The sequence below is a fragment of the Erythrolamprus reginae genome, chromosome 4, assembly GCF_031021105.1.
Source record: "Erythrolamprus reginae isolate rEryReg1 chromosome 4, rEryReg1.hap1, whole genome shotgun sequence".
In the NCBI taxonomy this organism is placed as follows: Eukaryota; Metazoa; Chordata; class Lepidosauria; order Squamata; family Dipsadidae; genus Erythrolamprus; species Erythrolamprus reginae.
In genome coordinates, this window is record NC_091953.1 from 93,591,619 (window position 1) to 93,724,126 (window position 132,508).

Genomic DNA, 132,508 nt, shown 5'->3' on the forward strand with positions numbered 1-132,508 from the left:
GCTTATTTGACCCCTATGACAATCATTAAGTGTTCTACTACCTCATGATTCTTGACAAATTTTATAAAATTCTTTTATGTACACTGAGAGCAGATGCACCAAAGACAAATTCCTTCTGTGTCCAATCACACTTGGCCAATAAAGAATTCTATTCTACTCTGTTCAATTCTGTTCTATTCTATTTTATTGGCCTGCCTTAATATCCTGGTTCATCCGCGTCTTTTTATTTTTCCCTTGTAATTGGGAAAAAGCGGGCAAAAGCCGCAAGAACAGAATGCCCTCCGAAATAAGCAGGTGAAAAACTGACTTCATTCGCAATCAGTTTATTTCCAACAGAGCTCCCTCAGCCGAATAAAAGAGGGCTCGAACGCCCTTCTAGGTATGGTTGGGCGAGCCTATTTTGAAACGTGACTACAGCTCTTTATTGTCCTTCAAGCGAGCGCTACGATGATCGAAGAGCCCTTTCTGAGACTCGCCTTACGCTTGCTTCCCAAGCAATTATGTCGCTGTGATAAAAGGAGAGCATCCTGGAGGGCTTATCCACCCCTCCCGCGACCCGCAATGGTGCAGCCCACACTCTTATCACCTATTTCTGCTGCAAGCGAATAGACCCCGCCTATGTGCAGCGCGGGGGAGGGGGGAGGTGGCGCGCCGCCCTGAAGTGTGGGCCAGCCTTTTAAGAAACGAGGCGGGAGAGAAAGAGCGCCTCTCGGCAAACTTAATGCCGGAGCTGCGACGCCGAGGGGTGGAGTGGGGCGCTCCTGCCTGCCGAAGTCGCTGGCGGCGACTTGCCTGAGCGCCCACCGCCGTCGCCCGAGCCGAGCCCGCCCGGCTGCTGCAGTGGCTGCTGGCAGGAGGCTGGGCGCGCGGAGAGGACGCAGGCGGGCACGAGCGGTGGTGCTCCCGGGGAGCCTGCCATGGCGCGTCTGCCGGGGCTCCTGCTGCTCGCCCTCTCGCCGCTCCCCGGCGGGCTGTGCCTGGGAGGACGGAGCAGCGGCGCCATGGAGGAGATCACCACGGAGAAAGAAGCGGAGGAGAGCCACCGGCAAGACAGCGTGAGCCTCCTGACGTTCATTCTCCTCCTCACCCTGACGATCCTCACCATCTGGCTTTTCAAGCATCGCCGGGTCCGCTTCCTCCATGAGACCGGCCTGGCCATGATCTACGGTGAGTCGCGGGCTCTTGGGAGAAAGGCGGCATCCGGGCATTCCCGCCGCTGCGGTCCGGTTCTTCAGGACCGCCGCTATAAAGGCCGGTACCGGTTCTCCCTTTCAAAGTCATAAATGCTGGGCGGGCATCTCGATACATGTGCTCGCGTCTCTCTGTGGCTCTTTCTTTAGTTCCTTTTTCCTCCTTTGGCTTATTTGACAGATCGCAGGGGACAAATGACAAACTGGGTTTTATATGTGTGTATATATGCATGCGTATATATATGTGTCTGTGTGTATGTATGTATCTATATGTCTGTCTGTCTGTCTGTCTGTCTGTCTGCCTATCTATCGTATCCATCTCTCTCTCTCTCTCTCTCTCTCTCTCTCTCTCTCTCTCTCTCTATATATATATATATATATATATATATATATATATATATATATGTATGTATGTCTGTCTGTCTGTCTGTCTGTCTGTCTGTCTGTCTGTCTGTCTGTCTGTCTGTCTGTCTGTCTGTCTGTCTGTCTGTCTGTCTGTCTATCTATCTATCTATCTATCTATCTATCTATCTACTGTATCTCTCTCTCTCTCTGTATATGTGTGTGCACGCACGCGCGCGCGCGCACACACACACACACAGGTGTGAAATGCCGGTTCATGGTCACTCCTGTTCCTCGCTCCTTCCCCCAAACGCTTGGTGTGGTTTTCTTCTCCACTGATGACTTTTCAGTACATCTTCATTTTAAGATGTGAATATTTTTCAGTCCTACCTGGGTTCGCCTTGCCTTGGCCTTTAAATAGGAACTGGCAATATGATCTCTAACAAGGGAAGGGGGTGGGTGGGCAACCCAACCTCTTGTATCTTTTGCTTTGTTATGTGCACAAATATTTTCTCTGTCTGGATTAGGGAGATTAATTGAGAGAAATATCCTACGGGAAGGATAAACGTTTCTCGTGGTCGCATGATTTTCCTTGCCTTCATCTTTTACGCAGAGATTAAACTCTTCCGTCCACACCTTTCTGCTACGATTCATTTAATTCACTTGCTGCATCAATCGCAGTATTATCTTGCTTGTGTTCAATATTTGGCCCTCTTACAGATTTGAGAAGAGTGTAGAAAGTCCTGAAATGTGGGTGTTTCCAGATGTTCTTTTGCTCAAGAAAACTCAATGGCATGGATTTTTGCTGTCATTATTGGGTGTCATTTCCCCCTCTCCCCTCTTCCAATACTGTATATCAAAGGGAGCTCTCTCAATGCATATGCTATTGTTTCTTTCTTATGATATTCACTTTATATTATATTAAAGGATCATCATTTTTTCTTTTACATAATAAAAAAATAAATTGTACCTTTTTGGATGCTGTTACTAGTTAGATAATCTTAGAGATGCATTATAGTATTCTAAAATATATATTGAATTTTCAAGTCCTATCATGAAAGTTGGTCATTTTTAGCTGTAGTTTTGTACACTATTAGAGTTGTTTTGTACGCTTTGTTTCTATATTTTTTCTGTGAGCCACCCCGAGTTTTCGGAGAAGGGTGGCATGCAAATCTTTTATAATAATAATAATTAATGGAACAAATAAAGATGCAGGGTGAAAGTTGTGGTTAGTGCCCTATAGTTAATACTGGAATTGTGGCTTATGATATGCTACTTTTGACTACCATGTATCTTATTTCTGCACCATAAACATGAAAGGGTTTTGGGTTTTTTTGGTTACTGATACCTTGAAATTTGTAGAAAGTGAAACTAACCTTTAAATGTGGATGCCGTTTTCCAGGTCAACTAAGCTGTGTGTGTTTATGTGTTAATCTTTGGCTTTTAGTGTTGTTTTTTCTCTTTGATTATACTGGAACTAGATACTAGGAAAGATTACACAATGTATCCTTAAGTCCATTGTGGGTGATTAGGCAACCAAATGAACAGTGTACCCTTCAAGGGGTTTCAGAATGCAGGTCAAAGTTAAAATGAGACCAGGGATTTATTTGTTCCTGCCATCTGAAGTAGCACAGGCTTGTGATCAGTGCCCGCCAGATTTGATTAATGAGTGGTGCAGAGGATTGTATGTGAATCTACAGTGACAGCATGCAACCTTGTGATGATTTTCTTTTCAGGCCTTATTTGCAGTATTCAAATTTGGGTCACCTTTTAAGTTTTGTGTTTAATGTTGGTAGCTGGCATAGGGAAAAAAGACCTAAAAACTGGCAACTGTTTCTGTTTAACTTTCTCTGATAGAGCCGCATATTCTGGTAAAGACACACCAATGGCTGTTTACCCAGAGCAAAAAAAGCATGCTTCTTTTCCAGTGGCTACTCGGTGTCTTCTTAAAAGTTAACTGTTTGAAAAGTTATGGAATTTTCCTCTTCAGAGGTTTCTCAGTTTTGACTGTCTCCTTAGTCACTTGTTCCTTGCTGCATTGCTGGGTGATACTGTAGCTGTTTTTTTAAATGCCTCAGATCCCTGCAGATCTTGAAAAACAGATCTCAGATCCCTGCAGATCTTGAAAAACAGATCAGAAACTGATATAATCCTGCCTAGCTGTTTCAGAAATAAGTACCATCTCTTTGTTTTTTCTGGCTTCATGTGTACAGCTTTGTAGAAAACAGCTTGATTAAATTATTCATGCACTGGATTTATATCCCGTTTTTTCCTAGGAGGTCAGAGGACATATTTATTTATTTATTGGATTTGTATGCCGTCCCTCTCGGAGGACTCGGGGCGGCTCACAACATATCAAAACAATATACAATATACATATCTAAAAAATCCAATTAATATAGCTAAAAAACTTTTAAAATTCTAATAACATTTAAAATCATTCATTCCCATTCACACAGCAAGACATGCTACACTCGTCATCCAGGTGCTAGGGTCTAATGGCCCCAAGCCTGGCGGCACAGATAGGTCTTTAAACTTTTATGGAAGGCAAGAAGAATGGGGGCAGGGCAAATCTCTGCAGGGAGCTGATTCCAGAGGGCCGGGGCCCCCATAGAGAAGGCTCTTCCCCTAGGTCCTGCCAAATGACAGGAATATATATGTGTAAAATTTCAGCAAAAAAACCACACCATATATAGTTGGTTTTTTTTGCTGAAATTGTTTTTATAATTAAGGGAGACTAGGATGGCACCATTTCGGCCTTGTTCTGGCCTCATCAGCTAGCCACACCCTTACTGAGATTTGATTCAGCAGCTTCTGCCTTGAAAGGCAGAGAATTAACCACTAGGGCACCAGACCTGATCCCTTCAGCTCTGTACCAGGGAGGGGCTATATGTTTTTTATGTCTGATCACCCTGGTATATTAAAGGAATGTCACAGCTCCTTTTTGCCTCTGGGCCCAACCCAGGGCCATTTCAAGGCAGTTAATTTATTCATAGACGACAACTACATTCTGTATGTATCACATGTTTTGTTTTATTTTTGCTGAATTTTTAAAAAAAAATTAAGGGAGACTAGGATGGCACCATTTCGGCCTTGTTCTGGCCTCATCAGCTAGCCACACCCTTACTGGGGTTTGATCCGGCAGCTTCTGCCTTGTAAGACAGAGAATTAACCGCCAGGCCACTTAACCGCAGAAGCCCCGGGATCAAATCCCAGTAAGGGTATGGCTAGCTGATGAGGCCAGAACAATGCTGAAAGTCTCCCTTAATTTTAAATATTCAGCAAAAACATGTGATAGATAGATATATATATATATATATATATATATATATATATATATATATATATATATATATATATATATAATATAGCCCCTCCCTGGTACAGATCTGAAGGGATCAGATCTGGTGGCCTAGAGGTTAATTCTTTGCCTTACAAGGCAGAAGCTGCCGGATCAAATCCCAGTAAAGATGTGACTAGCTGATGAGGCCAGAACAATTTTTCATTTTAAAAATTCAGCAAAAACATGTGATATACTGTATATGATCCCTGGGTGTCTGGGTTAAGTATAACTGGCCCAGTGTCCCCACTGAGATTTAGGGCTGAGGGTGAACATGCTCTTAGTCCTTAAGATAATTGCTTCATCACATGGACTTCCTATAATGAGCAATCACAAATAATATACTTTTTCCATGAAGATTGAGGACCTTCTTAAAATTGCCTTTTTGTCCATTTTTTAAGAGAAGCTGCTCTTCTGGGATCTGATTAGAATAATCTGCAACACAGCTGCACAGCTAGTAAAGGAAAAAGGGCCACTTTGACATTTTTAAAAATAGCAGTGGGCTGCAAAGGAATATCTGCCACACCATCAGCTGTTTTGGTGGCTAACACAATAATGGCAGCACTGGAGCTAACAGTACTGGTAAGTCCGGGAGGTATTGGATGTGCTTGGCAGTGTGTCTTTCGGAGTTGCGGCAGATCATGTTTGGCAGCAGTAATATTTAGTGGCAGCAAACGGAGTTTTTAAAAATAGTGTTAGGCTTCACAAGGCTTCTTGGAGGCCCCTGTGCTATGTAGGCCTAGTTAGAAGGCAATATATAGGTTTTATTCTGCCCAAGAAAATTTGAAATTAGTAATATTTATAGAATGCAAGATAGTTAGCTATTAATAGGCTAAATAGTTAACTATTGTGAGTATAAGTCTATATCTGCACTGAATTATTATTATTATTATTGGAGTTTTCTTCACAATTATACTACTCTGTTATTATACTCTTTTCTAACAACTTTTTGTTAAGCTTTTATCGTTGTAAATCAAGAAAATTGGTAGGTGCTTTATATTTTCATAAGAAAAGGGTTGCAAAATAGAACAATGTTCACTTTGTTTAAAGTAATGCCTTCAGAGTATTTTGTACTTTTAAATTACATAAACAAAACATGTTTTGTCCTGAAGTGCTTCAACCTAAATTGACAATAAAATCAGGAAGGCAAGTGAGCAGGTGCAGTTATATAAACTTCAGTTTTGTTTTCAATGTAGAACAAAAAATTCAGCCTTCCAGTATAAAATAATATCTAGGTCAGCTGGACTTAATTCTTTAGCCATTATCAATTATGTGATATACTACGATGTCAATATCAAGGTATCTAGCTTTCACTGTAAATGTACAATTATTATAATTTGAAGTTTCAAATAATACCATGTTTTTCAGAGTACAAAATGCACCAGAATATAAGACGCATCTTAATTTGGGGGAGGAAAATAGGGAAAAAATCATCCGCCTACCAGATATATGTCTAGCTAATCCTTAGCCCAGACAGCTTCAGCACATTAGTTTGCTGGGTTTGAGTGCAAGTGCTTGCTTTTTATCCCCTGATTGGATATAAAAAATAATTTCTAAAACACTTCTCTCTCTCTTCAGAGAGAGAAACAATGAGGAAAAGCAGGCAAAGGGAAGGTTGCATCTGGTTAGGGCTGGGGGGAAAAAGCTTAGTAAAAGCTACATTTGGAGTGTACGATGTACCCAAATTTTCTTTATCTTTTAGTGGAGAAAAGGTGCATCTTCTACTACAAAAAATATGGTAGTTTCTTCTTCCTACTGTTTGTGACAGGTAAAGGATCTCAGGATTGTGGGTTGCCTTTCTTGGGCATTGGATGGCCACTGGAAAGTTGTATTTATGTGCATGATAAATCTATGCTGAATCACAGGCTCATGACTTATCGGTAGTTTCATTTTGACTCATTCACTTAATTAAACTAACCATGTGCGTCCTTTTTCATACTGTTATAGAGTAGGAAGAGACTGCAGAGTTCAGCTACTCTAACCTGCCTGTTCGGTACAGGATTTGCTAGAACATTTGGGATGGAAGGTAATCCAGACTCTATTTGAAGATCTCCAGTGACAGGGACCTATCACTCCAGAAAGCAACTGATTCCACCAGTTGATTTATTTGTTTGTTTGTTTGTTTGTTTGTTTGTTTGTTTGTCATTCATTCATTCATTCATTCATTCATTCATTCATTCATTCATTCATTCATTCATTCATTCATTCAATCTGATTTTTATGCCGCCTTTCTCCTTAGACTCAGGGCGGCTTACAACACGTTAGCATTAGCACTCTTTAACAGAGCCAGCATATTTCCCCCTCAATCTGGGTCCTCATTTTACCCACCTCGTAAGGATGGAAGGCTGAGTCAACCTTGAGCCGGTGATGAGATTTGAACTGCTGACCTACAGATCTACAGTTAGCTTCAGTAGCCTGCAGTACAGCACTCTACCTGCTGCACCACCCCGTCTTATATATGATAGCTCCTAATGTAAGAAATGTCCTCCAAATAACTAACCTAGGTGTACTTTCCTTTTAATTTCAGCCCATTTGTCCTGCGGTGTAGGGCAATAGAAAAAAGGTTAATTACTCTTCTACAAATAGTTATTGACTTACAACTGTAATGGGGCCCAGGATTTCCATCATAAGTCATGATAGTCATAAGTCAGAACACCTATATAACCAACTCAATTTTATGACCTTTTTTGTAGCAGGCATAGAATGAACACAGTGGCCCGAAAGCAAATGTGTTGTCTATAAAGCAAGTTCATTCCTATGATTATTTTTTTTCTTTGCTGGAAACCAGCCAACGAACAGTGTTAATCATGATCACATGACCATGGAACACTGCAACTGGCTGTAAAATTGAGCTAGTTGCCAACTACTCAAAAGGAAGTCATGTGTCCATGCCACTGTCAGAACTCCACAACCAAGTTGTAAGTTCAACCTGTGTGTGTGTGTGTGTCTGTCATAACCTCAGTCTCAAAGCAACCAGTAGTTAAGTAACCTGTACAGGTAGTCCTCAGCTTACAATTATTCATTTAATGACCATTCAAAGTTACAGCAGCACTGAAAAAAGTGACTTATGACCATTGTCACATAATCATTACAACATCACATGATGTTGAATCTGGTCACATGATCAGAATCCGGTCACTTGGCAACTGGCATGTATTTGTGATGGTTGCACTGCACAAAAGGTGCGTGTGATCCCCTTTTGTGACCTTGTGACAAGCAAAGTTGGTGGAGAAGCCAGATTCACTTAACCATGTTACTTAACTTAATGACTTCAATGATTCACTTAACAACTGTACCAAGAAAGGTTGTAAGATGAGGCAAACTTATTTTAACAACTATCTTGCTTGCTTATGGACATTTTGGTCTCAATTGTGATTGTAAGCAGGGGTGAGCAGCAGGCAGGACGGGGTGGGACACAGTTCCACCAGTGGAAATGAAGATGCGTTCGCAGCTCCAGCTGATCAATGGCTGTCACTTCCTGAATTACTGGTTTCGGCTCACTTCTTTTTTTTTCCTCTGCTGCTGCTGCAGCACTCCTTGTTTTTTCCCTCTTTCCTCTTTCCTGGCCTCGGACAATCTTCCCTTTCTCCTGCCTGGCTCCCCTCCAGCCTCACGTGGCCACCTCCTGCCTGAGATGCAAGCAGAAGGCGTGGGTGGAAGTGGCGTTGGCAGCATTTATGCTTCTGGCAGTATCCGTTCACCTAGCTACCCAGCCTGAGATGGGGTGGTGGTGACCCAGGAAGGAGAGCACGGGAAACACGAAGCAAATTGTCACCGCAGAGAGCGACACTGGTAAGGTTTTAAGTCGTGGACTTAGCAGTTCACTTGAATGATGTTGATCATTCAAGCCAGTCCCACCTGATTACATGGCAGTCAAGCCACTCCTGCCCAGTCACATGACCATTAAGCCACACCCACAAAATAAGCCACACCCACAGTGTAGCAGTAAAATTTTTGGCTGCCCATTACTGATTGTAAGTCAAGAGCTAACTGTATATTCGTGTTGCTCAACCTTAGCAATTGCTGATTCAGGGGTTTGGGGAGTTGAAGTCTATACATCTTTAAATTGTCAAGGTTGAGAAACCCTGCTCTATGGAACAGCGATTTCAGATAACCAAAGAATTCAACAATGTCTTTCCTCAGTCGTCTTTTCTCGTTTGATGATTAAGGCGAGCTCTAATTCCATTTCGTTGCGGGGAAATCTTTTATCCTCCAAACTTTGCAGCATTATAATTCCTACCATTTCTACAGTGAAATCCTTCTTGGAGTTACCGTCAGTGTAGGTCAGCAATGTCCCGAGGGTCAAAAAGGTCCCATTCCCCTACACAAATGTCTAAAGCCATTATATTTTGGTGATTTGAGAAATGTTATATTCTATTGTATATTGCTGGCTGGGGTGTATCTTGAGTATCATGACAATAACAAAGAACTTTTTTTGGTTTTGACTGCCTAAAAGGTTTTTTTAAAAAAAATTAGCAATCAAAAATTTTAATTCCCTTGTGTTACAATCCTATATATGATTTAAACAGTGAAACTAAACCTGACTTCCATAATTTCATGGACACAACTGAACTCCTTGCAACATCCAGAAATAGTTGGTCGTTCTGTTATTTGTCATGTTTGAAAAGGACGGTTTAGCCTCTAGCCTTGTACTTTACAGATGCTTTATCATCCTGACAGAATCCTGCCAGGCTTTTTAAATCAGCCAGCTGATTAGGTGTGGCATAGAATACATTTCTTAAATTTACTGTGGCTTTCCCCTGCATTTTAAAATTGCGTTTCCATTACAAGGGAACAGCAGAAACCATAGATTCAATGGCCACTAGGGTTCTTTTATTTATTTGGACAAAAGAAATTTTTTGAGTAAACGTAATTACACATGGCCAGGTCAGCTTTTATATTTAAAGAAAAAAAACTGCTAGGAGATATTAAAATAATTCCTTGTTTTCTAGTTTATTTGGCAGCTTGACCTTGTTAAAAATGTGTTGTTAATCTCTTCTGGCTTGTTTTACTTGGATGTGACATACAACCACCTACCCATTGTGGCTCCTAAACCATTGTTTTTGGTGGGGGATGGGGTCATCTCCTTGTTAAACTAAGCCAAGCACCATATTATGGATTAGTGTCATGTGTAAATCAAGTTCTATTCTTTCTTGTTAAAGATTTACGGTAATAAAAGTATTCAGTTCTATTTTTTTTCCTTTTTAGATTTTAAACACTGCAGTTTTCTTCAATAGATCCCTGTAACCCCAGTACCTATCTTTAAATAAGCTTTATGTCTAGGAGCTGGAAATATTTTTCACTGAGAAGATTGAAGGCAAAACGTGATTTATTTTTTCAGGATTGATAGAGAAGACTGGGACAATAGTTGGCTCCATGCCATGAAAACCATGAAATTTGTTAAGATAACTCTGCTAGCTTTTAAATGTAAATGTCTATAAAAGAGAAAGCAGTGCCTGGTGAAAAGCGGCTGAAATCTCAGGATTGCAGAAGGCTATAGAGATAGTAGAAGTTGTAAAGAGGTGTCAGGGTTGTCTGGAGAAAGAAATGTGAAGTGTTCTTTGCTTTCTCTTTTCTCGTTGTTAAAGAAGAAATGGTAACACTTTTCTCTGCAAACAACCAAAGCTTGATATTACTATTATGCTGACTGAAATTTAGTTAGTTAGTTAGTTAGTCCAATACACAATACATATTGAAGAGAACAGACATGAAGTATAATATATAAAGAAAAGGATAGAAGAAAAGATATAAAAATAGAGGAGTCTTCGGAGAGGGGCAGCATACAAATCTAATAAATTGAATTGAATTGAATATGAAAGGAAGAAAAGATATATGAGATATGAGATAAGGACAGACAATTGGACAGGGGACGAAAGGCACACTAATGCACTTATGTACGCCCCTTACTGACCTCTTAGGAACCTGGAGAGGTTAATCGTGGATAGTCTAAGGGAGAAATGTTGGGGGTTATGGGTTGACACTACTGAGTCCGATAATGAGTTCCACGCTTCGACAACTCGATTGCTAAAGTCATATTTTTTACAGTCAAGTTTGGAGCGATTAATATTAAGTTTGAATCTGTTGCGTGCTCTTGTGTTTTTGAGGTTGAAGCTGAAGGAGTCATTGACAGGCAGGATGTTGCAGCATATGATCTTGTGGGCAATACTTAAATAGTGTTTTAGGCGTCATAGTTCTAAGCTTTCTAGATCCAGGATTGTTAGTCTATTTTCGTAGGGTATTCTGTTTCAAGAGGAGCGGGGAAGGGCTCTTCTGGTTAAGTATCTTTGGACATTTTCGAGGGTGTTGATGTCCGAGATGTGGTATGGGTTCCAGACAGATGAGCTGTATTCAAGAATGGGTCTGGCAAAAGTTTTGTAGGCTCTGGTGAGTAGTGTGAGATTGCCAGAGCAGAAGCTACGTAGGATCAGGTTAACAACTCTAGAAGCCTTTTTAGCGATATTGTTGCAATGGGCTTTAACACTTAGGTCATTTGATATTAGTATTCCAAGGTCTTTTACTGAGTGGGGGTTGGCTGTGAGATTTTGTTTATTCAGTTTATATATGAGGTTTGGATTCTTTTTGCTGATGTGGAGGGTAGAGCATTTGTTGGTTGATATTTGAAGTTGCCGGGTGTTAGACCAATCTGAGACAAAGTCAAGGTCTTTTTCGAGAGTAGATGTGTTGTCCGTGGTGTTGAAAAGTTTTACATCCTCGGCGAAAAGAACACAGTTGCTTGTGATATGATCGCAGAGGTCGTTGATGTAGAGAATGAAAAGAGTAGGACCTAGTACAATTCAAACAGGAAGTACTGCCATTCTGATTAGTGGTGCACAGTTGCAGCGGGTTAACTTGCACACGTTCCTATCGTTACTTTCCTATGTGATAATACAGGTAGTCCTAGACCTACAACAGTTTATTTAGTGACTGTTCAAAGTTACAACAGCGCTGGGAAAAAAAAGACATGACCGTTTTTATAACCGTTGCAGCATCCACATGGTCACATGATCAAAATTTGGATGTTTGGCAACTGGTTCATATTTGTGACAATTGCAATGCCCCGGGGTCATGTGATTTTGTGTCCTTGTGTCAAGCAAAGTCAATACGGAAGCCAGATTCACTTAACAACCCTATTACTAACATAAAATTGTCAGTGATTCAGTTAACAACTGCGGCGAGAAAGATTGTAAAATGGGGCAAAACTCACTTAAACATCTTACTTAAAAACAAAAATTTGGGGCATAATTGTAGTCGTAAGTCAAGAACTACCTGTAGTAGACAATTGATTGTTGTTGCTTATTGTTGAGCTTACATAATACCCTAATGCAGTGTTTCCCAACCTTGGTGTTGTACATACTCCTGGTCAGTTGGAGGATGATGAAGAACTTGAGGACTCTGATACAGATAGTGTTTATGAATTAGTGGTAGGCCCTGGGTTACAGGTAGTATAACTGGTGGGAGGCCAGCCACAGGATGTTGCTATGAGTCCAGAATCTAGTGAGGAAGAAACAGACGTTCGCTGGGTCAATCCTAAATTCAGAAGGGTCCAAAAACTTAAGGAACAGGTGCTTGGAAGAAGATATTAAGGGGAGGAATGGGTTAAATACTGGAGTGATGTATTTGGTACGTCAGGGGGCCAGTAGGGAAGAAGGGTGGCATTTCAGTGTTGTAGTGCTAAAATGAGAGGTGTTCTCGTTCAGCTCCCTAGCAAGCAAGTTCATTCTATGTTATTTTACAGTCATTTCTGCTGTTTTTGAATCATACTGTGAGTACATAAATCTTGGTAGATGGAGGAGGCTGGGAGGAATGCATGTGGAATGTAATTAAGAGAGATAACAGGAGAAAAGGAATGTGCTAGTATGAACTGCATTTTGAATACAGAAGTGAAGAGAATAAAGATGGAGTTTCTTTGTTTATGAAATACTGCATTTAGTAAGAGTTATTTTTAATAGCTGGCTGGGGAATTCTGGGAGTTGAAGTCCAAATAGCTTCAAGTTGCCAAGGTTGGGAAACACTGCCCGAATGAATATATCTTGGATTTAGCATGTGAGCATTGCACACATTAAAGTGCATTGCCCAGTTCCAAAGGAGGATGGTGTAGAAATGTATCTACTTCCCAAAATGTGATTCAAAGTCACAACCAGGACTGATAGTTTCCATTTTTCTCTTCATTGCAGGTCCTCAGTATGCACTTTGCTGGCGATATCACACTCACAATATACCAGTGCAGAAACTTGCACGCTTCATATAAGGGGTTAGGTAAGTCTGTACCTTTACACCAATATTGTATTTTTTCACTTCTCTTAATATTCTTATTTTATAGCTTGTCCATAAAATAAGAGTATTTTTAAAGGAAAATATGCCATATTGAACAGCAATGCAGGTTTCATTTATTGGTACGAATAGGTCTTCCATTGGTTATTATTGAGGGGTGTGATGTCGCCAGCAGAGTACATCCTGGCTGGCTTGGCCTGGCCAGTCACTGAGCACCTGGAGCTGATGTTGAGGTCTCATTTTTGTGGACATTTTTGAGAACACTGCCTTTTGGGGAGGGAGAAAGGCAAAGGTAAGTTGCTATCTATCATAAAGTGCCACTTCAACCTCTAGCCTTAAGCATTTCCATTGCACCGTATTGAAGATGGCTAAATCTAGTGTGATGACTCCCTTGGACACATCCCCAGATACCTCTCCAGATGTCAGTTCGGAGGATGAACCAGTCCCAGGTGTATCAGGATGAGAGTTGGTCAATGAGGAGCTGTCTCAGAAGGATTTGCCTGAAGAGCAGCCGCAACAGGACAGCCCTGATGCTTCAGGTGAAAAAAGTACAGTGGTACCTCTACCTACAAATGCCTCTACTTAGGAACTTTTCTAGATAAGAACTGGGCGTTCAAGATTTTTTTGCATCTTCTCAAGAACCATTTTCAACTTACAAACCTGAGCCTCCGAAACTGTAACCGGAAAAGGCAGGGAGAAGCCTCTGTGGGACCTCTCTAGGAATCTCCTTGGATGGAACGGGGCTGGAAAAGGCGGGGTGAAGCCTCTGTGGGGCCTCTCTAGGAATCTTCTGGGAGGAAACAGGGCCGGAAAAGGGGTGAAGCCTCCATGGGGCCTCTCTAGGAATCTCCTGGGAGGAAACAAGGCTTCCACCCTCTCTGTGGTTTCCCCAATCGCATGCATTATTTGCTTTTACATTGATTCCTATGGGAAAAATTGCTTCTTCTTACAAACTTTTCTACTTAAGAACCTGGTCACAGAACAAATTACGTAAGTTCATAAGTAGGGGTACCACTGTATGCAGAAAGTACAGTTAGTGATGAGGAAGAGGAATCGCCTTTTGCAGCTGATCCAAGGGCAGACAAAAGGCAGGAGCAGCAAAGGTCATCCTGATTACTCATGAGGAGGCAGCCACGTCCTTCTTGATGAGGTGTACCAGAGGCTGGCTATTTAGATAGCTGACAGATGGAGACGATGATGGGGACAACCTGTTCATTTCCTAACTGCTTGTTTCCTGGTCACTGTGATTCTGGCCTTGCTTTGGATTGACACGGTGCCTTAACTTTGGAACATGCCTTGTGATTTCTGAACTTTTCTTGGCTCCTGAACCCCCTTGTGTTGTGGATTTAATTTTGCCTGGTGGATTTGTCTTGTCTGGGAAACTTTCAAGTGCCTTGTGGACTCGTTAGTCATTGCTCTATGGATTAGCATTGGTCTGCTTTTGGCTGGACTTAATTGGGACAGTTCTGGGGTTTTGGTGAAGGGAATTGCTGGGGAATATTAATAAATCTACTAAACCATTGTTACATGTGTGCACAGGTGAGCAGGACAGCTCATGGAATAGTTGTAAACTCTGAAGCAAATAAAGAAACCAGTGCCAAAATCTTGGGAAAATAAATTTCTTAACCTGTGTTTTTGTTTGATGTGACCAAATCAAGACCTATGAAGGGGAGTTGTGGAGAGTGAAAAGATAGATACTTAACCACTTACTCTCCTATGATCTCTTCTTTGCAACTTCTTTCTTTCCCTAACCTTTCCCTCTCAGGAGATCTTATCTGCCTCACTGATTGTTGTTTTTAAAACTAAAATTTGTTAGTGAAGTAGTTGGCAAGGAGAGAGTTTGAATGGAAAAATTAAGTATCAACCTTCTTAACAGTTAGTTCTCAAGCTGACCGCAATTGAGCCCAAAATTTCTATTGCTAAACAAGGAAGGGAACTTGCCTCAGTTTATGACTTTTTTGCCCTCAGATGTTCAGCAAATCACTGCATTTGTTAAGTGAATCATGTATTCATTAAGCACATTTGGCTTCTTCCCTTGACTTTGCTTATCAGAAGCTGTCTGTCAAGATTACAAATTGTGATCACATGACCCAAGGCAATGTAACTGATATATGCCAATTGCTAAGTATAGGTATTTTAATCATATGGCTATAGGGATGCTGCAGAAGTTGTAAGTGTGAAAACTGCTCATAAGTCACTTCTTTCGGTATTACTGTAACTTCAAATGATCATTAAACAAAATGGCTGCAAGTGGAGGGCTATCTGTACTGTTTCTCTGCTGTAAACACCTGTGTCCTGTTCCTGTTTTGCTTTTTTGTGGGAAATTCTGGGGAAATTTCATATCAGATATATAGTCTTTTGTTCGTTTCTGAAGACGGGTGGAGTTTTAGTACAGCTGGGGACATGATGTAGGGATCTGCTGTACAAAATCTGACTCCATACTCTTTAGGTGGTCCTAAATCATTTTGGTTGTACAAAGTAAACTCTTATTTTTAATTTAAAAACTTCTGACAAAGAATGGTTCAATTTTCAGTATACACTATATTTTTGTACAATAGTATTTGAATAGTATTATCTCATCATTTGGTTTGTGTATCCTACGAGAAGTCCTCAACCTGCAACCATTGGCCAGTGACCATTCCAAGTTATGACAATACTGAACAAATGTTGGTTACTTGGAACTGTCCTAGCATCCTCAAAGATCACATAAGCATGATCTGAGTTTGGTAACCCATTTGCACCTACTACTGGTTGCCAAGAACTCCACAATCAGGTGATAACCAGGGCTGGGCAGTAGGCAGGATGGGGTAGAACGCAGTTCCACTGGCGGAAATGAAGCTGTGTGCCCAGCTCCAGCTGACCACCCCACTCTCTCTTCCACCTCGGAAAGCGGCAGGGAGACCAGCACTGGCAGGAGTTGCAGGGGGCCCATTTCCTCCCCCCTCTTTTCTCAACAGCTGATCGGCACCCATTTGCCTAGCGTTCGCAGCTCCAGCTGATCGACGGCTGTCACTTCCTGGATTACTGGTCTCGTGTCACCTCTCTTTTTTTTCTCTGCTGCTGCTGCACTCCTTACTTTTTTCCTCTTTCCTCCTTCCTGGCGAGCTTCCCTTTCTCCTGCCTAGCTCCCCTCCAGCCTCACATGGCCATCTCCTGCCTGAGATGCAAGCAGAAGGCGTGGGTGGAAGCGGCGCTGGCAGCATTTATGCTTCTGGCAGTACTCGTTCACCTAGCTACGCAGCCTGAGACTGGGGGGGGGGGCGACCCAGGAAGGAGAGTGCAGGAAATGTGAAGCAAATTGTCACCCCAAAGAGCGACACTGGTGAGGTTGTAAGTCGAGGACTTAACATTTCACTTGCACGATGATCGTTCAAGCCACTCCCTCCTGGTCACATGGCCAGCAAGCCACCCCTACCCAGTCACGTGACCATCAAGCCACACCCACAAAATAAGCTACACCCACAGCGTGGCAGTAAAAATTTTGTTTGCCCATTACTGGTGATAACCATTTGCAATCTTCCCTTCTGGTTTCCCCAGAAAGTCAATAGGAAAGCCATCAAAGAATGCGGCATATAGCTAGGATAGCTCTCCCTCCCCCACACACTGTCCCCCAAATCCTTCTGTGTTTGAATTTTCTCCCTTCCCAATCCATGCGGAGCCTGTTGCACATGCCTACACCTGACCCCTACTTTTCATACATTCCTCTCATGCACCCTCCTTAACACTCCTTTGCATCCCTATGTACCTCAGTGATTTTGCTTGTTGGAAGTCTCCAGGATGTTGCCTCACGTAATTACTGTGCAATTCAGTGAACAATGGCAACTGGGATTTCAGGACTTGCCATCGCTAAGTGATTCAGTCAGATCCACCAACTTCGGCTTGGCTTTGGGGAAGGGTGAAGTGAACAAATGGGCAATAAAGCTGTATATCTTTATTATGGGAAATTGGGAAGGGGGAATTGACAGTTGAGGAAGAATAGAGCATTTTGGAATCCATTTTCTGCTGGTGCCACTTCAGTGTTTCTCAAAACATCTTGGAAGTGCTGCATTGACTACACATGGATGGACGGGGGGAGGGTAAGGGGGGGGCTAGGGGATACCAGGGATTTACTTCTGTATTGACATGTAGGAGTTTTAGATTCCATTTGACTTTTAATGCAAGTGCCTCTTATCTCTTAATAAAAATGACTTTTCACTTCAACAAAAGCGAGTCAAGAGTTTTACTTCCCTCAGGAATCAGATTTGGGCTCGTCTGATAGATGAAGTTGCACATTATGACCATATTTCTTGTGATGGAAATTCCAGTTCCAATTTGTCCATAAACCAAGATCTAAGAATATCACTGAATTATAATGGGAATTAGTCAAAACCCCTTTTGACTTTATGGCAGAGAAACAGAGCAAAGTAACATTTGAAACAGATATAACTGGTTACTTGTAACTGAAATTACAATTTATTTTTTTCCAGACAGAATTCTGGATATTTTAAATTAGTCTAGTAGGGGGATAATACTGTTTTTTGAAGTGTAGGCTTCCTTTGGGAATTACACTTAGCACTGTTTGACCATTTGGAAGAATAAAGCAGCCATTGATGAGAACAACATCTGCAAAAGATGAAGTAAGAGTAGGAGCAATAGAGAATGGCAATTCATGAAAAGGAGGATTGTCTTCTTGTTCATATGTTTAGTTGACAATATCCTATGAAGTAAAGGATTAAATCTAATATACTTGGACAATTTGATAAACTCAAAATATACTGCTCAAAAAAATAAAGGGAACACTCAAATAGCACATCCTAGATCTGAATGAATAAAATATTCTCATTGAATACTTTGTTCTGTACAAAGTTGAATGTGCACAACAGCATGTGAAATTGATCGTCAGTCAGTGTTGCTTCCTAAGTGGACAGTTTGTTTTCATAGAAGTTTGATTTACTTGGAGTTATATTGTGTTGTTTAAGTGTTCATTTTATTTTTTATTTTATTTTATTTTTATGTTTACTTTGTAGTTGACTGTATTTAGGATATGTTGAGAAAAAATAAAAGTTTTTGAAATGCAGTATTTGTTTCCCTGCCCATCACTGGCAAATCTAAACAATAATAGAGTTTGCATCATGTTCTTGTAACTGTAGGTGATGGTGATTATGATGAAGATGATATCCATTCAGTTGTATCTGACTTTTGACCAGGTTTCACCATATCTTCTGATCTTGTAGTGCTTCTTTATGTTTTTCTATGATTTGACTGCTGTCAGCTTTGATGGTGACTAATAACAACCTATATAAACTTACTGTATGTAAGCCATCAATATACTAACATGGTGATAGAGCAGTTAGGCCTTTCAGCAGCTGTCCAAAGTAGAAGAGAATGAAAGAGAATAATAAATGCATCATTAACTTCTCTTGCAAGCATCTGGGAAAGAAATTTTAGGTAATTTCCTCCTTCAGTCTTTTTCTTAATCAGCGAAGTGAAGCAGATAATATTTCTGTAAGATCTCTAGCTGTAGAATGCAGATTCTCTCAGTTTTCAAGGTATTCGCCCAATGAGCAGTTTCCCACTTAGAAAGGATATTTCAAGAAGGTGTAAGCAAAATGGGCAGCTTAGTGCACACAATTCTGTATGCAGCAACATTTTAAAAAAATCTAAGTTCCTTGCAAGTGAAGACAGACGATGGCATAAATCACTTCTTTAAAAATATCTATTGTATTTATAGGTTAAATTCAATTGTCATTTTCCTTGCAAAGAAAAGATCACCATTTGGCAAATTGTAAACAGGACGGGGGACAAAATGAACTGTTACACAATGCATATGGCTACAAAAGTGACTATTAAAAACTGCATATCTTAGACCAAGGCAAGATGCTACAATGTAAGCTTGTGGTTGTGCTAGGCTTTCCAGGGCCTCTCCTACCTGAGGCACCCTATGCTCCACTTAACAATCCACGCAGTCACTTAACAATCACAGTGGAGAGCAGGATTTGAGGTCATTAAGTGAGACAATCACATTGGTATCTTGTTTAATGACCAGTATGATTTGTGACAATAGTTGTAAGGCTCCATGTAACTATTCAAACAATCATAAACTGAGGACTACATGTAATACAATGTCAGGTTATTTAGAATAACTGTAACTGTACAAAGTTCACCCATTGCCACAACATGCAATGAGGGTCATCAGTAGTGATGGGCAAACCCAACAGTGTTTGGGTTCGGCAAGTTTGGACGAACTTTACGCAAAATTCGCCCGAACCCGAATCGAACCCGAACCCGAACGTGGAATCCCTCCCACGAAGAGATTCTGGGGGCGGAGCTTTGATGTCATCAGCAGGTTGCTAAGGACGCCAAGGTGATCACTTCCTGGATTCCATGGAATCCAGGAAGTGATCACCTTGGCGTCCTTAGCAACCTGCCGGTGACGTCAAAGTTCCAAACGCTGAACACAACCCTGAACTTTGCCCGAAGTTTGAAAAAAATTTGGGCTCGTGTTCGGCATACCGAACACTGCAAAATTCAGTACGAACTCGAATTGTGCAGGTTCAGTTCGCCCATCACTAGTCATCAGTTTGATTTGACTAAATCCATCAAGGTATAGAATGCTTAATTCATGGCAGTGTTCTGAGTCAGTGCATGGTTTGAGGGCAACTTGCTGCAATACAGACTAGATTTCCATTTTGATTTAACTATAATTAACTATGAATAAACCATAATTTGTACAACATCCTAGGAATGGGTAACTTTTTAATGGATAAGGGACATACTTTAGTTGGTGGAGCTGCAAAACAGATAAGATTACATCATTCCATTTAAAAAAAGATAAGAACTATGCATTGTATTTTGACTTTAGGGTTTGCCGGATAGCTTTTATATGTTTTCTAATTCAAAATTATAGAAACGAGATTGGTGAAGGTCCTCTGGGTATTGCAATGCAGCACCCTGGTTCTAAGACATGGCCTGCTCCTTTGAATTTGGGTTCCCATTGTAAAATCCATCCATAGGGCATGGTGTAGCTGGTTGTCCTGAAGCTTTTAGGTTTCTGTTTGCACGCTAAAATAATAGAGTGAATTGGCTCATCATCTGTGTAATGAACATACAATGCCAGGAATAGTTAAATATATGTTGTTTCAGCAGGTGTTCAGCAGTTGTAATATAGAATGTCTATTATTGAAACATCATTATTTTAAATAGATAATAATAAAAGGAATTAAAGCTGAAAGCACTTTGTGTGATTGACATATTCCTTCAGAACAACCACTCTACATTATATTGACAGTATTTAGGTTACATATACTTAACACAGTAATGAATCTGTGCATTTTGTTGTCCTTGGATAGACAGCTTAGAACATCTCTCCAGAAGTTTCTGTGCTATTGAATCTTTTGCATAAGTAGGGATTGACAGATAAAAATTGATGAAAATGTGTATTCCATTATGCATGAAGATTAATGATATGCTTGAGATACTTTCTGATAGTTTATTACTCAGCAGTGAAATATTTTGTTATAGTGCTATGCTTTTACTGAATGAAGAAGATACTGATAGCGGTTTTGACACACTTTATTTTAGTATTACTTTGGTGTAATGAGAATACTACTAATATTATATTGTGGTATTACTGTTTTAAAAAGATACGTTTGAGAGTGAATGGAACATGGTTCATATATTAAAAACCTGGGCCAAAGAATTGAGGAGTAAAGTATTTTCTTTACTACTACTCCTGCCATTGTCCTACAAATTCTAGGTAAACTTTCCATACTTTAGTGCCCTCCAAGAGTGTTGGGATCTTCAAGCAATGGAAGAGACAACTTGCCTGATGCAACTTGCATCATAACATTATAACATTGTGGTACGGTATATGCATTTGTGTCCAACATCAACATCAAGCTGAAAGTACATAAAGTCCTGTTTGCATTTGTGACAGGTTTGTCATTTTAATCATAAAATAAAAAGGTGCTTTCAATTGAAACTACAACTCTCAGAGCTTCTAGATGAAAGTGAAATTAAATACCAAGAGATCATTAGCTTGGGGAAGAAAATTCATAGTAAAGTGTAGGAATCATAGACCTAGAGATATGATTTCTTGAGCAAAGTTTGTTCGAGTTAGGAAGAAATCTCACTTTGAGCAGCCTCCATGTTCAGAAGCTCTGGTCTACCCAGACTTCTTTTGTATACAAGTATAATAAAAGATTAACTTTATTAATTTAGTTACAATTAATAAATGGTTAATACATAACGTACAGTATAGTATATAGACAGATCATGTCAAGGTGTGATTGCTAACTAAACAGAAGAATGTCTAATTAACTTTTGCCCTAAACTAGTGCTTGTCAAATAGTGGGGTGGGCCCCCACTCTTGGATGGGAAGTGTTTTCTGATTTGCACGCTGCTCCAAGCTTGGAAGAGAAGGGGCCAGGTGGGGGTGGGGGTGGATGCGTGGGTGGTTGTTCTTGGCGGGTGCCATGGTAGTCATGAACGGCACAATGAACCTGTTGCTGGACAAGGAGGAGCATCCTCTTCAGCTAGGTGAAAGCTTTGAACAGCACCCTAAAGCCTCCTTCCACACCATTTGCTGTGAGTGCCTGGCAGAGGTGGTGATTATGGATCAGGCCGGCAACCTCAAAACATCAGCTTGATTAAGCTGATCTGCCCCCATGTTAAAAGAGGGCCCTAACCATGGTAGCCTATGCCTGCCTAACCGAAAACAGGCTCCACTGAGTTCAGTGTGACTTACTCCCAGGTAAATGGGTAGAGCAGCCTTCACCAGCCAATAGTTTTCTTGCAGCTTGTAATAAGTAAAATAATAAATATTAACACTAAAATTCCATTAGGGCCCAGATAGGAGAGTTGGGAGGGCACAAAATGATTACTTCTTCCTGGGGATGGGGGTAACAGTAAATTATTCAGAAGCACTGCGGTAGACAAACAGAAGAGTTAACTCAGTTACTGTATTTTTTGGTGTATTAGACACACCTTTTCCTCCCCCAAATAGGCTGATAATTAGGGTGCGTCTTATACACTGAATGTAGCTTTCCCCCCCCCCCCCCACAGCCCTAACTAGCTGCTAACATCTTCCCAGCTCTTACCTTGCAGCCTCTTTCATTGTTTCTCTCTGTGAAGAATGTTTTCCAAGCCCTAAGTCTTTGCAGGGTTTGTTTCATTACTGTAACTTACTCTGAGCAAGTTTCTTTCTAGCCCTAACCAGGTGCTAACAATATTCCCAGCTCTTACCACTTGCAAGCTCCTTCATTGTTAATTTCTGTGAAGAATGTATTCCAAACCCTGCCTTTGATTTTTTTCATTCTCTATTTGCTCCAAATGTTTCTTTCTAGCTCTAACCAGGTGCTAACGATGTTCCCAGCTCTTACCACTTGCAAGCTGGTTCATTGTAATGTAATCTCTGCCAAGAATGTATTCCAAAACATGTCTTTGTAGGGGTTTTTTAATTTACTTGCTCCAGATATTTCTTTCCAGCCCTAACCAGGTGCTATTAATATACCCAAGCTCTTTCATTGTTACTCTCTGTGAAGAATGTTTTCAAACCCTAAGTCTTTGCAGGGTTTGTTTCAACAGACTCAAGCTCAACCCGGATAAGACGGAGTGGCTGTGGGTTTTGCCTCCCAAGGACAATTCCATCTGTCCGTCCATCACCCTGGGGGGGGGGAGTCACTAACCCCCTCAGAGAGGGTTCGCAACTTGGGCGTCCTCCTCGATCCACAGCTCACATTAGAGAAACATCTTTCAGCTGTGGCGAGGGGGGCGTTTGCCCAGGTTCGCCTGGTGCACCAGTTGCGGCCCTATTTGGACCGGGAGTCACTGCTCACAGTCACTCATGCCCTCATCACCTCGAGCTTCGACTACTGTAATGATCTCTACATGGGGCTACCTTTGAAAAGTGTTCGGAAACTTCAGATCGTGCAGAATGCAGCTGCGAGAGCTATCATGGGCTTTCCTAAATATGCCCATGTCACACCAACACTCCGCAGTCTGCATTGGTTGCCGATCAGTTTCCGGTCACAATTCAAAGTGTTGGTTATGACCTATAAAGCCCTTCATGGCACTGGACCAGAATATCTCCGGGACCGCCTTCTGCCGCACGAATCCCAGCGACCAGTTAGGTCCCACAGAGTTGGCCTTCTCCGGGTCCCGTCAACTAAACAATGTCGTTTGGCGGGACCCAGGGGAAGAGCCTTCTCTGTGGCGGCCCCGACCCTTTGGAACCAACTCCCCCCAGATATCAGAGTTGCCCCCACCCTCCTAGCCTTTCGTAAGCTCCTTAAAACCCACCTCTGTCGTCAGGCATGGGGGAATTGACATGTTCCCTTCCCCTAGGCTTATAAAATTTATGCATAGTACGCTAGTGTGTATGATTGGTTTTAATTTGTGGTGTTTTTTAAATTAATTTAAATATTGGATTTGTCTATTGCTGTGAGCCGCCCCGAGTCTGCGGAGAGGGGCGGCATACAAATCTGATTAAACTAAACTAAACTCTAACTTGCTCTGAGTAAGTTTCTTTCAGCTCTTTCACTGTTACTCTCTGCAAAGAAGAATGTTTTCCAAGTCCTAAATCTTTGCAGGGTGTTTTCCATTGCTCTACTTGCAATGTAAGGAAGCTCTGAGGAAGGTATCAGTTGGGGTGTGAGTTCAGATGGGGATGGCTAGCTTTCCACCTGGTTTTTTTCTTTTAGAGAGAGAGAGAGAGAGAGAGAGAGAGAGAGAGAAAGAAAGAAAGAAAGAAAGAAAGAAAGAAAGAAAGACAGAATTACACTGCAATTGATGGGAGATACACATTTCTTTCTCTAGAGAAGCTGGTTATTTGCCTGCCCCCTTTTTTTTCTCTCTCTCTCTCTTTAAAAGAAAAGAACCTGGTAGAAAGCTAGCTGCCCCCAGCCGAACTCACAGATCCCAGGTGCATAATCTTCATCAGATTTTCCTCAGCTGGGCTTGGCTTCCCACTTGCAGCTGCTATGGCTTCAGAGCCTGGAGCTGTCATGCAGTTGCATAGCGATGCCAGCTCTAAGTCCAGCTAGAGCAGAAGGGGGTGTGAATCTGAACCATGGGGTGGGTGGGTATGGGGGTGGAGAGAACCAGGAGGAGAGCCGAGTCTGGCATGACTGATGGAGGAATTCTGGGATTTGAAGTCCACAAGTCTTAAAGCTGCAAGTTGGAAGACCCCCAAGTTAGAGGTTGGGAGTGCAAGTATCTTCAAACCTGGCAAGTTTAAGGCTTGTGGACTTCAACTCCCATTTCTGAGCTAGCATGACTGGTGGAGGAATTCTGGGAGTTGAAGTCCACAAGTCTTGAAGCTGTAAAGTTTGAAGTTTGTAAAAAGTGCACATGATTTTTAAAAATATACATGGTTTTAAAAAGTATGCATGGTTGTAAAAAGTATTTTGCTACACTGGTATTTTATTAAACAATATAATACTACACCATTTGGTTCAGAATACTTTTTTCCTTGTTTTCCTCCTCTAAAATCTAGGTGCATCTTATACACTGAAAAATACGGTAAGCAGAAGCTGAATAAATAATCATTTCCTTACTCTGATTAAAAAAGAAGGTTGCTTAATCATATCAACCAGACAGGCATTCTACATTCTTGGCAAATATTGATAATCAGCCTATATACAGGTATTCCTCAATTTACAGTTCATTTAGTGACCTTCAAAATTACATCATCACTGAAAAAAGTGACATGTGACCATTTTTCTCACTTGCAACTGTTGCAGAATCCCCATGGTCACATGATTTACATTTGGATGCTTGACATCTGATTCACATTGATGATGGTTGCAGTGTCCCGGATTATGTGATCACCTTTTGAGAACTTCTGACAAGCAAAGTCAAGAGGGAAACCAGATTCACTAAACAACCATGTTATTAACTTAACAACTGCAATGATTTACTTGACAATTGTGGCAAGAAAGATTGTACAATGGGGCAAAACTCAACAGATTTGTGGCTTATCAACATAAATTTGTGATTGTAAATTGAGAACTATCTACTTTTCTGGATCACTTTATAGAATTAAATGTTGGTGGCAAAGGTTTTGGATCTACTTTCATATGTTCTTAGAAGATGGAGATCGTACAGTAAAATTTGTATGTGTGACAAAATTTAAACTTGATGCAAGATTTAATTGTTAAAGCTTTCTAATTCAAGAATAAGGAAATCTTACTTCTTCTTTTTCTGAGATTCACTTTCAGTTAGTGATTCAGAGGGCCAAACTCAAAAGTAGACAAGGCCGCCCTGTTCTCTTCTGGTCTATTCATATGTGCTCTCACTTTCCATAGATTAGAAAAGGAGATAAGCTGAGAAAATAAGAGATTGGGATCAGCAAAGGAAGGCAACAATCACACATAGAAAATGTCAAATAGAATCGCTACAACCTAAGCAAGTTGCATATATCTACCGTACTTATCTGGATTTCAAATTATATTGTAGAGAAGGTCATTTTGATTGCGCATACTTTTCTTCAGTTTTTCATTCTTATCAGAGTGGTAGTTTCAGTGTCATAGAACTTAGGCCAAGAGACACTGAAAAATTACATCTTGAGTCTTTTATCAGATGTTTAGCCACAAATAAAAAAACGTATTGACTCAAGTACAGTGGTACCTCGAGATACGAGTTTAATTCGTTCCGGACCTGGGCTCTTAAGTCGAGCAGCTCTTATCTCGAACGACTTTTCCCCATAGGAATTAATGTAAATAATTTTAATTGGTTCCAGCCCTCAAAAAACTCACAAAGTTAGTCTAAATTATGCAGAAAGACATGTTTTTAATGAAGAAATGTACATGTACATATAAATGAATAATGAAGTTTCTTTCACTTAACTTGTAAACTTTCTTAAACTTTTAAATTTACATATGTTCAACTTCTCTGCCACCCAATCCTGTAGGACAGAGGTCCCCAACCCTTTTTGCACCAGGGACCGGCTTTAAGCGATCAAGAGAGGAATGGGTGAATGAATGGACGGAGGGTGGGAAGGAAGGAAGGAAAGAGGGAAGGGACAGGAACAGAGGAAGGAAGCAAGGAAACTTATGAAAGGGGAGAGTAAGAGAGGAATGAGTGAAGGGAGGGAGGGAGGGAAGAAGGTGGGAAGGAGAAAGAAAAGAAGAAATAGAGGAAGGGAAGGTAAAAGAGAGAAAGAAAAAGAGCAAGAAAGAAAGAAAGAAAGAAAGAAAGAAAGAAAGGGGGAAGGGACAGGAACAGAGGAAGGAAGCAAGGAAACTTATGAAAGGGGAGAGTAAGAGAGGAATGAGTGAAGGGAGGGAGGGAGGGAAGAAGGTGGGAAGGAGAAAGAAAAGAAGAAATAGAGGAAGGGAAGGTAAAAGAGAGAAAGAAAAAGAGCAAGAAAGAAAGCTGCAAGCACCCCCCTGAGCCCTCCAAGCCGGCTGCAACCTTTTAAAACACGCGCGCCGCTTCGCAGCTGTCTCCTGAAGCCGAACGCGGAAGTTAGCGTTTGGCTTCAGGAGACAGCTCCTTGGCGCTTGTATCTCGAATTTGGGCTTGTAAGTAGAACAAAAATATCTCTCCCCTCCCAGCTCTTATCTCGAGTTGCTCTTAAGTAGAGCAGCTCTTATGTCGGGGTTCCACTGTATTCTGTACATTATTCTGTATTTCATAAATAAATGCTTATAGTTTTCTTTAAAGTACTGTTAACTTAATAACTTAAATTACTTATTCCTTATAATGGGGAACAAAGGTGAATTCTGATTTATTAAGTATTTCCAACTCAGGGCTAACTTGCCCAATTCTAAAAAAACCCAAAATAACCCAGCATATTAGGTTTTTTCATTTTCTGGGGATATAGAGGTCTGATTACCAAATATAAAGACAAGCCAAAGGAAAGTAATATAATTAATATTAATCAAATGGTAGTATAAATAATATTAACTGAATTCTATAGTGCTTTGATTCAGATTGAATTTATCTTTTATTTGTTCCATGGCTTTTTTTTCTCTACTATAAAATTGAAATTTGTAAAATAGCTATTACATTTCTAAAAATACCTAAACAAATGGATGTGCTATTTAATTCAATTCGTGCAATTAAAATTCATGCTTTTGAAGAAAGAAGAGGGCCTAACTATTCTGTCATCTTTCTTAGTTGCGGTTTGTGATAGAATAATGCCTTCAAGAGAATAAGATCCTTCTTAGTTTGTTTGTTCTGTCTGCAATAAAGACAGGTATCATTTAAATGTTTGAAATGAGAGACATCAGATTTAATCTCCGGGCTAACAGAAGACTCCTGTTTGATATTGGATGAATCATTGATGAATTTCCTAACCCATCTCAGAGGAAGGTTGCTGTAGAGATGAATGATAAGGTTCAAAATGAGTTGCTTCAAACCTTGGAGGGAACCAGTAGTAAAGTTCAAATTATCGCTGAACTGTGGACAGCAAATTGCAAGTTTATTATTTATTTTTAAAAAATAAAATGCTAAGATTGCAGCCAGCTTTGGTGATGGGTCCTACTCTTGGAAATAATGAAATTGATTTAATCTGATAGTTTTGTAAATGCTATATTTATAAATGCAAAAATGTTTGCATTGCGATGTATCAATTAAAAACCTGTATCAACATTGTGATAAATTTGACAATGATAAACTACACATTTAGGGACAAAATAATTTAATTAGACTTAAAGTTTTATACTCTGACTTGATGCTGTGCCAGCTACAAGTAGTCCTGAACTTACAATTAGTAAACAATGGTTCAAAGTTTTAATTAACTTTGAAAAAGTGAGTTCCAATCTATACTGTCAAAGATGAGCGTCACTCCATCTGCCCACTCCCATGGTCACATGAACGCAATTCAGCGCTTGGCAACCAGCTCACATTTACAAATGATTGTGTTGTTTTATGGTCACGTGATCGCAATGTGCAATCTTTTTTTGATTCCTGTCAAAAAAAACCATGGGAAAGCAGAATAGACCTAAGAACCATGAGATTCCTTTAATCACCACTGTAAAAATTATTGTAAAACCAACTTTGACTTTATGATCACAACAATTGAAATTCTGGTCGCAATTCTGTTGTTAAGGACTATCTACACCGCACACAATCCCACCAAATTAAAAAAAAAACAATTTGGGGGATATAAAACAAGAGCATCATTGGCTCTTTCTCAAATGGTTAGCATCAATAATGTTTGGAAGTTATGATGTGTGTTACCTGGCCTTTGCATCAAGTGCTCTGTTTTTTCAGCTGTAGGGTCCTTTCCAGTAATTTTGCTTTGAATAGATATGAAAGATAGGTGAATGGACCATTTTAAGTATTCTCAGGACACAAGTTAATTACTTTAACCCTGTGCATTAGTGAATCCATTTTAGCTAAAATGTAAAGGGCAAATTGAGTCAATGGTTCCCTTTTTAGTGATATCATCTTTACACACAAACCCCTCTGTTGATTTAATTAGACATATTATGGAAAGTTTTTCATTTTGGTAGAAAAGGAAAGTGGTTTTAGAGTATGATACTGTGCTGTATTGATAGGATACTGTACGATACAAGTAAAGATACTGTAAAGATGGCTAAGTGAAACTTAAAGATGGTAACATCCACCTCTGCAAGTGGGAGGGGGTGGGAATGATGGTATTATGACATCACACAATGACATGGATTATGTAATATGTGCAAATTACAGAATTTACATCATTTGTGTGGTGATGACATGACAATGGCTTGTACCAGCCACCTGTTGGATCATAGATAAACAGTGCGTAAATTATCTGGCTTAAGTCTTTCAGAATTTTGCTATTGTGACTAATGTGTTAGGACACCAGAAGGAAAGAAAAGGCAATCTTAAAGCCATTCAACTATGAAATTCAGAGGTCTGGTCACTGTGTTCTTTCTCATCAGGGTGTGTAACAATCACTTACAAACCACAAAGTTGAATCCTTGTGTATCACTTTGAGCCTCCAGTCCAGAAGAAAGACAGGGTAAAAATACAAGATAAATAACTGCAGCCCCTTCTCTCTACTTCTTTTACTTGGGATGTTAGTTTTGTAAGTTGGCTGTTATTTAATAAAGCCTGTAGAAATATATTTCTAATTTTCCTTTGGATAAAATCCTGTTAATTCAGGTGTTTACATTGCCCCTTTTTAGATGTATTTTTTAAAATGTTTTTTAAAGAAGGAAATAAGGTCCTTATTGTTTCTGTTTAGTGCAAGCTAATGGAAAGATTAATTCCCTTCGGTACATTGCATCATCCTGTTGTCCTTGTCATTTAACTTTCCTACCTCCCTCTGCTTCCCATGCTGAAGACCAAATACCTGTACAAACAAAAAGACCGGTTGAACAGGAGAGGCCATGAATTCAAACAAACCTGCCAGGTTATGTGTAGAAGCCAATCTCTTCTTCAGTTCAGCAGGAAAAAAATTCCTCAGGTGCTGCTGAAATAACAAATGTTTTATTTTCAAGCATTGGTTGGTTTGGAAGTAAAAATTGCAAAAGGATATTCCTTCTCTTCGGTTGGTCATTTCTGAAAGTGAACAGGGTCTGCAGAGACATGCTGGGCTAATATTATTGTCCTGATAAAGGCCCCACGTGCCACCAGAGGGCTGTTATTTGAGCAGAGTAAAGGCTGCCCACACACTATATATAGGATTTCCCTGTGGGAGCTTGATTGGCTGAGACGCCTTTGTTCTTTATTATGTAATCATACTTCTGCTATGAAACACCTATGAAGGCAAGCCTTGAAAATTTAACTAACCCAGAAACCCAGCCCACATATTGGAAGTGTGCAATTAAAGTGGCTTCTTACAGTGGCAGTTGATTGCCCTTAAGAATGCTTCCCAATATGATGAAATGGGGTCAAACTAGGTAGAGTTCCATTATTCCATAGGGCTATATATGTTCAATCAGTGAGTCCCAGAGAAGATGAGAAGTGAACCACTGTGCAGAATCTAAATTTCATCCTCCCACAATTCAGTCATTCATAACCATGGCCTTAAGGATTAGCCCCATTTTTCTCATACTGTTCAAATTCTCAGCTTCAGCATGCCAGCAATAATTACAGAAAAATTCTATCCATCTGCGGCTCAGGTTTTCCCCCTTAGAATGAAGTACTTTTGCTAAAAAAAAATTAAAAAAAGTAAGGCAAATATTTTTCTTGCTCTCCAGCTTATAGTTTAAAAGCTATTAGCCAATCATTAGATGCACTAATTATTCAACCTAGGTTTTATTTTTAGAGGAAGGGCTTTTCAGGATTTATGTTTGCTGCTAATTCAAGTGAGCAGTTTAGCAAGGAAGTAGAGCAGGATCGCAATACATTTTCCCAACCATTTTAAAAGGGTTGTCTGCACATTGGATTGTTGAGGTGTTGTTATCTTTTTAGAAAATGTAGCATGCAAGGGAAATGCAAGCTCTCTATTGATGTTATTTGAATCCATTTAGATCAGGGGGGGGGCGAACTTGGCAATTTTAAGACTTGTGGACTTTCAACTCCCAGAATTCTCCTGCCAGCATAGTCTTAAAGTTGCCAAGTTTGGGGACCCCCAATTTAGATTATGCATTTTTAAAATTCACGTGACTGTTTGAAGTAGTCTTTCATGCAGATATAAATTTTTAAGATGAATGTTTTGAATTTTATAAAAGTAAACCAAAGCGTATGTCAAATTATTGAATGGGTGTTATCTTTTTGTAACAGCATAAATGCTTTTTTGAAAACCTTAAATGAGATTGTTTTGTAGTTAATTCTTCTGATCTCAAAATTACATTAGAATAAATAGCCTTCTGATCCAAACTTATGTTTTCAGGCTAGTGTATTCAACTGATAGAATGCAATGTTTCTTTCTCAATCAAGATTTATAGAACCCATGTTGGATTGTTCTATATTGGTTAATCCTAATTTTTCATATTTGTTATGTGATTTCCTTTGGAACTTATATTTCTTTTTTCTGTTGGTAGTATCACACTAAATATCCAACTATAATAAATAGTTTAAAATATTTGATAACATGATTTATCTGGTACTATTGAACTATTTTGCCTAAATGATCATAAAAATTGTAGAGTGATGAATGTTCTAAGCATTCTGTGGTTGTTTCTTTTAACAAATCCTAGCTTTTCATTCTCTCCAAACTACAGGTCTGACATATGGTAGAGCTATTTTTCAAGATCTCATGTCAATAATTTATCAATAAAAGTTTATGCTATAATTAGTATGCTTATATTCCCCCCCTTTTTTTTTGGAATAACAGATTCAAGAATCTCCTTTTGGAATACTGCTTATAGACTACAGTACTTCAGAACAAAAAAGTGTCTTTAGGTGATTAACAGTACAGAGTGAAATTAAATATACAAATAGCAAATACAATAAAAACAGATCAGCTATATCTTTTGAGACAGTTATAGGATGTTAAAGAAACAAATTTCATCTATCTCTATCGACTGGTAATCCATGTTACGTGAATCTGGACTTGGATCAAATATATTTAGATATACAGTACTCTTTTCAGTACAAACTGGTTACTGACTTTCCTGCTGTTCTTGATCTTCTGTTATTGAAAGTATTAAAGTATCTCCTAGAAATGTATCACCACATTTGCTAATTCTAGTTACAGTTTATCTACGTTTAAATTCTATTTATGCAGTATCTGTATGTGAGAGAATCAAGTGCAGGAATCTGTTTCTGTTTTGTATGTATTATTTTGGCTTAGATGTTACTATTCCTTTGTTTTTATTTGCTTCTTCTGCAGGTTCCTTTTTGTGATCAAGTTTTAGAAGCAACTATTCAGAAAGTATACCGAACACTCTTGTACTCAGTATAAATATATCCAAGTCAAAGTGTAGACTTATGATGAGATTTGTTTTGCTTGCCCTTCCTGTGTAGGGCTTAAGCAGAATGTTTAACATGATGAGAAGACTTAATGTCCAAAATAACAAAACCAAATACATTTGGATTTAGATTAAGGGCTCTGTGAAGTGAGCAAACTGGTTGTTTAATCCTGTCTTACAATATTTCTATAAAACTAAAAAGTGGAATTCATTTTGAAGCTGGCAACTTGTCAAATCACCTGCTGGTTATTAGAATCACTGCATAAGCATAAGCCGCCCAGAGTCTACAGAGAGGGGCGGCATACAATTAAATTGAATTGAATTGAATTGAATTGAATTGAATTAAATAAATTAAATTAAATTAAATTAAATTAAATTAAATTAATTTTTAAATTACCCAAGGTGCTAAACATTCATTTCTACACTACATCCTTCAACATCTTGAATCTCCAATGACCTACGCCAGGGTCCTCTTTGTGGACTTCAGTTCAGCATTCAATACCATCGTACCGGACATTCTCTTAACCAAACTAAATCAGCTAGCGGTACCTGAACACACTTGTAAGTGGATCACAAGCTTCCTAACAGACAGGAAGCAGCAGGTGAAGCTAGGAAAAATCACATCAGATATATGTACAATTAGCACAGGTGCCCCCCAAGGCTGTGTACTCTCACCACTTCTCTTCTCTCTATACACTAATGACTGCATCTCATACGATCCATCTGTTAAACTACTGAAGTTTGCAGATGATACAACAGTGATCGGACTCATTCGAGACAATGATGAATCCGCATACAGACGGGAAGTTGAACAACTATCCTTGTGGTGTGACCAGAACAATCTAGAACTGAACACACTCAAAACCGTAGAAATGGTGGTAGACTTTAAGAGAAACCCTTCCACCTCTCACAATACTAGACAACACAGTATCAACAGTAGAGACCTTCAAATTTCTAGGTTCTATCATATCTCAAGACCTAAAATGGTCACCTAACATCAAAAACATCATCAAAAAAGCACAACAAAGAATGTTCTTTCTGCGCCAGCTCAGGAAGCTCAAACTGCCCAAGGAGCTGCTAATTCAGTTCTACAGAGGAATCATTGAGTCTGTCATCTGCACCTCTATAACTGTCTGGTTTGGTGCTGCAACCCAACAGGACCGACACAGACTTCAGAGGATAATCAGAATTGCAGAAAAAACAATTGCTGCCAATCTGCCTTCCATTGAGGACCTGTATACTGCACGAGTCAAAAAGAGGGCGGGTAAAATATTTACTGACCCCTCGCATTCTGGACACAAATTGTTTCAACTCCTACCCTCAAAACGTCGCTACAGAGTACTGCACACCAAGACAACTAGACACAAGAACATTTTTTTCCCGAACGCCATCACTCTACTAAACAAATAATTCCCTCAAAACTGTCAGACTTTCTACTAAATCTGCACTTCTATTCTACTAGTTTTTCTCATTATTCCTATCACCCATTTCCTCCCATGTTGACTGTATGACTGTAACTTGTTGCGTATATCCTAAGATTTTTATTAATATTGCTTCTTCATTGCTTATTTGACCCCTATGACAATCATTAAGTGTTGTATCACATGATTCTTGACAAATGTATATTTTATTTTATGTACGTTGAGAGCACATGCACCAAGACAAATTCCTTGTGTGTCCAATCACACTTGGCCAATAAAAATTCTATTCTATTCTATTCTATTTCAGTTTCCAAATTGATGCTTAATTGCTCAGTGTGTTTTGGGCTTTGGCCAGTGAATTGCTCAAGAATAAGTCGGATAAAACTGGGATGTTTTAAGGATCAAATGTTTGCATTTTATGAGCTGTTTTTTTAAGAAGTTCTGAATGATTTTGGGGTAATAAGAAACTGCACTATACTGAATCTAAGAAGGTATGAATCCCTGCATAATGTTTTAGAAAAAGAAATCTAGCATGTTTATGGACATGAGATTATTTATAAATAGAACTTCCTCATTTTCCAAGTGGGAATTAAAATGTCAACGTATGGCAGTGCTACAGTTCTAAAATGATGCCCCACTGAACCTATTAAGCTTGCTTTGCACAATGTTGTGATTATAGTTGTACTTACTATGATGAGAAAAATACCCTTATACCTATTGTCATGTAGAACACAAAAATGAATATAAAAAATTAATCAGTCAATGACAAATATTTCTTAAAAATTAAAAAAAATATGGAAAAACGTAGGATGTAACTCGTCGCCCTGCTTGTCTTCCAGGGTTGATTGTTGGAGTAATCTTGAGATATGGCATACCTCCTGCTGGTGGTCATGACAAGCCTTTCAGCTGTTCTCAGGAAGACAGGGCATATTCCACTCTGTTGGTCAACATCAGTGGAAAGTTCTTTGAATATACTTTAAAAGGAGAAATAAGCCCTGGAAAAATACACAATGTGGAACAGAATGATATACTGCGAAAAGTGAGTTTTCACTTTTGTTGTCTAAGATTCCTTTCTTACTGAACTGTACCATTTGACACAAGATTTTTTTTCAAAACTGAAAATGTGAAATGCTGTATGATCTTTCCTAGTACTAGGACGCAGTTTGTAGTGTTGTTCAAAAACGGTAACAACCCATCCCTTCTGCATTCTGTAGTCATTAGACATAATTTTTGATCTTTCCATAGCATTTTGATAGTTTATTTCCCCTCCTCCTACCAAATAGGGTATGTTCTTCAGATAATCTCAAAATCTTAGAACAGTAATGGTGAACCTTTTTTCCCTTGGGTGCGAAAGAGCATGTGTGGGTGCTATCGCACATGCGCAAGTGCCCACATCCATAATTCAATACTTCAGGAGGGCAAAAACAGCTTCTCCCACATCCCCAGAGGCCCTCTGAAGGCCAGAAACAACCTGTTTCCCAACTTCTGGTGGGCCTGGTAGGCTCATATTTCGCCCTCCCCAAGTTCCAAAGGTTTCCCTGGAGCCAGGGTAGGATAAAACCGCTCCCCCCCCCCAAGAAGCTCTCTGGAAGCCAAACATGCCCTCCCAGAGCCTCTGTGCAAGAAAAAAATCAGCTGGTTAACACATACATGCACATTGGAGCTGAGCTAGGGCAATGGCCTGCGTGCCAGCAGATAAATTCACCATCACTGTCTTAGAGTATGTGCAACATATACTATTAAATAGTTAATTCTTCGTTCTCAGAAGTCATGATGTGGCTTGCTTCTTCTGTTATTTTTTTATTTTTTTTTATAGATCAGGAACGAAATGTAAGGGAAAGCCACTTTTTAAAATCCCTGATAAGCATATGAATCCAAACTTCTTTTGTTCAGCTGCTGGTTGTATTACTAACTGTGATCTCAGTATCTGAAGAAAACTCACTATTTTGCTATGTACAGCATGTAGATTAAATGAAACTTTGGTTGGGAAAGATAAGTGGTTGCCTGAAACATCTTGCAAAGTGGAACACACACTTGTGAATCATAGTGATGTAAGAACCTCTTGCAATAAAACCTGTTTCCTGAGGCAGATAGCAAAGTAATAATTTCAGAAAAAGTGATTTGAATAATATGTCAAGAGAAACTATCAAAAATATAGCCTTGTGTGCATTTTAATCAATAACATGTTCTGTCTCTTTCTTTTAAGGTAACTTTTGATCCAGAAGTATTCTTCAACATCCTTTTGCCTCCCATTATTTTCCATGCTGGCTACAGTTTAAAAAAAGTAAGCTTCAAGTACTCTTGTTTTTACAATCTGGATTTTCATCTTGTGTTCACGTAAAACTTTTCCCTATATTATGTTCCAATTTGAAGGGTTTACTTTTGGAAACTACTGAACTGTTAGAATGGCATGTTCTGGAAGACAAAATTGAGCATGTTGGAGTTCACAGGAGTATTCTGTTCTTTAATTTGTAAATTGTTCAGATCCCTACTATAAATTAGTTACGTTCTCACCTAACTTATCTGACCACTCACTTAACTCCCATTGGCTGATGTGCAGAGCTCAAAATTTATTGTAATCTCAAATAGGGTTTTTTAGGGTATCAACCAAGATCTTCCATGTTTTAGAAGGTTGATTGGGTTATATGGGAATAAGATGCTCTTGGGAAGTTTTCAAACCACGTAACCTATATACAATTTTCCATACAGCCTTCATGTGGCAGGCCATGTCTTACACTGAAAGTCCTGTAGTTTATTTTCACAAGAGTAGTTCCATTTAGAAAATAAGGCAGTCATCTTCTAAAAAGCATTCAGAGAGATCTAACATGGCAACTGATACCCATTTTCTTTTTTCCTTCTGTAAGATGTGTGTTTTTAGTATATAGCTAAGAAAGCTGCTCAAATAAAATAAATAAAAGTTTTTATTGGTTTTTTGTGATTATTGTGAGAATTCATTATGATCAATGGAAATTAGGGCTTTAAATTCAGCCACAGCTGGATTTTACCTAATACTGTCTTCAGTTTCTCCTTTTACAAAAAAGCCTGTCATGCCCTTTTGCAACCTGGTAGGTGTGATAGCTGCAGATGTTTTTATATACACATTTATGATTTTTTTTTAGTCCAGAGACAAAATTAGAATGATCAGATATGTGTTGATACTGGTGGGCCAGATTTCCTGAATATCAATATAGGAAACTGGATGTCTTTAACCAGAATGCATTCTACATTCTCATCTCTATTACTTGATTTGATCTAGTCTTTGTTTCATAATTGGTAAGAAATACAGGATGAAATTATAATATTGTATTTTGACCACCCCACAAGGACTTGTAAATCTATTTGGGATTATAAACAGCTTGTTGGAATGATAGCCCTGCTTCCAAAGTAATGAACTCCTGTGGCAGTTTACTCCACCATGGATCCAAACATCATTTCCAACCATTTCTTGAATACAGAGAGGACTATGTTTAGTAACTGGGTTGTTACTTGTGCAAATGGAGCTGTGTGGGTACTTGCCCACCCCACATGCAGAATTATCCCTTCTCCCCTCACCAGTCTGCAAAGCGAAAAGGGTTGGGGGACTCTGTTCTAGAGGGTTAACTTATGAAGCAAGCAAGAAACTATGCACTTCTCCATCAATTAACTTCCTTTTTGACTGACTCAGCCAAACCAGAACCCTAAATGGACATCCTGAGCTCATTATATTAGAGTGACCTCCAAAATGATTGAAATTTTAACTGAAGCCATTTTGTTCTCTGGTTGACATTTCCACACTCACATTACCAAATGTACTTCTTTTTCTTGAGTTTAGCAAAAATTCTGAAGAAAATTATTTTTGCAACTAATTCACTTTCTTTCCCCCCCCCTTTCCTTCAGAGACACTTTTTCAGAAATCTTGGATCAATTTTAACTTATGCTTTCTTGGGAACTGCAGTATCTTGTTTCATTATTGGGTGAGTTGAGTATTGCAATATTTTTTAGGCCTTGTGGGAGATAATTTTGGAATTAGCTGATTCTGTAAAAGAGCATGCAAAACAAGATATTTGGCAAAACTAATAATCAATAGGTTTTTTAAAATTTCTTTTCTTTCATTCCTGCAATTTGGTTACCTTTTTAAAAATAACTTTAAAATAATTCCCCCCTCTCCCCCCCCCTCTTTTTATGCGTGATATATATGAGAAGAATCAAGGGCCTTCTTATTTATTTGTATTTAATGAAAACAGAGGTCATGAATGTAATTTCAAGCTCATCCATTTCATTCATGTAACTATATATAAATTAAATTCTATACTGCAGTGGTTAGAATGCAGTATTGCAGGCTACTTCTGCTGTCTGCCGGCTGCCTGCAATTTTGCAAATCAAATTTCACTAGGCTCAATGGGATTTTGTTAATAAAGTTTTTATTATTTTTCTTCACTATGCATCTATCCATATACCTTAATTCATAACAAAATATACATAGTTATAATATCTCTTCAACACAACATGAACCAATATCCTAATTTGCACCTTTTATACTTTTAGTACCTGCCTGTTTTCCCTTTTATGTCATATCACTCCCCTCCCTCCCTCTCTGTCTCTTCCCTCCACTTTCTTTCTCCTTCTCTCCCACTTTCTATTTCCCTCCTCTCCCCTTCTTCCCTTCCTTCTCTGCTTCCTTTTCTCCCTTTTAACCTTTTCTAGAGTGTATCTTATCACAATCCACTTTATAGTTAACAGACAGGTAGCTTATTTCGCTAAATCCATTTAATTATCAGTGCAACTCTTAAGTTTATTGTTACCCACCCACCCCGGTACCCATATCCATACATATTTCTTATATTTTCCTTGGTATATTAAACTATTAATGCTAAACCCCCCCACCCCCCCACTATCTAATTTTGTCACCTGGATCTACTACGTTCAAGGTTGACTCAGCCTTCTATCTATCTGAGGTCAGTAAAATGAGGTCCAAGATTATTGGGGGCAATATACTGACTCTGTAAACCACTTAGAGAAAGCTGTAAAAAGCACTGTGAAGCGGTATATAAGTTTAAATGCTATTGCTGTTACTTGGAAAACAAAAATAACTGTATATTTAAAAAAACATAACAAACTAAATCTAAAATAATGTGATTTGTGACTATTTCATTGTTGTTTATATTTGATATTTCTCTACATGGCATTTTATGTGTTTGATTATATTTTACTGAATTTTATGTATTCTTAATTCTGTGTAGGGTTACAAAGTATTTAAACAAGACCAGAGAAACAAATGAAAATACTGAAAAAAATAATGTTTCGTTGCATCCTCTTATTATGCAGGAATCTCATGTATGGTGTGGTAAAACTAATGAAGCTGGTGGGACAGCTTTCTGATAAATTCTTCTACACTGATTGCCTTTTCTTTGGAGCCATAATATCTGCTACTGATCCAGGTACAAACTTTAGTTCTTAAAAATTAGGTTTATACATGGTTGCAGCATGTTTTAATTCGTGGTTCAATTACATTATAATTGGCTGCGTTCATACAATGTGAAAGGCATAAAGCATTCTTTACAAATGCTATGGTTTCACAAACACCCTAAGCAAAACAAACAAGCAAAAATGTGTTTGGTTTAACATGATGTATCAATCAAACTTTGTGTCTATATGGTTTTGTATGTACAGTTACTTTCTAATAAGTTTAATACATAAAATCAAGTTAAATATTGATTATAGTTATAGAGCAGCATTATTCCTGTAACTATAGAAGTTACAAAAATGCTTGTAAGTCATTTCATTAACACTCGACCTGTCAATATCTTTGACTACATGTTTGTATTGAAAACCTTTCTCTATATAGAAAATGTTTTCCACAAAGAATTATATACAACTCGATGCTAAACCTTTTACTCTTTTTGTTTCCTTATTTTAGTCACTGTCCTGGCAATTTTTAATGAACTTCATGCTGACGTTGATTTATATGCACTACTGTTTGGAGAAAGTGTTCTAAATGACGCTGTTGCTATTGTACTATCTTCGTAAGTAAAATGCTCAGGGGCTTTGCTCTGTTTTGTAACATCATTGTGGGGATGTCATTGTTCTTGTATTTACCTGGAGAAATTTGGGGAGGGATGAATAGGTGAAAATTGCCTGATGTCTAAAATGATGAATGATGTAGGATAGATTTTTGGCTCATTGCTATTTCTCTTTTCCTTCTCTCTTTACAGTTCGATTGTAGCATATCAACCCACTGGGGAAAATGCACATGCCTTTGATGCAGCAGCCTTTTTTAAATGTATCGGTGTCTTTCTTGGAATCTTCAGTGGTTCTTTCATGATGGGAGTAGCGACTGGAATTGTGACAGCTCTTATATCCTTCTGTTAAAAATGCCTTCCAGCTGTTTGCATGTGGAAACCAAGTCCTAGTTTCCCTTTTTGGCACTGGCAATTTGTTTTTCTCTTCTTTGCAGCTCTTGTCTCTGGAGAATTGTGGTGGGTAGTATATAATCTTCTAAAGCTGCTCTGAATAAGGAAAAAATTTGCACCACAGGGGAGTTCGTTTAGAGACAGGATCTATTGTGGGTCAAGCCTGTCAAATTTTTCATTCAGATGAAGCTAAAATTGGAATATTATATGCAATAAAATTTAAGGAGGAGGCAGAAAGCAAGATAAAGAGGGATGCAAGGAGATGAGAGGGATGAAAGGAGTTCAGAATGTATCCATTGCTCAAGCAAAGATGTAAGGCTAATCTAAAAACATTTTTAATCTGTCTACATCAGGATGTCTTGAGAATCAACAATTAATTGCATAGCTTCTCTACAATTCTGCCTGGTCACTATTATCAACTCTCAGTAATTCTTAAATCACCTCTAGTCTTTACATGGCCTTGACAAAACGTCTACGTTACAAAGTTTACCAAACTACACTGCTTTCCCTTGCTGGAGACAGCCCTTTTTTTCCTGATGTCTTGGAGTACATTCTTGTTGGCTGAAGCTTGTGGTTTTACAGGTAAGGAGTTTTTATAGAAAAGAAGCATTGATTGATTGATTGATTGATTGATTGATTGATTGATTGTATTTCTGTGCCGTCCAACTCCTGAATGACTCTGGGCAGCTTACAACAGGATATAAAATACATTTGAAACATCATAAAAGATTAAGAAAAAACAGTTAAAAATACACACAAGACCAGACCTCGTAAAATTGCAGGATCAACAGCCCCAAGCCTGCCGGAAAAACCAGGTCTTCAATGCTTTCCGGAAGGTGAATATAGTGGGGGCAGTCTGGATTTCAGGGGGTAATTGTTCAAGAGAGTTGGGGCAGCTACAGAGAAGGCGTTTCCCCATGGGCCCGCCAGCTGACACTATTTAGCTGATGCTATTTAGCTCACAGGACTTAGAAGAGACCAGTTCTGTGAGATCTTACTGGTTGCTATGAGGTAGAAGGCAGTCTCGGAGATAACCTGGCCCTGAGCCATGTAGAGCTTTAAAGGTAATAACCTTTAAATTCAACACTTATGAAAGGCAAGGAGGGTGCGGGCAGTTCTGATCTCCGGGGGGAGCTGGTTCCAGAGGGTCGGGGCTGCCACAGAGAAGGCTCTTCTCATGGGTCCCGCCAAACAACATTGTTTAGTCGACGGGACCTGGAGAAGGCCAACTCTGTGAGACCTAACCGGTCGCTGGGATTCCGGTCCCGGAGATATTCTGGTCCGATGCCATGAAGGGCTTTATAGATCATAACCAACACTTTGAATTGTGACCGGAAATTGAGCGGCAACCAATGCAGACTGCGGATTGTTGGTGTAACATGGGCATACCTTGGGAAGCCCATGATTGCTCAATAATCCAACCGTGAATGGATTAGGGTTAGGATTAGGATAAGGGCATGAGTGACTCTGCGGAAAGCCTCCTGATCTACGTAGGGTTACAGTTGATGCACCAGATGAACCCGTGCAAAGGTCCCCTTAGCCACTGCTGTTAGACGTTGGTCTAATCTTAGCTGTGGGTCTAGAAGGACACCCAAATTGCGAACCCGTTCTGAGGGAGACAATTTCTCCCCCACCCCCCAAAGATAAGGATGGACAGGTTGATACAGTCTTTAGGAGGCAGTACCCACAGCCAATCAGTCTTGTCTGGGTTAAGTCTGAGCCTTTTGACACCCATCCAGACCCTTGCAGCTTCCAGGCACAGGCACATCACATCTGCTGCTTCACTGAACTGACACGGGGTAGAGATATACAACTGAGTATCATCAGCATATTGCTGATACCTCACCTTAAAATGTTGGATGACTTCACCCAGTGGTTTCCTGTAGATATTAAATAGGAGGGAAAAGAGGACCAAGCCCTGAGGCACCCCACAAACAAGGAGTCTAGGGGTTGGCCTCTGTCTCCTGCCAACACTGACTGTGAACTGACCAGAAAGATAGGAGAAAAACCATCGCAGCATGGTGTCTCCCAATCCTGGCTCTCTTAGTTGTCCCAGAAGGATACTATAGTCAATGGTATCAAAAGCCGCTAAGAGGTCAAGTAGCACCAGGATAGAGGAATGACCCCCATTCATCAGAGATCATCCATCAGTGTGACCAAAGCAGTTTCCATTCTATAGTCAGGTCTGAAGCCATATTGACAAGGGTCCAGATAATCTGTGACCATTGGAGTGGAAGTGCTACCACTTTCTCTACAACTTTTCCCACAAAGGTAGGTTGGAGACTGGATGGAAGTTCTTTAATTCTGCTGGATCCAGGGAAGCCTTCTTGAGGAGGAGTCTCACTATTGCCTCTTTTAAAGGTTGCAGGAAGGACACCTCACCCAAGGATGTGTTAACTAAAGCCCGAAAACAGCCTTGTGTCACCTCCCTGCTGGCCAAAACCAGCCAGGAGGGGCATGGGTCCAACAAACAAATGGAGGAACTCATTGCTCCCACAGCCTTGTCTACTTCCTCAGGAGTCACAGGCTCACATTTATCCCATTTAATAGGACTAATGCCTGCCCATGTTATCTCGGTCGAAATTGCCCAATTGGAGTCAAGATCTATCCGAATTTGAGCCATTTTATCCGATAGAAACTGAACTCCTCAGCTCTACCACGCAGGGGCTCCTCCATTTCTCCTACATTACAGGGGGAATGAATCATCCTAAATCAAGTGGCTGGGTGTGAATCAGCAGATGGAATAAGTGCGGAAAAATATGAGCGTTATGTTATCCTATCACCACTAAATAAAGGCTCTTAAAAGTGTTCGAATCTAATGTCATGCTGACATAGTAATTCCTTTTGTTGGAACATTATAATTGTTCCTGTCTTCTCATGTGTGTGTTTATTTTTGAGATAAGTAAATTAATTTATTTTTAGCAACTATTTCTGCATGGAATACATAATTGAATTGGCTTCTGCAAACATTTTGAATTCAGTCTGGGCTTTGAAAATGTGCGAGAACAAAATCATAGTACCTGCTCTCAGTACCTAAAAGCAGTGGCATCTTTTCTCAGAACTGTGTACGGTTGCCTTAAATATGTTGGAACTGAAATTGGATTCACACTGATTTGTCTGGAAGCATCATTGGGATACTGAATGTGAAAAGATATGCAATCTATAATTTAGTTCCTTGCCCTTACTCCTACATCAAAATAAATGCTAAAAACGACAATGTATACTTAAATTGAGAATAACTTTTCCACATTTCTTAACATTTTGATGATGTATATGTTGCTGGACTAAGCTGCCTTAGTTTCTGTCTAGTAGTGTTACAGAATTCAAAATCGGCTTCAATTGTACCAAAACAGGAACATCCTTGTATATTTTGAATTGGCTACTGCACCATAAGGCAGCTTTTGCTAGTCAGATCAACGCCCAGACTTCTAAGCCAGCATGACCATTTATTGAAAGTCCCGATATTGAGATTTTCCATTTTATAGATTTGACATTGGTAATACATTTTTAAACATTATTATGGAGACGACACTTTTTTTAAAAAAAAAAAGCAAATTCAGTTCCAATCAGAGCCAGAAAAGTTGAAGTTGATTCCTTAGCTCTGTATTTTGTTTTCATTTAAGTAAGATTGTTAACATTTTAATAGACTGGTTTTTATATAAATATATAATTATTTATGTTGAACAATTCTAGATGAAATATGATCTATGTTGTATTCTTTTTGACTTTAGTAGGCTATTTACAATTTTCTTTATCAGCAAGAAATAAATAAATGAAACATTGTATGAACTAAAATGTAGTACATCTAAGTGCTAAGTTTCAGATATCACTGAATTGCTAAAACATATAGTAGCGTCTACTTGTAATTTTGTCCCTTGATGGTTGTAGATAAAATGCTTGTATTTTGAAAAAAAATAATAGATTGATTTCTCCATGCCAGAGTAAGCCTAGTATTTTATTTCAAACTCACCAATGGCTTGAAGAATCAGGTGCTGGCAAGATTCTGTCTACAAATATATGATAGTAGCTATCTGAGGAGATGATGTATGGCAGGTCCTACTTATGGGTACAATAGTTTTCTTTGTACTCCTGGGAATATAGAACTATGGTAATATCTTCAAGTAAGATTAACCTCTGTAGCTTTTCATTGGGATATGTGCCTTAGAAAATGTTAATCTAACAGGTCCTCATAGGCAAGCCAGATATTCAATGCTTTAGGAATGAAATAAAACATACTTAAATTCTTAATGAGCATAGAAAAATACAGTAGTTGTTTAATGTTTCTTTTTATTGCTGTTTTCTTGACAGGGGTTGTATCTGTTCTTTTCTGCGGTATAACACAAGCTCATTACACGTACAATAATCTATCTGTTGAATCAAGAAGTCGAACCAAGCAGGTGAGGGGCAAAAACATTGGCTTTGCTGTGTAAATAAGCATGATTTGTATTGTTTACATACATTTATTGTGTCAGGTTGTTCTTACTTAATAAGAACAGAAAATGCTTTTTTGCAGTTAATCAAAATTGATGAACTAAAGTATGTGATGGGGAAAACAATCAGTGCAGTATTATAACCCAGATTTCAGGGATGCAGAGTTGTATATTGAAATGTATCTCTCTTGTGTTTCCCAAAACATCCTTAGGCCTACAGAACTATGGGGCTGGGACAAAGATTCTTGGCTATTCTACTATACTATTCCCTGTGTGTGACTGATGTATTCCCATCTTTGCCACATGATTCTGATAGGATACCTTTCATGAGTTATGGAAGGATGGGACCTTGTTTTATTCGGTTGTTTCAGCTGTGCTGGGACATTTAAGGAATAAAATGATGAAAGCAGTGACAACATGATCTTTTCTTCTTACATGAGTAAATGATTGTGAGGCAAGGTCCAAACAGTGGTATCAATAGATACTGTGATACATTGTTCAACATTCAGCTAAGGGAATATAAGCACCTCTTATGCTACTTATTGTGGGATAATACATAAAAGACTACTGATTTGTAATTGCCTTTAGTGGTTTTGTTTTTAGGGGGTTAGTTTTATAGCTCTGAACAGGAATCTTAGGTGCCTCATATATTGCTGAATAATTATCCTAAAATAATTATTTTATCATAAGTTAAAACAGGAATTTCTTCCTGATCTAGTTGGGCTACAACTCTCTTATCAGCTCTGCTGCTGGAATTACAGTAGATCAGAGATCTTCAAACTTGGCAACTTTAAGATTTGTGGACTTCAACTCCCAGAATTCTCCAGCCAGCATAGCACAACTGGCTGGAGAATTCTGGGAATTGAAGTCCACAAATTTTAAAGTTGCCAAGTCTGAAGACCTTTGCTGTAGATGATGTTGATGAGAGTTGCAGTTCAGTAAAATCAGAAAGGAAATTCTGTTCTCCGTACTGAAGGAGTGGGTCCAGCAGTCACATGGGTTGCTCCTGTCCAATCCGTTGGAACTGAGCCTAGCATTAAAAAAGACTGCTGGATCCGCCCCTTCCCCAGAATTCGCTCAGTTCGCATATCCTGCGGTTGTATTGTGAATGCTCGTTCAACATTCTAACACCTTCCCTTCGATCTTTCCTTCAAAAAGTAGTAAGATTTATTGTCTTTATTTATTTACTTGCACTAATTGCGCCAGCCGTTTAAAAGAAAAAAAGAAAAAAACGCGGCTTGGCTTTATTTCCTTGGGAGAAGTTGCGGTTTCGTTTTCCCCCGGCGGTTTTGCCGGTTACGATTCCTGCGGCCGCTTGTGGATTCTTCTAATCCCTTGGCCTGGAGGTCCTAGTGCAAGTATTTATCCATTGAAATATTGTTTATTTATTGTATATAAATATTTAAGGGCTTATAAAATACCTCCTGCGGAGTGAGACGCCTTCTAGTCTCCTGGACTTAGTCGATCGCTTTTCCCTTAAGAAATTCTCAGCAGCGATCTTTTCGGCGCGAAGGCCTTCGCGCCCTTTTTTAAAAATCTAGGCCTCTCGTGTTGGCCTTCTGCCAGCCGCGTAGGCCTCAGTCCACCGCGTGGATCCGGGAGCGGGCCTTGGGGGTCCCAGGCTAAATTCTCCACCGGCTAAGCCTCCAACCAGAGTGCCTTGGTTTACTTAATTACAAAGTTTAGGGAGGCTGGCCCCGCTGGATTTGGGGGCACGAACTCTGGGTTTGCCCAGATTGTCCTCACGTTTCAGCAGCTTCGAGGCCTCGAAGCAGGATCCATTCCTCTTGGGAAGTCCTTGAAATCTTCTCCTGATAATTCAGTTATTGGCTCAGCCTTGTCTTCTGTTAATTGTCAGACTATGGCTACTTTTCCCAAGAGAGGCACAACTAAAGGTCCCAAAGAGGTTAGGCCTACTGGTAATTCTACTGAAGTTCCCCAGGCCTCTTCCTCCTCTTCCTCAGGCACCCATTCCTTAGCCAAGCCCACCAGGGCTGAGAAGAGAAGGGACCCAGCCCTACAAAAAATACATGATAAATCAGCCAAACCTTTTAAGGTGCAGGCCCAGGTGCATATCAATCCAACCCCCCCGGAGGCCTCTAACCTGCCTCTTTCTGGGGTTCCTGTGCTATCCCTGGATGAGCCAAACCTAAATCCACCCCAACCTAACCTATGGGGTTTAGGTCCAGAGGAGCCAGATATTACCGAGGATTCCTCCCAGCCAGAACCTGCTCAGGCCCTCAGGGATCCTCCGGCTTTTCCGGCTGATATTTCTTCCTTGCCTCCGGAGTTTCAGTCTATCTTGACTATTCTGACTAACACCATTGACGCTAAACTCTCATCTTTCAATGTGCCTTCTCTGTCTCATCCCCCACCACGCTCCTCCCGTCCCGTGAGTTCTTCTCCTTCCTACAGAGCCCCAGCCATGGAGGTCTCTGACTCCTCTCAGGAAGAGGATGAGGATGGGGACGCAGAAGAGGATGATGACCCATTTCAGCGTCTGTCGGAAGATGAGGAATCTCAGATTAAGATTCCAGCCCCAGCTGCTATCTTTCCTTCGCAGCTTTTCAAATCTCTCCCGTTTAAAGCTAGAGTATCCACGGGGCTAGCCGGGCAAGAAAAACAGGCTACTTCTTCCTCAGACCCTCCGGAGGAAAATCTTCCTTATTTCATGGAAGAACAGGAAGACAATGAGGTAATACCTATGCCCAAGTTGTTTAAGGATGCTTTGCTTAAACAGTGGGACCACCCAACCGTTGGCCTTACTCCCACTCCCAAGGACAAGAAACTCTACAAGCTCTTCTCCTCCTATGAGGAACTCCTAACATGTCCCAAGCCAGATGAACCAGTGAAGACACTCCACTCGACTTCTGCCATACCGGGCGAAGCAAAGGAGGTCCTCCGGCCAGAGGACAAACGACTTGAGCAAATGCTCAAAAGGAGTCTCCTTGCAGACTCATGGGCCATTAAGAGTGCTGCAGCGGCATCCTTCTTTTCCAGAGCTGTGCTCTTGTGGCTTCGTCAGCTCCAACCACACCTGCCGCCAGATGACTTACGGGGTCAACAGGATTTCAACAATATCTTCGCAGCTCCCCGATATGTAGCAGATGCTTCCCTCCAATCTTCCAGATTTGCAGCCAGGTCAGTAGCAGCCTCCACAACGGCCAGAAGACTTCTATGGCTCCGCCCTTGGCAGGCGGGAGTAAGACAGAAGTGGCAGTTAGCCATGGGTCCGCTGAAACGTAACCTCCTCTTCGGAGACCTTCTGGACCCTCTCCTTACGGAGACCACAGACAAGAAAAAGGTCTTCGGACCTACCACCAAGAAGGCCCCTAAACCGCAGCCCTTTCGGCGCACAGGGCGTCAACAGGATCAGAGCTTCGCATTTCAAAGGAATCCAGGTCAGTATTCCCCTCGGTTTCGATCCCAATCTAGAACCACCAGGGGCAGAGGTTCCCATTATCAGAGAGGATCCTCTTCTACCAGGGCTTCCAAAAGAGCCAGATGGTAAGTTTTCCTCCTTTCCCATAGGCGGTCGCCTAGTCTGGTTCTCTTCCGACTGGCACCGTTCTTGTAAGGACCCCTGGGTCATTGACACTGTGGAAAGGGGCCTAAGGTTAGAGTTCATTTCACCTCCCCCTAACCGTTTTATTTCTTGTCCTTCTCCCAGTTCCACTCCATCTCGTATCCGAATGGAGGAGGCTTTTTCTCATTTGTTGACTATTAGAGCTTTTCAACCGGTCCCCTCTCTCCAGAGAGGTTTAGGCTTCTATTCCATCCTCTTCATGGTCCCTAAGACCTCTGGAGGCTGGAGAGCCACCTTAGATCTAAAGAATTTGAACCGGTTCATAAAATATAGGAAATTCAAAATGCATTCCTTATCTTCCATTTTAGCAGCTCTACATCAGGGAGACTTTATGGGGTCTCTGGATCTCACGGAGGCCTACCTCCATATTCCCATTGCCAAGGTCCATAGGAATTTTCTGCGCTTTGCCCTTCAAGGCAGGCTTTTTCAGTATAGGGCTATGCCATTTGGGCTCTCCTCAGCTCCCAGAGTCTTCACTAAACTCTTGGGACCCTTGGCAGCTCATATCCGGGCCTCTCCCATTCATATTTTATGTTATTTAAATGACATTTTAATTCATGGATATTCCAGATCTGGTGGGGCTGCAGACCTCTGTTTTACCATGTCGGTTCTACAGAATCATGGTTTCTCCATAAATCTTAAAAAGAGCCATCCTTGATCCATCCACTTCCATTCTGCATCTGGGAACTATCATTAATTCCGAGATATCCCAGGTTTTCCTCTCCACTGAGAGAAAACGCAGCTTTTTGGATCTCATTGCTCGCATCCTGCCCCAGCAATCTACCTCCATTGCCACCCTATCTTCCCTTTTGGGTAAAATGGTGTCATGTATTGGTATTGTTCCCTGGGTCCGTCTTCACGCCAGGGAACTACAGTGGCTCCTATTACCCTTCCAGAGATCGGGCCACAGCAACTCGAATCGTCGCATCACCATCCCTCCGACGGTTCGCAGATCCCTCAAGTGGTGGACTTCTCCAGCCCTAGACAAGGGATCTCCCTTCCGGTGCCCCGACCAGTTTGTAGTCACCACAGATACCAGCCTCTCGGGCTGGGGAGCCCACGCCCAGGGTCTTTTAGCTCAGGGCACATGGGCACCGGAGGAGGCTTCCAGGCCCATCAATTGGCTAGAATTAAGAGCCGTGTCTCTAGCTCTAAAACAATTCCACTCTCACATCTCCAACCAACATGTGCTGATTCTCACCGACAATATAGTCACCAAAGGCCATATTTGCAGACAGGGAGGCACAAGATCCAAGGCCCTCATGAGGGAGGCCCGAAGTTAGGCCTTTGGGCAGAGAAAACTCTCCAGTCGCTTCTAGCCGACCACATCTCGGGGAGCCTCAATGTCCAAGCGGACTGGCTCTCGCGAGTGACCTTAGATCCAGGCGAGTGGAATCTCCATCAGTCACTGTTCCACCAGATCTGCCTCAGGTTCGGCCATCCAGTGTTGGATCTATTTGCGACCAAAGCCAATGCCCAGCTCCCTCGCTTCATCTCCAGGTTCCCGTCTCCGGGAGCAGAGGCAATCAATGCTCTCAGGAGCCCTTGGCCTCCAGGTCTATTGTATGCCTTCCCTCCAATTCCAATTCTGCCAGACGTGATCAACAAAATCCTCCTGGAGACGGCCCGAGTAATTCTGATTGCCCCTCACTGGCCTCGCAGGCCCTGGTTCGCGGACCTCCAACAACTGTCCGTCCAGGACCCCTGGCGACTCCCCGTTTCGGAGGATATGTTGCGACAGGGGGCCTCCTTCCACCCGGACCCAGAGTGGTTCCACCTCACCGCCTGGCTATTATCCGGAGGGACTTAGACCTGCGAGGGTATGACCCGGACACAGTGGAAATCATCCTGAAGTCTAGAAGAGGGTCTACCAACCGGATCTACGACCATACTTGGTCCAAATTCCATCAGTGGTGCTCGCAGGAGGGTTTTTCAGCACCATCCGCCGGCACCTGGCCGCCATTTCTTCCGTCTTGGCGGGGCCTCGCAGGCAGCCCCTCCGCTCTTTTCCAGAAATCCAAGAATTTCTAAGAGGAGTGGCCATCCTCAGGCCTTCTAAAATCCACAGATATCCTACCTGGGACTTGCCACGGGTTCTCCACTCTCTTACTCAGGCACCTTACGAACCCCTGAATTCTGCGTCCCTCAGGTACCTATCCTTTAAGGTAGCATTCCTGGTGGCGATTACATCCGCCCGACGCATATCTGAGCTGGCAGCCCTTTCTATCAGACAGGACCTTTGCCAGTTTTCACCAGGATAAAGTGGTTCTGCGACTGGACCCCACCTTTCTACCAAAGGTTAGTTCCATGTTCACAGATCTCAGGATATCATATTACCTTCCTTCTGCCTCCAACGAGAGCATCCCCTGGCAACTAGATGGCACACTCTGGATCTCACTAGAGCGCTAAAGGTTTATATCCAACGCACAAGATCCATCCGGAGATCTGAAGCACTCTTCATAGCCTACCATCCCAGATCCTTGGGATCCAGAGTGTCTTCTACAGTAATAGGTCGTTGGATCAGAGGGACCATCTCTAAGGCCTACGAGACAGCTCCCCTTTCCATTCCAAGGAATATTACAGCGCATTCCACCAGAAGTGCTGCCACATCTGCCGCTTGGGCGACTCAGGCTCCGTTGGAAGAAGTCTGCAAAGCAGCCACTTGGGCCTCGCCAAATTTCTTCATAAGGCACTACAAAATCGATTCGTACGCATCAGCGGACGCTGCCTTCGGCAGAAGAGTACTCCAATCCGTTATCTCTCACGATAGCAATGTACTCCCACCCTAGGGACCTATCTCTTGGGTATGTCCCATGTGACTGCTGGACCCACTCCTTCAGTACGGAGAATAGGCGTTGATTGCTTACCTGAACGCCTCTTCTCGTACGGTGAGTGGGTACAGCAGTCACTTCCCTCCCTATGTGTGGTCTTCTTTACCTTCTATTCTATTTTCTTATAACACATGAGAGTTGAACATTAAAGAGCTTCACTACTGAGCCTAGTCTATGGATTCGCGAATTCTGGGGAAGGGGCGGATCCAGCAGTCTTTTTTAATGCTAGGCTCAGTTCCAACGGATTGGACAGGAGCAACCCATGTGACTGCTGTACCCACTCACCGTACGAGAAGAGGCGTTCAGGTAAGCAATCAACGCCTATTTTATGATCATTATCTTTGCAATATTAGAAGACCATCCAAATTAAGTATTTATTGGGAAAGGCTGAACAGATATGAATTTGGGAATTGCCTTCTTGGCATTAAATTACCTCAGGTGTATAATTTCAGATGCATAGTATAAAATGACAAAAAAACCTGGTAACAAACTGACATTATTTTCCCATTATTTTGTTATTATTATATATATTTTTTATTTTTCATTTCATTTCATTTCATTTATTAGATTTGTATGCCGCCCCTCTCCGCAGACTCGGGGCGGCTCACAGCAGCGACAAAAACAATATATATTGACAAATCTAATAATTAAAAATCTAAGATAACGATTACACCTTTAAAAATCTAAAAGAAACCCCAATATAACAAATATATATACAGTCATATCATGCACTAGAACTACATAGGCAGGGGGAGATGTCTCAGTTCCCCCACGCTTGATGACAGAGGTGGATTTTAAGGAGTTTACGAAAGGCAAGGAGGGTGGGGGCAATTCTAACCTCCGGGGGGAGTTGATTCCAGAGGGCCGGGGCCGCCACAGAGAAGGCTCTTCCCCTGGGCCCCGCCAGACGACATTGTTTAGTCAACAGGACCCAGAGTAGATCAACTCTGTGGGACCTAACCGGTTGCTGGGATTCGTGCGGCAGAAGGCGGTCTCGTAGATACCCTGGTCCGGTGCCATGAAGGGCTTTATAGGTGATAACCAACACTTTGAATTGTGACCGGAAACTGATCGGCAACCAATGCAGTCTGCGGAGTGTTGGTGTGACATGGGCATTTTTGGGGAAGCCCACGATTGCTCTCGCAGCTGCATTCTGCACGATCTGAAGTTTCCAAATACTTTTCAAAGGTAGCTTAGCATGAGTTTTACTTAGCATGAGTTTTGTGAAAGTCAGGAATACATAAATGTTTATATAAAATGTCAGGTATATTGAATGTAAATGGTAAACTAATATTTTCACATTTCCCCTCAGCTCTTTGAAGTCCTGCATTTCCTGGCTGAGAATTTCATATTTTCTTACATGGGCTTAGCTTTGTTTACTTTCCAGAAACACGTTTTCAGCCCCGTTTTCATAATTGGAGCTTTTGTATCCTTTCTTCATATTTCAAATGTATGTTTCAAAGGTTTCAGAAGTTTTCTCTATGTTTTTAATGGAGTTGAAATAAGATACAGTGTTCCCTCGATTTTCGCGGGTTCAAACTTCGCGGAATGTCTATACCACGGTTTTTCAAAAATATTCATTAAAAAATACTTCACGGGTTTCCCCCCTATACTACGGTTTTCCCCGCCCGATGTCATCATATGTCATCACCAAACTTTTGTCTGCCTTTAATAAATATATTTTTTAATAAATTTTAATAAATAAACATGGCGAATAATAATCTAAATGGTTGCTAAGGGAATGGAAAATTGCAATTTAGGGGTTTAAAGTGTTAAGGGAAGGCTTGGGATACTGTTCATAGCCAAAAATAGTGTATTTACTTCCGCATCTCTACTTCGCGGAAATTCGACTTTTGCGGGCAGTCTCGGAACGCATCCCCCGCAGAAATCGAGGGAACACTGTATTTTTAAATATCCAATCCTATTGAAGTTTGCTTAGAAATAAGTCCTACAGAATTCATAGGATTAACTCCTAACTATGTGTATTTAGGGTTCTAGCTGTATTTTATAGAGGTTGGAAAACAGACTACAGTAGCTTTTGCTGCAGACTATTTCATAAAACCATGGCTTTTGAATTTTGTGTTGCTGTAATCCAAACATGAGGATGAGCATTACTCAACTCCTCCCACAAATGACTCTATGACTGTAACTTTGTTGCTTGTATCCTTACAATTTATTTTGACTGGTTCCTAATATGATTGGATTGCTTATTTGTACCTGGACTGTCATTAAGTGTTGCATCTTATGATTCTTGACAAACTAATCTTTTATTTTATGTACACTGAGAGCATTCCTTGTGGGTGAAATCATATTTAGCCAATAAAATTCAATCCAATTCTATTATATTCTTAAATATTAGAAAAATTATTATCTCTGTCTGTAAGTCAGAGTATTGTGTGGGATAAATCTCTGTATATGCAGAATCTCTGAAACCTGCATATTTATCAAGGCAAGTATAAGATTTGAGAAACCTTCAGAAGAAGGTAGACAATGTGCATTAAAGCCAGATGACAAAAAGTCAAATTCTGGTATCATCTGAAGTTCTCAAGTATCTGAGAGTAAAACTGAAGTGGCAGCAGTTTGGTGATATGAAAAAAAATTCCTGGGAATATAATTTCAAAAAATAGAGTTATTTTGTTTCATATTCTGGGAAAAATGAAAAAGAGGAACATGGTACTTGCTGAAAAGTAGAAAATCGAGAATTATACTTTCAGATGAAAACTGAGGGATGAGGAACTTTATTGTTCTTAAATATGTCATGCATGGGAGGGGGGGACACCCGGTGAAGGGCTACCAAAATTTTTACCACCACACTGTGGCCGTGGCTTATGCAGGACGCCCTACATTTTCTTTCAACATCTGTCAGTGCAAATTGGATGCTCTGGGGTGGAGCTCCATTTTCACTACCCCACTGCATTCCCTCCTGTCCAGGCAGTAGCCCACCCCTGGGGACACCCAATCTTAATCTTGTCTTCAGGATTAAATTTTAAAAATCCTTTTATTATCACACCTTTTTTTGATTCTGTTACACTTCTGAGGCTCTGTAGTCAGCCCGAGAGAAAAATTTACTCTAAACCAGAATCTACTTTTTAATCCCTCTCAATCATTTTGACATAGTAATAGCAATATCTTAAGTTGTACTGATCATTGTTACTATTTATGATGCAGTTTTCAGAGAATTGATTCTAAAAGGTTTCTCTTCCTCTTTTTTTTTTTGGCTGTTGGTTATTTGACTTCTCTATGGAGAGCATTAACAGTTTCAGGTTTGATTGTTATTCAGATGAAAGATCTGGAGGAAATCTCAAGAATGTAGATTAAAGTATAGTTGAAGAAACATCCCACCTGAAAGGAATGATGAATTCTTTTTTGTACAGTTAGTCCTTGACAGTTACTGCCTCTGTGCTGTTTTGAAATTGGCTACAATTCTCGCATTCCAAGAATTAATTAATAATTAAATTTCCTTATTTTCTTACAAAGATCTATTGGCTTGGAGATTGCATAGTTTACTCTAAAAACTGTAACAGAGGTAGAAATTCAAAGTAGGACTGGTACTATTTTGTCCTACAACATTGATGTTTCAGCATGAAAAGATGACCAGGAGAGCCTATTTATTTATGGATTTCATAATTTTGCCTACAGGTTCGATTTTTATTGGTTCAGCAACAGTAACATTATCTGGAGCTACTCTTGAGTGTCCCTATGTCTCTGTTGTCATTACGTTGACCAATGCCCTTTAGGAAGGCTCTTGTAAAATTCACATGTAAGATTGGCTTTATTTCAAAGATACCTTCTTGTTCTTCCTCTTTATTTTAAATCTTCTAAACCCATTTAGGTTAGTTAGTCTAGTGCTGAACTTCTGTTGAGCATCTCTTCCGGTTAGCTTTTATATAGAAGCTCAGCTTTCAGTGTTTATAAACATCCATTCAACAAACAGTTCTGCTTAAGCACTTGCAAGTGAGCAATGTACATAGGTTAATGTACGCTTGAAAATGAGCACTTGAAAATCAAGCCGCAGTTTTGCACATGAATGCAACACGGAGCATACTCTGCATGCAAGGATTTTCCCACTTGAATTAACTTGGCAAAGAACTGCAATTTATCTTTTGCCTAATTTCCCTAAGGATCCATTAAAGTGGCTTTCATGATATGAGCAGTTTCTTAGTGACCAGTGCAGGAGGAGAATTGACTGACTGTTAATCCTATTTTTTTTCTCAACAGCAACCTTATGCTTACTGCAGATAATGAAGAACAAATAGATAGCAAGAGATGTTGGCTGTCATAGTATTGACATAGAGACTTCCCTTGTTCAAACCGGACAACAAACAGATTTCAATGGAACAGAGGCTTTCTCAGAAGTGGTTAGAATTTAAATCAGAGGTCTTCAAACTTGGCAATTTTAAGACTGGTGGACTTCAACTCACATAGCTGGCTGGAGATTCTGGGAGTTGAAGTCCACATGTTTGGGGAGCCCTGATTTAAATATTACATGTTTAAGAATAAGGAAAGGGTTTGTTACACGAGAAAGAGATGTTGTAGGATACTTATTCTTAAAATTATTAAATTAAATTGTCTGAGTTTTAATTTTAACCTTAACAAGATGTTTTACTATATTGTTTTATACCTCTTCTTTGACCCAGTACTGTTTAATAGCGCACATAGAACCAGTATTCCATGCTTTGCATTTGCTTTTTATGAGTCATTGCTTTGGTTTTGGTTCAGATTTTGTGTTTTATGATACCCTGTTTTCTCAAAGATAAGACATCCCCTGATAATAGGCCCATTCAGGCTTTTGAGCGCATGCCAATAAGGCCAAGTGCTTATTTCAGCATTCAAAAAAATATAAGACAGGCTCCTATTTTCAGGGAAACACGGTAGTCATTGACTGAAATAAGGCAATTTGATATTTGATGTAATATTTGATATTCTTAAAATTAATGAAATTACTTGAAAATAATACAAGGGATTTATATATATATATATATATGTATATATGCCTGTTGGATTCTTAACCAAAAGTTGTGGTTAGATAGCGGTTTTCCTGGGACGGGCTGCACACATCTACCCCCTCTCTTTCTTCCTGAATTTGGGTAGAAGGCACAAGATCTCCTGGAATTTTCAACATATGATGATGTTTTCAGGTAAATCAATAAGATGAAGTCAATAAATATTTCATTAGTCTTTATTATTAGTCATCAAAATATAATAATAATAATAATAATAATAATAATAATAATAATAATAATAATAATAGAATTATATTCTAACATACTGGAATCCTCAACTTAAACCATTCATTTCGTGATTGTTCAAAGTTACAATACTACTAAAAAAAGTAACTTAGGACGGTTTTTCACACTTATGACCATTGCAGCCGCCCCATGATCATGTGATCAACATTCAGCCGCTTGACAAACAGGCATGTATTTATGACAGTTATAACCTCCTGGGATCATGTGATCACTTTTTGTGACCTTCTCACAAGCAAAGTCAATAGGGAAGTCAGATTCATTTAATAACTGAGTTGCTAATTTAACGACCTCAGTAATTCACTTAACAACTGTGATAGTAAAGGTCATAAAATGGGCTGAAATTCATTTAACAACTATCCTTCTTAACAATGGACATTTTTGAGCTCATTTGTGGTCATAAGTTGAGGACTACCTGTACTCATATGTGTCATTCTTATTTTCTCCCATTGTTTTTTAGCTCTTCTGATCTTTTTTAACTTCATTGGTTGTTAAGTGTGCACTTTTATTTGTTCTTCCCTTCTCATCCCATCCCATACCAAAATGAAGAAAGATAAGTCCATTTAATCCATGTGATTTGTGGAATGTTCCCATGGCAAAATTAACACAGTTACAATTGTTTTCTGAACTAGATATCAATTCATTTCAATCATACTGAGTGACAATATATTTTTGTTTCCAAAAAGAATTCAAGAAAACAAAATAACTGCCCTATCATGCTCACAAATGCTCTTGATTTCTCAGTAACCACAATGTTTTTGTGAACCCAAATTGTGGCATTGCAGTGATCCTGGGACATCCATAGCAGGACACTTATGACCTTACACTACTGCTTCTTTTGAAGAAGCCTCAGAGTAAATAAAACATTATTTGGAATCTTTATTTTTTAATGTTTCTATGTGATCTCAGAAGTAATGTTAAAAGAAAACAATCCTAAAATATAATTATTTTTCTTGTAGCTGGTATAAGCTCTTAGAATAATATAATCACAAGTTGGAAGGGATTTTGGAGGTCTTCTACTCCAGGGATATTAAACCCAAGGCCTGAGGGCCAGATCTGGTCCACTGGATATATAGATCTGGCCCATAAGGCTGCCCTGGAAATAGTGAAAGACCGGCTCGCAGTGCCTCTGCCAGCAAAAATGGAGCTTGGGAGGGCCATATGTGCCCCTCCCAAGCTCCGTTTTCTCTAGCAAAGGGTTGCAGGAAGCTGTTATAGCAGAAAACAGAGCTCAGGAGCCTGTTTTCACTGGCAGAGTGCACAGGCCACCACAGGCGCCCCTAACACAACATCAAAACTGGTCATCCCCACCTCAGCCACATCCACCCTGATCCCTTGCGATCAAACATAACCTTCATGCGACCCTTAATGAAATTATGTTTGATACCCCTGTTCAAGTCCAAGCCCTATACCATTCTGAACAAATGCTTGTTCAGTCTCTTCTTGAAAACCTCCAGCATTGAAGCTCCCAGCTCCAGGAGGCAAGCTGTTCCACTGATTAATTGATCTGTCAGGAAATTTGTCCTAGGTTGGCTCTCTCTTTAATTATCTTCCATTCATTCCTTTTTGTCCACCACTCAGGTGCTTTGGTGAATAGATCAACTCTCTCTTCTCTGTGACAGTCTTCTCTGTGACAGTCTTCTCTTTGCTAAACTAGATATGCCTAGTTCCTGCAACACAATGACTCACACATCCGGGAAAATAATTATGACACATATTTTGACCTCTTTCAGTACAGCAAAATTTGGAGCAGATCTTCAGTATTTGGAATACCTGTCTTGGTGTGACCTAAGACTAATGTGAACTTATCTCACTGATGAAAAGATTTATTTGTTCTATTCATTTTATACCCTCCTCCCTCTCTCTCTCTCTCTCTCTCTCTCTCTCTCTCTCTCTCTGTGATTTTTTTGGTGTTTTTTGTTGTGCTCATAACCATCTCATAATTACTTTAAAAAACAGGAGACAGGTTCAGAACTATTCGTTACTAGAAGAGGTTGCACTGACATGTTTAAATAACTGTGATATGAAGAGACATCTTGAAAAATGTAGATCTACTGTGGCTCTTTCTGTCCTGTTCTTTGAAAACAATAACATTTCTTGTTAAAGTAAAAAAAAAAAAAAGAACCCTAAAGTCATGTCAAACATCTAAATAGAGCACAATGTTTATCTCTGGCAAATTAAACCAATATTCTTGGAAATCTGAAAGAACTACCAGAAGGGGAAAAAATAAGCAAGAAATGGCAGTCTTTGGGATTCAACACTGACTCCAATGGTCAATACACACAGAGACTTAAATATATCTTTAAAATACAGTATATTCTACAAGTCAAATGTTGGGATGTTAACAGCTATTGTAACTTGCGTCCAACTACTAAATTCTTCCTCAGGTTTCGTAACTTTGGGCTTTCCCATCATTTACTATGGTTTTTTTTTTTTACAAAGGTTGATTTTATAAATCACCAATTAAATGGTGGATTCATTCTACCTGCTTTGTTAATTGTTGAAAGGCTTGCATAATCTTCAACAGATACATAGTGGTTTTGAGCATCTTTTATATTTCATCATAGTAACAGATTCCCTTTCCTGGAGCTGAGAAACACTGTATGTTGGTAATTATAGATTTCATCAAGTATTAAGTGTTGCCCTTCTGTTTGGATGGAGGTACTGTATTCAAAGCATCTCTCCTCTACTGTGTGACAGACACCATCTTTTTGTCACTGTTGTCTGCAGGTCTCCGAGGAGCCATGGCATTTGCTCTTTCCATCCGGGACACTGCAACCTATGCTCATCAGATGATGTTCACCACGACCCTACTTATTGTCTTTTTTACTGTCTGGCTCATTGGTGGAGGCACAACACCCATGCTGTCATGGCTAAATATAAGGTAACCAGTCTTAATTGGAACCAACTTGTTCATAATTGACTTTTCTTAAAAAGATAAATAAAATCAGTGTTAACATAGGTATTCAAACTAGAACCGGTTTGGTCTAGTGCAGTGATGGCGAACCTATGGCACAGGTGGCACGCAGAGCCATATCTGCTGGCACTCGAGCTGTTGCTCTAGCTCAGCTCTAATGTGCATGTGTATGCTGACCATCTGATTTTTGGCTTGCACAGAGGCTCTGGGAGGGTGTTTTTGGCTTCCAGAGAGCCTCAGGGGGATGGGGGAGGGCATTTTTACCCTCCCCTGTCCACAGGGAAGCCTTTGGAGCCTGGGGAGGGTTGCCAGTGCACCCACCAGAAGTTGGGAAACAGGCCATTTCTGGCCTCCAGAGGGTCTATGGGAGGTAGGGGAAATTATTTTCACCCTCCCCAGACATTGAATTATGGGTGTGGGCACTCACGCATGCGCGGTAATGTGCACGCACTCTCTTTTGGCACCCGAGGGAAAAATGGTTTGCCATCACTGGTCTAGTGGTTAAGACACCAAGTTAGAAAACAGGAGACTGTAAGTTCAAGTCCTGCTGTAGCCATTAAAGCCAGCTGGGTGACCTTAGGCCAGTCAATCTCTCTCTCACCCAATCTATCACACAGAGGAGTTGTGGGAAAAATAAGAGGAGGAAGGCATGTTGAATATGATTGCTATCTTGATTTATTTGTAAAAATAATAATGGCATGCTGTAACTAAATAGAATAATGTACTTAGTTGCATAGGAAAAAAATAATTCATGTATTCATAAGTTTGCTTGTTTTAAAAGGTTAAACTGTTTTTGTGTATGTGGGGTTTCTTTATGGTAAAGGGAGAAGCTGAAATAGAAGATTCTTTGGTTGATTACTGGTACAAGAAAGAATTCTAAAGCAAGGAGTTGCTTGGACCAGACTCTATAGTCCACTCATAACAAAATTCCACACTTAGATATTTTCATCATTGTTCATTTCGGCAACAGAGTTCTTCGGGATTTATTTTATAAAGTGGTCAGGAAATACCCTTTCCAAACACTTAGGATTTGTTTGGATCTTTGGGGTCATTCTCTTTCTTACCCAAAGGTCTAGGACAGGGGTAGGCAAAGTTGGCTCTTCTAGGACATGTGGACTTCAACTCCCAGAATTCCTGACCTAGCATGACTGGCTCAGGAATTCTGGAAGCTGAAGTCCACAAGTCATAGAAGAGCCAACTTTGCCTGGCCCTGGTCTAGGAGAACTTTCTAGTTCCTTCTGAGCTAAATCATGGATAAAGGAGTGTGCTTCGTAAAGACACAAGCTTTTAAAGATTTGCAATATTAACCCTGTCTCCTTTTAATTAAGCTGAGTCTGTATGTAGAAGGGGAAGGGGGGGAATCATAAAAGCTGCAGGACATAAAACAATCCAGAAGATGGCAGTCATGGGCAGCTGTAATATAAAGAGAAGAGGATACAGGTAATCCTCATCTTACGACCACAACTGAGCCCAAAATTGATGTTGCTAAGTGAGAAATATGCTAAGTGAGTTTTTCCCCCTTTTATGACTTTTCTTGCCACATTTATTAAGTGAATCGGTGAAGTTGTTAAATTAGTAACACACTTCTCAAGTGCATCTGGCTTTTCCACTTTCTTAACTTGTCAGAAGGTTGTATGTGACTCCGGAACACTGCAATGGTCCTAAGCTGTCAAGCATCCAAATGTAAATAACGTGGCCACGGAGATGTTACAACAGTCATAAGTGTGAAAAATGATCACGTCCCTTTTGTCATTGCCATTGGAACTTCAAACGGACATTAAACCAGCTGTTGTAAGTCGAAGACTATCAGTGTTCTCTCTGCAGTTGAAGAATATTCTAGTTGAAGTTAACAATACCATACTTTGGCATAGTAAGAAACATAGCTGTTACTATTCCTGCTTGTCACAATGTGGAGAGAAGGGATTCTGTTTAACTGAACTTATAATTAGAGCATAAGGCTTGATGTGCATTTGAGTATTACTAGTGAAAACAAAGGATAATATTTCCAAGTGAAAAGTTATGTGCTTAGCACATTACTTGGAAATCTGATACCGTCATTTGTTATCAGGTAACCTTCTAATACAATTTTTGTGTTTACCTTGTTCAGTTACTGTATTTTTTGGAGTATAAGATGTACCTTTTTACCCCCCAAAAGAGGGTGAAAACTTGGGTGAGTCTTATATACCGAATGTAGCTAACCATCCAGCCATCCCCATCTTTTGGCCTCTGCCTCCCAGCAATTTACCTTCTTGTAGTAAACCAAACAGAGCTTGTTAAGCCAAGCAACTCATTTATCAGCTTCCTGACCTTTGGTTAATTCGAGGCCAGGTGCTAAACTGAAAGTGAAACTAACTGCAAGGGGGCAAATTGTTGGGAGGGAGATGCAGTTTTTTTATTTTCTGCTGAATTGGATACAAGGAGGTAAGTCAATAACTATAAATGTCTGTAGAATGTTCAAATTATTAGACTTATTTTTTAAAGACTGCTTTATTATTGTTCTAATCTAGACAACACAATGAAGAAGCTTTCTAAATAAATGCTTGATCTGAAGATATTGTATCTTTTTTTAAATAGCAGAGAATAACTATACTTCCAGAAAGCCACATCAATTTTATAAAGATCTGTAAAAGTATAATCAGAAATGTGGCAAATGTTGTTTTAGTATTAAGATAAGGTAGCTGAGTTAAACCCTGGCTTAGGCATGTTTGGAGTGGATCTATTGGAGTGGATAATTGGGAGGAGTTAGTGTGACTGCATTTAAGAAAACTTACTGGCATTAATATACTGCCATAATGTATATTTCTCCAATTTTTTGCTATTTCTGTGGGTCAGGCACACATGCACAGCAACATACAGCAAATGGTATATCATCTGTGCTGTTTGCTATTTGGCAAATTATTAGGATGCATAGACCTTTTTTCTTTGTTTTCCTCCCACAAAACTAAGGTGCGTCTTATACTCTGAAAAATACGGTAGATATCTTTAGCCAGTATTAATGTCCTACACAATGTTTGGCTTAACTGCTTTGAAAATTTCTTAAAGATTCTTCATTAATAAATGCTTGAAAAGAGGGAGCCCTTGTTACATCCCAGTTCATTAAGGTGGAGAATTGCATTACATTTAAGTCATGCATAAACATGAGCATTTAGCATCCAGTTATCTTTCAGATCTTCAGTTGATAACCGCCATTAGAGGAAAATAATGCTTGAACCAGGATATCCTAAACCACCATGATGCAGAAAAAAGCTGATCGACTGGTTTTGCTTATAGTTTTGACAAAGGAAATAGATGCAGCAGCAAAAATGTTTTCTGTGGCGGCACAAAGTTTGTGCTTTAAAAATCAATAATTTGAAATGACTTGTTTTTCTTAATATATACCAGAGTCTTATCACTTAGGAGCCATTCCAAGAACCTGTGCTAAATCCATAATATTACGCAGCCGCTGAATGGGTTTATATGGTAATAGTATAGGATAGTGTTGACCAGTTTACAATATTGCAATTTCAGATCATGGCTAAATAACCAACAGTAAGCAATAATTTATTGTGGCTTATTGTGATTAACTATCCAGCTAGAGAGTATATAACATCATAGTTTGGAAATGGATTTATAAACTCGGATTAGTATGATTTAGAATCTAAATTGACCAATCATAATTATGTATGTATTTATTTACTTAAAACATTTATGTAGCTGCTCATCTTATACTAAATTCTGAGTGTCTTCCAATCAATTAGTGAATACTTCATTTTAACAAATTAAACTTATGTGCAGCTATCTTGGTGCATGCTGCTAGAGACAAAGTGGATGAGAATGGCAAAGTACACAAGAAAACACACTATTATCTTAGTTTCCCTTTGGTACCTATTAATTTTTTTAAATTTAATAATCATTCAGGCTCTAATTTTATGGCTTGAAAATACTGCATGTCTGAATTGAGTCACAGTTTCATATACTGTGGTTGATGCATCAGTTGCTAGCAAATTTCGGAAAAATTCTGACAGCTGGAACTTTGAAACTGTTCAAGACAGCCTGACAAGAATTATTCAGTCAGCGAAGAACCACAGGAAAGACTTGATCTGTATTTTGGAACTTTTATTTAGTCATTTTAAAACAAAGCATTCCATAATTTTAGTTGTTTCTAAGATCTCAAGAATGACATCTTGGCTAGACGGTATAATGCCACATAGGTTTTGCATTGCCCCAGGAACTTTGTTCCAAATTTTTGAAATAAATATAACCTGTTAAATTTTATACGTACAGTATATTTCTATGTAATTGGGATTCTGGGAGCAATTTTATCCAGAATGATTTACCTTATGTTCAAGGGCAAGGACATTTCTCCCTATCATGTCAATCAGTAAACCTTGATTCAGGTATGGCTTCCCAAAAGTATGAGTCAAAACATATTCCTACTGGGTTTTTTCCCCTACACAAGATTCCTTCTTAAGAGGAGGATGATTGTGGTGAAAAATGTAACTAAGATATCTGATGCAAGAGGCACTTTCTTTGGCAAAACACTGGAATTACGATGAAAGAAAATGCCACAACATTACCTTGTTGCCAGATTTTTCCATTTCTATAGAGAAGACAGCAGGAAAGCAAATACAGTCATCAAATAACAACCCTTTGTTTAGTGACTATTCAAAGTTATAACAGCACCAAAAAAAGCGACATGACCATTTTTCACACTTACAATGGTTGCAGAATGGTCACATGATCAAAATTTACCAGTATACACTTGGCAACTTCCATGCATTTATGATGGTTGTTTGGTGATGTAGTCACGTTCTGGGATGGGGTGGGTTCTACTTAGCTTCCCTACTGGTTCACATTGCGACGGATGTGCACATCACTTCCCAAAAATGACCTTCTGCGTATACACAGACGTTTTTGCGCATACGCAGAGAGCGTTTTGGCAATCTGCAGTGACTGGAGGACCAGTTCAGGAGCGTGGACCACCAGTCATTGCTGCCAGTTCAGCGAGCGGTGCCAAATTTCTGCTACCGGCAGCAACCCACCATTGTTTTGTGACCTTCTGACAAGCAGAGTCAAAGGGAAAGCCAAATTCACTTAACCATATTTACTAACTTAACAACTGCAGTGACTCACTGAACAACTGTGGCAAGAAAGGTCCTAAAATGGGGCAAAACTCAGTTAACAATTGTCTTGTTTATCAACAGAAATTTTGGACTCAGTAGTGGTTGTAAGCCAGGATTATTTCTATAAATCAATGATGGCGAACCTATGACACAGGTGCCACAAGTGGTATGCGGAACCATATCAGCTGGCACGTGAGCTGTTGCTCTAGCTCAGCTCCAACATGCATGTGTGTGCTAGCCGGCTGAATTTTGGCTCGCACAGAGGCTCTGGGAGGACATTTTTTGGCTTTCAGAGGGGATGGGGGAAGGTGTTTTTATCGTCCCACAGCTCCAGGGAAGCCTTTGGAGCCTGGGGAGGGCGAAACATGAGCCTACTAGGTCCACCCAAAATTGGGAAACAGGCCGTTTTCGGCCTCCATAGGACTTCTGTGGGATGGGGGAGGCTGTTTTTGCCCTCCCTGGACATTGAATTATGGGTGTGGGCACTTGTGCATGCGCACACGCTCTTTTGGCACCTGAGGAAGAAAAAGTTTGCTATCACTGCTATAAATCATGTAGCTCGGACACATTTCAAAGATGGGTTACATTCCTTCTCTACGTTTTTGGTGTGGCTGCTGAACTCTTTGCATCCTGAGTAATAAAATACCATGATATTATGTTGCACCCAAATCAGGGGTGGGTTCCTCCCAGTTCGGATCAGTTTGCCTGAACCGGTAGTGACCTGCTGGCGATGTCACAATGACGTCACCGATCCAGTTTGGTCCATGCCTGTCTATGGGGGCCGCCATTATTTATTTATTTATTTAAATTTAATTTTTTATTCTGAGCATGTGCAGAAGCCAAGTTTCCGGCACTGTGCATGTGGTCGCCATCTTGTTTTTTGCTCCCCTCCCGGATTTTTTTGGCATTACACATGCATACAATGCACCAACTGCTACATTATAACCAGTCTCTGGATTTTAACCAATACAATGTACTTCTTAGATGAGGATCTGGCCTGAATGAAATAAAAAAACTGTTACCTATTGTTGTGATTCAGCCTGAGGCTCCTCAGGGACCGTCTGGATCTCTGCCGGATCCATGCCCAGAGGAGGAGGACAGTGAACAGGAGGGGGAGGACCAGGCAGACGGGGGAGAGGAACGTCAGGAAGAGGAGGAGGGAGAGCAGCCTGAGACCCCCGGGGGGGCCTCTCCCCAGCTAGTAGCCTGGATTCATTGGATGAAGGCGCACAGGCTATAATAGACATGAGGCAGCGACGAGCAGCTCAAAGACGGGGCCAATTAGAAAGTATTTCCATCCCTGACTTGGCAACAGCTGGGTTTGGGTGTGGTTCTCCTCAGCAGGGTTGAAAAGGCAGGCCCGCCCCTTACAGTCTTGTGGAGAGTTATCAATTGGGAGTCCTGTGACCTTGCTTCGATTCTCGGCGTCTCTGATCTTGGCTTGTGGCCTAGAAGTCTGGAAGACTTGGGGGAGGCGTGGGTTTTATTATCTCCAGCGTTGTTTTTGCCAGCAAGAATCCTGTTTTATTGCCTGGCCTTCGTGAAACCTCTGTGAAGCTTCATAGTGTTCCTGTCTGTAAGAACAGTTTTTGTTACCTGTGTTTGCTTTGAATTATATAAACTGCCGTTGCTTTTTACCAGTATGTCTGATACTCTTTTTGGTTGGTATTGGCGTCTGGGGGGACCCAGAGTGAACACCTATAATGGTCCATTGCAGGTGTCCTTGACTTATAAGGCTAGATCCCAAAGCTTGTTGCTAAGCAAGACGGTTAAGTGAATCTTGTCCCATTTTATGATGTTTCTCCCCACAGTTGTTAAGTGAATCACTGAGGTTGTTAAGTTAGTTACATGGTTGTTAAGTGAATGGTTTAATGTTTCCAAATGTAAAATAATCCACTTGGGGAAAAGGAATCCTCAATCTGAGTATTGTATTGGCAGTTCTGTGTTAGCAAAAACTTCAGAAGAAAAGGATTTAGGGGTAGTGATTTCAGACAGTCTCAAAATGGGTGAACAGTGCAGTCAGGCGGTAGGGAAAGCAAGTAGGATGTTTGGCTGCATAGCTAGAGGTATAACAAGCAGGAAGAGGGAGATTATGATCCCACTATATAGAGTGCTGGTTAGCACATTTGGAATACTGTGTTCAGTTCTGGAGACCTCACCTACAAAAAGATATTGACAAAATTGAACGGGTCCAAAGACAGGCTACAAGAATGGTGGAAGGTCTTAAGCATAACACGTATCAGGAAAGACTTAATGAACTCAATCTGTATAGTCTGGAGGACAGAAGGAAAAGGGGGGGGGCATGATTGAAACATTTAAATATGTTAAAGGGTTAAATAAGGTCCAGGAGGGAAATGTTTTTAATAGGAAAGTGAACACAAGAACAAGGGGACACAATCTGAAGTTAGTTGGGGGAAAGATCAAAAGCAACATGAGAAAATATTACTTTACTGAAAGAGTAGTAGATCCTTGGAACAAACTTCCAGCAGACGTTGTAGATAAATCCACAGTAACTGAATTTAAACATGCCTGGGATAAACATATATCCATCCTAAGATAAAATATAGAAAATAGTATAAGGGCAGACAAGATGGACCATGAGGCCTTTTTCTGCCGTCAGACTTCTATGTTTTTATGTTTCTATGAATTTGACTCCTCCATTCACTTTGTTTGTCAAAAGGTTGCAAAAATCACATGAACCTGGAACACTGCAACCATCATAAATACGAACCAGTTACCAAGCATCTGAATTTTTATCACGTTACCGTGGGGATGTCACAATAGTCATAAGTGTTATAGTTATGGTTATTTTTTAGTCACTAAATGAACTGTTATAAGTCAAGAACTACCTGTATTTGAATGATCATACGAGGGTCCTTCAGCAGTTCAAGCTGAAGCTTCCTCTGCAGGAAACATTTATTGAGTGACTGCTATAAACACAGATTTTTTTAAATGTTCACAGTTCACTCTTCTTAATATTACAAAGTTAAGGAGAAAACAGTAGAAATGCTTTGATGTTGGTCAAGCAAGCAGGCATCCAGAGGGAAGGATTACTGAAGAACAAATCAGAAAACACAAAAACAGCTGAAAAACTCAGGAAAGTAGGTTGCCACTACAGGAAGCAAGGACCTGGAAAGAAGATGGTCGCATTCCATAAAAGCATAAAGAGAAAGACAAAAGTGACTCTGAAACGAGTAGAAACAATGAGCCTAGGAATGAAATGAAGAATTATGGGAAAGCTATCCATTATAAGTACCTCTGATTAGTAATTATAACAGGTTTTTAGCTCAAGTTTGTTTTTTGTTTGTTTAGTAGGGTTGATGAAGGCTTGTATTTCATTATGTGAAAATTTGTAAACTTAAGGCAGGAAGTCATCAAGACTTCCAGCTTTTATCTCCATCCTTGGTCTCCACATTCCATTGGAGGAGAAGTGGGTGGTAGGGAGAGGGGGAAACGAATGAATGAACCCTGGTTACGGATCAAAGACATTTGAAAGGGTTTGCTTGGTACCCTTACTTTCTTTGAATGATAACCACAATCATGCTTGATAGTTTACTGAGTTACTGAATATTATCTTTTTAAAAAACTGTTATTTTTGATTTTTATACTTTGATTGATATATTTTGATGATATTTTGTTTCGGGTAAAGCAGTCCTAGATCAAACAACATGGAAAGGCAATTTCTTTTCTTTTTTTATGTATATTTCTTTTTTATTATTTATTAGTTCTGCTTGTATGCTGCCCAACTCCCAAAGGACTCCGGGCGGCTCACAGCCAAAAAATTAAAGTATAAGTATTTTATAAGTAAATCAATTCCATTTTTGTGCTATACTAGAGTCGGTGCATATGTTCCATCGGTGGATGAGATGAATGAAAGCCGCTTGCTGTATTTCAGGTGACCAAACAAAATGACTTTAACCTGGTGCTTGGCTTTCTTCATTTTTCTAATCTCAAGCGTATGCATTCTTTGTCTGCTGTTGCATGTCTCTCCCTTAATGCTGCAGACTTTTTACCATTCTTTGTTTTTCTGCAAATTTTGCTACCTGTGAATTGAAAAAAATACTATTGTCATTCTTCATGATGAAAAGCAACTGAAAAAAGTGCAGAAACTCACAAGCAACCATAAGTGTGTTAGGAGCTAACTCCTTTAAAAATCAGATTGCATTTATTATCTTGTCACAAACTCCACTTCAACTTCTTTACATTATCTGACTTTGACCAAACCAGGTTATTCTTCTACAGGTGAATCTCGAAAAATGTGAATATTGTGCAAACGTTCATTTATTTCAGTAATGCAACTTAAAAGGTGAAACTTAATATATGAGACTCATATATTATAGTACAAGCTGATTTGTCATAATTGTGATGATTATTAAACAGCTCCTTAAAACCCCAAATCCATAATAAAAAAATGTTTCACCAACACTCCACGGCCTGCACTGGCTGCCGATCAGTTTCCGGTCACAATTCAAAGTGTTGGTTATGACCTATAAAGCCCTACATGGCATCGGACCAGAATATCTACGACACCACCTCCTGCCGCACAAATCCCAGTGGCCGATTAGGTGGGCTGGCGGGACCCAGGGGAAGAGCCTTCTTTGTGGCGGCCCCGGCCCTCTGGAATCAACTCCCTCCAGAGATTCGAATACCCCCACTCTCCTCGCCTTCCGTAAAATGCTGAAGATCCACTTTTGTCACCAGGCGTGGGGATAATTACCATCTTTCCCCCTTTTTATTATATTTTTTGCCTTACTGCATGATAGATTAGGTTGAATGTGTGTGACTGCATAGTTAGGGGTTTTATTATGTTATTAATGTCTTTTTAAATGAATTTAATTTTTTATTATTAGATTCGTAATGTATTGAATTACTGCTATGCTGTGAGCCACCCTGAGTCTTCGGAGAGGGGCGGCATACAAATCTAATAAACTATAACTATAATTATAATTTCAGAAAATTAGAATATTGCATGCAATCAATAAAAGAAGGATTGTACATAGAATGATATTGGACCCCTGAAAAGTATCAGAATGCATATGTACTCAGTGCTTGGATTGGGACCTTTTTGCAGCTTTTATTTATTTATTTATTCATTCATTCATTCATTCATTCATTCATTCATTCTTCTATGCCACACTTCTCAACCAACTGAGGGCGGCAATTACTGCCTAAATGTGGCTTGGAATGGAAGCTCTCAACCTGTGGCACTGCTGAGGTATTATGGAAGACCAAGATGCTTTAATAATGGCCTTCAACTCTTCTGCATTGTTCAGTCTTATGTCTCTCATCTTTCTCTTGGCAATGCCCCATAGATTCTCTATGCGGTTCAGGTCAGGTGAGTTTGCTGGCTGATCAAGCACAGTGGTCCCACAATCATTGAACCAGGTTTTGGTGCTTTTGGCAGTGTGGGCAAGTGCCAAGTTCTGCTGAAAAATGAAGCCATCATCCTCATAATGCTCATTTGTGGACGGAAGCATAAAGTGCTCCAAAATCTCCCAGTAGATGGCTGTATTGACCCTGGACTTAATGAAGCATAGTGAATCAACACCAGCAGATGACATGGCTCCCCAAATCAACACAGACTGTGGAAACTTTTGCATCTCATTTGGAAAACAAGGACCCAGAGTATGGAGGAAGAATAGAGAGGCACACACAGCAAGATGCTTGAGGTCCAGTGTGACGTTTTCACAGTCTGTGTTGGTTTGGGTAACCATGTCATCTACTAGTGTTGGTTCACTGTGCTTCATTAAGTCCAGTGCAGCCATCTACTAGGAGATTTTGGAGCTCTTCATGCTTCCTTCCGCAGACAAGCTGAAGGCCACTATTGAAGCATCCTGGACTTTCATAACACCTCAGCAATGACACAGGCTGATAGCTTTCATGCCACATTGCGTTGAGGCTGTAATTGCTGCAAAAGGATCCCAAACCAAGTATTGAGTACTTGCTTATACTTTTCAGAGGTCCTATGTTGTTCTATATACAATCCTTCTTTTATTGATATTTAATTTTCTGAGATGGATGATTTGAGGTTTTCATGATCTGTACCCCATAATCATCACAATTATGACAAATCATGGCTTGAACTATCTTGCCTTGCATGAGTCTCATCCCTATATTAGGTTTCACCTTTTAAGTTGCATTACTGAAATAACTGAACTTTTACACGATATTCTAATTTTTTGTCTCACCTGTAAATCCCGAGGAGGGTTAGGGTTTTTTACATTTTTGGCATGAAGAATTTATCCTTAAACAACTTTAGTCAATTTGTAGGTGAAAGTCAGTAGTGGGTTCTAAACCCTTAATAATGGTTTGTGCATGTGTTTGCGACACTGCTGCACATGCACAAAAGCATCTGTGCAGAAGCATCCCAGGTGCTCCCACTGCTGACATCAACCGGTTCACAGAACTGGGCCAAACTGGGAGCAACCCACTGCTGGTAGAAGGGGGTATTCTAAAGAAATGGATTTGAGAATAATAATAATTCAATTGGCAGCCACAGATTATAGGTACAGTGGTACCTCTATCTAAGAACGCCTCTACTTAAGAACTTTTCTAGATAAGAACTGTGTGTTCAAGATTTTTTTGCCTCTTCTTAAGAACCATTTTCTACTTAAGAACCTGAGCCCGGAAAAATTTCCCAGGAAATTTGAGAGTGCCACAAAGGCCCAGCCAGATTCCTGCCTTTAATCCCGGCCATCTCGGGCTTTTCTGGGCTGCCAGAGGAGCCTGTCAGTGGCGCTTAAGGAGGTTTGGGCAGCCCAGAGCGAACAAAGTATTTTTCTTTCTCTGGGTGCTTGGAGATGGAATAAACCTCTGCCAGCGCCCAGAGAAAAGAAAAGCTCCATTTGCTCTGGGCAGCCCAGAGCAAATGGAGCATTTTCCTTTCTCTGGGCACTTGGAGAGGGAATGAACCACTTCGCTGTGGTGACTCCCTCACACTGCCTCCCATACACCCGGCGCAAGATTGCTTCCAGGAGCGTCTGGGTGCAGAAAGGCAAAATGGGTGCTGAATCAAATTCCAAGCTTTTATTTTTTTCCTAATGGGTTTGCACACATTATTTGCTTTTACAATTATTCCTATGGGAAAAATTGCTTCTACTTACAAACTTTCCTACTTAAGAACCTGGTCACGGAATGAATTAAGTTCTTAAGTAGAGGTACCACTGTATATAGATTGCAGATTTAATTGGTTTTTGAATAGCTAATAATTATATTTTTGGGAAATCTAAGTAATGTTCCACTGGCTTGCATTTTTCCATGTTCATTTTTTTCTGTAGGTGTAGCTATGGATTATATGGATGTTGTAGTTCTGAAATTTAAATCCCTGCCAAATACAAGGATTTAGAAATTCACTTTTGCTTATCTTGTTATAAGAAAACATGAAATAAAATAACCAAACTCTTTGAGTAAACTATAGTTTTGTACTGATTATAAATAACTATTACATAAATAAAAACACAGTTTGCATGCCAGGCATCAGAAAAAAGAGGTGGGTGTTTATGATTTTGGAAGGCTGCCTTCCAAATTTTTGCCAAATATGTTCTACAATCAGATGGAACAGAAAGAAAGTTCTGCCCAATTTGTATTGGGGAACGCTCTCATTCAGATAACCTGGTTTGAATTATTGTTACCACTCAAAGTTTGGCTTTTGATGCACAAATAAAACCAAAGTTTTATGGTCCTTGGTTATGATCTACAAATAAAATCAATACGCCCAGAGTCATTATATACGAGATAGGCAGCCAATACCTTTCATAATAAATAAAATTGCCAAAGGTCTTCTGGAATTAGAATAGAAGCACAGTAACACTTAGCAATTGCTATCTTACCAGACACTTTCTGCTACTTTGTATATTCCCTAAGTAATTGTATTTAAATATGAATTCATAGATGTTGCTAGTTTAGGAGGCCCAAACTGGTCTGAAAAAGAGAGTTTGTTGTCTTCCTCCTATTCTATACACATAAACTGCAGTCTAACCTAGATTAAAATCCAATTGCCTTCAGTTGTGTATAATGAAGGATCCTAACTGTTCCCCTTAGGCCTTTACTTATCAGTACAGATTGCCACTCAGGGCCCCAAGAATTATATTGCAATTATATATCGGGGTTGCAAGCCAGATGACAATATCTTGCTCTTCAAAACCACAGATTTAGCCTTATGTTTCAGTTTCATGTTCCGCAATTTAGCTGGGTGGATATGAAACCGTGGAAAGCTATATATGGATAAACTGAAAATATAGTTTATTCAAAATGATTAGGGTAGTAAGTGAACAGAAAATCATAGTGGAAAGTTTTATTTGTTTGTGGTGAGTCATAGAGGGACAGAGAAATATAAGATATGTTTTAAAATATTTCACTGTATTAAGTTAAAACATTACTACAAAAAATCCTCTTTCAGTTAAGAATGATATCAGCCATATTCCTTGCCTTTGACAACAAATTTGCCTTGGGTTTTAATTTTTGTTGTTGTTGGTTGGGTTCTAAACATCACTGATGGGGTGTGCTACTGCTGAGTGATCTTTTCATGCTTACAAGATTTCTACTTCCTTAAAATAACTACTTGCTTATGGTGTATTTTCCTACAGCATTGATTGAACTGTTGGCTTTCTGTGCAATCAGTTCTTCAGTCTTTATTTCACGTCTGTTAACCAAATTCCTCAAAGAAGCCTCTACAGAATTGATGTCGTCACTAAAGACTTCCTGTCACATTCTTCTAAACTCTGGGGACTGATTTGGAACCATGGCATAAGTCAGGGGCGGATTGCTCCTACCACCAGTACTGGTGCGCTGCGTGCGCAGCTTCGGATGTCTTGTGTGTGTGCGCACGCACATCCCGGCGTGATCTACATGGGTTTACCTTTGAAGAGTGTTCGGAAACTTCAACTCGTCCAAAATGCAGCCGCACGAGCAGTCTTGGGCCTTCCAAGAAATGCCCACATCTCACCATCACTCCGCAGACTGCATTGGCTACCAATCTGTTTCCGGACACAATTCAAAGTGTTGGTTATGATGTATAAAGCCCTACATGGCATAGGACCAGACTATCTCCGAGACCGCCTTCTGCCGCACGAATTCCAGCGACCGGTGAGGTCCCGCAGAGTTGGTCTCCTTAGGGTCCCATTGACCAAACAATGTTAGCTGGCGGGACGTAGGTGAAGAGCCTTCTCTGTGGGGGCCCCGGTCCTCTGGAATCAGCTCCCTCCGGAGATTCGCACTGCCCCCACCCTCCTCGCCTTCCGGATGCGTTTAAAAACTCATCTTTGCCGCCAGGCCTGGGGTTCCTTAGATCTTCCCCCCTGACCAATGAATGCTTTAGTTTGATCGTTGAATGAATGATATTGATGGTTTTTTTAATTAGAATTTTAAAGACTGTTTTTTTTAATGTATTAATTGGATTGCTATTATTGTTTTTCTGCACATGCTGTGAGCTGCCCCGAGCCCTCGGAGAGGGGCGGCATACAAATCCAATTAAATTAAAAATAGATAGATAGATAGATAGATAGATAGATAGATAGATAGATAGATAGATAGATAAATTTTGCTTCTATGCATGCGCAGGAAACAGAATCCTGTGGGGGGGCGGGGGCGCGCGCAAGGTTTTAGCGATTTTTTTGCTCCCACGCATGCGCAGAAGTCTCCACTGAAGTCTCATGCACGTCCCCTCACAGGATTTTGCTTCCTGCGCATGGTGAGACATGCAGATGAGCACAGAAGACACTCAAAGCTGTGCTCATTACTGGTATAAGTACAGGAGCTGGTATGTGTGTGTGTGTGTGTGTGTGTGTGTGTGAGAGAGAGAGAGAGAGAGAGAGAGAGAGAGAGAAATGTGTGTGTGAGTGTGAACAGGGTGAATTCAGTAGAGTGGCTGCTTCTCTCCTGATCCTGAAACCCTACAGTCCATGCTGTAGGTAGCAATATCAACACCTGAAGGCAAATTTGGTGCCATGCTCCTGATATTCACTTTCTTCTATTGATAACTGTACAGCAGGGGGGGGGGGGGGCAACCTTGGGGATTTTAAGGCCTGTAGACTTCAACTTTCAGAATTCCTCACCCAGCATGAGAAGTTGATGTCCACAGCAGGGGCAGGTTCCAGTTGAATTTTGCTATCGGTGCACATTTGCACAAGTGTCCCACCACATGATTTCACTTCCCTGCATGCTCAGGAACTACATTTAAAGCCGAAACACAGCTGAAGAGCTTCTCAGCTGTGCTTTGCACGAAGAACAAAAGTCAGCATTAAGACGAGGGCGGGCAGGAGAACTTCGTCTGACATGGAGATGTCAGGGGGGGGGGAAGTCACTGAAAATTGTGTCATCAGTAGGTTCATATCAGTGTGGTGCTCTAGACTGCATTGGTAGGAACCCAGCACTTGGTCCACAGGACTTAAGGTTGCCACGATTGGGCACCCCTGCCCTACAGTCTTTCAAGGCCAGACAACTCATTTCCTTAATTAATAGCAATAATGATTAGAAATTATAATCCAGATAGGTGCTCAGTTGAGTCTTCTCTTAATAAATGTGATTGTCTTATTTAAACAATGAGAAAGCTGATGAAGAGTCTGCAATAGTCAAACAAGCACTCTCTTTCTACAAAATATTGATAGCTTTAGCATAATGGAGTGGCATTTTACTGAGGTTGTTTAAAAAACACACTACTATCCTGAAATTAGAATATTAGAGCAGAAGTACAGTAATATTTAACAATCATCATATTACCGGACACTTTCTGGTATTCTTTGCACTATGCATACCTACACTATGCTACATCTTTTCCACTAGCCTCAAGCCCAGCGGAAAAAGTATTAATTCAGTTAATTATCTCATGCTCTTTGTTTCCCGATATTTCTACAGAGTTGGAGTTGACCCTGATCAAGACCCTCCACCCAACAATGACAGCTTCCAAGTCTTACAAGGAGTAAGTAGCTAACTTTTTCAATAGGTCAGAGATAGTCCTATACAAACATGTTTGAGCCGGGTTTCCTGCCTAAGCAGAGGGTTAGACTAGAAGACCTCCAAGGTCCTTTCCAACTCTGTTATTCTATTCTGTTTTAAATATTGGAGCAGTGCTATTTTATTGTACTATTTTATTGTGAGTTGGACTAAGGAGAAATTTCCTAAGGCTGAGACCCATCATGTTGGCCATGACCACCCGGTCACATGACCAAGCCACGCTCACCAAGCCACTCCCACAGAACCGGTAGGGAACATTTTTGGATTTCACCACTGGAACAAAATCTTCAGCACCTTCCAGAAGAGTTTTGGAGTGAGAACCATTCTAATGTCTGAGGGAATGATGTTCCAGACAGAGAGGGAGCCACCATGGAAAACCTGTCTTCTGGATCCCACTAAGTGTATCACCCTAGGGCAGGGGTAGGCAAAGTTGGCTCTACTATGACTTGTGGACTTCAACTCCCAGAATTACTGAGACAATCATGCTAGCTCAGGAATTCTGGGAGTTGAAGTCCATATGTCATAGAAGAGCCAACTTTGCCTACCCCTGCCCTAGGGAATGGGACTCACAACATTCCTTGTCTTCCTGCTCTGGTGGGTCAGGTAGATATGACTGGCAAGAAATGGTTCCTCGGATAACTTAGTCCAAAGACATGAAGGGCTTGAATTGCACCCAGAAGCAAATCAGCAACCAATGCAGCTCCCACAGGAGAGCTAATACACGTGCACACCGAGGTCTACACAAAACCATGTGGGCTGCTGCATTTTGCACCAACTGGAGCTTCCGGATGCTCTTTAAGGGCAACCCCATACAGAGCATGTTGCAATAATCAAGATGGCATGAGTGAATGTGGGTGGGGTGAGCAAGTGGCCAGAAAGCAGTGGGTGGGACGGGCAGCAGGAGGGTGAATGAGCAAAGCAGGCAGGCAGGGCAATGGGCAGACGTGGTGTGGCCAGTCAGAGGTGCTATTCAGTGAATCAGTTAAAATTTCCGCTACCAGTTTGGACAAACCATTCTGAATCGGCTGAATACCATATCTGATTGTAGCCCTCATCTGGTTTCATTTTCTAAACATGTCTGTAGGTTTTAAGTTTTTCTAAACATGTCTGTAGGTTTTACATTTCTGCTCCCTTTGAAAAGAAAAAGTCTCCTGGAAAATTATTGCCATTGATCAGTTTTGTTTTTGGTTATGTTATTCTTTAAATTTAGTATGCATACTCTCAGGGGTACGGGAAGAGTTTGGCGGGGGTACGCATTCAGAAAAGTTATGAAATACATTTTGCCTTTTCCAACTTCATATTTATGTGAAGTTGCTTTTTCAGCATTGGTAGACATTATGTCGAAAAAAAGGAACAGACTATTGGACGTGGAACTGCATCTCAGATTAAAATTAACAACTAGGGAACCAAATTATGATGATCTGTCATCTCAGCACAAACCATTTCATCCTTCTCATTGATCCAAATAAATGTTATTTATAATATAACTTTTATTTATATTTTATTATGAATAATTTTATTTTTCATTTATTATTATGTTGTGTATGCACCAAAAAAAGAAAAAAGAAATATATGTTATTCAAATGCATCCATTGTTTTTGACGAGGGGTACTAAGCGTTACGAAAATTATTTATTTGATAATGTTCTTTGCATAACAAAATGGTCTTTCCTGTCCAGGATGGTCCAGATGCTGAACGAAGGAATCGGACAAAACAGGAAAGCGTATGGATCTTCAGGCTTTGGTACAGCTTTGACCACAAGTATCCTTTTCAGACTTTTAATAAGCAAAATTCTATGCAATTTAAGAAGCAATTGTAAAACTGCCAATCCTTGTCTGGTCTGAGCAGTAAAAACAACTACTACTAAATGAAGTAGCTAAATGAATTACTCTTATTGTGAGCAAAAACAAATATGGCCCATTCCTCCAAGTGGTACAAGACAGAATTTGTGAGCGTCAAGGGAAACATTCTGAAGCCATATCGCATCTCAGACATTAACACCCTTGAAAATGTCCAAAGATACTTCACCAGAAGAGCCCTTCACTCATCCACTCGAAACAGAATATCCTACGAGACTAGACTTTCAATCCTGGGCCTAGAAAGCTTAGAACTAAGATGCTTTAGTATTAACACTTAAATGCCTAAGTATTTCCAACAAGATTATATGCTGCAATGTCCTGCCTGTCGGCGACTACTTCAGCTTCAACCACAACAACACAAGAGCACACAACAGATTTAAACTTAATATTAACCGCTCCAAACTTGACTTAAAAAATACGACTGCAGTAACCGAGTTGTCGAAATGTGGAACTCATTACTCCATAGTGTCATCCCCAAACCCCCAACACTTTACCCTTAGAATGTCCACGGTTGACCTCTCCAGATTCCTAAGAGGTCAGTAAGGGGCATGCATAAGTGCACTAGAGTGCCTTCCGTCCCCTGTCCTATTGCTCTCCTATATTTCCTATACCTTTCTTCTATTCCTATATCTCTTCTTCTATTCTTTCATTTGATATATTTTATTCCTATATCTTCTCTTCTATTCTTTCTTAGATATATTTTACTATGAGTATATCCTCTATAACCTTCATTATGTATTTTTCTATGTGTCTACCCAATAAAACCCTCATTGTGTAATGGACAAAATCAATCAATCAATCAATATGTTATTCTGCATCTTCCAGATTCAGTTCAGAAAGTTGGTCGAGGCCACCTTACGGTTGTTGACTGTACTTGAGTACATTACTGCTGAATTTAACTGTTACCCTCAGGATGCCTATATTAATCTTGAAACTAACATTTATTCATGGAAATTGGTTTATAAATAGTTTTCACAGATGGTTCCTTCACTAGTTGCACAGCTTGTTTTTACACTGTAGACAGTTTAATGTGCTCTGAAGGCCTCTTTATTTATTCAGCTCTATGATGTGGCTGATGGTTGATTATCTTTTGTCCTGTGGATTCTTCATTTTCCTTTTCCTTGTAATGCCCGATACCTGGTGGCAAACTCTATTCATAATTCATAGTTCAGTACAAGAATGGGCTGAAATTACTGTATCAAATAATAGTAGTTTGAAGGATTTGCATATGGTTCCTTGATAGATGTATTTTCCTTAATGAAATGTGGCAGATACCTCAAGCCCATTCTGACCCACAGTGGTCCACCTCTCACAACAACTCTTCCAGGTTGGTGTGGATTGGTAGCTCGTTGTTTAACTACTCCCCAGGTTTATGAGGTAAGTGCATTTTGTTGCCTGCCAAATTCTTAAGTAGCATCAAATTTGGGGGACAGGGGAACTGAGTGAGTAAATATTCCAAGAAACAATGATGCAATTTTAATAAAGTTTGCTTGCACATCTGGCCAGAAATGGGTTGTATTGAGTAGCAACCCTTTGAGATAAGTAAGTTGGAAAAACAGACAAGGTAAAAGGTTCTTTTATTGTTGTAGGGTAGAGGAACAAATTTTGAAATCCTATCAGAATTTCTCTCCCCCTATTTATACCAAACAAAATCAAGGTGAGGTTGTTTTGAGGGTTGGATTTTTTTCTCTCTCATATTTTTGCTCTTTCTCTGGACTGAGTCATATTTTCTGAAACTCTCCCCCTCCCTTAGCAGTTCACACTTTCTTTTCCCACTTACAAGGCCTGGTCTACATTTCTTTCACACCGTGTCCTGCCCCCACCTCTCATTAGAATCATGCATACATTTTACCTGACCTGCAAATGTATCTGTTTTGATGTAGAATAGTTTGGAAATTATGCATGGCTACTCTGGTACTGTTCAGTTATGGGAGTGTGTTAGTCCAATGAGTGTTGTTATTAGTGAAGCAAATAGAAGTAGATACTTCTCAAGTGAATTTAAGAGATCTTATCTGCAAGAATGTAAGGAATCGGAGAGGCCAGCGTCAGGTTATTTTTGGAACATTTTCAAATCCCCTGGGATCTAGATGGATTGTTTTCCTCTGCCTCCAAAGAATGTTTTGGATTACTGGGACTGGGAGTCTGTGTTAAGTTTTCACATGGTTTTTCTAGTTAATATTGAATATGGAAATTAAGTGAAGAATTTAGTATAAAAGGAAAAGATATCCCTACCATTACACTATATTTTTGATAAAACTGTAACTTAATCTAAAACAAAATATTTTTAGGAAAGCGGAAATAAAGAATGCAATTTTAGGTTTCCTCTTCGTGTAATCACTTTGGGAAGAAATGAAGAGAACAAATGTGCTGGCCTTTTGGGGAAAACAGGGAAAGGATCTTTAGAGAATAATACAATGATGTTATTTATTTATTTATTTATTATTTATTTATTATTTATTTATTTTATTTATTAAATTTGTATGCCGCCCCTCTCCGTAGACTCGGGGCGGCTCACAGCAGTAATAGAAAAAAAATATACAATACAAATCTAATAATTAAAACTAAAAACCCCTAATTTAAAAAACATGCACACAACATACCTTACATAAACAATATAGGCCTGGGGAAGTTATCTCAGTTCCCCCATGCCTGATGACAGAGGTGGGTTTTAAGGAGCTTATGAAAGTCGAGGAGGGTGAGGGCAATTCTGATCTCTGGGGGGAGTTGGTTCCAGAGAGTCGGGGCCACCACAGAGAAGGCTCTTCCCCTGGGTCCTGCTAAACGACATTGTTTAGTCGACGGGAACTGGAGAAGGCCAACTCTGTGGGACCTAACTGGTCGCTGGGATTCTTGCGGCAGAAGGCGGTCCCGGAGATATTCTGGTCTGATGCCATGAAGGGCTTTATAGGTCATAACCAACACTTTGAATTGTGACCGGAAACTGATCGGCAACCAATGCAGACTGCGGAGTGTTGGTGTAACATGGGCATACTTAGGGAAGCCCATTATTGCACTCCCAGCTGCATTCTGCACGATCTGAAGTTTCCGAACACTTTTCAGAGATAGCCCCATGTAGAGAGCGTTACAGTAGTCAAGCCTCGAGGTGATAAGGGCATCAGTGACTGTGAGCAGTGACTCCCGGTCCAAATAGGGCCGCAATTGGGAGAGTTAGAAATTTAGAGCATAGAACATTAATTAAGGCATCCTAGAAAATATTTATCATTTCCTTTGTCTCATACAATATTTTAGAAAGCAAGATGCTTGGTTTGCATTTTTGGCCCATAGTTACCTTAGGAGTATGGCACATTAAGACAGGTACTGGGCTGAGTGCAGTATTGCAGACTATCTCTGCTATCTGCCGGCTGCCAGTAATTTGACAGTTCAAATCTCACCAGGCTCAAGGTTGACTCCGCCTTCCATCCTTCCAAGGTGGATAAAATGAGGACCTAAATTGTTGGGGGCAATATGCTGACTTTGCAAACTGCTTAGAGAGGGCTGTAAAAGCACTGTGAAGCAGTATATAAGTCTATATGTTCTTGCTCTTGCTACATAAGACAAAATTAAATGACTTAATTTCATTTAATATGGTTATAATATTGATAGTCCTTGACTTACGACCACAACTGAACCCTAAATGTATGTTGCTAAGTGAGAAATTTGTAAAGTGAATCTTGGCCCATTTTACAACTTTTCTTGCCAAATATGTTAAGTGAATCACTGCAGTTGTTAAATTAGTAAACATAGTTGTTAAATTGAATCTGGCTCCCCATGGATTTTGCTTGTCAAAAGGTCACAAATGGGTATCACATGAGCCTGAGAGACTACAACCTTCATAAATGTCAGTCAGTTGTTGAGTATCCAAATGTAAATCAGGTCATCGTGGGGATGCTGCAATTAAAAATAGACATGTCACTTTTTCAGGGCCTTTGTAGCTTTGAACAGTCATAAGCTAACTGTTATAAGTCGAGGCCCACCTGTAACACTGCGGTACTCATTGTTAATTGGTTGTGGGGAAGGCATAATGAATACCAAAAACAAGAGTAACAAGCACATTTTCCCCATAAGGGAAAATCACAAGGTAGCCGACACTCACAAATTCAAGCTTGTGTGTTGTGTACCAGACAAACGAATGAGTTCATTTTTAAATGCTTATTTTCTTTGATTGCAGTAGGCCAGTGATGGCAAACTTTTTTTCTCTTCAGGTCCCGAAAGAGGGTGGCACACACTATCGCATATGCACAAGTGGCCACAATAATAATTCAATGCCTGGGAAGGGCGAAAACAACTTCCCCACCCCCTGAGGCCCTCTGGAGGCTGGAAACGGCCTCTTTCCCAATTTCTGGTGGGCCCAGTAGGCTCATGTTTTGCCCTCCCCAGGCTCCAAAGGCTTCCCTGGAGCCAGGGGAGGGTAAAAGCAATCTCTCCCATCCCTCCAGAGACTCACTGGAAACCAAAAACACCCTCCCAGAGCCTCTGTGCGAGCCAAAAACCAGCTGAGTAGCACACACATGCACACTGGAGCTGAGCTAGGGCAATGGCACATGTGCCAGCAGATATGGCTCTGCAGGCCACCTGTGGCACCCGTGCCATAGGTTTGCCATCACTGTAATAGGCAATTGAAGTGGCACCTGACTAATCAGTGAATGATCTATCAGCAAATGTCCTGTCTCAGGCCATGCATTCACCAATACCTAGAGATCTTTGCAAATTTACTATGAAGTTTCCAAGCGAATAAACAAGCAGTCAAAGGAAATAGACATTCAAACACGGCCACACCCACACCAATGAAATCAAGTCCCTTAAAGGCCAGCAAGTTTGCCTTTAAAGTCCAAATGCTAAACAGCAGGCACAAGAGTGGTCAGAAGTCCAAGAAACCAATGTCATAGGAGGGCCATCAGCCAATCCAGATCCAGAATCACAGTGACGAGATTTTGGGTCAAGAGAGACGAGGCACACCGAATCTAGGTCAGCAAATGGTTGTCTCTAATGCAGGGTCTTGAGCTTGCTGCACTTCTTAAATAGAAACAATATCGGTGTGGCTCATCTGATAGAACAAGGTTCCTTCCTGGTAAGGAGCTTTGCAGAGCCTTTGCTCTGCTGGCTGAGGAACTCTGGAAGTTGAAGTCCACAAGTCTTAAAGTGGCCAAGATTGGAGACCCCAGCTCTGGGGTGCTTGCACTGGGTAGAGTGGCAGCTCAAAGTCCTCATTTTCTAATATTGGCTGCAGTTGTGTTTCCTCCAGTAGCATAGCTTTGTCTGCTTGCAATTCCTCAGGCAGCAATTTGTCGGGCAGCTCAATAAGTGTTTATTTTTGGTTTCGTCATCAGAGTCTGAGCTGACCATGCAACAGCCTTTTTTTAATTCCATTTAAGGAACATTCCATTTTTTACTTTCCATTTAAGGAGCTCTACACAAAATGTAGAATGTGCTAGTTTAAATAAACTAGTTTACATTTCTGATTGCCTCCCTCCAATGACAATTTTTCATAAATTCTATGCTCTTGTAAGCCCAAAAAGGTAGACCAGGTTAAGAAACCAATGCCATGTAGAACAAGACTCCTTTTATTTTAACAGTTACAATATCAGTGTCTTGCAAAGTGGAATCTGCTTCCCCCAAGGGTTACTTTAATTCCATGTAAATCAGAGTTTCACTCTGAGATGTTTTCTCAAGCCCATGATTCTTGACAAATGTATATTTTATTTTACATACACTGAGGGCATATGTACCAAGACAAATTCCTTGTGTGTCCAATCACATTTGGCCAATAAAGAATCCTATCCTATCCTATTCTACCCTACTCTTTTCTTTTCTTTGCCTTGCCTCAAACCACGTTTATCTAACTACTGTCTGTTGTACATACTCTTGATCAGTTGATGATGAAGATATTGAGGACTCAGATTCAGATAGTGTTTATGAAGTAGTGGGGGGCCCGGGGTTACAGGTAGTAGAACAGGTGGGAGGCCAGCCACAGGATGGGGCTATGAGTTCTGATAGTTCCCTCACTAGATAGGATCTAGTGAGGGAGAATTAGAGGCAAGCTGGGTTAATCCTAAATTTAGAAGAATTCAGAAACGTAGAGAGCAAAGGTCTGGAAGAAGATATTAAGGAGATGGGTTAAATAATTGAGTGAGGTAATTGGCACGTCATGGGTCTAGTAAAGAAGAAGGGTGGAGTTTCAACATTGCTGAACAAAAGGATGTTGATTTTTTATGCCGCTCTCCAAGTAAGCCAAAAATTCTGTGTGATTAACTGTCTGCTGTTTTTTAGTGAGCATGCTTTTACGAAATAAATCTTGTCTAGCAGAGCAGGAGAAGGAATGTAAGGAATGCAATTAAGAGAGATTACAGAGCCAGGAGAGATACGCCAGGATGAAATGTGTGTATAACCGAAGAGAAGATAATAAAATGGAGTTTCTTTGTTTATGAAATAATGTGTTTGATAAAAGTTATTTGCACTTGCTGAATTTCTACCAGAAACCAGAACACTGTCTAGATCAGAGGTCTCCAAACTAGGCAACTTTAAGACTTGTGGACTTCAACTCCCAGAATTCTCCAGCCAGCTATACTGCTGGAGAGTTGAAGTCCACAAGTCTTTAAAGTTGCCTAATTTGGGGACCCCTGGTCTATATACTGTCATTTCTTCCTGTCCTTCAGGGCGATTGCCAAGCTATTTTCATACCAACCTCTTTTTTTATTTAATAAGAACCTCCTAGAGTTACATATGAATACACATTTCTGAACAGATTTTTTCCACCAAAACTGGTTTTTATCCAAAAGTATTTTTTCTCCAAACACACAGTGAGAAACATCATTTATCCCGTGATTTCATTTATTATCTAAATAATGATGTTCAAAATAGGCCAGTACAAATCAGATCAGTTTGCTGAACAGATCATTGAAATATACATATGATATCCTCTACCATATGGATTAGAGGACAAGTATGATCAGCAGTGGACTACGAGCCGGAACGCTAAATTGCGCTCGCCGCGGCCACTCATAAGTTCTTGCAAGGTCAGGGCAATTTTGCTGCTGCAGCTGTGCAGGTAGCAAAATTGCGCAAAGAGCCGCAGGTGCACCCGTGTTTCGGCAAAGTTTTACCTGCAACTCCGTGCGCGATTTTGCTACCTCCACAGGTGCAGCAGCAAAATTGCCCTGGCCCCGCAAGAACTTATGAGCCACGGCAGCGAGTGTAATTTAGCATTCCGGCTCGTAGCCAATGCTGCGTATGATCATTAGATTAGATTAGATTAGATTTATTGGATTTATATGCCGCCCCTCTCCGCAGACTCGGGGCGGCTTCTGTTGGTGAACATACCTCTAGTACAAAATATGTGCATGAGGATACCTAATTCATAGTACTTTGCGAAATAAGTACAGGTAGTCCTAGATTTATGACCATTCATTTAACAACAGTTTGAAATTATGATGGCTTTGGAAAAATTACTTATGACTTGTCCTTGAAGTTACAACTATTGCACCATCCCTACTGTCATGTGATCACTATTTGGGTGCTTGGCAATTGGTTCACCTTTATGATAATTTCAGTGTTTTGCAGCCATATGATCATGATTTTTGACAAACAAAGTCAATTTGGAAAGCCAGGTTTGCTTAGGCCATGGTTACTTGCTTAATGACCATGGCAAAAATGGTCAAAAAATTGGTTCTTATCATGTGATGACTCATTTCATGACTGCATCAGTTGTGGTTGTAAGTTGAGGACTACTAGTAGAGTTACTATGGATGGAAAATTAAATAAAAAGCGATGTTTATAAGTTACGAAGCTACCATATCTAGCTTTTATCATATCTGGGCTGGCAAATTTTTTAGAAAGGATAACAACTAGATGGCAGAAAAGAATTGGGGTCTTTCATCTCTCTGCTGACATCTAGAGGTCACTTGAATTTTTGTAGCCAAGATATCACAACAGACCATATTGTTGGACTGGACTCTGGTAATAGTTTTATTGAAAGGCCACCGTTCAATATTATTAAGAACAAAATAAAAATCAATAAAACCAAAAACAAATCATCAAACAAAAATTCCTCTCAGTACCTGTAGTGGGCTGTGAGAAACAAGGAGACCATATGTTAGCAGTCAGATAAGAGAAATGGAGTCCAAAGCTGAAATGGAATTTGAGAGTCTTAAAGTTAACTTTTCCTAGTTTTCTGAGCTAAAGGCAGGGATGGAATAAGTGCATTCAGTCTTTCAAGAATCGTGCTTTAATCTTTTCATAAAAATATTAACATTCAAAACTTTGGTTTCCTGATCTGGCCTATCTCAAAGAGCTGACCAAATTGACATTACATCTCTATTTGGTGGAGGGGTAGGGAATAGATGGAACTGTTAAACAAGTATACTCCAAAGCTACCCCCCAAACATAGCTTCTTCCATATGAGGGATGTAGCTCCACCAAATTTCTGACAATTTCATTAAGATCTTCAGACTACCTCCTGCCACATAGCTCCCAGCGACCGATAAGGGCCCACAGGATTGGCCTTCTCCGGGTCCCATCAGCCAGACAGTTTCAGTGGGTGGGGCCGTGGGGGAGGGCCTTCTCTGTGGTGGCACCAGATCTCTGGAACCAACTGGCCCCTGAGGTTCGTACTACTCCCACCCTGCTGGCCTTCCAGAAGGCCATGAAGACTTGGCTTTGCCAGCAGGCCTGGGGCCATTGAGCAAATTGATACCATCTTGATTTGGCTACTAAAGGATATGAATGTTTTTTTAATGGGTTTTAGATTATTTTTTTATACTGTCTTTTGCATGTTGTACACTGTTCAGAGTCCAGAAGGAGTTGAACGGCCTTATAAGTAGAATGAATGAATGAATGAATGAATGAATGAATGAATGAATGAATGAATGAAATGCAGTGGATATTTTTGCTGTTTTCCTTAAAAATCTTCTTGAACACATTTCAGAACCAAGAACAGCTTAGAGACGAAGATTCCGATTTTATCTTGAATGACAGTGACTTGACACTCACCTACGGAGACACAACAATAACTGCTAATGGCTCTTCTAATTCCCATGGTGCTGTTATCAACTTGGATGGCAGGAAGGCGAAGAGTAGCTCTGAAGAAGCCTTGGAAAGTGATCTGGGAACAGAAGCACCTGAGCTGATGAGCAGAGGAACTCGACTTGTGTTTCCGATGGATGCATGAAGATTGCTTGGCATATAGGAGCAGTAAAGGATAGGCCCAGTGCCCACAAATCCACACTATCTGCAGGCCAGTTGTCAGTGGAGACGCTTAGCGAGTAAATTAATGTCTCTTGTACAATGTAAGTTTTTTTAAGTCTCAAGATCCCCTTGCCCCCCCCTCCTGTGTCTTTCTAAAAAAGAATTCAAGATGCCGACGGTTTCTAAAATGGGGTGAATGGAAAATGGCTAAGGTTGTCGTATTAAGGGGAAAATGCAACCTTGAAATGAAAAGCAAAATGTCATACCTCTAATTCTATGCACTGTGGGGATATTAACCATCCCAGCAGCTAAAATAATTCTGACCCACAAAAGGCCTTTTTGTCAGAAGTCTTTGGTCACTTTTGTCAGGAACAAAAGATGTAGTGTTGACTTATACTTGAGAAAAAGGTAGTTGGAAGAAAGGACATAATTTCCATATGAACATTTCCCTGAGCTTGTTGCAAAAAATAAAAAAAGGAAGAAAAAAGTCCCTTCTCATTTCAAAAACATTTATAATTGAGTAAATTATTCTGTATCTGAACAAGGAAAGGAAAAAAGCAATATATGTATACATTGCTCTTTGGACAACTTTTTGAGATTTTCAGTGTGAGTCCTGTGGTTGCATCACAAGCTGAGCTGTTGCTGTCTAAAATATATGTTTTCTGCCTTGTGCCCTTAATATTCTCCAGTAGACATCTGTAGGCAGTAACACTCTCGTATTACAAATGTGAAGAATATTGAATGGGTTTAGTGAAGTTACAAATTGCTGTACAACTACCCAGAAGTATTGATAGAATCTCTCTCAGACTATTGTAATCTTTCCCAGGCCAATGTCTTCCAGATGTGTTAAACTACCGTTATTAACAGCCCCAATCAGCATGGCCAAGCTAGAGATCATCGGATAAAAGCCATTTATTTGGATTTAAGGGGTGAATCTTTTGTTTAACAGGAGAAGACTACTGTAAATTGTACCTGTTTCTTTGATGTTTGCATCAGAACGAAAGGTTTAATCGTAATCAGTTAGAAAGACAGTGTTGGTGTGTTTGTTAGTGACATATGGCACTATGATCCTCATGTTTAAAAATGGCACAGTGCCTTTTATGTAATAAAGAGTATCATGTTGTGACCGAGCTAGGGAGACCTTGTCTAAGGCTGTGTTTCTTAACCCTGGCAACTTTAAAATATGTAGATTTCAATTCCCAGAATTCCCCACTCAATGTGAAGTCCATGCATCTTAATATTACCAAGGTTGAGAAATGCTGGCCTAAGATACAGTAATGCTCATTTGCAAATAAGGCATATGCAATTCTAACTATAAATGAGCATCTGCTTTCAAAGGGTGTAATTTGACAACTCTCTACAGCTTTCTTTGTCAGGAGATTAGCTGTTACAAAGCAAGTTTAATAATACTGTAGCATAATGATTCAACTTTAGTAGGCACTATGAAAATGGGCTGCCCCATAATTTAAAAATGCTTCAGAAAATAAAAATATGCTCTCACATTCTTGTATTTTTGTTTCCTATTCTGAATACATTTTTAATTGCTGTTTCATTTTTAGTCTGCTTGTGAAATGAAAACTACATTTGAGCCTACCTATGTAATAAAGTCTGTTACTTTACCATGACTCTTATGGTGTCACTGATCAATATTCAACTAAGAAGATTCAACTTTTCAAAAAGTAATATCATTTTAAATTATCCTTTTCTAGAAGGACATATAACTAGATTAGTTGTGGACACATCAATTTATGTTGAGTAATAATGTAGAAATTAAATGCTTTTCATTTCACAATTCATTTCACATGTCTGATCCTATGAATTATCAGCCCTCCAAGATAAACCAGACAGGAAACAAGATTAGATGAATTAATTGTACTAATTAATTAGTAGAACAAGTCCATGTGCCATACCAGCCCTCTTTTTCCAAGGAAGTAGTTCCGAATAAGTTTTATAGCAAGAGAGTGAAGAGTACTGAACTCATAAAATGTAAATGGAAATCTATATTGATTAATATTCTTTACTATTTGCATTTTCTAACTAGAATTAAAAATGTATAATGACATATGAGAATGACTTTGGGAGAAAGAAGGAAAAGTGACAATGTAAAGCAGTAATGGCAAACCTATGGCATGGGTGCCACAGGTGGCACGCGGTACCATATTGGCTGGCACATGAGCCGTTGCCCTAGCTCAGCTCCAGCATGCATGTGTGTGTCAGCCAGATGATTTTTGGCCAGCACAGAGGCTCTTGGAGGGTGTTTTTGGCTTCCAGAGAGCCTTTGGGGGGATGGGGGAGGGCGTTTTTATCCTGCCTTGGCTCCAGGGAAGCATTTGGAGCCTGGGGAGGGTGAAACACGAGCTTATTGGGCCCACCAGAAGTTGAGAAACAGGCCGTCTACAGCCTCCAGAGGGCCTCTGGGGGGGGGGAAAGCTGTTTTCACCCTCCCCGGGCATTGAATTATGGTTGTGAGCACTTGTGGATGTGCAATTGCGTGCGGGCACACTCTTTCGGCACCTGAGGAAAAAAAGGTTCACCATCACTGGTCTAGACAAGTGTTTCCCAACCTTGGCCACTTGAAGATATTTGGAGTTCAACTCCCAGAATTCCCCAGCCAGCGAATGGCATTGAGTAGCAGCAACCTGAGCCCAGGGCCAGAATTACACTCGTCACCAGTGTCCAGGGTTGAGCTCACGGAGCCAGAACAAGGGATTGTTATTAAGCAACGATCCCTCATTCCCCTGGAATGGCTAGCTCCGTGGCTCCCGCCATATCTGCCTCTCCCCAGCAGCACCAGAATATCCTGACCCTCTGTCACCCTAGAGATAGGTGCCCTCCCCCATCCTGCCTCTCCAGCGCCAGGTAGGCCAGATATATTAATTACATCATTCCCATTCATCTCATTCACATTGTAACCCCACCCATCCCATCCATCCCAGTCATTAATTCCATACATCCTACACCCACCCCAACTATTGATCATTTTTTTAAAAAACCCAATAATTTAGTTAAAAAATAATAATTAATAATTAAAAGTATTAAATTAAACCACCAATAAAACTGAATAAAAATAAAAAAATATAGAGAATACAAATATAGGTAATAGTGCAATAATTCAGTTCATTGAGATAAATCTGGTCAGCAGCAAGTAATAAAAGTGCTGGAATACAGTTAGGATAAAGATTGCTTTGACTTCCAGTGGAGGCACAGCAAAGCCAGACACATCTCCATGGGGAATGGAGATAACCACAGCAAAGAACCAATGAATAGACTGTCTCCTCAGAATCTCATTGGACAACAAGATGATAAGAAATCAGCCACCTGTACTTGGGACAGCTGCTCCACATAAGGAGACCATAGGACATAGGTTTCCTGTGGGTGTGGGTACTAGGAGATAAAGAGATTAACACTATTACTGAGGCAGAGCCTTTTAAGGTTACAAAGTCTGTTAATTTTCTAATCATTTTTGCAACTTGCTTATTGGAGTTTTTCAAAATGACAAGCTTGGAAACTGATCTGATGAATGTATTTTCATTTCTGAATGAAAGAAAAGTTATCTATAAATGTAAGAATTTTAAGTTGAACCATTTTCTTGGTTCAAAATCTTAAATCTAAATTAGATTTTGAACCATGAAAATCATAAACAAATTAAGGGTCCAAATAAGTATAGAATATTGAAACTTACAATAAAATTATAAAAGTAAATAGCTTTTTCTGAAATATGTCAATGAAAGTAGGACCAGCCTCTAAAACAATAATCCATCAAAGTCTTCTAGCTATTCTGTTATTGTAATTTCATAGAAACCATATCTGTAATGTCCCACTTGCTAGTGCCAACAACATGAAGCAGAAAATAGAGAATGCAGTGTGGCCTGTGAGCATTGTTGGACAGATCAATAAATTTGCTGCTTCTATCCCAAAAGAATGGGATAGAAGCATTTTCCCAGAAGAAAATGCCAAGCGTTTTCAACTCCTACAGGTCTCACTTGTTACTTGTGATAACTATGACCATTAGTTTCAAGCTTGGCACTGTTTGGCTTGCTACTGTACAGCTGATTAGCACACCAAATATTTACAGCCTTCTCCCTGGTATTAAGTATTCATTGCATATTTTATCTTGCCTTGTTTCCAGTGTATGAGTTCCAGATAGTACTAGATACTTGTCCGTCTCAGTTTAGCCAAAAAGGTTAACTCTCAAATGAAAAGGTCCAAGATCTGTTATCTGACATTCAAACAACTTTTTAGTCACCTTCAGCTTAGGAGGAAGAGGAGAGTTCTCAGCGTAATTTTTTAGCTTTACACTATTTTCTTCTCATTCTATTAAATTCCTTTCTACTCTTCGGAGAGGGGCAGCATACAAATCTAATAAATCTTAATCTTATTACACAAAGTCTCATTTAGCAACCACAATTGGGACCAGTAGCACATTAAGTGAGGCAATTGCTAAGTGAAACTACAACTGTCTTTATGATCTTACTTCATTTTTTAGTTGATTAATGTGCCAATTGAGCACTTAAGAGTGTTTGATCTAGATACATCCTATAATAATACATACATCAGCAAAGTTTGATCTACGTACATCTTATAAACAAATTTTGGTCTCTAGTGCTATCATTAAAAGTAACAGTCTCTCTATAATAAATTTTACATGAACTTGCATCAAATGCAATGTAACAGATTGTACCTTAAACTTTATGAACTTTGTCTCAACTTTTTTGCAAGAACATAGAAGGCCAATCTAATAGAGATAACCTTTCTTTTGGTAGCCTAAAATATCAAATGTCATAAAATGAATTTAGGGACTAAGCCAATGCTGCAGTACACTCAGTCATCATTGTTGAAGCTACAATTGGGTTCACAGATTCTATTATGTTTAAGCCAAACAAACATTATTATGGTTCAACACACAACCTGTGATCACAGCCACCAAATATGACCCAATTCTTTAAAAATATTTCAGTGTCATCCCTGCCTACCCCACCTCTATATCCTGCTCTTACAGAATTGCTGGGTTTGTGTATTGCTTTGGTTGGATTTGAATTATGATAATATGGAAAACTATCAATTAGAAATATGTAGCTTTGCTTTAAACATTAAAACTTTCAACTTTAGGCTGTTTTAAAGCAATGCATAAAGGATAACCCATAATTTACTGACTGCAGGGCTATATACTAAAGCAAAACTACAGAAAGCATATTGCTTTTATTATCTCATGAAGTAGGACCATCATAATATAGTTTGTTTTGGCTTAGCTTTGAATACAGCCATTTGGTTTGAAATATAACATTTATTTATTACAAGATGTCTACCCACCACTTTCATTATATTATGTGTGAAGGCAGCATTAGATTTGAAGTTGGTTTTCTTAGTCAAGATCAACTTCCTTTCTGGTTACAAAGGTCATTTTTAATCTCAAGTGTTTCAGTTTAACCCCTTGTCCCAATTTCTATAGTAATAATATAACATTGTTGACAATAAAAATCAGTCCATACTTTAATTCTTTGAACTAATGGCCATTTTCAGACCTAAAAAAAAAATTCAATACAGAGTGCATTTTCTTGTATTATTTCATTTAAATCAATGAAAAGACACATCTGCTTTTTCAAGTCATCAGCATAGTAACAGCAATACTGTAATCTTGATGGTAAACTTCTAAGGATAGAATGAAATGAGAGAAAAGTAGTAGTAAAAGAGGGCTTTAAAAACAGCTAGAACAGCGATTTTCAACCTTTTTGAGCCGCGGCACATTTTTTACATTTATAAAATCCTGGGGCACACCACCAACCAAAATGACACAAAATGACACTAACACAGTACATTTTATACATATAGTTAACAAATATAGTTTCTAAATGTATTTATACTCATTTAGTGTGAAACCTGGGCCTGTTTCGATGAACACAAAAGGGATATCCTGGCAGGAATGGTAGTTTGGGGATGCATGTTTAATTTCCCCATGGCACACCTGACCATGTCTCACGGCACGTGGCAAACTGGTTGAAAAACACTGAGCTAGAAGATACTATTTATCTTTTACTTTCTTTAGTCAGAATTCTTCCTTGATATCAGTCTAGGTGATGCCATAACTAGGGCTGCTTTGAGGGCTTTCCATGGAATTTTGTGCATGCATCCAGAGAAGTCCTGTCAATATTTTTGGTGGTGAAGTGGTCCATCTCAGGCACTGAGGCAGAAGCACCTTGACTGTGCTTAAAAACAAATTGTTCTTTCAATTTAGTTTGATGTGGCTTCATAAGATAGCACCATTTTTTGCAAACCTAGAATTGAGGCCTTATGTTAATGAAAGAGGGTACAAAGACTTTTGATATGACTATTCTACTAAAATCTCTACATGATGGGACAATTTCCAAACCTCTAGGTAAGTTGCTTTTTCCCCTACGAGATTAAAAATGAGTCAGATTTTCTTTCTACTCCTCCACACCAATTAATTTTTTTGATACTGGAAAGTCCTGTTCATTGTATTACGGTAGCTCAAAAGGGGACAGATACAGGAACAGCAGAAGACTGTTTAGTCCAAAAGATACAAGATTCATTCATCCATAGGTCATACCCTTGATGTGGAAGTGTGGAAAAATGTGGGGAAAAATACTTATATAAATATGTTGCCTGCTATTATTTTGTATGTATGCATTTGTTTAAGGAGAAAAACCAGAACTGAAAAAACGATGACATTTTAAAGGAGGAAATGTGGGTGGAGTAATCAACAGATCTTTAAGATTTCCATTTCTGTTGTTGACAAGTCTTTGGGTAGGTTGAAAAGGTTCAAAAGCCACAGCTGAATTGCCTTGCCTGAGTGTCTAAATTTCACTCTTGTGTTTTTACTTAGTGCAAGATGGTTTGAATGTGGCAAGTATGATAAAAACAAGTAACACATTCATTAACAGAAGGTAAACATTTCAAAACCTATAGGGGCACAGATATTGCACTGTGATAAATGTAATATCTAAAGGGTTTTTTCCTTCATAAAAAACCCCAATTTCATTAAAGCTTGTCAGTATTCATTCTGCCATGCAGAATTTACAGTAGAAATTGCAGTTCATTGATGGATCCAGTGTCTTTAGAAGGCATAGCTCCATCTAGGGATCTTCTGTCATAAGTGAGCAACCGATCTGTTAGCCTGTGGTGATGAGAAAAATCCACAATTTAGATTAGGATTTCTCCAGTTAAGTTCTTTAATTTACCTTGTAAATAAAGGCACATATAGGTAGCATTTTACTCTTAATCAACTTGTGATAATCTTAAAAAATTGGTGGTAACTATAAACAAATTATATCATTTGACAATAAACAATTATTAAAGCTCTAGCATTTTGTAATATTTTAAGTTTTGATGATTTTAAGTTTTTAACTTAAAATAGTTAAGGCATTAGGCTAAAAACTATGAACACATGAGTTATAGTCCTGCCTTAGGCACAAAGCCAACTGGATGACTGGCCAGTCACTTTCTCTCAGCCCAAGAAAGTAGACAATGGCAAATCACTTCTGAAACTCTTGCCAAGGTAACTTCAGGGACTTATTCAGGAAGACTTTAAGAATCAGGCACAATTGACCAGAAGGATAAAATAGTCACTTCATGATTCTGAACTAAACTTAAGATGAACTAGGAGTAACTGCATCTTATGTTTCACTAACTATAGCAGAAACTATTAGTCATGCTGATTGCAAGCTCTGTATTATACAGGCATGCGGTTCCATAATCCTTCCATAAAATATTGTATGTTCATTTCAGAGAACTAGACTAATTTTCCTCAAGAAGTAATACCAATGAGGGTTCCCCGTTGGGAGACCACATTAATTCTTTCTATAAAAAGGCATGGGGAAGAAATTGTGATGTGGTTTTTTTAAAAAAATGATCTGGTGCCAAGTACATTGGGAAAAACAGAGAAAAGAATATGGACTGCAAATAATTGGGAAAGAGATGTATGTGATAGACTAAAATATTCTGGGCTTGGATAAATTATCACCTATATATCATCATTATATTGAAATATTGGATGATATAGATGTGTGGTTTATCTGGCTAATGCTATAACCTCTGACACCCACCTCTGGCATCCTGGCTTAGCAGGGAGCAGTGATGACCTTAGATGGAGGGCTACAGTATGAATGGAGATAACAAAAAACATACTATCTGGGCCTATTTTAAGATGCATGTGAAATCTAATGAATGTCTACCAACTTCAGTTGGCAACCAGGATGCTAACTGGTACAGATTATAGGAATCATATAACCATGCAGAAAAACTTTCATTGCTATAATGTATCTTTTTCATTAAATGTTTATTTCTTTTAATTTTACTTATTCAATAGCAAGTTTTAAATCTTGTGTTTTTGTTTTAAAAGCCGTGTGTTCTTATAACCATTGCTTATATAAGCTGAAGGAGAAATTATACTAAAAAAAAATAAATTGCCTGTCATGTGGTTACTTTAAAAAAACAACCAAATTGCTGGATGAGCTCATAGCATCAACCGAGTCACAAACTAGCCAATTGCAATTTGGTCTTATATGTTCTGCAAATCCAGCCAGTGTAGGCAAATTTGAGATTTAATGTACTATCCAAGATTCCTTTGGCAGAAATATTGTTGTTAAGAAAGGCAAACGGTTTACTCTGCAATGGAGACCCTGAGGCTAAGGGAATTTCAAAAAATAAAGTTTATAAAAATGAACAGTTACAGGGACACTGTCAGCCATGATTTTTGAAGGAAGATTGGGCTAAATTACATTTTTATTCTATAGTCTAAGGCAGTGTTTCCCAACCTTGGCATCTTGAAGATATCTGGACTTCAACTCCCAGAATTCCCCAGCCAGCATTTGCTGGCTGGGGAATTCTGGAAGTTGAAGTCCAAATATCTTCAAGTTGCCAAGGTTGGGAAACACTGGTCTAAGGCAGTGTTTCCCAAGGCGGGATGATTTAGGGGGCGGCAAGAGGCGGGAGGTGTGCAGGAATCTCTCCCCTCCCCTGCAGATTGTCTTTCAAAAAGAGTTTCACCAGGATGAAGAGGTGGCTGGAGGCAGAGTTTGCTTCGGGTTGGGCTTTCTTTGCAAGGGGAGGGGGACCATCTGGGGAGTGAGAGATTTAGGAAGCTTGGGTTGGCGGGTGGTTTCTCCAGTGGAGTCTGAGTGAGCAGGGTGAGCATCTTCAATGAACTTCCCTCTGTTTGTATGTGTCTTGCAGGCAGCAGGCGTCAGCAGCATTTCCTTGCAGGGCTCTTTCCTCCTTCTCTCTGGTCTGGTTCTCAAATATTTTCAAGCACAACACTGCAGAGAGAAGGAAGTATCTCTTCCCCTTCCCTCGAGAAACTTTACATGTAGACTCCTTACTCTGTGACTGCTGGCTCCCTCCCTTTGTGCTTTTTATATACATACCAACATACCCACCCTGCTTGGGGATGCCAGAAAGAAAGAGAGAGGAAGGAAGAAGGGAAGGAAGGAAGGAAGGAAGGGAAGGGAAGGAAATGAAAAGAAAGAAAGAAAGAAAGAAAGAAGACAGACAGACAGAGAAAGGAAGGAAAGAAAGAAAGAAAAAAGAAAAAGAAAGAAAGGGTAGGTAGGAAGGAAGACAGATAGAAAAAGAAAGTAGGAAGGGAGGGAGGAAAGAAAGAATGAAAACAAAGAAGGAAAGAGAAAGAAAGAGAAGTTAAAGAAAGAGAAAGAGTGTAGGAAGGAAAATAGACAGACAGAAAGGAAAGAAAAAGATGGAAGGAAGGAAGGAAGGAAGGAAGGAAGGAAGGAAGGAAGGAAGGAAGGAAGGAAGACTTATGATTTTGGTTGCCAAGCAAGAGTGTTGTTAAGTAAATTTCACATTTTACAAGTTGGCCATGCCACCCAATCACCTGACCACCAAGCCAGGAGGTAGCAGTGAAGATGGGTTTTAGCACCAAGAGGGTGGTGGACTGAAAAGGTTTGGGAACCACTGGTCTAAGAAGTATTAGAAAGGTCTGTACATCTTAGGTTAATTAGTGCCTCAAGTTTTCTTAGTCTTTGAAAAAATCAGCATATTCAAAAAGACTATATGCTGATCATTATATATTTTCACTAAAGTTACACAGACTTAAGCATATGTATATATTATATAAAATACTAGGACTAAGCAATTTAATGGATGGAGTTCCTAATTTAATGTTCCTGGCATACTTTACTATGAAAACAGCTATTAATTTATCTGGACATTAAATATGTTTGAATTTCTGTCTAAAAGGCTATCAAACCTTTTAGAATTTTAAAGATCAGTACCAGCATCTTACATTGTCCTTGATATACAATATATAAATTTGACTTTGAAAAAGGATAGAAAAAACATGGATCCTTTCAATGTTTAACTTTGATATTAAAGAAGATACATGGAATGGAAATACTATGGATATCCAAGAAAATTAATACCTACATCATCAAACAAATCAACTCAGAGTTCTCACTAGTCATCTAAATGACAATGGTTCGGATTGTACTTCAGATATACAGTATTTCAGTACATAAAGACTTCTAATGTTGGGAAAAGAGGAAGGAAAGAGAGGAAGAGGGCAACCGGTTCAAAGTTGATGAACTCAATTACAGTGATGATGGGTAAACCACTGGAAGACTAGAAAAACTAGGTTGGAATAAATGGTCCTGGAGAAAATCTATGTGGTCACTAAGAAGTAATGCCAACTTTAAGGCACATAATCATCAAATCAATCAATATACAAATATTTAATATATAAAATTATCGTTCATATAGTGAAACAATTATGTTTGCAGTGTGGCAAAAATTATTTTGATTCAAAACCTTACTTTCAAATTGTGGCAAAATCCAATCTTATGATTACTGAGGTACAAATGAGTTCCTTTAAATTGTGCAAGTAAATACTGTTTTGAGACCATGTATTAATGTAGAAATTATTTAAAAATTGCATTTCCTGGCTATTGAGAAATGCATTTCATATTAATTTTGTACATGGCATAGATAACCATTAGCTTCTAACGAAAAACTAGTTTATTGAAGTGCTACAGAGGTATGAATCAGCAAAAAGATATATGACTGAACACCTCATGACTTTATAGATGACATTTTGTTTGCATGACATTATATAAAAAACTTTACCAATAAATTGATACATTATGTTTTAATAATCTTCTGCCTGCTTTATAAATGACTATTCAACCAATTTATTATGATTGTCCAAGCTGAAACTGAAACCAGGATTTGTAACAAATATTCATTGGCTTAAATTTAATTTTTATACATTCAAAGGGCAGCTTTTGTTTATTTGAAAGATACAGCCAAAACCCTGATGGTAAAGAGCTGCATGCCACGGCAAGTAAAATGGTGGTATCCTTACTAAATGGTGTTTGTGATGTAGCATGCTGTGCAATAGTGTCTAAAGCGAACTATGGTGACATCAACATGCAAATAGTAGTACAGTACTATGTTGCAAAGTATTGACTCAGATGTGCTAAATCATGGTTTGCTCATTACAGTTTACCAAATAAGCCAAAATTAGTGATTTGCAAATCCTAAAGTTGAGTTTATAGCATGTGCTAAAGCAAACCAAGGACATAACCAATCTTTTCTAAACAGTACTAAATTTTAATAGTAATCTTAAACTAATACTAATCAGTTTAATACTGATACTTTTACCATGATAAACAGTTATAGGATTTGAGGAGTTATAGGAGTTATAGGATTTGAAATCTAAAACTTATGAGATCATTACATTGCCAGGGACTGGTCTAAACAATTACAAGGATAGCTAACAGTGAGTAACTAAAATTAATCCAACAATCCGCATTATGATTCAATGAGATTTATAAAACAACTCATTAAGGTTTATAAAACATGGCATATGGTGCAAAATGCAGACATCTAACAATAGTTAATTCAATAAATCATCATTTAGTTCAATGTGCAGTCCAGGTTTTAGATGAAAAAAAAGTGTTCTAAAGGGTCCAGAATGCAAGAATAGCTACATATTAAAGAGCTAACAGAAAACAGGATAAGGAAAAGAATCATAGCAGACACAAAAGAGCATTTGTATACTGATAGACTTCACAGAAATTTGCATTCTCCATAACTCTTAAAAATAATCCTTGGTTAGAAGCCATCAGGAAATACCAGAGCTGTAAGATATACTGAAAAGTTGAAAAATATTCTAGAAGAAGGCAATGGATAATCACCTTAAGAGCTGTTGCCAAGATCAATACAGAATTATTTTCATGTGGCTACCAGCAGGGCATCTTCACTTTTTAATAACTAGTCAAAATCTAGCTGTAGACTAATTCATATTGTAGCAGGTAAACAACCCCTGTTTCATTGGGGACGGACAGACATTTTTAAAAAATGTTTTCCATCCAAGCCTTTCATTCCTGGGGTTCACATCCTTGCCCTAATTTTTGTTTTGAAGGCTGCCCGATAGCCTTATCAAGGAACTCAAACCAGGCCAGCTGCTGATTCAGGGTTAATTTTTTTCCAGTTGTAGATAACTGAGCTAGAATGTTTTTATACTTACTTATCAGCCTTATGGATGAAGATCAGAAGGGCCAGGCTGTAACTGTCAGGCCGAAGCCATTTTATTTGGGATCTTTGGCCTGCCACACTATATACCAGTGATGGCAAACTTATGGCATGGGTGCCACAAGTGGCACGTGGAGCCATATCTGTTGGCACCCAAGATGTTGCCCCAGCTCAGCCCCAACGTGCATGTGTGTGCTGGCCAGCTGATTTTTGGCTCACAGTGGCTGTGGGAAGGCATTTTTGGCTTCCAGAGAGCCTCCGGGGGGGGGGGAGTGTTTTTACCCTCCCCCAGCTCCAGAGAATCCTTTGGAGCCTGGGGAGAGGGAAACACTAGCCTACTGGTCCCACCAGAAGTTGGGAAACAGTCCGTTTCTGGCCTACAGAGAGCCTTCAGGGGGCGGGGGAATCTGTTTTCGCCTTCCGCAGGCATTGAATTATGGGTGTGGGCACTCGCGCATGCTCTTTCGGCACCCGAGGAATAAAAGGTTTGCCATTAGTGCTCTACACTATTCTACTATCCGTTTTCTACTGTGGTAAAATGGGAGGGGGGGTTGCATGAGGATGTTAGTATGTAGCCATAGCAAATTCTTTCTAGAAAGCCAAGGCCATTCTTTGTTTCTGCACCTCTGCACCTGCACAAAAGGAGATGGGTGGACTCTGCCAGCACGTCAATTGAAGATTGGACAATGCAATGGATTGGTGGATGTGCGGACAGTGACTTGAACTTTCAATTGGGTATTAAAATCTAGAGGACTTCAGATTCAGGTTTCACCCAGATGTACCAACATGGCTCTAGTAATAATTTGGGACTCTGAGGAATACTTTGATTCAGACTCTGATTTAATTTTGGATGCTATTTACAACCCTGACATTAACATTTTAGTAATGAACCCACCTTCTAGGAGGGCTGCCTTTTACCAGGAATGTGAATTGTTGCCTATTGCTGGCTAAAGATCATATGCCTTTGCTTTCCAAATGTGTATAAAAGGTATGACAATTTGTATATTGGATGCTCTTGATTACATAATAAACAAATTGCAATTGCCTGCCTTGTGTGATAATTGGTTATTTTACACCAGAGAAAAACAAAATCAGTATTTGGCTGGGCCAATTCATGATTTGGCTATCAATGTTGATAGAAAATGGTCTTTCTTTAAGTATATAATTCCTCTCTTTATTTGGATTATTTTAAAACTGTATGTGGAAACCAAGGTTAATGTATTTTCACTTATATCACCAATAAGATGTATACTTTCAATGAGGTAACTATCAGAATATAACATTTTGGTGCCTCCTTTGTGTGAAAAATGAGTTAGGTTTTCTCAATAATATAAGGTTAATTATACAACTGATCAAGTGAAGTCAAGGTCTGAAAATACAGCATTTGTTCAAGTGAATGGATTCAGATGTATAAGACATTTGTTCACTTGCCTTGTTTAGTAAATTAAACAAACCAAGTTATGATTTGTCATCAATTGTGAAGCAAGCCTATACTGGAGAAAATGTAAGATCCACATGAAATTCTGAAAAGATTCAGAAAATCTGAAATACAGTACGGCAAATATTTTTTTCACAAATCTGTATACTGAATCTCAGTCCTGACATTACTTTTGTGAGCATTCATGTAAAATAATATCAAAAGTAACATTAGTAGGTCTGCACCCACCTAAAAATATATAAATATTCTGAGTCCTTCAGGTTTGGGCAGCATACAAGTCAAATTAAATAAATAAAATAAAAATAAATATCTACTTATGAAAGAGAAATGTGCTATTGATATTCTTATCAAGAATATTACTTATAAATATCTACAGCTGTAGACAATTACAACAGTGGCATTAACCTCTGGAATAACATCTGGATGTATCTGCATGCAAAATCAGGAATATCAAAAGCAGGACAAGTTTGCATGCTCCTGTTTTTCCTAAAAGACAGAAATAGCAACTTCAATATGTCTAATGCTTCTTTCCACAATGTTTTTCTTGATTATTTCTTCATTGCTTTAGAAACTAAAACTTAACTGGGCCAAATCTCAAGTTAAGCAGCATAAATATTTCCTAATTTTGGCACTGATTTGCAGCTTTAGGACTCTTGAGATTTGATGTGTCTCTACTCAATCTGAATTTATGAAATAATCTGTTTGTTTCAACCACGCTTTGTACATGCTTCCACGAGGTGTTATGAAATGTTCCTGCAGCTGTTCTTAAAACTATCTCCTCCGCAAGATAAATGCTTTTTCCCTAGAAGCTGATTTAACACTTTCAGCAAGAAAGTTTTATAATTGCCTTACATTATAGTAATCCATTATCAGTTTCTTGGCATTATAATTTTTGGCACTTTAAAACAAGTTGGCTCTCCAGGCAAAACATGGCATGCAAGTAAATAGGAAACCCTCCATAGCACAATGCCTTTGTGTGGGAAAACTAAGCCCATTTACTCATTAGAAATGAATAGTAAGATAATTTGAGTTTCTCAGGTTTTTTTGCCAATGCAGAAGTTACATATGAAGCACTTACCCAACCTACCCAATTTCAAGGCAAGAATATTGCTGGCTGAGACCAACTGGTATTATAACACATTTACTGTACACGGTTTTTTGCAGACCAAAATGATCACTTGAATGATTTACAGTGCATTTCTTGTTTCAAGCATATAAATAGGATCCTTTCAACTGGTTGCAATAATCCCCCTTCAGTAATTACCCAAAAGCTCTTTATTATGTTCTGTATAATTGCCACTTTATAAACCAGTATTCTCTTTTAAAAAATCTTTTGGCTGGAAACTCTCAAACATAGCAATCATTAACAGCCCATCATCTTTAGTATTAGGGAAACCTAAAATGTAAAAATATACTTGAGGTAGAGAACACATTGAGAGATAAAAAAATTAAAACAGAATTACTGTGCATTCCCCCCCCCCCAAAGGAAAAGAAAGTACACAATGCTTCTTTTTTGATGGCCATTTGCATCTTTCAAGCTTTAAAAAAGTAGCCTTTCATTCTATATTAGGTCAAGGATCCTCAAAATGTTTTGTTTGACTACCCATATGGATTTTGTTTTAAATCTGACCTTTATGAGGGACCATTATAAGGATTGTTTAAGACTCACCTTTAATAACCTGCTTTGCAATCTGATACACATTCAAGAGACTAAAGTCCTCATTCAAATACAGGAGTTGGTACTCACATGTCAATCTAATTGTCAAGAGAAAACAGCTACTAGCATGCATTTCATACATCTTGAGTTTCTACAAGGCCACTCATTTTAAATAGCCAAGAATCCTATAAAAATTAAATGGGTATTTCTATCTCCCCTGCCCCAGTCAATCTCAATCTCAATCATCTCCCTCCCTCCCTCCCTCCCTCCCTCTATCATCTGAATCTCTATCATCTCAATCTCTATCATCTCAATCTCTATCTCTCTCATTGCTCTCTTCCTCTCTCATCTCTCTTCCTCCCTCCCTTTCTCTCTATCATCCCAATCTATCATCTGAATCTCTATTTCTATCCTCTATCATCTTTCTCTCCCTCACTTCCTCCCTCTCATCTCAATCTCTATCATTATCACAAACTGTCATCTCTCTATCATCTCTCTCTCTCTCCCTCCCCCTCTCTTTCTATCCTCTCTATCTCTATCACCATCTCAATCTATCACCTCAATCTCTATCATCTCAATCTCTACCATCATCACAATCTCTCTCAATCATCTCCCTCCCTCCCTTTCCCTCTATCATTCTATCTCTATCATCTCAATCTCTATCATATCTGATCATCTCTTTCTCTCTATCTTTCCTTCTCCAAGATGATAAATAAAAGAGCATGTAAAGCAGCCTTCTCTGGGTGATAGGTCTTGCCTCAAAGGCACCAAGATGGGGAAGACTGGGGTAGAATAAGTGCCAGTGGGATGGACAAACCTCCTCTTCACCTTAGTGGCTCATGGAACCAACGGGAAACATCTGCCCAATTCCTGTCGGGATGTTTAGATGCGGAGGTGCCCCCTATGAGAAAAAGATGGGGGTCCCCCGAGTGCTCTATTCAGGCGGGAATACACTCCGTTAAGTGGACTGTGCCAGGAGCGACTGGCGGCTACCTGCATGAGGAGAGGTGCCGGAGCGTCCCCTAGCGGAGTCCCGCCGAATGCCCTTTTCGCTGCTTAGCGGGTAGGAGAGGAGCCTCATGGCCTCTCCGCAGGTAGCCTCCACTTGGCGCACCTGCTCCCGGCTGAGCCGCTCTCGCCAGGCGTGGACGGCCTCCCGCGCATCGCGGGCGGAGATGAGGAAGGGGCGCTCGGAGGAATAGGCGGCCCCGCGGGTCATGTTGAAGACGAAGGCCTCGAGGGAGGGCGGCGCGGGAAGGCCCGCGAAACGCAGTAAGCGGCGCAACTGGGCGCGCGGCTCCAGCACCAGGTCCTCGTAGCGCACTTGCGTGTACCGGCGGCGCAGCCAGGCGGGGGCCCGGTGAGAGAAGACCAAGTCACGCAGCCAGGCCTGGCAGATCACCTCCAAGGCGCCGCCTAAGAAGAATTCGGCTCGGTGCTGCGGGTGCGTCCGGACGGCTCCCCCGCCCACCCCGGCCATGGCGGCTGCCGGCGGGAGCTGCCGGCGGGGCAGTCCACCTCGGAACTCGGCGTGGTACCTGCTGCGCAGCACCTGGATGCTCTCGCGGAGCAGCGCCTGCTTGGCCTTGAGGCGCGAATTGTGGACGGCGCGGGGGTCGCGGAAGAGCTGGACGACGTGCAGGTTGAGGTCAGGGTCCCTCAGGAGCGGCAGGAGCGCCCCCAACTCCAGCAGCCTCACGTCCTTGATCACCATCACCGGGTATTTTCGGCACTCGGCTTCCAGGTCCCGCAGCGGACGCGGAGGGCAGCTCCGCTCGCAGGCAGCGCCGTCGACCAGGCCCACGTCGGCGCGGGCCCGGGCCGCCTGAGGGCAAAAGGGCGCCGAGCACAGCACCTTGTTGGTCCGCCAGCCGAAAATGCTCGCCGTGCTCAGGTTGACGCTTCCGCTGCCCGTCTTGAAGGAGGCCGGCAAAGGGATGAGCGGGTCGCGGCCGGCCGGCGGCGTGGCATAGAGGCGCAGGACCGAGAAGTCGCAGCGGAAGAGAGAGCGCATCATGTCCCGGAGGGCGCCCTGCAGGCTGAGCGCGTCCCCCGGGTAGAGCGCTTGCCACAGGTGCCACATGGGCTCGTACAGGTAGAAGACGTCCGGGTGCTGGTTGAAGAGCTCGCCCAGGAAAGACGAGCCGGTGCGCCAAGTGGCGTGCAAATAGATGTGCCGTTTCCCGCCCGCTCGGCTCCCCGGGCTGGGCTCCCTCCAGGTTCCATTCCGCTCAGCGTCTCCCGCCGCCTGTGGTGGTGGTGGCGGCGGCGGGGGCTCTTCCCAGCCCCAGTCGCCGAGCGCCTCCTCCAGGCTGGGGCAGCGCTGGGGCAGCTGAGGCTCCTCGCCCGCGCGCCCCCTCCTGGCTCGATAATCCAGCGTGTAAGACCCCAGCAGCAGGAGCAGCAGCGTGTAGGCGGCTAAGGCCAGCGCGAATCGCCGGTGGAGCTGCCAACGCCACCTCCATCGCCGCCGGCTCTTCATGGCTCCCTCGGAACCTCGCCTGAGGGAAGCTGCCCTCGCCCCGTTCAAAAAACAAGCTCAAACTTGAGGGGAGGCGGAGGGGAAACCAAGGAGGCGGCGGGCGCTACTGCAGCGGCCGCCCTTCCCGACGTAGAAACACGCCCCCAGATGTCGGCGCGAGGGTGCGAGGAGAAGGCTCCGCCGTTCCCTCAACTTAGGCTGCAGCTCGGCGCTGCTTTCGGGGTGATGCCGACGCATCTCGCCCTTCTGAGCGCCCCGGCGGGTTTTATTTTATTTTTTTAAGCCCGCGGGAGGTTAAGGCTGGTTCCTTGTTCTGATTACTTGGCGAGGGGGAAGGGGAGGGAGAAAGACGGTCGGAGTGGCCTCCCCCCCTCCCCAGGCAGCCTGTATTTGCATAGGATGAAGTTGAGTGACAGTTCCCTCAGCTTTCAGTCACTAGCAAATCTAAATGCAAATGAAGTGATTTAAATTAAAAAGAGAGGTTTTCTTTTGTTTATTTGTGTTTTAAGCACTCAGTACTGGCCCTCATCTCCTTCTCCTTGCCCTGGAGGTGAGGATAAATACTGAAGAGGATTAATTCTTAAACCTTAAGAAGGGTGTACTTTTAAGTATTGATGTGGCAAATTCTACTCTGCCTTCTCACCCTCTTAATCCTCAAGGTGACTGTTGGACACTCATAAGACAAGGCGCTTAAATAAGCAAAGAAATTACATTTGCACATAACATTTAGCTAACACCTGTGACAACTGAGTTTGCACAATTGGGTAATGTGTCTTTTGAAGTCTGAGCCCAACAGCAATACAAACTCTTCCTGAAGGGAATGGACCCCTGGATCCCAACTTGGGGCCCACATCTCACAGGGAGGCAATTTGATTTTTAATAAGGGCAATTGGGAACCTTGTTTAAATCAAGTTAATGGCCTTTTTAGGCTTTTTGAATAGTTAAATAGTTGAATAGTTAAGACTTATATGTGGGGGGGGGGATGAGGATTTTAGAGATGCTTAGGCGGGGGGGATGGGCAAAAAAAAGGTTGGGAACCACTGGAATAGACATTATTTGATTGGACTAAAGACTCAATTCCCAATTCTACTCAAAGGAGTTCAGGGTGATTCCAACTACCTGTAATCTAACCAACTTTATAGCACTGTGAGGCCACTAATAGTTGTTTGGGGGGGGGGAAACGCAGGAATGTTTGGGTTCCTTGGAAAAGAGATATCTAGAGAACAGGAGAAAAAAACCCAAGCTGTGGATTTCTCTAAATGGATCACTTTAACTGAAGATATATTTTAATGAATAAAAGAAAATTGGATTTCTTGGTTTCCGCTGCAGAGAACATCTGGTTCCTTGATTTTTCTAAATGTAATATATAAATAATAAATATATTCCATGAGAAAATCAGAAGGGCATCTTCACTTGGTCATCTAATAGTAAATAGGACCATATAAGAAGGTTTTTAAAAATCCATTTAGATTTTTAAAAGTAAAATTTCTCAGCATTCTAAACTGTACTTGGAAATGTATCATTAATTAAACAGCCACTAAAGTATATATAAAATGAGAAGAGATTCTTTTGTCTTTGGGGGGAAAGGATATGTCACTCCTGATATACTGTACTTTCTCTACACATTGGCATAGTATGCAGATACACACACAGAAAACAATGAAGACTCCAATGATAATAATGGAGATCATATGAAAGACTTGACTTTGGTTTTTTTAAAGGCTTCTAAAGCCTTCCGTCCCCTGTCCTATTGTCTCTCCTATATCTCCTATATCTTTTCTTCTATTCCTATATCCTTTCTGTATTCTTTCATTGATATATTTTATTCCTATATCTTCTCTTCTATTCATTCTCTGATATATTTTACTACGAGCATATCCTCTATAACCTTCATTGTGTATTGGACTACATAGATAGATAGATAGATAGATAGATAGATAGATAGATAGATAGATAGATAGATAGATATAAAGTACTGTAATTAGTTATCCCCTACTTTGTAGCAACCCTTTAAAAATGCGTCCATGTAGGCTTTTTAAAACTTCACAATAATGCAGAAGAGCAATTTTTCAAGAAAAATTACTGGGAAGCTCTCATTGTACTCTTTATGAAGGTTTAAAACTGTACATTAAACATAATGGATCTTATTTAAGGAGTCTTACTCAATAATCAGCTGTGGGTTGAAGATGGTCAAGGGAAGGGGAGCTCAAATTTGTGAGCTGACTAGAAAACCCTTTAAAGGCTGCAGATGCCAAAGACATAGTATTTAACAAAAGTCTCTACAAATACACTGACTCACATAACATCGTACATCAAAATGAGTTTGTGGGTGGGGCAATTGATGGCTTTTTTGTTGTATAAACCAGCAAATGTGATTTATAAACCATGCTTTTTCCCTTAGTTATGAAAATTACTATTGGATGTTTTTAGTTACTTTTTTCAAGTCCTCTTTAAATAGATTATTTTACAGTAACCCAATATGGATGTAACTAAATCACAAGTAATTAACCAGATGCATAATCTATAAATGCTTGCTAAAAACTGAAACAGTGTATTCATGATTACTGCTATAATTTTGAGAAATTCATGTAACAAAGGTCAAAAGTATTCCAGAGCTATGAACCTTGTTTTTTAAGCAAAATACTAGATATCATTAGACTAGGCAGAATTTTTAATCCTGTGGGCCAAGAATATTCTATCTAGTTGATGTGATGTGTCAGTTTGGCCATAATCAACTATTATCGAAAGAATATGCTTATCTGCTGAGCCATGGTTACTACCAATATAATAAACTCCCTAGATGTTGAATTTTGACTCCCCTAATGAACATTAATTGGAATAACAGAGCTAAATGCATTCACTGAACTATTTACAGCAGGAAATAAATCAAGATAAGAATCTGTGCTGTAGTTACTCGTGAACTCTTTGTCTCCTGATGTAAAAAAGAGATTAATTCAAGAGACAATGTACAGGAATGAAAACATTTACATGCTGTTTAATACTGTATGAATTTAATACTTTGTATTATTTTGAGCTTAAGGAATGTGGTGGCTCAGTGGCTAAGATGCTGAGCTTGTTGGTTAGAAAGGTTGGTACAGTGGTACCTCTACTTAAGAGCTTAATTCATTCCGTGACCAGATTCTTAAGTAGAAAAGTTTATAAGTGGAAGCAATTTTTCTCATAGGAATCAATGTAAAAGCAAATAATGTGTGCAAACCCATTAGGAAAGAAATTAAAGCTCAGAATTTGGGTGGGGGGGAGGAGGAGTAAGAAGAGGAGGAGGATAGTCGCTGCTGAAGGAAGAAGCTGAAGTGAGGGGAATCAAAAAAATCCAAAACTTTAAGGCTTTTTTTAAAAAAGAGGGACTCTGAGGTGGCGAGGAGGATTACGCGTCTCCCATACACCCGGCGTGAGGCTGCCTTCCATATATTGCACCAGAAAGAGAAATCCAGGCGGGCGAGAGGGGGGAATCTCCTTTGACTGAAAGGCTACTGCTGCTGCTACCTGCTTCCTCTTCCTTCCCATGCTGAAGCGCTCCCCCCTCCTCTTGCTTGCTCGCTTTGTAGCTGACGCCTTTCCTTCACTGTGGTGACTCCTTGGTTTGGCTGGAGCCGAGTTGATCCGGCCGAGTTGATAAGGCACTCCCTTTTGCCTTTCCGCGTCCAGACACTCCAGGAGGCAGACTCACACCAGGTGTATGGGAGGCAGCGCAAGGGAGTCACCACAGCGAAGTGGTTTATTCCTTCTCCAAGCACCCAGAGAAAGGAAAACGCTCTATTTGCTCTGGGTTGACCAGAGCGAAGGGAGCATTTCTTTTCTCTGGGCGCTGGCAGAGGTTTATTTATTTTATTTATTTTTTATTTATTAGATTTGTATGCTGCCCCCTCCGCAGACTCGGGGCGGCTCACAGCAATCATAAGAACAATATATAGTAAAAAATCTAATATTAAAATCTAAAATAACAATTTTGCATTAAAAAGCCTAAAAACCCCAGTATATAAAAAACATACACACAAACATATCATACATAAAACTACATAGGCAAGGGGGAGATGTCTCAGTTCCCCCATGCCTGACGGCAGAGGTGGGTTTTAAGAAGTTCCCTCTCCAAGCGCCCAGAGAAAGGAAAATGCTTTGTTCACTCTGGACTGCCAAAGCCTCCTTAAGCACCACTGAAAGGCTCCTCTGGCAGCCCAGAAAAGCCCAATATGTATGAGAGTAAAGGGGGAATGGCAGGAAACCTTTGTGCTGCTTTCAAATTTCCTGGGAAATTTTTCCGAGCTCAGGTTGTTAAGTAGAAAATGGTTCTTAAGAAGAGGCAATTTTTTTTTGAACACTTGGTTCTTATTTATAAAAGTTCTTACGTAGAGGTGTTCTTAGGTAGACTTACCACTGTAGTTCAGAGGTTCGAATCCCTAACACTGCATAATGAAGTGAGCTCCCATTATTTGTCTCAGCTTCGGCCAACCTAGCAATTTGAAAACATGTAAAAGTACAAGTAGAAAAATAGGGACCACTTTGGTGGGAAGGTAAACAGTGTTCCATGCACCTTTGGCATTTAATCATTATTATTATTATTATTATTATTATTATTATTATTATTATTTATTAGATTTGTATGCCGCCTCTCTCTGAAGACTCATCATGCTGTCCACGTGACCACAGAGATGTCTTCGGACAGCTCTGTCCCTTCAACTTTGAAATGGAGACGAGCACTGCCCCTTAGAGTCAGGAACAACAGCACATATGTGCGAGGGGAATCTTTACCTTTACTTTTATTACTTTGAGCTTACACAGAATAAGTTCTGGCCCTATTAAAATATACAGGAAGCCTGGGAAGGTTGTGTCTTGCTAACTGTTATGTAAATACCATAGTTGCCTTTTCTGCTCATTGCACAGGTGCTTTTTTCTTCTGTAAAAGGCAGCTGGACTGTTTCTTTTTCCTTGAGGAAAAAGAAGTTTCCTTTTGATGAGAAAACAAACTTTTCTTCTTCCTCCCCAAGGAAAAAAACAGTCCAGCTGCCTTTTGAAGAAAAAAAGCACATTTGAAACAACTATGACTTGGATGAATGAGAATCGCCAGAGACTTTTCTGCTCTTGTGATTTAAATGCCACAACACATGGATTTTTAACTTCAATTTAATAAACTAAACCTATTTTCTGATTCTCTTCAAAGACAAAATATGCCAATATGTTGCTGCTGAGCACCCATATTCCCAGGGAAGCCTCTTTTAATATTTGCTGAGTACGCCCCCCCATCTGATTTTAATACTTCGAACACTTTTTAAGCTTAAAAATAATAAAATCAAATCGTATTTTTATTACCAGCATTTACAGAAGAATAAAATAATTTAATGTAAAATGTAATGTAAAAATGTGACAATAAAATAACATCTTATTAATTGTGCAATTCTATAACTTGATGATCATATAATAATAATTGAAAATAATTGAAAATGCATCATGCTACAAATCATCTTCACTGACTGTATATAATACAGTTTAGTTTAGTTAGTATTTCAACATCAAATCAGGTTTTTTGCTGATTCTTTCTCCCCAACATTTGCCTATTATGCAGCATGAGTAGAAACTTTGTGTATTTGAAAACTTTCTAGTATTTTCTGAAATGTTGATTGAAACTAATTTACTACAAAAACTAAAGAATATTAAGGAAAATAGAAAACAGGTCTTTGAATCAAATAATTCATTTTTAGGAATCTTTTTCAACTGTTATCCTCCTGACTTAGTAATTCTTAGTGATTACAAATAAAACACCTTGTGTAGGTTACAGAACTACAGTTTTTATATTTACAAATTGCTCTGGAATAAAAGGACAATAACTGCATACATTCAAGTAGAAATAAATGTTAAAATCATTTAAGTTATCATCTAATTCAAGAAACAATTTTAAATAGTTCCATATGTAAATTGCTAAAATATTATCCAAAATATATTATTACACTTTTATTATAATAGAACAATGGTCTCATATGCAACAAAATGGAACTGTGCTATTTGCTAGATTAAATTTACATCATTCTCACTTTTTTACTTGTTGTAATGGTTTTTACATATTTATGTTTGCTTAATCTAGCTGATTCAATAAGCTATTGTGCCCTAGTTCAAATCTCTAAGTTTTAATTTTTCCTTTTTCACCACTCTACATACTGCTGCTTTCATAAAATGCATAAATTTATGAATGTGTATTCTATATTTTTCATCGACCTGTTCATTTTTTACCTTGTGGAAATACCTAAGAATATAAGCCTAACACTGATGGTCAAGTCAATATCTTTAAAAGATATTTCTCCTATCAAGACTGCCCCAAACTGTTAATTCAGATTCTAGTGTGCTTATGACATACATCCTGATATCTGGTTATTATACACTCTTAAAATGCATCAAATATTATGTGGCACTTGCATATAATGTCGGATGATAACAACAGAAGGAATAATTAAAAGTTCTTGTCGGGCAGTCCAGCTTTTATTTTGCTACTGCAAATGAACCAATAGCCATCACCAAATGGCATTAACTGTGTCACTAATACCTCCAACGGACACCAGTCTGAAGGATTGGTGGTAGTATCTTAAGTTGCATTATGCTATTTTGAACTTTCTTTAGGGGAAAATAGGAACCAAGAAACTACATCCTCCTGAGCAGATGTTTCCACCAAAGACTCCCCATGTTTTTATTCAAACCTTAATACTAAACAGATTATAAGAAGAATGTAGTTTTATCAACAGGAACCAATCTTCTCCATTCTCTTTCCTTCTATTGTAACCAACTGCTTCTGTTGAATTATGGCAATTCCAGCAAAACAAACACCAGTGCTGTCATCTCAAGCAGTTAAAGTGCAGACTTCTCATAACATAGTACTTCCATGTTGTGGATAGTGGAGAAAGATATTAGGAAATTCATTAGGCCTTTCTAGTTGTATAAACACAAGGCATATTAAAATAACAACTTGAAAGCCATCTTTACTGCATCAGCCAGAACTGAGTTGTCATTATTTCTTGGAAGAAATTACACTTCTGTACATGCCTATTTACAACCCACAACTCTTACATACCTCCCAAGATAAGGTAACATTTCTAGGAGGAAAGCTGTTACGGATAGTAGTAAACATCCTGTAGAAAGGCATCTTATCTTTGCTATCTCTTAATGAAGATTTGCTAATACAGTGATACCTCTACTTAAGAACGTCTCTACTTAAGAACTTTTGTAGATAAGAACTGGGTGTTCAAGATGTTTTTGCCTCTACTTAGGAACCATTTTTTACTTAAGAACCCGAGCCTGTAAACATTTCCCAGGATATTTGAGAACGGCACGAAAGCCCGGCCGGTTTCTTGCCATTTCCCCTGGGTTTCTCTCTCTGGCCAGTGTAAGGGAGGCAGCCTTGCGCTGGGTGTATGGGAAGCAAAAACATGCCAAAATCTTGTGAGGGGACGCACGCGCATGAGAGATTTCAGTTATTTTTTGTTCCACGCATGCGCAGAAGCAAAACTGAAATCTCACACGAGAATCCCCTCACAAGAGTTTGGTTCTGTGCGTGTGCACAAAACAAAAAAATATAAAAAAATAAAGAAAAGAGATGGTGGTACCCATAGGACTGTCACCAGAGTAGAACTTTAGGACGGTTGCAGTGTCCCAGGGTCATGTGATCTTGTCCTTCTGGCAAGTAATGGGGAAGCCAGATTCTCATAATAACTATTACTTCAACCAGAAACACCCCCCTCCAGAATAACAGAGTTGGAAGCGACCTCTTCCATGCTGTGGAAAAGTGTTGTTCTGCTTGCTGCCAGGTAGGCTGGCCAAGACCATTGGGCCGTGTATTTAGACTCAAGGTGGCTTGAAAGTTTGGCAGGAATGTCTTAGCTTCAACATTGAGAATGAACTTTGCGGCTACTTGAGAACATGCCGGCTAGCAAAGGACTTTTGTTCGTCTACATAGGCCCTGATACAATTGCTCAGATCTTCCAGCTTTCTAGGGTTGAATTTGGGGTTGCTGCCTTGAACCTCCACTTGTAAAGCTGTGACCCTTGCCACTTTTAGTTTGGGATCTGGTTCGCTCTTCAAAAAGTCAAGTCTGCCTGAGCTCTGATCATTTTTTCCCTTTGTCTGACCATTTCTTCCCTTTGCAGTTGCTCTTTTTTCGTCAGCTCTAGAGCTACCTTGCCTACTTCCGCTTTAACTTATACCTCTTCAGCTTTGTAGAACAGACTCTCTGTTCTTGAGGCCCAGGACATACTGCTATGAGGGGATAATTATTGTGAGATACTGCTACCCATCTGAGACCGGGTTACTTGGAGTGAAAGGATGAGGCTTTCTTTGAATGATGAGATACTTCTGAACTGGGCTTCTTGTTCACTGTATCCTTGCAATGTGTGGATGAGGATTTTTTAGAAGCATGTGAAGAAACCTTAAGTGGTTTTGGCGATGACATGGGTGAACGACAGGACACCTCATGTTCTAACAATAAAAAAAGACATCTCATGTTCATTCTTGTCGTTGGTTGTGATCTCTGCCTGAAGCTCGGTATGAGGCTGAAGATCGGCTTTGAGTGTGTCATCTTTGCTTAGGAGGACCTTCTCTTGCTCATTGTTTAGCTGCTGGAGATGTATATTTTCCAGAAGCTCCTAATCTTGTAGCTTTGACTGGGTGCTGATAAGTTGGTATTCACAGTCCATTGTAGGTACATCTTCTTGTTTTCTTTCTCCAGTGAGCACATGCGACCTGGGAAAGCATCTCTTTCTTGGTGTTGAAGAAACGGAACAATTTCTCCTACAATATTTGATTATTTTGGTAGTATGTATCCCATCCCTCCATCATGTTCAACTGCATGGCCTCAGTAAGCTTTCTATGCAACCTCAAATCATAGGTTTTCTGAGGTGCTTCTGACTCTTTTGAAATTCGGGCATTGAAATTGTGGTGCAGTAAGGTAGGGGACTCTGTATTCCTGGCAAATCCAATGCTTCTATCCAATGAAGGGCTACCAAAAATTTTACTACCACATTGTGGGCGTGGCTTATTTAGGATGTCCAGCATTGTCTTTCATCTTTCATTGCAAATTGGGTGCTCTGGGGCGGAGCTCCATTTTCGCTACCCAACTGTGTCGCACCCCGTCCGTGCAGCAGCCCACCTCTGCTTCTATCCCAATTGGAAAGTACTCCATGATATCAACTTCTTCATCCATGATGTGAGATTGATTGAGAAGACCAGCTCTGATTGCTCTGCAGTGGCCTCTGCCATTACTAGGAACATTCAAGATAATTTCCTCAACACTTTTAAAAATGTCAATGTAATTCACTCTTTAACCACTTGGGTGCATTGCAAACTTTTGAGAGCTATAGTTCACTTTGAACACTAGGGTGTGCTGCAAAGTTTTGAGAGTGTCGCTGTAGCTCACTTTTTGAACACAGGTTTGGTGTGTGGTGAAACTCAACTTTGAGCCAACTAATGCTTGGGCTAAATTGGTTATTAATTCCTCCTTTATCTAGAATTCTGCCACATGGTTATGCCTTTTATGATTTCTCGGAGATGTTCCTTGGCTATATCGCCAACTGGATTATTAAGGTTATATCAAAAACTCTTTTTTATTTTATTTTATTTATTCTTTGTCCAATATACAATACATATAAAAGGGAATAGACATTAAGTGATATATAAAAGATAGGAAGTAAAGAGGAAGAGAAGTAGGTGGGAAGGAAAGAATATATATGATAAAAGGGAAAGGAAAGACAATTAGACAGGGGACTGTTGGACTGTTTTTTCAAGTGGTTACACAAGCAGCAGAAAATATTAACTTAATTTTTTCCAAGAAAACACATTTTCTTAAACTTAGTTGGCTTTAACAACTTCCTTTGTTTATTGGGACCTATCTTGACTCAAATGCAGCTTTCCTTTTAAATGCAGATTTAGGAAGATTTGTTAAAGGGAGAATTGGCTTTAAAACGCACATCTTGCAGCTCCCTCCCTTCTGTGCCAGAGCACTTCAATTTCTTATTTAAATGTAAACAAGTCTTCCTTTTTTCCATAGGAGGAAAGGGGTGGAATTTGGGAATACAGTGTCTCTTTTCACTGCCAAGGCATTTTTATAAAAAAGGGAGTTTGTAAATCTTTTTTCTCAGCCTGCCCAGTTAGCCTGCCCATCTTTTTGCCCCTGAAGGTCCTTCCGGACAGAAAGCCATTTTGGGGAGAGGCTCTTTTTTAAAACAATTATTTTTGAGATATAAAACAACAATACAATTCAGAAAACATTAAAAAACAATGCAAACATACATGTAAAGAGGGAAAGAAGAGTAGGGGGGAGAAAAGGGAAGAGGAGAAAAAGAAAAAAATAGAGGAAAAAAGAAAGGGGGAGAAAGAAAAAAAAGGAAAGCACACCATTATTTTGTTTGTCTACATTTCTGATAGTACAAAAAGCAGACTGTACATACATCATTATTGCTTTTTCTATGTTGTCAACTATTTACTCTTTTACTATCTTATTTACAGTTATCAAATATGTCTCTATATTGTTTATTTGTTTATTCAGTTATTTCTTCTTTATTCTAACCATTTGTAGAAATTTTCCCATATCATATAAAAATCCTTGTTTGTTTTGTAATTCAAATGTGAGTCTGGACATTTCAACACAGTCCATAAGTCCATTTTGGGGAGAGGCTCTTACAGACTCTGCAGTCCATCAATGGAGCCCCACCATGCCCAGGGTTTAAGGAGAAGGGGGTGGTACCTGTCAGGAGGCATAGGAAGATCTTCAATGTCGCTCTTCAGACAACAGAAAAGGTGCGAACAAGTCAGACAGAAGAGTTGGGAAGCATGACTTTCTCCCCTACTGCCAGTTTCTTCGCATCTGAGATGGCCAAACTTACTCTGAAAAGCCTTCTGAGAGCCATGATCAATTAGATGCTAGTACTTGGACTGGGTGAAGGGAGAATGGGCAGCTATGCACTGGCTAGTGGCTTTTCAGGGCAACTGACAACCTCGTTCCCTTGGCAACCAGGTAAACAATGGTCATAGTCTACTCTATACTTACACAAAGAGGGTAGCTCACCTGGGTTTAGAAATGGCCGGTGGCTGACTCTCAAAAATCAAAGCCAAAAATCAACTAGCCGGCACACATATGCATGTTGGAGCTGGGGTAGAGCAATGGCTCATGTGCCAGCAGATATTGCTCCGTGTGCCATCTGCGGCACCCGTTCACCATCAATGGAATAGAACATTCTTAATTCTTTAATTGCTAACGGTTCTTTCTTTCTCCTCTCTGTGTTAATGCAGACAAAGAAGTTTCAGAGCTACTCATCTTGTCAGAAGTTATTTCTTAATTATTCTTTATGATCTACTGCTGGAAAACAATGAAAGATTATTTTGGAATAACCAATGGCTTGGAAGTGAGAAATATTTGAATGTTTCCCTGCAATTAGCACAAACTGTACTAGTTCAATCGTAATTTAACTTTAAGCAGTAAATGTAAAAGTTTGGCCTGCCATTGGTCAGTGGAACAAAATGTAAAAGCCTGCCATTATTCAGAAGCAAAGCAGAAAAGGAAAGGAAACACAACAGGATGAAGAAAAAAAATATATCTGCCAGGGCAATTTAGCCAGGGATTAGCATTAGAATTCAGAAAGAGCAAACACACAAACTGCAGGTCCTACATAAAATTATGGATCACCTCATGACTGGCTGTAAACTGAGGCCATATATAGTATCTAATTTTTAAAATACAAATGATGCATTGCTTCAATGGCCTGGACCAGGAGTAAGCAAAGTTGGCTCTATTATGACATGTGGACTTCAACTCCCAGAATTCCTGACCTAGCATGATTGGCCTATCCCTGGCCTAGACATTGGTATTAGAACATAGATTTAACATATTTGTTTTCTTAATGTAGATAAAATGTTAATGTATATTGCTAGTACATGTATATGCCATAGGGCAGGCTAACTAAATAAAATTTGCTCCCAAGTGGCAAATATCCAGTGTAACCAATCCTCCCTGTTGCCTTGCCTTGGTATTGTATCACCATTGTAAACCTATTCATAGTTATTTATAGGCCTTTGTGTTTATGTGTCTTTCTTCACTGTAAAAACTGTGCAAACCATTGAGAACACTGGCTGTCTTAGCCTGAGAGAAACTACAAGAGGACCAACAGCATGGGCTGTGCCCGCCTCTCATTGCAGGCCTGACTTTGAGGCCCTGTGTTGGGAAAGGAGGAAGCCATTTTCTATTGCCCAGAAATGCATAGTGCTTATTGGATCTTAGAAGCATCAATCAAAGCACAGTAACCCTGGGTTCCTCCTCCTGGTTTATATTTTTGGAGGGAAAAGAAGTGAGAAATTTGGGAGCTTAGAGTGGAAAGACAGATCTGAGGAAAGCCTGGAGTCTTAGCTCTAGGAAAGCTAATAAGAGCTAGAGAGGTGGTTCTTAACTTACTACCCACAATGTTTCTCTTATTAAGTGAGACATTTGTTAAAGGGGAGTTTTGCCCCATTTTATTACTTTTTTTTTTTTTGCTGTTGTTAAGGGAAATTACTATCCTAGTAATTACTATCCTAGTTGCTAAGTAAATATGGCTTCTGAATTTATTTTGCTTTTCAAAGGGTTGCAAAAGGTGATCAGATGACCTTGGGACCCAGCAATGGTGGTTAGGTAAGAACCAATTGCCAAATTTCTGAATTTCGATGACATGATCAGGGGACTGCTACAAAGGTTGTAAGTTTGAAAAATGGTCATAAACCCCTTTTTTCAATCCTATTCCCAATATTTTACCTCAACTTTCTTTTGAAATTGCTCAAATCACTTCACAACTCTGAAGCTCATACTTCAGAAATGGGAGTCATAATGATAGAAACATAGAAACATAGAAGTCTGACGGCAGAAAAAGACCTCATGGTCCATCTAGTCTGCCCTTATACTATTTTCTGTATTTTATTTTAGGATGGATATATGTTTATCCCAGGCATGTTTAAATTCAGTTACTGTGGATTTATCTACCACATCTGCTGGAAGTTTGTTCCAAGGATCTACTACTCTTTCAGTAAAATAATATTTTCTCATGTTGCTTTTGATCTTTCCCCCAACTAACTTCAGATTGTGTCCCCTTGTTCTTGTGTTCACTTTCCTATTAAAAACACTTCCCTCCTGGACCTTATTTAACCCTTTAATATATTTAAAAGTTTCGATCATGTCCCCCCTTTTCCTTCTGTCCTCCAGACAGGAATAGATCACTTTGGCTGATTACAGCCCAAGGCCCTGAGTCACTGTACCAGTGGTGGGATTTAAGGTTGGTTGGCTGGTTTGTTTGTTTACGTATGTATTGGTGGTATACAAAGATATAATATTTATATAAATTCTACTAGTAAAAGAGAAACATTAGGACAAGGGCAGCAGGCATTCTGGTGAACTTTATGCACGCCCCATACTGACCTCTTAGGAATCAGGAGAGATCAACAGTAGATAATCTAAGGGTAAAGTTTTGGGGGTTAGGTGATGATACTATAGAGTCTGGTAGTGAGTTCCATGCATCAACTACTCAGTTACTAAAGTCGTATTTCCTGCAGTCGAGTTTAGAGCAGTTTACTTTAGGTTTGCATCTGTTGTGTGCTCGTGTGTTGTTGTGGTTGAAGATGAAGTAGTCATTGATAGGAAGGATATTGTAGAAGATGATTTTACGGGCTATGCTTAGTTCGTGTTTAAGACAATGTAGTTCTAAGCTTTCTAATCCTAGGATTGTAAGTCTAGTTGTGTAGGGCATTCTGTTGCGAGTGGAGGAGTGGTGGACATGGCAGGGAAAGGATACTGTAAAATCTCCATTCCCACCCCGCTCCAAGGGAAGGTTACTGCAAAATCCCCATTTCCTCCTGATCAGTTGGGAGGCAGAGAATAGATGGAAGCAGGGGCAGTCAGAGGTGGTATTTACCGGTTCTCTGAATTACTCAAAATTTCTGCTACCGGTTGCAATGTTCCCTCTAATTTTTTTCTGGTGTGGGCGGAAAAGTATAGTGTCTGAGCGGCAGTCCCTTTGGGACTGGGCGGCATAGAACTCTAAATGAATGAATGAATGAATGAATGAATAAATAAATAAATAAAAATAAAGTGTGGGCACGCGTTATCACGCATGCGTGAGTTCTGACATCCATAATTCGCTCCCCCTCCTTCCTCTCTCTTTCTGTCTCCTTCCTCTCTCATCTCTTTCCTTCTTCTCCCTCCCTTTCTCTCTTTCCTTTCTCTCCCTTTCTGTCTATCCTTTCTATCTCTAACCCCTTCTCCCTCCTTCATTCCCTTTCTCTCCCTCCCTTTCTCTCTTTCCTTTCTCTCCTTCTTTCTCTCCTTTCTATCTCTCACTCTTTTTCTCCCTCCTTCATATCTTCTTTCTCTCCTCCCTTCCTCCCTTTCCTTTCTCCCCCTCCCTTTCTCTTCCTTTTTTTCTATCCTACCTCTTACTCTTTCTTTCTCTCCCTCCTTCATTCAATTTTCTCTCCCTCCCTTTCTCTTTCCTTTCTCTCCGTCCCTCGTTCTCCCCTGGGGCTGCTTGTGCCTGCCCTGCACCACCCAACACGGACGGACAGCCCCCGGTCGTCGGTTCGTCGCCCCCCCCCCACACAGAGGGAGATCGGGCTGGCGAGGGCGGTGGATCCATGTCCCCAGCCACCGGAGGGAGATTGGGCTGGTGGGGGCGGCGAATCCACCTCCCCAGCTGGGCGGAGGGAAATCGGGCTGGCGAGGGCGGTGGATCCGCGTCCCCAGCTGCCGGAGGGAGATTGGGCTGGCGAGGGCGGCGAATCCACCTCCCCAGCCGGGCAGAGGAAAATCGGGCTGGCGAGGGCGGTGGATTCGCGTCCCCAGCCGCCAGAGGGAGATCAGGCTGGCGGGGGCGGCGAATCCACCTCCCCAGCCATGCGGAGGGAGATCAGGCTGACGAGGGCGGTAGATCTGCGTCCCCAGCCACCAGAGGGAGATCGGGCTGGCGAGGGCAGTGGATCCATGTCCCCAGCCACCGGAGGGAGATCGGGCTGGCGAGGGCGGCGAATCCACCTCCCCAGCCGGGCAGAGGGAAATCGGGCTGGCGAGGGCGGTGGATTCGCGTCCCCAGCCGCCAGAGGGAGATCAGGCTGGCGGGGGCGGCGAATCCACCTCCCCAGCCATGCGGAGGGAGATCAGGCTGGCGAGGGCGGTAGATCTGCGTCCTCAGCCACCAGAGGGAGATCGGGCTGGCGGGGGCGGCAAATCCACCTCCCCAGCCGGGCGGAGGGAGATCGGGTGGAGGGAGATCGGGTGGAGGGAGATCGGGTGGGCAGGCGGGGGGGCAGCAGCGAGTAGCCAGGGGCGCTAGGGGGCTGGAGGCGCGTGGGGGATGGGGGTGGCCGTGGCTCCATGCACGCCCCTGGAAAAGGGTGCACGGGGGGGCGTTTTGAGGTGCACTGGCACAGGCGTGCACAGCCTACAGGGAACGGTGACCGGTTGTCCAGAACTGGTCAGAACTTGCTGAAAGTCACCTCTGTTACTACATCTTTGGGAGCTGCCTCAGTTCTTAACCAGGCCTCTTTTTTCTTTCTAGCAATGGGCAGCGGAGGGAGAGTGTTTACTTGGCTGATGAAAAGATTTGAAAAAATAATGCCTCAGCCAGAGAACAACACAAAAGCTGAGGTGAGTGCAAGGGAGGCAAATGCATCATCTAATTTATCTGGCCAGGAAATCAAGAACTTTTGGGCTACATTCAAGAAAAATCCATAGGAATCAAAAATCATATCTGTGTAAATCTATGTTCCCAAACCTTGATTATGATAATGTGCAATGAGAATATTTGAACTGCAGCCAGAACAATTTCAGAGTTTAAAGCAGGGGTGGGTTCTAACTTATCTTGCTACCAGTTCGCTTCCTCTCGCACCACATGCACGGTACCAAAAAATCCTCCAAAATTCCCCCAACCCCCCAAAAGCTGAAAAGAAAATGGTAACAAAAAACTCAGTACTTGCACAGAAACTCTGCGCTTGCGCAGAAGAATCTTTTTTAAAAAAATCCCCCAAAAAAGATGGCGGCATCCACGAACCAGCACTGACTGAATTGGTTCTGTGACATCACCAGCGTGTTGCTACTGGTTTGAGTGAACCAGTCTGAACCAGGAGGAACCCATCTTTGGTTTAAAGGCTTTGTAGAAGTCAGTGATTTGCTTGCTCCAAGCAGTCTTTCTTAGAATAAATGAGAGCTGGAAGAGATACAAACTTTTTCAATACATTTGAAAATATTTTCATATTATAATAAAAACAGTATCACGTTGGTACATTATTTATAATTAATCTTTCCCAAAAATTATTAGTTCCAAATTAATTACTTTTGGTATCAATCCAACCTCCCCAACCTTACCCTCTAATTTTGTCATCTATGTATCTAATTTTCTTCTAATTGAAGTCAAGCTTAATTTCCTTTAAAACCTTCTTAAATTAATATCCTTCTCCTTTAGTACTTCAAGTACGCCATAGTGCTTACTCCTACTTCTTATGTATTCTCTAAAAACCATTACAAGAAAGAAAACTTTATCCACTACAAACAGTAACAAAGAAAGAAAATTATAATTTAAGAAAAAAAGAAAAAGAAAAAAAAGAAGAAAAAGTGAAAAAAGAGAGAGCAAAATAGACAAAAAGAGAAACCAAACTCTATTATTATAGGAATATGAAAAATATATAAAAATTAACCAAACCATTATTTTAAATTTTCAATTACCGGTAATATCTTAATATTATAATCATATTTCATTCCTGATCATAATCAATTAATATTCAAATGTTTATCATTTAATTATTATTATCTCTCCCAATAATTTCAATAAATTAATGATCTAAATATTTCTATCTATTTCTATATAATTCAATACTTCAATAAAATTTAATAACTTTAAATATATCTTAAAAACAACACCTAATATATCTAGCTACATCATTTCATAGTTAATGCATACTCAATAATCTATCATCCCTCCTCAAAACATCATCTTTGCCAATCCTCAGGGCTCTCATTTTTTATATTTTTAAACCCATATATTTTCTCCTTGCCTCTCTTTTTACCGAAATATAAGATCTTTTCCATTCCCATTCTGACTTCTTTCTTGCTCTTCCATTTCTGGGGTAGTAGGTCATATATATTCTTCATTTTCTTAGTGCTTAAAGTAGTGCTTAAATCATCAGGAATATGACCATCAACCACATCAACCCCTTCTTTTATCAAACTATTTTCTAATTCATTTATAAAAACCACTATTTCATTGATATTGTGTCCTTCAATCAGTTCCTTTTGAGAATGCCCCTCTGATGACTCCTTTCTATTTCTATTTCTCATTTGCTCATTCAATTCCAACTGTTGAAGACATTTTTCTTCTCCTTCAATTTCAGTACAATATTGATGAAAACTTTAAATATACAAAACGGTGTTATCATTTCCAATTTCTTCATTCCATTCTTGGATATCTTTAAGAATGTTTTTGAACAGATCTCTTATGTCTTCCATCTTGTACAAAATTAATATATCAAAAAGCTTTGTCCAAATATCCAATTAACCTTTATATCATCCAGAAGCCAAGATTTTCCAAAACAAATTATATCCTTTCCTTCTCATCCTTTCCAAGTTCAAATAAAGTTCAAGTCCAAGGTGCTTTCTTTCTATTTATTTTCAGTTCTTTATTATCACTTGTTAAAGAGAAAACAATCTGCCAAATTCAATTGCATCAAGACAAAATCAGTGAAAAACCAAATCCAACCAAATATTGCTTCAACTTCACCAGCAAATGTCTTCACTAAGCAGTCACAATTGTTCCCAATTCTTCAATTCTGGCTTCTATAGCAACTTTAAAGTTTGAATTATTTTAATTCCAAAAATCCAATCTTATGTTCCCAACTTCCATAAGTAAAAGCAGCTTAAAATGATTGGTTTTTTAAAGAAAATTTTAAAGTTCATTTAAATGCAAGTAATACAGTGGTACCTCGGTACTCGAACGCTTCCTTTCTTGTACATTTCGGATAACGAACAAAATTTTCGGCAAAAAGTTGCTTCGGTATCTGAACAAAAATTCAGATACCGAACAGCCAGAGAAAATTTTGTTCATTATCCGAAATGTAATCCCGGCAGCTTCAGGGGGCTGAGGAGCTCTCTAAGAGCTCCAAGCTGCAGGTAATGAAGGGAAGAGCTCCAAGTCACGTAATGAAGGGAAGCTGCTGCAGCGGCAGCAACTGCTGAGATGGCTCCAGCAGCTTCCCTTCATCACGTGACGTTCCCGGCGCTCTTGCTACTGGAAGGGAAATCGCCGCTGTTGCAGCCACAGGGAAGGAGAAAGTTTTTGAAGCTGCTTACAGGTAATAAAAGGAAGCAATGAGGAAAAGAGACCCCCAAAGCTGCCGGGATTGCAGCAGCCCCCACCTTTCCTGCAGCTTGGAGTAGCAAATTTATTTATCCCATTGGAAATAAAGAAAATAGATTTAATTGGTTCCCAGGGAGTTAACAGGGGCTGGGAACCAGTTAAATCCATTTCCATTATTTCCTATGGGATAAATAAATTCGGTACTCGACCAAATCGGTTCTCGACCACACTTCTGGAACGAATTGTGGTCGAGTACCAAGGTACCACTGTATATGCAAAAATAGTACAGCCGCAGCCATTTCCGCTTCCGCTCAACTTCCGAAAGAAAGAATTTTTTTAAAATTCAAATCAAAGTCCCCTCTTGCAAATTCTCTCACCCTTTCCAGCAAACATTTATTCTTTTCATCCTCCAGCACAAGAACTTCCAGCATGTAGTCACTATGGCTATGGTGACTGAGGTTGTTTCACCCACTGCCGGTTGAGGTCACAAATCTACCTGTTGCGGAGTGTGCCGTCCCCCAAAACGGCAGGAAATGAAGACCTCTTTTTCACTCCCCCTCCAGGGAGGTTCCGGGCCAATCCGTCTGGAATTGGCACCCCCAAACAACAGGGATCCGACACCCCTCCGCGAGTGCGAAGGAGAAGTCGTCTCGCCACAGCATTGACCACCCCCTCCTTCTCGATGACATGATCCAGGGACTGCTACAAAGGTTGTAAGTTTAAAAAGAGGTCATAAATCCCTTTTTTCAATCCTGTTCCCAATATTTTACCTCAGCTTTCTTTTGAAATTGCTCGAATCACTTCACAACTCTGAAGCCCATCCTTCAGAAATGGGAGTCATAATGATAGGAATAGATCACGTTGGCTGATCATAACCCAAAGCCCTGAGTCACTATACCAGTGGTGGGATTTAATTTTTACTAACGGTTCTGTGCACGTGGCTTGGTGGATGTGGCAGGGGAAGGATACTGTAAAATCTCCATTCCCACCCCGCTCCAAGGGAAGGTTACTGCAAAACCCCCATTTCCTCATGGGGGCAGCTGGGAGGCAGAGAAGAGATAGAAGCAGGACCAGTCAGAGGTGGTATTTACCAGTTCTCTGAACTACTCAAAATTTCTGCTACCGGTTCTCCAGAACTGGTCAGAATCTGCTAAAAGTCACCTCTGTTACTACATTTTTGGGAGCTGCTTCAGTTTTTAACCAGGCCTCTTTTTTCTTTCTAGCAATGGACAGCAAAGAGAGAGTGTTTACTTGGCTGATGAAAGAATTTGAAAAAAATAATGCCTCAGCCAGAGAACAAGTCAAAAGCTGAGGTGAGTGCAAGGGAGGCAAATGCATCATCTAATTTATCTGGCCGGGAAATTCAGAATTCTTGGTACATTCAAGCAAAATCCATAGGAATCAAAAATCATATCTGTATAAATCTACGTTTCCAAACCTTGATTATGATAATGTGCAATGAGAATTTCTGAACTGCAGCCAGAGCAATTTCAGAGTTTACAGCAGGGATGGGTTCTAACTTACCTTGTTCCCAGTTCGCTTCCTCTTGCACTGCATGCACGGTGCCCAAAAATCCTCCAAAATTCCCCCCCAAAACTGAAAACAAGATGGTAACAAGAAACTCAGCTTCTGCGCTTGCACAGAATTCTGCCTGCTCCAAGCAGTCTTTCTTAGAATAAAAGAGAGCTGGAAGGGACCTCAGGGGTCTGCTAGTCCAGCCCCCTGCTAAAGCAGGAGAACCTATACTAGATGATGAATCTTTTTTGGTTTGTGTGCCAAAAGGGGATGTGTGCCTGTGCTAGCACGCGTGCACATGCCCACATCCATTCCCTCCCCCATGCATGTGCACCCCCCGCCTCCGTGCTGCCCCTGAGCATGCAAACTACCCCCCATTTTCTTGCCTATGCACAGACCTCACTGAAGCCTGGGGGGGTGAAAAAACAGGCAAAACGGAAATTTGGAGAAATGGACCTCCAGTTTGCCCGTTGGGCTGTGTTTTGCATTCGGGAGATTCAGAGAATCTTCCCTGAAAGCTCCAGATGGCGAAACGGCCTTTCTAAAGCCCCAGAATCAGCTGGCTAATGTGCTGGAGCTGACAGGGCAACACCTCACGTGCCATAGGTTTACCATCACAGACCTATACTATCTCAGACAAGTGACTGTCCACTCTCTTCTTATAAATCTCCAGTGAGTGTCCACAATTCCTTTAGGTAAGCTGTTCCACTGGTTTATTGTCCTCATTGTTAGGAAATTTCTCTTTAATTCCAGATTGCCTCTCACATTCTATCAGGAGATGCTCTATCATTACACAGCCGGAAAGATGAGGAGAGTCCCTATCCATCAAGATAGTTACCACTTTGAAGAGAGAAGACCCCTGCTGGTTCATAAAAGGCTCGAAAGATGGACAGGCTGAGTGGCTCGTCTTGGACAATGAAAGCTGAGCTAGATTGATTCCTTAAACATTTCACTTTCTTCCTCTGGATAGGACTCTAATGGGGGAAGACTGGGACACTGGTCTCTCTCAATGGGGAGAAAACCTTCCTCAGAGATAAGAAAATTTTGGCAATGGGGCCAATGGAGGCCACTCCGTAAGTCCTGATGGTGGAGGGGAGAAATTTTGCAATATAGTCTCAAAATGTTAAGGTTTGGAAAGGCTCCCTTGCTGTTGGCACATAGGGGTTATATGCACCCTATCCTCTAGCCATCTTATTGAGATGCAGAATGCTTAGGATTTAGCCTCTATACTGTCATTTGCATGACTTGATGACAGTCCTAGTGGGCTCCAGGACTAGCAGTATCTCCCTTGCTGACCTTCTGGAGGAATCAGGATAGCTGGGACCAGGATGTAGAGTCTTCAGAGGCCAGCCCTTCTTCCAGTCCATGGGTAAGAAAGACAAAGTGTTTTCGGTTTGGGGGGATAGAGTCCCTCGAGTCAATTCTCCTAACCCGAGTGAGCTGTGCTGGAGCACTCTGAGCAATGGTACAACTGGACATCCACCCTTGGGGCAAGGTACTTAGGCTAACCATATGCCCCCAAGCTCTGGTGCCACTGATTCTTTTACTGCAAAGCAGCAGGGAGGGCCCCACTGCAGTGTACTAGTGTCCTAAATGGATGTGACCCACCTGCTTTATGTTTTTCCTTTTTCCACATCAACCTTTTCTGCACCCTGCTGCTTCCAGGCAGGGCTTTAATATGGAAAGAATAGAAAGACTACTTTTCAGGGGATGGGTGAGCTGAGATTGAGGATTCTTCCAATTCCAGAGATGCATCCAGCAACAGAAGCATTATTCTGGTTGGGGATCCAAATTCAATAGACCCTATTTTAGGAATTATGATTTTTTTCTCCCTGATTCTTAAAGAATTATTGTCATTCATGGGATTTTTCCAAAGAAGGGGAAACCACTGTATAAAATCTCATGCTTCCCAATTCTTCTGACTGGATCAAACCTATTTTTCTTCTCTTTACAGCACATATAGAAAAGATGTTCAGCGGTTTTCTGTTGCATTCAGGCACCTTCCTGTGCCTCCTGACATGTACCATGGTCTTCTCATTAAATCCTAGGCATGATGGGGCACAGGGGTGGGCTACTGCCCAGATGGGGGGGAACACAGTGGGGTAGCAAAAATGGAGCTCCACCTCAGAGCACCCAATTTGCACTGAAAGATGTTGAAAGAAAATGGAGGGTGTCCTGCATAAGCCACACCCACAGTATGGTAGTAAAAAATTTGGTAGCCTTTCATTGGTGGGGCACCATTGATGGACTGTAAGAAAACTTGTAAGAATCTCTCTCCAAGATGGCTTCCTGTCCACAAGGGGCTTGCAGGGGTAAAAGATGGGAAGGCTGACTGACCAGTCTTAGAAAGGGGAGGCTGTGGTAGATGCAAGTTCTTTGACACATCACTTTCTTCTTTTGCTCAGGTCAGATGAGGCGCAGGAACATGGTAAGCAGCAGGGCTGGTGCCCTCATGGAGACACAAAGAGTACTTGGTAATATTTAGATTGTTATCCTGACTTATTATATGTATGATTGTAGACTGTTAATAGGAATATGTTATATTCCTATATGTTAATTCAAGTTAGTATATCTGTGTGTGGCTAAGTATTCACAGCTAATCTCAATCTAAACGTTTCTGTCTGTGCACAACCTTGGTAAACAAGGATTACTATGCTTATACATTAAAAGTACTAATATTTATTTATTTATTTGGTCCAATACATAATAAACATTGAAGAGAAAGGATATGTAATAATATAAGTAAAGAAAAGAATAGAAGAAAAGATATAAAAGTATAGGTGAACATATTTGAAAGGAAGAAAAGATAAATGAGATAAGGAGAGACAATTGGACAGGGGATGGAAGGCACACTGGTGCACTTATGCACGCCCCTTAATAGACTTTGATTAAGGAGGAGGAACCAGACCCAAGCACCTCAGACGTTGAATGGGTCAATGGCTCTGAGCAGCCTGCCGAGAGTGATTTGGCTGAAACAACGGTTGCAGCAGGGCAGGCCTGAGGATTCAGGTGGAGAACCATGCATCTGCCAGCTGGTTATTGATGATGATGAGGAACTGCCTTCTGCTCCTGAACCAAGAACACTTAGGGCAGAGAAAAGGCAGAAGCAGTGAAGGTCAGTTCCATTACTTGTGAGGCACCCTCTCGACATTCTTGATTGGCTGCACCAGAAGCTGGCTATTTCGCACAGCAGACAGACGGAGGCAATGCTGGGAATGTGTTCAAGGCAGCTGAGGGAAGGACACAAAGCGGTGGATGGAAGCTCATCAGAGAGATCCAACCCTGGAAATGAGGAGGAATTTCCTCACAGTGACCACCATTAAACAGTATAACAGTTTGTTTCCAAGATGTGTGTGCTCAATTTTTGAAATTTTCAATAAAAGATTGGGCAATCATTTGAAGATAGGAGGAGCCCTTTCTTGAGTAAGGAGTTGGACTAAAATTGCTTCCGCCCTAGGATGCCATGATTCCCTCTATGCTGTGTGCTGCAATGATGAGGCTTCTCTGTTCATGAACAGAAAACTTCCCACAGGAAACACAGAGGCCAAAGGCCAACAAGGGAGTCAGTTACTGGCCCCTTCTAACCCCAGGTGAGCTACCCTCTTTGTGTTGGTATAGACTATGGCCATTGTTTACCTGGTTGCCAAGGGAACGAGGTTGTCAGTTGCCCTGAAAAGCCGCTAGCCAGTGCATAGCTGCCCATTCTCCCTTCGTGCAGTTGAAGTACTAACAGCTAGTTGGTCATGGCTCTCAGAAGGCTTTTCAGAGTAAGTTTGGCCATCTCAGATGCAAAGAAACTGGCAGTAGGGGAGAAAGTCATGCTTCCCAACTCTTCTGTCTGACTTATTTCTATTACTCTTCTCTTCCCAGAGCATGTGCCAAAAGGGTGGGTGTGGGTGTGCTAGTATGTGTTCATGTGCACATCTCCCCTCCTCATGCATGCACCCCCTCCGCACTGTCCCCCATGCATACACACAGGGCTTTCTGAAGTCCCGGAGGTAGTGGTGGGTTCATACCAATGTGGTCCAGAGAGCTGCGCCGGTAGGAACCCACTGATGATGCAATTTTCGGGAATTTTTTCACAGCGTTTCCTGAGAATGAACTTCTCAGCTGTGCTTTGGACGAAGAATAAAGGTTAGCATTATGACACGGGTGGGCAGGAGTGCTTCCGACATGGAGATACCAGACAAAATTGCCAAACATTGCATCATCAGTGGATTCCTACCAGTGCAGCACTCTGGATTGCATTGGTAGGAACTCAACACTGCCTGGAGGAGAAAAAAATCACCCAATGGAAAAACTGAAAGTGCATTTTTATGAACTTCCGGTTTGTCCATTGGGTGATTTTGTTTGCCTCCAGGGCTTCAGGGAAGCTTCCCTGAAGCGTCCGGAGGGTGAAATGGCCTTTCCCAAGGCCGAAAATGAGCTGGCTAGCGCACACATGTGCACTGGAGCTGACACAGGCCAATACCTTGTGTGCTCTCCAATATGGCTCTGCGTGCCACAAGTGGCACACGTGCCATAGGTTCACTATCACAGGTATATATCTTTCTAAGCTTAAGGCTTGCAAAGGCTCACTTGCTGTTGGCCCATGGGGCCTGAATGTGCCCTATGCTTTAGCAATCTTATTGGGATGTAGAAAGCTTAGTATTTAGCCTCCATACCATCATTTGCAGGATTTGCTGACAGTCCTAGTGGGCTCTAGGACCAACAACTCCTGGGACTTGGACTCCCTTGGTGACCTTCTGGAGGAGGAATCTGAGGATAGCTGGGACCAGGATGGAGGGGCTTCGAAGGCCAGTCCTTTTTCCAGTCCATAGGAAAGAAAGACAAAGTGTTCTCAGTTGGGCAGGGATAGAATCCCTCGAGTCAGTTCTCATAACATCAGCAAGCTGTGCTGGAGCGCTCTGGGCAGTGGAGCAAAGGGACCCCCGGCCCTTGGGACAGGGTACTTAGGCTAACTATATGTCCCCAAGCTCTGGTGCCACTGGTTACTTTGCCACAAAGCAGCAGGGACTAGTGTCCTTAATGTGAAATGTAATAATTGTTGTTCATAAGATTCTTTGGAAGAAGAAGAAGACACCCTGGAGGATCTCAGGGACACGGAAGAGGACATCCTGGATCCCCTGGACCGCCTTTTTCAATGAGAAGAGGTATGTATTTTACCCTCTTCACAGATCAATGTTTTGCCTCGCGAAGCTCAATGAAGCAATAAGCTATGCTTTGCAGGGCCACCCAAGCCAGACAAGGCATAATGGAGGATCCTGACACAACATGGACCAATGGAGAAGGAAATGGCAAATCTTTCCAGTATCCTTAGTAAGAAAACCTCAGGAAAAGTATCCTCAGGAAAAGGGATGCCAGAGGATGATGGCCCTCAGAAATGAAGGTGTCCTATATGTTACCTGGGAAGCGCAGAGGGAAAGTGCATGTAGCTCCAGAAAGAGCAAAGTGGTACAAAGTGGCTTTGATTTCTCAGATTCCTCTGCCAAGGTCATCTTGGAAGAGGAGGAACCAGCCTCAGGCACTTCCGAAGGTGAGTTGGTCAGTGGCTTTGAGCAGCCTGCTGAGAGTGATTTGGCTGAAACAACAGCTGTGGCAGGGCAGCTCTGAGGGTTCACCTGGGGTAACATGCAGCTGCCAGCTGGTTAGTGATGATGATGAGGAACTGCCTTCTGCCCATCAACCAGGGGTAAAATGCTCCCGGTTCGGGCGTGTTGGTAGGGGCTGGCCTCAGTGGTTCGCCGCACTGGTAGCGATGGCTGGCTGGCAATATCCCCAAACCGGTCTGGTCTCGCACCTCCACCACCCATGTCCCCCCACTCACTACTTTTCCTTTAAAAGCAAAAAACAGAAGTGGCCGCTTTTCCTGCCACTTAGCTCTGTGCTTCCCCCCCCCGCCCTATCCTGTGTAAGTTGTTCCCCTTTGCCACACAGGGATACTCACTTCGCTGACCGCTTCGCCTCGCCTGAACACCTTGTTCTTTCAATTGGGTAAGTAAATAAATGGGGTTTTTTTAAGGAATGCCTTTGATTAGATATAGCCATCAAGCTTTTGCAGCCTAGCTAGCCACCCACCCACCTCCCCCCAGCCTCCAGGTTGCTTACCTTCATTCTTCGGACCGAATCCTGAGCCGCTGGTCACAACACCTGCCTTGCTTTATCTGGGTTGAAGCCTTCATTCCATCACAGTGAGCAACTGTGTAATCCATCCCCTCAGAGAGCAACTGGATCTACTTGCCTTGTTGAATGACTTTTTTTGCTAAAAAAAAGGTGGTTTTTTAAAGGATTTTTTTTGGGTTATACTTAGCCATTTAAAGCTTTTGCAATAAAACTCTATTCTATTCTATGCTGCTTAGGCAGGGGGTTGGACTAGATGATCTTGCAAGGTCCCTTCTTCCAACTGTGTTACATCTGTTAAACGTGTTAAATCTGTTGCAGATGCTCTTTGTGCCCTTTTGCATGTGTGAGCCAGTTGTGTTGTGGTGTGGTATGTGTAAAGTGTAAACATTTTCCCCCCAGCTCTTTGTTGCACTGTGAGGCTCATCATTATTATTATTTATTAAATTTGTATGCCACCCTTCTCAGAAGACCCATTTTTATGGCAGGGGCCCTTTTGTGTGTTTTTGTAATGCTGTTTAGGCAGGCGATTGGATTAGAAGACCTAGATGATCTTCCACTCTGTTAAATCTGTTAAATCGTTAAAGATGTGAGCCAGTTGGTTTGTTGTGTGGTGTATGTGTGTAAAGTTGTGTTTTCAGCTCTTTGAGCTTTTGTGTGTTTTTATAGTGTGCGTACTGAGCTAACAAAGCTCCTTTTCTTCCTGTTGCAGTAGCAGCCTTTACCAGGAAAGATGAAAAGGCAACAAGCAATGATGGGTTTCTTGGCCAAGCAACCCAAAACTGGCACACCACCATCAGAAGTTCTGCTGCCCTTGGATGATCCACTCCAAGCACCACAACCATCCTAAGAAAACAGCCACAAAACCGGGATAGGCGCAGCTGGGGGAGAGGGGAGAGTCATGTAACTCAGTAGGAGTGACATTGAGTTGGCCACGCCCACTCAGATTTTGTGGCTCCAGGGGTTTTGTTTTCTCTGGGAAATGGATCCAAATGATTCTTGGAGTGTTTTAGTTTGCTGACCCCTGATCTAGATTATTGAGAATCTCCATAGACATTTATTCTCATTTATCTAAATACGTTATAACAAACAGCACTTTCTGAGTTGTGGAAATTAATAACCTGAAACAATGGCTAGATTCATCCCTACTAAGCCATAGATTGTTTACAAATTACAATGAATAGATTAATGTACTATGATAAACAACCACACTATATTTTCGATATAGGCTAATTTGATTTCTTTGAAGCTCAATGTGATAGGTATGAATGCATCTCCTTTTCCAGATGAAAGCTAAGGAACCGTAGCATTCTCAAGAAGCTTCATAATATCTTCACACACAATTCTTTGTGAAATCTGATTATAGAAGAAAGAAAAAGTAAGCCTTCAACAGCTAGTAACTTTTCACATAAGGCTACAACTTCATTATCAGTTTAATTTAAATCTCACTTTAAATGAACATGGTGCAGAGTCTATTAACAAGAATTGAATTAAATGCCTAGAGAAGTAGTAATGATATTAAATTGCAACAAATTACTTTATTCAAAATAAAAGATCTAGTTTTTGCTATTTACATTTTATAAGAAGCATACAAGCAAAAAGAACTAATGTTCATATTCATGTTGGTTAACTTTGGTCGACATAAAAATAGTGAAACCTACTAAAGAACTGAAAGCCAAATGAATATAAATCTGTGTAAAAAGCTGTGCCAGGAGACTGCTAATTAGCATTTATAAAGGTCAGATCTCATTCCCAAGGATTAAAAGAATGTTCAAATTAATCCACAAGATTTCAGAGTAATTTCAATTATTCTTTTCAAATGTTCAGTATAAATAAAAAAGACAAAGTCCTTCATTTTGCAACGCAATGAGAATTGTTTGGCAACATATTTTTAAAAACATAACCATTTCTACAAACATACTGAGGAAGAGTAAAGTCCCATAAGCTATTTGATTATGGAGTCTCCCTTTCCTTTCATAAAAACTGTTCTATCTTTGATACTAGTAAGGAAAACTTCTGCTTGAGTTCCAGTAAATGCATTAAATAAAAATATTGTGAAACAGAGCAAAATAATTGTTTTGATTAATAACTGGCAGCATTTTCTTCTATTTCCTTTTTACAACGGCAATAGAAAGCTGGGAAATTGACGTGTGTGTGTGTGTGTGTGTGTGTGTATGTAAGAGAGAGAAAGAGAAAATCTGCAGTTTACTTAAACATTCTCAGTAAGCTATAAACTGATGCTAAGTCCCTTTCCCAATTAGTGGCATCTGAAGTGGCAATACACTGTAATGAGAATATTGTACATTTATTTATTTGTTTATATTTTATTTTATTGAATTTATAGGCTGCCCACTCCTGACACTCTGGGTGTAAATACACAATAAAACCATATGCAACAATAAATCCCCATTCCAAAAACATCATTTTTAGGCTGGAGTAGCATGCTATAGCTCCCCTAAAAAGCAATTGCTATTGACAGATGCCAATGTACATCACTTTTTTTTTTTACAATTTTTATTACATGAGCACCTCTACACGACTTGAAAAAAGGAAATACAAAATCGTATTAGAATCTCTTCCACCAAGATTGTTGCAGGAACAACTTACTCTAAAGTAAA

The 132,508-nt window shown here is 40.4% G+C and overlaps 2 protein-coding genes across 3 annotated transcripts; one reads left to right on the plus strand and one right to left on the minus strand.

Annotated features, from left to right (window-relative positions):
- Window positions 1-613: 613 nt before the first annotated feature.
- SLC9A7 (solute carrier family 9 member A7) lies at window positions 614-87,449 on the plus strand. Of its 2 annotated transcripts, XM_070750933.1 has the most exons (17): window positions 614-1,167; window positions 34,174-34,373; window positions 35,541-35,618; window positions 37,211-37,287; window positions 38,639-38,751; window positions 39,231-39,336; window positions 39,526-39,667; window positions 40,200-40,305; window positions 44,032-44,120; window positions 51,883-51,996; window positions 55,597-55,708; window positions 58,547-58,700; window positions 67,671-67,730; window positions 74,687-74,750; window positions 76,464-76,546; window positions 77,916-78,021; window positions 85,565-87,449. In XM_070750933.1, the coding sequence occupies exons 1-17, from the start codon at window positions 918-920 to the stop codon at window positions 85,805-85,807; spliced, it is 2,097 nt and encodes a 698-aa protein (XP_070607034.1). In that variant the 5' UTR covers window positions 614-917; the 3' UTR covers window positions 85,808-87,449. The 2 variants fall into 2 exon arrangements, with proteins under 2 accessions (XP_070607034.1, XP_070607035.1); XM_070750934.1 differs by lacking the exon at window positions 67,671-67,730.
- Window positions 87,450-91,301: 3,852 nt separating this feature from the next.
- On the minus strand, window positions 91,302-103,973 carry CHST7 (carbohydrate sulfotransferase 7). Its single transcript, XM_070750935.1, has 2 exons — window positions 102,417-103,973; window positions 91,302-92,956 (listed from the first exon to the last, which is right to left on the minus strand). Exons 1-2 carry the CDS (start codon window positions 103,903-103,905, stop codon window positions 92,952-92,954), a joined length of 1,494 nt encoding a protein of 497 aa, XP_070607036.1. The 5' UTR covers window positions 103,906-103,973; the 3' UTR covers window positions 91,302-92,951.
- Window positions 103,974-132,508: the final 28,535 nt, after the last annotated feature.

Coding starts and splice junctions, on each gene's coding strand:
- SLC9A7 (XM_070750933.1), top strand. CDS start 918: ATGGCGCGTCTGCCGGGGCTCCTGCTGCTCGCCCTCTCGCCGCTCCCC. Junction 39,668..40,199: donor CTGGAATTGTGACAGCTCTT/ATATCCTTCTGT, acceptor CAAAACGTCTAC/GTTACAAAGTTTACCAAACT. Junction 58,701..67,670: donor CTGTCATGGCTAAATATAAG/GTAACCAGTCTT, acceptor GTGCTATACTAG/AGTCGGTGCATATGTTCCAT.
- CHST7 (XM_070750935.1), bottom strand. CDS start 103,905: ATGAAGAGCCGGCGGCGATGGAGGTGGCGTTGGCAGCTCCACCGGCGA.